General features: G+C 37.1%; 2 protein-coding genes and 1 pseudogene across 2 annotated transcripts; all 3 read right to left on the bottom strand.

Moving 5' to 3' along the window:
* Window positions 1–45095: 45095 nt before the first annotated feature.
* On the bottom strand, window positions 45096–51335 carry LOC131045300 (endoglucanase 25). Its single transcript, XM_057978865.2, has 7 exons — window positions 50638–51335; window positions 50436–50527; window positions 48741–48968; window positions 47938–48399; window positions 46311–46446; window positions 46046–46218; window positions 45096–45938 (listed from the first exon to the last, which is right to left on the bottom strand). The coding sequence occupies exons 1-7, from the start codon at window positions 50999–51001 to the stop codon at window positions 45537–45539; spliced, it is 1857 nt and encodes a 618-aa protein (XP_057834848.1). The 5' UTR covers window positions 51002–51335; the 3' UTR covers window positions 45096–45536.
* A 782-nt stretch (window positions 51336–52117) lies between these two features.
* On the bottom strand, window positions 52118–58032 carry LOC131045299 (endoglucanase 25). Its single transcript, XM_057978863.2, has 7 exons — window positions 57007–58032; window positions 56346–56443; window positions 54484–54711; window positions 53664–54125; window positions 53301–53436; window positions 53033–53205; window positions 52118–52924 (listed from the first exon to the last, which is right to left on the bottom strand). Exons 1-7 carry the CDS (start codon window positions 57368–57370, stop codon window positions 52523–52525), a joined length of 1863 nt encoding a protein of 620 aa, XP_057834846.1. The 5' UTR covers window positions 57371–58032; the 3' UTR covers window positions 52118–52522.
* A 1042-nt stretch (window positions 58033–59074) lies between these two features.
* On the bottom strand, window positions 59075–139740 carry LOC131045305 (endoglucanase 25-like; annotated as a pseudogene).
* Window positions 139741–144179: the final 4439 nt, after the last annotated feature.

Raw genomic sequence — 144179 nt, 5'->3', positions numbered from 1 at the left:
TTATTTAAATTATCCTTTTCCTAAATTAAATAAATATCTTATTTATTTAATTGATCTCACTTCTCCTATTAATTAAATAAATATTTATTTATTTAATTAATTCATTAACCTTTTCTACCCATGACACATGTCATTCATCTCTTAATTCATACACTACCTACCCCTTTCATTATTTTATTATTTCTTTTACCTACCCTCTAATCATAGCCGACCTCCTTTTACACCTCTCAATCTTATCTCTCCATTTCATATAGTGTCTTCTATATAAGGAGATGCTTCCTTCATTATCAAACCCTAATGAATGATCTTAAGGACTTGACTACACTACGATCCTACTTGCAACCACATTCTGTTCTTTGTTGAGCTCTTGTGCACATAAAATCTGAGAGCAAATATATCAAGCAAGATCAATGGAGATAGGAAGAATAGAGATCCAAACCCTATTGGACATGTGATGGTATAATCTTTGTGATTTCATTTGATTTGCATTATCTTAGGTAATCTTCATATGTTATGGTGGATCTTTGTTGTTGTTAGGCTAGGGTTTTGTGGTTGAATTCATTTAGCTTTTCAATATCGTTATTATTGTTATCCATTTTCACCATATACAATATTAACATTCTTACATCTTTAGACCCTCCTTATTCTCCTCAGACTCATCTTCAACATCAAAATATATGTAGAGAGGATGTTGTTATGCATTTTATTCATGATCTTTCCCCTCACATAGAACTAAGTAAAGATGAACCTTTAGGTGATGAAAATGTCCCTTCCCAATCTCCCAAAAAGGATAAGCATTATGAGAGAAAGGAGAATGTCCCTTCAACTGACATTCCTTCTTCATCTACAAACCCTTTTATTCCCCTTTACACATCAGATTTCAAAGAAATTCATGATCCTATTCCCCAAACTACTCATTTGCAACATTCTTATAGTCGTGGCTTTCATATAATAACAAAATAATTTTTTCAAGAACAAGGACATGGGGAATTTGAGAAAGGAATTTGTGTCCCTCCTATGCAAGCTACTACAAAAGGCCTATAAAATGAGACTCCTCTCTATGGATGAACTCCTTAAGATCCAAAACTTCAAAAACTATCTCCAAAGGCGACAAATCAAAAGAGCCCGCAAGAATGTATCTTCTTCAAAACGTCATTTTTGCTCATTTCATCAAACCCATGATCATAATGATGATGATTGCCCTTATTTTCAAAAATATATTCAAGATGGGATTGATAGTGGAAAAATTAGGATTGTGGATAATAATCCTTCTTCTAATAATAATTCTTCTCCTTCATTTCAAGACAATGAGTTAAAACGCATTTATCACCCTGATGGAATAGCTACAAGAATCTATTGGAGATTGAAATATGATAAGAACATTCCTTTCCTCCTAAAAACCAAAACAAAAATCTTCAACAAGTGACAGGAGAGGAATGTTGGATTTTTCATGATTTATATTCACATTCTCTTGGAAAATGTCATGCATTTAAGAAATTTGTTCCAAAACGATATGACCGTGCACGAATTTCTCTTACAATAGATCTAGTTGTCTTCCTTGAACTAAACATAGTGCCTTAGCACTTCTTTTTCTTTTCATGTTGCTCTTCACCTTATGACATAACTAACCAACTTAACTGGATGCTCTCTATTATTTGTGGTGGTATTGTCTCAATTTTAAATACTTTGGGGTAGCAACATGAAGTTCACTTCCCTTCTTTTTTCAACGGATCTATCTCTATCTTTATACATTATTCATTATTAGATCTCCTTTCTTGCATACAGTTATTCTCATATGAGCATATAATTATTCTTTGGTTTTTTTGTTTTTTTTTTTGAAGAGGAACATCTTTAATGAGTAATACACTTCTTCTTCTTCTCTTAATTCTATTGGAAAACTTACCTCTTCTTTGGTTTCGATTATTTACAAGTATGATATGCCCCCTAGCATGGAATGATCTCTTGTGAAGTACATGCCTCTTCCTTGAGAGGATTTGTTCCATTAAGAAGGCATATCACTTGAAAATGAGCACCATTGGAATATGTGTAATGCTCCTCCTTGTTCTTCTTACTTGAGGGGTAAGGATTTAACTCCTTTCTCTTTCTTTTTATCTCATTTATTATTATTTCCCTTTGGAGTTGTATTTTTTATATGTGATTATCATTTCTTACAATGGTATGTCCTTATGACTAATCCCTCTTGGGGAATATGTGATGTTCTTTCTCTCTTCTCTTAGAATATTACCACTTCCTGAGATGTGTATTTTACATATACTAATGTCTTTTCTTGCATGCGTTCATGTAAGTGCATTGTGCATTTTCTTATGTTTAAATCCCTCTCTAGAAGATTGTGTAAGTTCTTCTCATTTTCTTTGGAGGCAATTATTTTTCTCTCTCTTTCTCTAAGGATCCACTCTTTCCTATTTTCCAAATGGTGTGAGTTTTATTACTTGATGTCATTCCTTGTGTGAAGCTATTGTTGTTTTCCCAAGGGTTCTCTCTTGTACAAGAGGTGTAACTCCTTGACTACAACCTCTTTCACACTTGGTAATGTACATCTATAATAAATTCACCCATCCCCATTGGGAGGAAAGTGATTCATCCTTCATCAAGAATCCCTTTCACCTAGCAATAGGAGGAAGGATTGAATTCTCATTCTCTTATGTTCTTCATTCTAGAAGATGTTATATTTGACTAAGACAACTCCTCTTGGAGGTAGATGTCTTTTGAGAAAAGATCTCTTCTCCTCCAAGCCTCTCCTTTACACTTATAGAAAGATATCTCTTTTCAACTATCTTATCCTTGCTAGAAGAGTATTCCCTCTCTTGCATAGATCTATGACATTGTTGCATAATGGATATCTTCTTTGTGTTGAAGGTAGGTATCCTTGTTCTCATTTCCTTAAGATATCAACATTAAACTATGTTGACATCTTAAGGGGGAGCCACCCACACTGCTCCTTTTGTACTATATTTCTCTCACGTATTGCATCTCTTATAAAGTGGATCATTCTTGGAACCAAAGCATAGCCTCTTAGAGTGAGATATTGCCACTTTTCTTTTATACAATGGGTCATTCTTAGAACCAGAGGGAAGCCTCTTAGAGTGAGATGTTGTCCCTTTTCCTCTTTTATAGTGGGATATTCTTGGAACCAAAGGACAACCTCTTAGAGAAAGATGTCGCCACTTTTCTTTTATATAGTGGGATATTCTTGGAACCAAAGGACGACCTCTTAGAGAAAGATGATGCCACTTTTCTTTTATATAGTGGGTCATTCTCAAAACCAGAGGGCAGCCTCTTAGAGCGAGATGTTGCCACTTTCTAGACATTTGTACTATAAATCTTATACGGGTTGTAGCATACTCGAGCATAGAATCCTATGAGGTTCTTCGAACCTCACTTGCACACACGCACACGAGGTTGAGTGGAACTAACAGTGTTCTCACCCTCCTCCCTTACATGGATCACCTAGACAAAATCTAGGGGCTATTTTTCCATGTCCTTTTTATTCTCCATGGATCACCTAATTCTAGGGGCGAGATGTCCATGGTTCCCTTCGTTCGCCTTTCTTCTCATGGATCACCCAAGTGTGTATTCATGTCCTCTCTCTCCTTCCTCTCATGAGCTCATATTTTTACTATTGATGGTTCACGGATGGTGTCATCTTTTCGCTTTTATGTGATTATTGGTGTTTATGTGATGGCATTTGTCTTTGTGTTTCAGTTAGTTGTTTGATATGTTTGTATCGAGGTCTCTCCGGCTAGTTGATGTGTGGTCTTGTGTTTTGTTTTTGTCATATGTCTTTTGTGCTTTGTCTTTTTTTGTTTGTCTTGTTCTTTTTTTTTTTGTGCTCTTGCATATGTTTGAGTGAGTTAAGATCCTAAGATTGGGGGCTTTTGTTCCTCAAGATTAGTGATTTCTTATACTCCTTGTGGTAATGCGCTCTCTCTCTCTCTCTCTCTCTCTCTCTCTCTCTCTCTCTCTCTCTCTCTCTCTCTCTCTCTCTCTCTCTCTCTCTCTCTCTCTCTCTCTCTCTCTCTCTCTCTCTCTCTTCTACTTTACTAGCAGTATTGGCATAAGCCATACTCCCGCTAAAGTGGGGGCTAAATGTAGCATCATAAAATTGCGACCCTCACAATTTCAACCACATCTTAGGCCCTCACCTATGCGACTGCATCTCTCTACTCGAATGAGACCCCTCTCTACACCTTCATCCCAAGTCTTTTCCCATCTCAGTCTTGATGATACCTTAGGACCTTGTCCAAGCCCTAAGATAGGGTAGGACAAGGGCGTGGCACCCCTGTCCTCCCCCTTAGGGTGGCCCTAAGATGTGTCCATCCAACCCTTGAACGTAATTTTCTTCTCGGGGACTTAAATCCTCCGATGTCAGCCTTTAGTGAGATAAAAATAATTATCCTAGGCTAGTATAAAATAGGATCTAGTTCTCTCATTTGCATAAGCGAAAATATACAAGCATAAGGAGAATAAGCGAAATTCAAGCAAAAGGTCTTCATTATTGTCATCGAACATTCAAGTCTTCAAGTTCTCTTCTTCATGTGTCTTCTTCACTCATCCATTGGAGCAAAATTACAACATTCATTTGCAAGAATGTGTGTTTGTTAGGGTTTTGTCATGTTACATGTCATTGCATACAACATTTATGATTACATTCATGAAGCAAAGCAACAATCATCAATCAATTGCAGATCTACAAGGTATACATTTCCATTATTTACATTTAAGCATTTGTAATTACTTCCTTTCAAGGTTGATTCCTCAACTGGGGTTTGACTGAGGCAAACCCCTATCCACAACCCTTTTCCCCTTCTTTTATGTGCATAGGTTGTAGGTGTGTAGCTATAATTGCAGGTTTGGACTTCATTTGCAGAGACGGAAAAACCCTTTTTGGTGCACAGATTTTTTGAAGGACCAAGTACACTTTCAACTTGGTCCCAACAACTTTCTCCAAATTTGCAGGGTAGATCCGTATCAGTCTAAATATCTCAGATCTGAAATTACAGCGCGATCCTAAACCGGTAACTCCCTATTTCATCCATTTTTGTCTCCTTTTTCTACATAGCCAACAAGTCAACGTATCTATTTACAAAAGAGGTTAAATCACATTTCAACCCTTGCAATCCACTTGGTATTCACATCCTTATTCTCCTTGGATTTGGGTCTAGTGGATTCAACCCCTCTTTTGGATGTAAAGTATCTCCCAAGTGAAAATCATCCTAGTGGTTTCCTTTCTCTCTCCTAGGTGGGGAACCACTAGGATCCAAGTTTCCACTTTACACTAGACAATTTACTCACTTCCTGCAAAATCTAGGAAATGCACAGATTTTTTTTGGGGGCAAAGAACACATTGCAAAATCCTTTAAAAAAATTGCAAAAAAAAAAATATGGTCAAATCTTTATTTTTTATTTTTTTGTGTTATTTTTACTTTTTTTTCCTCATAAAATATGACGAATCTTGAAAAACTAAGAGCAACCTAGATAGCTTTTTGTGGCTGTGAAGAGAACCAAAAATTGTTTTTCTCCATCATGAGCCAAGTTTTCTCCTCAAAGCTAGACCTCTCAAAAATTACATAGAAACTTAGTAAATCTAGAGCTCCAATACCATGTTGGAGTTATTTATTCAACCCCACAGGCCCATGAATCACCTATCACATGTGAAGAGAATAATCCATGATTAATGACATGCAATCTTGAGAGAATCGATCTAAAGATGAATTTGATAGGTAGATTATCCTATAAATTAATTGGATAGATTCCAACAAATGAATGACTTGCTTTATAAAAAGTAAGAGAAACCTAATCTAAAACTAGGAAACTAAAATTATCTAAAAACACTAAGATTAACTCAACTAAGTGAGCTTAATCCATTATCAACCTAATCTAATAAAAGACAAAAAGCACCTAAGTTTAGCTTAAGTGAATAAAGTAATTAAAGGACCTAATTAAATAAATAATTAGATAATGTCCTAATTACTCCAACACCAAACATATAAAAGTGAATAAGATCCAACACACCATAATATTTATGAGAACTCAAGTTAAGATAAACATGATTTTGTTTCCCATAAATGCAATGCTCACAAAAATCGGAATCAAGAAACAGTCAATCACACTTTCAACAAGATTTATATTTTTCAAGGTCCTTAGACACTTTTTTTCAATGTAGCCAAATCTCTAGTGTCATAACATAGTATTCTCTATAAGTAACTTTGGTTGGGAAGAAAGAGCATCCTTGGGTACCTAAAATCCATGACCATCCCTTGAAGGTGAAACTCTCACCTCTTCCAATGAAGTGGACATAGATGTTATCTTCACAAAACTACTATTGCATTCAACAACATATGCATCTAGTTTTTAAAATGTGTTAGTTCTAACACCTCTAGAAATCACCATAGCACATCTAACCATCTAGCATCATACATCAAAAAAGACTACATACACACCCACATTTATTAGTTTTCTCACAAATAAAAAAAATTGTGCTAGTCCCAGAATAAGCAATACACCATTAATCCATTTTATTATTTCATGAAGAAATATGATTTGAACTTTACCATGACCAACAATATTCAAACAAGAATCATCACCCAAGTACACTATATTACCTCCACCAAATTCTGTATATTCAAAAAACCAATCTCTAAATTAGAGGTCATATAAAAATATGCACCTGATTCAATTAATCATGCATCATTGCTTGCACTAATAATGAAATGTGCAATAAATGCATCACCATCTTCCTATTCAGACTCAAAATCATAATCAAATCTATTCTTTTTTTCCTTCTTTGCACTCCTAGGCTTCGAGGAAACTTTAATCTGATAAACAAAATGTCTCAAATATTTGTTATGTAAGTAGTAAGAAACTAGTTGAAATTATGTTTAAGAATTGGTAGATGATTGCCAAAAAAATAATTTTATTACTGATTGTAAACAATCTAACACTAGCTCTAAAAATTTTAGAATATCACGTGGTGAATCTTTTTATGGTTACAACTAAACAAATATAATTATGAATGGGAAAGAAATAGCAAAGAAGACAAAATTTTGACAAAGAACCTTATATTTTTATTGTATGCAATGATTGCAGAATACACCCAAAATAGACTTATTGAAACATCATTCATGCAAATGTACTACTACAAACCATGTATAATGTTAATGTTGAAATCATGACTTAATTTGAGAATAATATAACAATAAAAGAAAAGACTAATAAAGATTTGAACCTTGTTGATTTGATGGAGAATTTGAAATAAACCGATAAACTACTCTATCATAGCACAGATCATTGCATAGTTAAATGGGTAAAGATTGCATGCATACCAATGATAGTGAAACTAATGAATGGAAGAGAGCACAATCACTACAGTTGGATGATGATAATTTTTTTGAAAATGATTGTCATCAAAGGACATGTGCAAGACTCTAAAAGATAGATGGGGAAGAAAGATTTTTTCCAAGATCTCTATACTCTTCATTATACTAGATGTGAAAAAGAGGCTCCAAGCTACCTCATCATTGAAAATGTTGAAGCAAGTCCATCCAAGGAAATTGGTCAAGAGCATGATTTAAACTATATTATCCCTAATAGTTAACCCAACTAGTTTTGTGAAGTGCACTAGTCATTCATTCCATCTTATTTGAATATTTATTAAGACATGTCTCTATTAAGATAAGCCCAAAGTGAAGAGATTATTCACTCTCGCTAATCCTATAAGAATCCACAATCTATGGATAAAATCTAATTCTTATAGCTTGAAAACACATGTGGCTTAGATAGTTGAGTTGAGTTCTTTTCTTAGATTTTGGAGTAGTAGTTTTCGAACTCAACACAATTGATTTTAATATTTTTAGTTTATTTTGGCCCAAACTGTTCTATAATTGATTTCTCTTAATATTGTAAGCTTGGTTCTTAATATTTTAAAGTACTTGAGAGAATTAAGATTTTGTTTGCTCGAATAAAATATTAAATTCAATAGTTAATGATTAAAATTAATTTTAGGGTTTTTGTGAAGAAAGACTTTTGGGTTTGTTAATCTTATTAAAACAATTAACTCGCAACTTATTTGTTGAAAATAATTATTAGGGTTAATATAATTTAAATCTTCAAGGTTTTAAAGGTGAAATTTGGATTTTCTCTAATTTAGTTTGAAATATTTAAACAAAAAATTATAGAACCTACAAGTATTTTGGTTAGAATATTACATCGACTCTATATTAAATGATATATATAAATTTTAAGCTGGTGCATTATGTTTTATTTCTTAGTTGTAACCTCCCAAGGTTAATTGATACACAATTATTAAATAATTATTAGGCTTTGGTCTCATGAAGCGCAATTTATGAATTATTTACAATTCGGTGGTCTCGTGAATCTTTTAGGAACAATTAATGATAAAAATCTTATTCTTCATGAAGCCAATGATTTTATGACTTGTGTAAAAAATGAAATATTGTTGCCAACATAAATATAAAAAATAAAAAATAAAAAATAAAATCCTTTATATTTTTTACCCAAAGTCAACATAATTCCTTCTAATGAAAACCTCTCGAGGAAGAATTTTTAACCCCATCATATAGACAAGTACTAGAATCTAAAAGATAAAAAATAAGACTTATCAAGGACCTCATAACTACGCAAGACGTAGCTATTCTGGATCCAAAACCATTTGTGTTATTGACACCCTCGAAAAATTGCAATCATCACTTTCGTATTCAATGATTTGTAATGCACCCGTTACTGTGTTATATGCTACTTTTTGTAGTACATTAGTGCGTTTTTGGAGCCAGAATAGCCGTCACCTAACTACTCACATGTAATAAGGACTTTTAAAATATACTTTTACTTAATTTTATTAATAAAATTAATAAAATTAAGTGAGTAACTTCGTTATGTTTATATCTTGAAAAACTAAAAAGTATTCATTTTCACAAGTTACATCTATTCAATTGATTATTTGATGACATATAAGACAATCAATAATAAATGTCTTAGTGTATATGTTTCAATCTAATATCTCCAAAATATTTTTGAACAACTCAAAGAAAATGCAATCAATAATGCAATATCATTGATGCAAAACTGTAAACAATAACTTTAAACTTTTAATTCATATATATATATATATATATATTTTAAATATAACTTACTATTTATGCTTATAGTTAATGGTATGGCTTCTAGATAGTGTTAGTGCAAGTTGTGGATCCATTATGTGCACAAGGGTCAAAAAGTACACATTTTAAAGTGTCGCTTGATGCCTTTAAAGATGCCCCAATAACCATGCACTTCAAATTGTCAATACTTATGCACAAATGCTTCAATAGTAGTAGACTATATAATGATGCACAAATGGTCCAAAAATGCTAAACAATAAACAGCTATTGATACATGTAAAATTTATTAATAATTTTTTTTATTTTTCCTGATTTTTCTTTAAAATTAAAAGATTGAATGTGCAAAGAATGGACCGTAAATGAGTGGTGTTCTTCCCCTACCCTATCAACTTCTCTAAAATAAAAAAATTACTAAATGAAAAATTAGAACTCTATTAATTTTGGCGGAGGAGTTAGGAAGCGGTAGCAATGTTTTCCCAACATACAATCATAAATCGGAAACCGCCACATGTGACCGTTTTGTCAAAGGTTAACGGTTATGTGACCACTGCCTAAACGAACACGACTGCCCGACTGTACGCGCGCACACACATATATATTTCCCTTATCACGCCAACCCAAAACCCACTTGAAATTACACTATTTTCTACCATGGATGACGATGCAAATTCCCAAAGTGACAGTCATCAAAGTCTGCAGGACGTGTTCGAGTCTCTGAAAGATTTAAACGTAGAAAGCTTTTTCCAAAATCTCTATCTCGAATATCCTCCTGAAACTGAAAATGAAGAGATTCCCACTACCTTCCTGCCCATTCAGAGTGCTGATGCCGAAGCAGGCCCATCCAAAGAAATCCGGCGGGACGTGAGAGAATTAGCTCTGGCATACGAAAATCTGCCAGCTGGCACCGACGTGGTTGCATGGGAATCAGTGCAGTCACGTTCGCGAAAACACGTGTCGTTCGTCCGCCGCCGAATTGTCAACCGCAAATTCACAAAATGGCAGATCGAGATTCGCATACCGCCGTCACTTGTGCAACTGAAAACCAAAGACAAATGGGACGTTATCCGCCAACGCCAGGGATTGCCCGCTTTCACCGATAAACAATTTGCTGAGGAATGGAAGAAGAAGAGAGACGGTAAAAAAAAAACGGAGTACGTGGAAGCACGTGGACTGTTGGAGGTGAAACGAAACTGGCAGATAGACATCGAAGCTGAGGTGGCAGGTTCTGTGCTGGCCATGATCTACGATGACTATGCGTCAGCTGACTGGGAAAAAAATAATCCGGGACAACCCCGGAAAAAGAGCTACGGTCGCCGCTTTATTCGCTTCCACGGGTGCCGGTGGCTCATCGATGAACAGATCCGACGTGGCAACCCCGTTCCCGACCTTCGAAGAGACGATAACGCCGTTCGGAATTATGTCTTCGAATGTTCTCGGATTTTTAAGGAAATTGCAGAGCAGAAGAAAAAGGACGGCGGTTATGAAGTCCCTGAGGTCCTTTTGCCACCTGTCACAGAGTACATTGAAAACGGTTGGAGATTTGACAGGGTGTACAGTGAATTCTGGCCTGATCCGAAACTTAACTACGCGCCTTCTGTTAATAAACGGAAACCCGGAAACGCAGTTGGAATTCGCAGTGACGTGGGCGGCGCGTGGATAGTTTTGGAGGTGACGTGTGAGTCGCATTCAGAGACTAGGTATATGAGGTGGACAGTGGCGCCTGACACGTGTCTCTGCAAAGGTGTGGAATTTCGGATAGAAGATTCTGTGGCAGAAGAGGATCTGGCTCTTATCCCAATTGCTGAGCAAAATTCGGGCAAACAGATCATCACATGTATCAAGTATTAATGTCTCTATGAAGATAAATTTTTAATTTATTATTTAATTGTTTTTGTTTGACATTGGATAAAATAATATATTTTTAATTAAGATTTAATATAGAAAGTTAATTTTGTCAAAGATTATCTAGAAACTTCTATAGTTAAGTTCATATAGGTGTTATTAGATGGATGATAGGCATATATAAATAGTCATGTTCGTCAAACATTGCACATTTATATTTTTTTTAATCAAAATCGTTTTGTGCAATATTTTTCTCACATTGTTATGTATCTTTTTAGTTCAAAATTTTAATTTCTTAATTTTCTATTAGAAATGTTTATTTTTAATAAAATTGATTACTTAAAAGTAATATACATTATATAAAAAGAACCATTAAATAAAGTTTTAATTTTTTAAGTTATTGAATATATAATGTTTGACCAACATTGTAAATATATGCATGCATATATATTAATCATTTAATAATACTTATAATCTCTATATTGCTAATAATGAATAAATTAAATAAAAATCATGTGTTTGAAGGTTAAATTATAAAGGTAAATGTAGAAATTGTTAATATATTATAGCCATAATTTACTTTTACCATAGTCTAATAAGATGAGACTTTAGGAGACAAGGATACCATCAAATACTCTATCATGTGTCAATACAATAAATATGTTTCATATCATGTCTATGATTATTGATTTATTGATTTATAAGATGGATTATAAAATCAATAAATTATTATTATATTAGATTTTTTTTTTAAGTGTTTCTTTTGATTTGTTTATGTTATTTTTATGTCAAGGCATTTCATATATGAAATGAACCATCTATTTTTGAAATCAATGGTTCAAAATTGAGGATAAGAATGCAACACTATAAAACTAATCTCAATGATATGTTTAAATTTATATTATTTGAAAAAAAAAATTCTCATAAAAAATTATATATGTATCTATATAATTAACTAGAAAAAGAATATTCAGTAAAGAGAAAATTTATCATTTATTATTTCTTTTGATAAGAATAAATTTTAATATTATTTCTTTTATTATCTTGTTTTTTAAGTTTCTAAGAATAAAAAAAAAGAATTACCCTCCTCCTCCTCTTATATTTTTTATTAAATTTAATATTCATTTTAAGTATTTATGTCTTCTTATGAAATAATAAATAATTATAAAAAATTATTAAAATCAATTTAATTTGTATTGTTTATCTTATTAAATTTTAATTATTGTAAAATAATTATATTTAAAATTAAGATCTCTTTTTTATTACTATTTTCTTTGATAAGAACATCTTTTAAAATTCTATCATGTTTTTTAATGTATTCAAATTCTTTTACTTCTTCTTCTTTTAAGGATTAATTCTTATTATGTTAAAATTTTATTTTTAACTAGCATACTTATATTTTAGAAAATCTAAATAAAATACACCCAAAGATATCAAGTTCCAAAATATACAATATTTATAAATTAATTTGAAGTGAACAATGTAACACTGATATATAGAATCAATAAATTAGTTGTTCTACATTTATTTTAATTTTGACATAAAAGAGTGCATTTAATTAAATTTGAATTATTGATAATAGAATGAGATAAATGCAATATCAGACTCTTTGGAACTGTGACAACAACATTTGTAAAATATTTTGCAAATTAAAAATTTAGAATCATTTATTAAATGATATTTCAAAAAGAAAAACAAAAAATGCACTTGATAAGTAGGAGAAATTTTTCACAACAAGTCAAATTATGATATTGCTATCAAGATTCAACTATGCAGTTTTTGAGTCAAACCCATTGACCCATGTTTCATGAGTAGTAGTTTACAAGAACCCATCTCTCATGAGAATGATTGGTCCACTTAGCACTCATTACATCTAGGTGATGCTCACAGAGGTGAAGGATTGCGCCTTCACGAGAGGTCACTCACTACTCCAACTCAAGCACCTTAACCATGGAGTTTCCTCCAAGGTCAAACCCACTTAGCTTGCAATCTCATTTTCAAAACCTTCATCAAGTGTTGTGCCTTATGAACCATTTATTATAGAGCCCCTTTAGGTCATCATTTGATAAGTAGGAAATATTTTCAACAACAAATCAAATTATGATATTGCTATAAGGATTCAATTGTATGATTTTTGAGTCAAACTCATTGACCCATGCTTCATGAGTAGTGGTTCACAAGAACCCATCTCTGAAGCAGTCACCAGTGAGGAGGGACCTCAAAGAGATCAATATGGACCAGTCAGCAAGAGTAAACACAACGAAAACACAGAGATATGATGGAGGCAATGTAGAACAGATAGTTTTATTGCATTAAATTTGATCACATACAACCGGTAACAACCAGGTTACAACATATCGGCTCATAGGTCTAGTAAAATATGTCACAATCGGGACCTTGAATCAAAAGATCTATCTTCTATACACAGTTTAGCTATTTGATTCTCTCCCTTGTTACATTCTAATGCCTAATTACAAATATATATATATATATATCGATTCAAAGGATCCAGTCGGCCCAAAAGGGATCAAAACCCAAAGAACAAGACCTAACATGAAAATAACAAGGTCAACCTTCGCCAAGAGATTCCTCTGGAAAATCCAAAGGATGAAAATGTAGATCACGGAAAAAGGTCGACCACACGCCAAGGAACATCGGAATCAATGCCCAAGGCTCTGGAAGCTTCAAAATGGATTGTGATAGATCACCAAAATAGGTCCAAGCAACCGATAACAAAGAACTGTCAATCTGGTAACAAGAAACTATCATGAAAACTAGTAGCGATATCTTGTCAGAAAAATGATCCAAATGTGATGCAGTCTAGACACAAGAAAGATGATCAAGTCTTCAAGTAGAATCCAACTCCACAGGATCCGGTGAGCCAAAACTGGGACACACAGAAAGAAAAATTGAAACTGCAAACAAAAAAAAAAGAAAGGGAAATGTTTTTGGTTGATGCAAGATTGCAAAGAACTGGGGATGCTCCTGCATCAAACATCCGGGGTTATTGAACCAGTGAACCTCTCACTTTGTTGGGGTCGGAGGAAAACCAAGGCGATCTGCCTCTGCCTGAGAAATCCAAGATGATTCTTCAACTGGTCTGTCCTTCCACTTCACAAGATACTCCTTATACTAACTGCTATGGTTACTATGCCCAATCCTACTATCCAAAATGTCTTCAATTTGATCTAGTTCCTTCCAGGGCAACTGTTTCTCCAAGTCTGCAACACTGTCCTCATTGAATTTTGGTTCATGATACTCACGAAGATCTGCAATGTTGAATATAGGTGAAATACTTAGACTATCTGGTAACTCCACTTCATATGCATTTCCATAATTAAACTTCTTCAAAATACTGCAAGGTCCAAACTTCTTCATCTGCAACTTGTTATAAGTTCCAACTGGAAATCTCTCTTTTCTCAAATATACCATCACTTCATCGCCAAATTCAAATTCCTTATGTCTCCTCTTCTCATCTGCCTTCTTATATTTGTTTTTCATGTCTTTTAAATATTCTTTAACATGAATATGCAATGTTGCCATGTGATCTGCAAAGTCTTCTGCTTTTGAACTCTTTCGGTCTTCACTGCTAATGTCTCTCAATTCTGATATACCTCTAGGATGCACTCCGATAACAATCTCAAAAGGTGTTTTTTTAATACTTCTATTTACTGAATTGTTGTAGGCAAACTCTGCTTGTGCAAGAATCGAATCCTAGCTTCTGGTTTTATCTCCCACTAAACATCTCAATAAGTTTCCCAAACTCCGGTTAACAAATTATGTCTATCCATCAGTCTGTGGATGAAAAGTAGAACTGAACTTCAAATTTGTCTTCATCTTCTTCCAAAGGGTTCTCCAAAAATAGCCAACAAACTTAGTATCTCTATCTGAAACTATGCTCTTAGGTAATCTATACAATCTCACCACTTCCTTGAAAAATAGGTCTACTACATGCAAGACATCTGATGTCTTCTTGCAAGGTATGAAATGAGCCATCTTCAAGAATCTATCCACTATCAAAAATATAGAATCATTTCATCTCAGTGTCTTAGGCAATCCAAGTACAAAATACATGATTATATCCTCTCAAGGTCTTACCAGTACTGTCAAAGGTTTATATAAATACAATCCCACATTCTGACTACTACCTTTTGCAACTTGACAAACTCTACAACTCTGCACATATCTCTTAACATCCTTATGTATCTGGGGCCAAAAGTACTGCTCACTCACCAATGTTGTTGTTTTGTCAATGCCAAAATGTCCAACTAGTCCTCCACTATGTTTTTCTTTCATTAGATTCTCCCTCATAGAACTCTTAGGTATGCACAACTGAACTCCTCTGAATAGCATCCCATCCTAAATGAAATAATCCAACCACTTTCTTATGTCTACCACAACCGGTTCTCTACATGCTTTCCAAGGTTCTGCAAAATTTGGGTCTTCATCATACAAGGTCTTCAAATCTTCAAATCCTAATACTATCACTCTCATCCCTATCAGCAAATTCCTTCTCCTACTCAATGCATCAGCAACTTTGTTAGATTTACCACTTCTATGCTTCAACACAAAGGCGCAACTCTGCAAGAATTCTACCCATCTCATATGTCTCTGATTCAACTTACTCTGACTATTCAAATACTGCAAATCTTGATGATATGTATGCAACACAAACTCCTTAGGCAACAAGTAATGTCTCCACTTCTTCAACGCTTTAATTATGGCATAAAGTTCCTGATCATACACTGAATATCTCCTACGAGAATCATTCAATTTCTCATTGAAATAGGCTATTGGTCTTCCTTCTTGACTCAAGACTACTCCTCTTGTTGTTCCACTTACATCACAATCTACTTGAAATACTTTATTGAAATCTGGTAAAGCTAACACAGGTTGCTCAGTCACTTTCTTCTTCAACAATTCAAAACTTTTGTTTGCTCTAGTGGTCCACTTGAATTCCTTCCGATCTCCTTGTTGGCAATTTGGCACTAAGTTGTCATTGATGTCAACCAACATGATGAATGCTCACATAAGAGTGAGTATAAAGAATGAAGGCTATCGGTAGTCTCACACCACTAGAAGTGAAGATGTGTTACCGGTATAGAGTTCTCTACCGGTTTACAGAAGAAGAAAGCTCTATCAGCAAAGAGTTGTACTAGTATGTGTTTTCCGGACCAATTGTGTGTTGGTGGGCCATGTCTTAATTGTTGTGATGCCATGCGAAGAAGAGGTGGCAAACGTGTTGTGGTTGGTAAAGCCTCATCGACAGGGTTGATGAAACAAATATTCGCCATTAATGGAGGAGCCACAAATCACGGGATTGTATCTGACTGATTGTGGCTCGAGGAAGAAGGAATGATAGAGGAAGATCAGAGAGTAGTTGGTGCCTAAATCTATGCAAGGTAAATTAAGAAAGAAAAAGACAAAATCATAAGAAGAGCCAGAAGTCTTAGAGGCTTGGTGAGTCCTTAGTTGGATTCATTCAATGTACATAAGAAGGAGTGTATGAAAATCTGATCCAGGAAGTTCTCGAAAAGAAAATTTTTGAAGCGCTTTATGTGTCGACTAATTTCGTGTCAGAAGATCTGATTCGAGATTGCCATTTCCAGAAAATGTGCATTGGATAATGGAAACCGTGTGCAGGAGCATGCTTCTAGGACAGGTAGTCAATCTGAGATAGGTAGGATCGGATCTCATGAAGATTGTGTCGAAAAGAGGAAACCCTAACCGCTCAAGTTTTTGAATTGCGTTATGGCGGGAAATCACCATATAACAAATGAGAGCTCAAAACAAAAAGACTAATGTTGCGAAAGAGGTGAAGTGTAGAGAGAGTAAGCAAAGAAAAGAATTGTGAGCCTTATAAAGAATTCTAAGAAAGTTGCAGTGTGCATGAGCAAGCATACCGGTGAGATGATTCTATCGGTAGTTCTATAGTCTTGCAGTTGAGCCTAACTGGTAAGGTGTGACAGAGCAGGCATCATCCTAGTGTGATCTACTGTGTGAGAGGGACAGAAAGATAATAGATTTTGAGAATCAAAGACAGTAATTCCACAACCAACAGTGTGAGTTTCAGTGGAGGAGAAAAGATTGTCAACCGATAGAGTGTCATTTGATCAAAGAGTTGCAGAATTCATTTGCAACAAGAAGCCTTAATTGTATTCAAATAGTATTTCAATATACATCGCCAAGTTGAAGCTTGGTGTAGGGGTTGGTGCTCCTTGGGTTGGTACCCTAAATCTTTGTAAGTCAGTGTTTTACCTATGAGGCTCGATTGGAGCAATAGACTCTCGTATCTTTTCTCACCGAGGTTTTTCTCATATTGGGTTTTCATCGTAAATCTGGAGTTGTGAATCACTTGTGTGTGAATGATCTCTTTGGTTCTCTTTCTTGTATTACCGGTATGACTACTTAAAAGTTAAGGGAGTAATTGACATTTTGAGATTAGTTTAGAAAAGTGAAAAAACCAGGAACCACTGATTAACCCCCCTCTCAGTGGTACTCCGTGTTCAGCAATTGGTATCAGAGCCAAGTTCTCGGTTATAGTTAAACCTTGGGTTGATTCTGGACTTTGAACACAATGGCAAGAAGTGAGTCTCCTTCCTCAAAAGCCCCCATGTTTGATGGATCCAACTATGCCTTTTGGAGCAGAAGAATGGAGACCTATATTTCATCTCTTGAGTTTGATGTGTGGATGTCCGTCAAGAATGGGTATGTTGTTCCTAATACTCCTCCCACTAATCTGGATGCAAAAAAGGAGTATGAGAATAATGCAAAGGCAAAACATGCTATCTTGAGTAAATTGTCCGATAATGAATTTGTCAAAGTCATGCACTGTGTTTCAACAAAGGAGACATGGGACAAATTGCAAAGGTTGTTTGAGGGAGATGCAAAAGTCAAAGAAGCCAAGTTGCAAACTCTAAGAGGCCAACTTGAAAGCATCAAAATGAAAGATGATGAAAAGATTGCAAACTATCTTCACAGATTCGATGAGACTGTGAATACCATTAGAGGACTTGGAGAAGAGATTGTAGATGAGATTCTTGTCAAGAAGATACTTAGATCTCTTACTCCCGAATATGATACTAAGGTGTCATCCATAGAAGAAGCCAAGGATCTGAAGACTTTTTCGATGGATGAGCTATTTGGCTCTCTCACATCCTATGAGATGAGAATAACTAGTGATACTTCCTCAAGGAAAGAAGAAGCATTCAACATCACCAAAAAGGGCAAAGAAGTTGTTACTCATAAAGAATCCAGTGAAGATTCTGATGCAGAAGTAGAAAACTTTGTCAGGAAGCTCAAAAGAGGATCCGACCGGTACAAAGGAAAGCTACCACTTACGTGCTTCAACTGTGGAAAGGTAGGACACTTCGTTGCAAACTGTCCTCAAAAAGAAATCGGTGGAGATGAGTCAAGAGAGTTCAGAAGATCTGCCGATAAAGATAGTGAAAAGAATGACTACCGGCAGGGAAGGAGAGGCTACCGAAACTAGAACAACTTATATACCTTTGAGGATGACACAACAGATGATGAAAATGCATCAAAAGATGATGACCATGAGTACAACAGAAAATTCAATCTATTCATGGCACTTGACAGACCAGCTGATGAAGATGAGGAAGAAGAGGATATTGAGGCTGAAGTGGATTTGGAGAGCAAACTTATCAGTTCTCTTGAAGAGTTAAGTAAAATAAGAAGAGAACTCAAAAGGGTTAACCTTGTTGTAGTAGATGAACAAGATCTTTTGAAACAATCTCTAGAAGAGTTTGGTCAAGTCATATCTGACCTAAACCTGCAATTGGAAGAAACTAAGAGGATTTGTGAAGCTACAACCTTTGATCTAACAAGGAAAGAAAAGGAGCATCAAGAGATGGAAGCAGAAATAACAAAGCTTGGAAAGGAGCTTGAAGAAATCAAGGAAGAAATAAAAATAAAGAGCAAGTATGAATGTAGCACTGAGGCCTTAGATAAGATGTTGAGCAAACAAAAGCAATCCAAAGACACCGGTGGCTTAGGATTTGAAGAAGGTCAAAGTTCAACCCACAAAGATAAATCCAGCAAAGAAATAATGCTCACCTCCTCAATCAAAGGTGAAGGAAAGAAGACATTCACTATAAGCAAGGATATCAGCAAAAAGACATATGCAGATGATGTTGGAAATCGTCACTCAAGCCGGTATGTAGAAATGAACCAGAGTCCACACTTCTTGCACCAAAATACAGACCCAAGGAGAAATACTAGAATTGACCATGAAGGATTCACCAGATTTAACAACATGAAGGGAAGACCCTATATGAGGCAGTTCCATTCAGGACCAAGACAACCTAACCGATATGTTTCAAACTTTCATGGTTATTGTTATCGGTGTAATAAATTTGGACACAGAATAGCTGACTATAGATTAAACAATAAGCCTTCTATGAATTATGAAAGTAGAAACCCATTTAATACACTCTGGGATATGAATGTTGTCTGCTATTAGTGTAATGGATATGGTCATAAGAATTTTGATTGTAGGAAGAATAAACCTGCACCCTACAATAATTTTAAGGGCGTTCCCTTTAATGAAAATGTAAAATGCTATAACTGTCAAGAATTTGGACACATAGCAAAGTTATGCAAAAACAAGAAGATCAAGCAAATGAAGGCAAATCTAGATCAAGGGCTAGTAACCAAACCTGAGCTCAATATAGCAGAAGATAAGAAGAAGGAAATCAAACCAGTTTGGGTTGAGAAAGAAAATGAATAGGCAGAATCAAGTCTCTTAGTATAGACGGCCTTGCATGCTGAAAGGAAAAATCTATGGGTGGTAGATAGTGGTTGTTCAAACCATATGAATAGTGACAAAAAGAATTCATCAAACTTGAAGACTGGAATGGTGGATCAGTAAGGTTTGGAGACAATTCCTCCATCAAAATAAAGGGAAAAGGAACTCTAAGCATTGATGAAAAACTGAAGGCACATGATGTATATTATGTGGAAGGCCTCAAGCATAATCTGCTGAGTGTGAGTCAAATGTGTGACAAAGGTTACAAATTCACCTTTGACTCAACTGGTTGCCAGATAAAGAAAGACAGTTGAGGCAGAAGGAAAGAGAACCAACGTAAATGTTTATAATCTGAAGGAATGCTATGAGTCCCAATGTATGTTAGGACAAGTAGATGAAAGTTGTTTGTGGCATAGAAGATTAGGCCACATAAATTTTGATAACTTAGTTGTAGTAAGCAAAAAGGTGTGTGTAAGGAATATTCCACCCATCATCAAACCAATAAACACATTTTGTGATGAATGTGTAAAAGGTAAGCAAACAAAAGTGAGTTTCAGGAAAAAGGAGCACAACACATCAAGACCACTTGAAATTGTGCATACATATCTGTGTGGTCCAACTTGAACAAGAGCTCTTGCCAGTGAAAGATACTTTATGCTCTTCATTGATGACTACTCAAGAATGACATGGGTCACCTTTTTGCAAGATAAATCATAAGCATTTGAAAGATTCAAGATCTTTTAGAAAATGATGGAAAAGGAAAGTGGGTACAGATTAAAATGCCTAAGATCAGATAGGGGTGGAGAGTTCACATCAAATGAATTTGAAGATTATTGTGAAAAACATGGAATTAGAAGGCAATACTCTTCTCCTAGAACACCATAGAAAAATGGTGTGGTAGAAAGGAAGAACAGGACAGTTGACGAGATGGCCAGAATCATGTTAAATGAGGCCAGTCTATCGAACACATATTGGAAAGAAGTTGTTCATACTGATGCATACACCTTGAACCAGGTTCAATTAAGAACAAATAGCAAAATGACACCTTATGAGTTATGGTATGACTGGAAGCCATCAGTCAAATACTTCAAAGTATTTGGAAGCAAGTGCTTCATCAAGAAAGATATGGATGGTTTAGGAAGTTTTGACTCTAGGAGTGATGAAGGAATCTTCCTTGGTTACTCATCTAACAACAAAGCCTACAAATGCTACAATAAAAGACTAACAAGAATTGTTGAGAGTGTGCATGTAAAAGTTGATGAAGATATGCACCAAGGATGTCAACCACAAGTTAATCGGTATGATGACTCCGATGATGAACATGATGAAGTTCAATTAGATATTGAACCAGAGATAGCATCCAATAAGGTCCCCAACTGGTATGTACAACTGAATCACGTGAAAGAGCAACTTTTGGGAAATGTGAGTGATGGTGTGTAGACTAGAAGAAGACTTGCCCGGAATGATGAACAAGTCAACGTATGCCTCATGACTGAAGTTGAACCCAAAACATTCATTGAGGCTAGTAAGAGACAAGAATGGATGGATGCTATGGAAGAAGAACTACACCAGATTGAGAAGAACAAGACTTGGGAATTAGTTCCTAGACCGGAAGACAAGAATATCATTGGCACAAAATGGGTCTACCGGAACAAGATGAATGAAGAAGGTAAGATTGTAAGGCACAAGGCTAGACTAGTATGCAAAGGTTACTCTCAAGTAGAGGGGATTGACTTTGAAGAAACATTTGCACCAGTGGCTAGATTAGAAGCAATTAAAATGTTTCTAGCTTACTCTGCCTACAAGGGCTATAAAGTATATCAAATGGATGTAAAATCTACTTTTCTAAATGAAAATTTGGAAGAAGAAGTATACATGGACCAACCGGAAGGGTTTCTGCTACATGATGATGAGACATTTGTGTGTCGGTTAAAGAAGGCTTTGTATGGTCTAAAGAAAGCTCCTAGAGCATGGTACTCAAGATTAGATCAGTATTTGAAGGAGCGGAGATTAAAAAAGGGAAGTGTTGACAACAATTTGTACATAAAGAAAGATGGGAATCACATGATTATTGTGGTTGTGTATGTAGATGACATCATCTTTGGAGGCAACAAGGATACCCTCTGCAAAGAGTTTGTTGATTAGATGCAGTCATAATTCGAGATGTCAATGCTTGGTGAATTGACTTACTTCCTTGGTTTGCAGATGTTAAAACAAGATAAAGGAATCTTTATCTCTCAAATCAAGTGTGCAAAGGAGATGTTGAAGAAATTCCAACTGGAAGATTGTAAATCGATAAGTACCCCCATGGTGACCGGCAACAAATTGAGCAAGAATGATGAATCACCGATGGTGGATCAGACTCTGTACAAATCCATGATAGGCAGTCTACTGTATCTAACCTCTTCAAGACCAGATATAGTTCAGGCAGTGTGCATGGTGGCCAAATTCCAAGCTGCCCCAAAGCAGACACACATGAATGTTGTTAGCAGAATTTTTAGGTACCTACAAGGAACACTCAGCTATGGTTTATGGTATCCTAAACAAGGAGATTTTATCTTGGAAGCATACACTGATGTTGATTGGGCAAGATGCATTGATGATAGAAAGAGCACAAGTGGTGGTGCATTCTTTCTTGGTGACCAGTTGGTCTCTTGGCATAGCAAGAAGTAGGACTCGATCTCTCTATCTACTACTGAAGTTGAGTACATTGCTACTACTACATGTTTCTCTCAAGTGTTTTGGATGAAGAAGACTCTTAAATATATACAGGTGGACATCACTGATCCTATTCTCATTCGGTGTGACAATTCGAGTGCAATCAACATAGCAAAGAATCTTGTCATGCATTCCATAACAAAGCACATTGCTATCAAATATCATTTTCTCAGAGTGAAGGTTGAAGGATAGGAGGTAAGGATGGATTATGTTCCTACTGGTGAACAAGTAGCAGACATTTTCACCAAACCATTATCGGTAAGCACTTTTGAGTACCTCTGACACAAGTTGGGAGTCATGTCATCTGCCTAAGCAAGTTTATATGGCTCAGGGGAGCTGATAGTGGTCAAAGGGGGAGTTTGGTATGAATCAAAGGGGGAGTGCACAATACCCTTTGTCATTGTGTCAAAGGGGGAGAAATATACCCATATGGAGTATCTCACAAGTTGACATCAATGCCAAAGGGGGAGATTGTTGGAAATTTTGCACTAAGTTGTCATTGATGTCAACCGACATGATGAATACTCACATAAGGGTGAGCATAAAGAATGAAGGCCTAGGTCAATAGTCTCACACCACCGGAAGTGAAGTGTTACCAGTATAGAGTTCTCTATCGGTTTATAAAAGAAGAAAGATCTATCAACAAAGAGTTGTACCGGTATGTGTTTTCTAGACCAACTGTGTGTTGGTGGGCCATGTCTTAATTGTTGTGACACCATGAGAAGTAGAGGTGGCAAACGTATTGTGGTTGGTGAAGCCTCATCGACAGGGTTGATAAAACAAATATTCACCATTAATGGGGGAGCCACAATTCATGGGATTGTATCTGACTGATTGTGGCTTGAGGAAGAAGGAATGATAGAGGAAGATTAGAGAGTAGTTGGCGCCTAAATCTATGCAAGGGAAATCCGATCCAAGAAGTTCTCGAAAAGAAAACTTCTGAAGCGCTTTATGTGTCGATTGATTTCGTGATAGAAGATCTGATTCGAGATTGCCATTTCTAGAAAATGTGCATTGGGTAATGGAAACTGTGTGCAGGTGCATCCTTCTATGATAGGTAATTGATCTGAGATAGGTAGGATTGGATCTCATGAAGATTGTGTCGAAAAGAGGAAACCCTAACTACTCATTTTTTTGAATTATGTTCTAGCAGGAAATCACAATATAAGAAATGAGAGCTCAAAACAAAAAGCCTGATGTTGCGAAAGAGGTGAAGTGTAGAGAGAGTAAGCAAAGAAAAGAATTGTGATCCTTAGAAATAATTCTAAGAAATTTGCAGTGTGCGTGAGCAAGCACACCGGTGAGAGGATTCTACTGACAGTTCTATAGTCTTGCAGTTGAGCCTAACTGATAAGGCGTGACAGAGAAGGCAACATCCTAGTGTGATCTTGTGTGTGAGAGGGAGAGAAAAGATAACAGAGGTTGAGAATCAGAGATAGTAATTCCACAACTGACAGTGCGAGTTTCAGTGGAGGAGAAAAGATTGTCAACCAGTAGAGTGTCATTTGATCAAAGAGTTGCAGAATTCATTTGCAACAAGAAGCCTTAATTGTATTCAAATAGTATTTCAATATACATCGCCATGTTGAAGCTTGGTGCAGGGGTTGGTGCTCCTTGGGTTGGTGCCCTAAATCTTTGTAAGTCAATGTTTTACTTGTGAGGATGGATTGGAGCAGTAGACTCCAACAACTTTTCTCATCGAGGTTTTTCCCATATTGGGTTTTCCTCGTAAATTTGGAGTTGTGAATCACTTGTGTGTGAATGATCTCTTTGGTTCTCTTTCTTGTATTACTGGTATGACTTCTTAAAAGTTAAGGGAGTAATTGATATTTTGAGATTAGTTTAGAAAAGTGAAAAAACCAGGAACCACTGATTCACCCCCCTCTCAGTGGTACTCAGTGTTCAACACTCCCCTCATGGTCTAATTCATAGGGTTACAAACTGAACTGAAATTTCTGATAAACTTTCGGTAAAAGCTAGCCAATCCATGAAATGATCTTACCTCTCCAATGCTTTCCGGTGTAGGCCACTCAGCAATTGCTTTCACTTTCTCAGGGTCCATCCTCAAATATCATAAATCTCAAATAGACTAACTCATCCTTCATGGTAGTACACTTCTTGATATAGATCAACAACGTTTCTTCTCTCAATCTCTGCAAAATTTGTCTTAACTGCAACAAATGCTCCTCTTTTGTCTAACTGAAAATCAAAATGTCATACAGATATACAATAACAAAATTACCTAAGAATTTCTTCAATACCTCATTCATTAGCCTCATGAAAGTACTTGGTGCATCAGTCAATCCAAAAGGCCTCACCAACCACTCATGCAGTCCTTCATTTGTCCTAAACGTTGTCTTCTATTCATCACCTTCTCTGATTTTGATATGATGATATCCATTCTTCAAATATATCTTTGCAAAGTATTTTTCTCCACTCAAATAGTTCATTATGTCATCCATCCTAGGCAAAGGAAACCGGTATTTCACTATGATCTTGTTTATTTCTCTTGAATTGGTACACATTCTTTCCTCCCCTTTCTTCTTAGGTGCTAAAACTGTTGGTACTGCACAAGGGCTTAGACTCTCCCTGATCAAACCTTTCTTCAACAACTCTTGCACTTGTCTAATCAGTTCTTCATTCTCTGTCGGTGTCAACTAGTGTGCAGCTTTGTTAGGCAAGCTAGCTCCAAGAACCAAGTCCATGCAATGACTAATACTTCTCATATGTGGCAATCCATCAGGTACATTATCTGAAATGATGTCCTCATATTATGTCAACAATTCTCTTATCTCTTCCAGGTGCTCTCCTCCTGGTTCATGTCTCTCAGTCTTCTTAGGAATTAAGGCAAAATACACATTCTCGTGTCTCACTCCATCCGTGAATTTCCTTCCATCTGCCAAACAGATTCTAGCATTCATATAGACTTCACTCTTCAAAGGCTCCTCCAAAGGCAACAAGGTTTGCTTCATCCCATTGGCCACAAGGGTGTATGTATTCTTTTTCCCATCATGCACTGCCTGTCTGTCAAACTGCCAAGGTCTACCCAACAAAAGATGACAAATATCCATAGGAATAATATCACACAAGACTTCATCATGATAATTCCCAATTTTCAATTTCACCAAACATTGTTCACTTAGTAAAAACTTATGTTCATCTTGAATCCATGCTATCTGATAAGGCTTAGGGTGTTTCAATCTCTCCAATTTCAACTTATTCACCATCTCCTCTGAAACAAGATTATTTGAACTACCATTATCAATAACAACTTTACAACACTTACCAAATACCTTACATCTGGTCTTGAATAGATTCTTCCTCTGCAAAGGCTCTTCATCTCCTTTGATATGACACAAAGCTCTCCTCATCATCAACAATTCTCCATCTTCCGGTTTATTGTCTGATCCGGTGGGGTTTTCCTCCACCATTGTTGCTCTTCTGGTATTCTCTGTCATCTTACACTCAAATGCATGATGCCCTTCTCCTCGACACTTAAAGAAAGTTCCTCTAAATGTCATCTTGTCCTGTCTTCCAAAGTTCTCATTCCGGTAACCATCTCTTTTTCTCCTCCAGTAGGGATTCCTATCATCCTTCTGGTATGAATTACCGTCTTTTCTCACTATCTTGTCCTTGTTTTGATCTGTATTGGTTCCTCTTCCTTTGGTATATCCCCTTCCTCCTATAAATATTCCTCTGGTGAACCTTCCACCTCTAACTCTTTGTCTTTGATCATGTCTTTTGTTTAACTTCTCTTCTTCCTTTAGGGCATACTAGTAAGCCTCTTCAACACTCCAATTTGATCATACTGAGTTCATCTTGTATAGACATCTACAATTCATTCAAGTATCTTACAACTTGTTTAAATTCATCATCAACATGACTAGGTATGATGTTCAACTTGTAAAATTCTTTTGTGTACTTCTTCACACTAGATTCCTTTTGTCTCAAATTCTACAATTTTTGGAACAAATCCACTTGATAATTCACGGGCACAAACTTCGATTTGAACTTAGCAATCATTCGATCTTGTGTCTTAATATTCTCTTTACCTCTTCTCTGTCTATCAACCTACAAATGCTCCCACCAAAGAGATGCATGACCTTTCAACTGAGTATAGGCATATTTCACCTTCCTCTCTTCTACAGTGTTTTCAAAATCAAAATACTTCTCCATCTCCGAGATCCAACCATCAATTCATCTGGATCCAACTTCTCATCATATTTCAGTGGGGTAAAATGAGGTTTAATGTTCACTCTACTCAAAACCCTCAAAAACCTTTCCTCATTTGAATCAACCACCGGTGGGTTTGCTTGTTCTGTTGGGGCTTCTCCTTCATCCTCACTTACATATTCAATATGTCAGCCTCTTCTCTGGGTTGTCTCAATGGCTTCTAACCAGGTTGTTATTCCTCACAACATCTCCATCACAACAGGGTCTGCATTCCCACATGCTCCACCATTCCTAGTTCCTCGTCACGCTATCTTTCACCCTAGTCCTCTACAATTGCAAGTCGGATCCGCAATCTGCCACCCTAAAACAAAGATTCTAGACATGCAACCTCTTAAACAAAGCTTTGCTCTGATACCACTTGAAGTAGTCACTAGTGAGGAGGGACCTCCAAGAGATCAATATGGACTAGTCAGCAAGAGTAAACACAACAGAAACATAGAGATATGATGGAGGCAATGCATAATAGATAGTTTTATTGCATGAAATCTGATCACATACAACTGGTAACAACATACCGACTCATAGGCCTGGTAGAATAGGTCACAACCAGAACCTTGAATCAAAAGATCTATCTTCTATGCACAGTCTAGCTATTTGATTCTCTCCCTTGTTACATTCTAATGCCTTATTACAAATATATATATCGATCCAAAGGATCCAGTTGGCCCAAAAGGGATCAAAACCCGAAGAACAAGACCTACACATGAAAATAACAAGGTCGACCTCTGCCAAGAGATTCCTCTGGAAAATACAAAGGATGAAAATTTAGATTGCGGGAAAAGGTTGGCCACATGCCAAGGAACATTGGAATCAACTTCCAAGGCTCTGTAAGCTTCGGAATGGATTTTGGTAGATCACCAAAATAGGTCCAGGCAATCGGTAATAAAGAACTGTCAATCCGGTAATAAGAAACTGTCACAGAAGCTAGTAGCGATATCTTGCTGGAAAATTATCCAAATGCGATGCAGTCTGGAAACAATAAATATGATCAAGTCTTCAAGTATAATCCAACTCCACAGGATCCGGTGAGCCAAAATCGGGACACACAGAAAGGAAAATTGAAAGTACAAACAAAAAATAAAATAGAAAGGGAAATGTTTTTGGTTGATGCAAGATTGCAAAGAACCAGGGATGCTCCTACATCAATCTCTCATGAGAATGAATGGTCCACTTGAGACTCATTGCATCTAGGTGATTCTCACAGGGGTGAAGCATTGGACCTTTATGAGAGGTCTCCCATCCCAGTACTACTTCAACTCAAGCACGCTTAACCACGAAGTTTCCTCGTAGGTTTAACTCAGTTAGCTTGCAACCCCATTTGCAAAACCTTCAACAAGTTTTGTTCCTTATGAACAATCCATTATAGAGACCCTTTAACTCATCAATTTATTAGTAGGAGATATTTTCCACAACAAGTCATACTATGATATTGCTATCAGGATTCAAATGTGTAGTTTCCAAGTTGACCCATATTTCAAGTGGTGGTTCACAAGAATCCATCTCTCATGAGGATGAATGGTCCACTTAACACTCATTGCATCTAGGTGATGCTCATAGAGGTGAAGCATTAGGCTTTCTCGAGAGGTCTCCCATCCTAGTACTACTCCAACTCAAGCATTCTTAACCACAAAGTTTCCTTCAAGGTTAAACCCACTTAGCTTACAAAACCATTTGCAAAACCTTCAACAAGTATTGTGCATTATGAACCATTCATTATAGAGCCCCTTTATCTCATCAATTGATAAGTACAATATTTTTCAACAAGTCAAATTATGATATTGCTATCAAGATTTAACAATGTAGTTTTTGAGTCAAACTCATTGACCCATTTTTCATGAGTAGTGGTTCACAAGAACCCATCTCTCATGAGAATGAATGGTCCACTTATCTCTTATTGCATCTAGGAGATTATCACGAAGGTGAAGCATTGGGCCTTCCTAGGAGGTCACCTATCCCTAACTACTCCAACTCAAGTGCACTTAACCACAAAGTTTCCTCCAAGATTAAACCCACTTAGCTTGCAACCCCATTTTCAAATCCTTCAGCAAGTATTGTGCTTTATGAACCATTCATTATAGAGCCCCTTTAGCTCATCAATTGATAAGTAGGATGTATTTTCCACAACAAGTCAAATTATGATATTGCTATCAAGATTCAACTATATAGTTTTTGAGTCAAACTCATTGACCCATGTTTCATGAGTAGTGATTCACAAGAACCCATCTCTCCCAAGAATGAATGATCCACTTAGCACTCATTGCATTTAGGCTATGCTCACATAGGCAAAGCTTTGGGCCTCCTTGAGAGGTCACCCATCCTAATACTACTCCAACTCAAGCACACTTAATCATAGTTTTCTCCAAGGTTAAACTCTCTTAGCTTACAACCCCATTTGTAAAACTTTTAGCAAGTGTTATGCCTTATGAACCATTCATTATAGAGCCCCTTTAGCTCATCAATTGATAAACTTAGGAGATATATTTCACAGCAAGTCAAATTATGATATTGCTATCATGTTTCAATTGTGTAGTTTTTGAATCAAACTCATTGACCCATGTTTCATGAGTAGTGGTTCACAAGAACCCATCTCTCATGAGAATGAATGGTCCAATTAGAACTCATTGCATCTACATGATGCTCGTAGAGGTGAAGCATCGGGCCTTCCTAGGAGGTCACTCATCTTAGTACTACTCCAACTCAAGTGTGTTGGGGTCGCTATTAGTAGCTTCCTTACAATATCATATATAAGGTCCATGTTGATAATAATAATCCTCTGGTAGAGGATGATTTTCTTTTGAGATATTCATGGATCAAACTCACAAAATTAATATTTATGCTACCAGGGATGAATTTTTTTATTTATTTTAATTTTTTCTATAAAATATACTTTAAATCTATATATAATTTATTTGAGGAATATATCATAAATTAATTTGTAGATTGAATATTTTTTTAGTTCAACAATTTACTTATTATTGTGAATGTATAAACCTAACTTCAAAGGAAAATCTCATATTGTATCATCGTTATTGGTAACATACTTGTTGTAAACTAAAAACTGTTTTTGAATTAAATGAATTTTTTTTAAATAGTTACAAGATAGTAATCTTAAATTGAAGAAAATCTCTAGAATATAATACAGAAAAATAATGTTTGAAATCCTGTAAACTTTTTTATTGCTATTTTTTTTACATATTTTTTAAACTACCAAATTTCATTCTACAAGTTTATGTACAATCCATTGTACAACCTGTTTTAAGATACAAACCAATGTACCAAGAAAAATATGACTTGCAATAAAATTCATGACATTTGTAAAACCCAAAATGAAAAAATTAAACTATAATTAAATCCAAACCAAGAGTGAAAGTTGATATTGGAAATACATTCCTAAATTTTGTACATCTAAGCTGAAAATTCTGTTAATAAGAAAACTCAAAAACTTAATATTTTTAATGGAAGTAGGTTATTCCATGTGAAATTTGAAAGCAATATCCTCCCCAAATAGTCACAAAATGAAACTAGAAAGACATGAGTATTATTATGTGTACCTGGATGACTATTGCCTTGAAAATTCAAGAGGTCAAGCACTCTTGCCAATGTTTGTTCATATGTTTTCTTTCTTTAAACTACACACCAAAATCTATGGAAGTTAGAAAATTGTATGTCACAAATTTAGATACAAATCATAGATTAAATTTTGAGAAGAACTATCTAGAAAATGCAGCAAAAGTATAGTTTTTATGTAACATTCACCCAAAATTTCAAGACACAATATACCTACACACCACAACCATGTTTAAATAGAGGATTTATATTTTGAAAAAAATTGCCTTGGATAGAACTTCGATTTTCAAAATAAAAAAACTTTACACTTAAAGCTTATAAAATTTGATAATAATAAAGAAAATGCATATTTTTTGCTTTGAAAACAAAAAACTTTGCATTTAAAAATTATATAATCTAATAATAAAATAAACACATTTTTTTTCTTATAAAAAAAAATTGCATTTAAAATTATAATTTTTTTAAAGTATATAATCTAATAATAATAAAGAAAATTCTTTGTTTTTCTTTTTCATTTAAAACTTAAAAAATCTGGTAATAATAAAGGAAATGCATTTTTTCCTTTGAAAACAAATAAACTTTATGTCTAAAAATTATAATATCTAATAATAATAAAAGAAATTTAATTCTTCATTTTTGTTAAATTGACAAATTTGTTGATGGCCAAATGCATGTCAAATTAAATGACTTGTCTTTTTATTCACAAAGGTTTTTACATCTGCCTTGAGTGTAATACGCCTCTCGCCGCAATTATTTGTCTTTTTATGGAATTAAAAATAATAATTAAAAGATATTAGAATTAATTTAATTTATATTTTTTGTCTTATTTAAATTTTATTATCATAGAATAATTATATTTGAATTTTATTTGAATTTATATAATAAAATAAATTTCAACTTAAAACCTAAATTAAACATTTAGAGTGTGAGCAAGAGAGAAAGCAACTAACTTCTGATTACTCATTTCATGCCAATAATTTAAGGATAGCATGTGTCCTTAGGGAGTTATATTGAGATGGCATGTCATTTGGTTATTATCTCCATCTCTATCTCTCCCCCCATCTATATCTCATTACTTCTCCCTATATCTCTCTCTTTTCCCCCTTTATTTTTTGCACTATATCTATCTCTCCATCTCTCCCTCTCTCTCCATCTTGCTCCCTCTTTCTATATCTCTACTTCTATATCCTCTCTCCCCCTCTCTATCTATTTATATATGGGTATGTGTAGGATCATCGTGTGCCAAAACAGGCCCTTAAGTGACAATGAAATTTTAGAAAATCAGAGTTATGCAACTTGACATGAAAATTTGAATAAGTTATGAACATTATTTTTAAAATATGTAAGAAGAGAATCTATAGAAAATTGAATGTAGTTTCTAAGCTACTAGTTGTTTTTTGAAAAAAAAATCCTATTTTATGAAAATTTCAAATTTCAATACAGTGGTACTAATATTTTAGGAAAAAGATAAGAGTAGGCGTATGTCTGACCACCCTAATCACAATCAAATAATAATTTTTTTTAATAATATTTATAGACTCATGTCTGGATGTGACACATTTTTTTATAATTTTTTATAAAGTAATTAATTATTTATGAATTTTTTACTACAACTTTTCAGAAATTCAGAAACTCCTATGTCTAACCACCTTAACTTGGTCAGAACCTTATGAAATTCAATTTTTTTTAATTTTTCCCTATAGTAGACGAAGCATAGGATGTGACACATGTTTCAGATTCAAAAAATGTTATACCATTGGAAAGTTATGAGTGTTTTTCAATCAGTCTATCAATTAGGACTTTTGTCATAATTCAATTAGAAAATAAATAATAATTATTTATTAAAGTCGAAATAAGACAAGCCTTATATTGTTGGAAAGTTGAGAACGTCCTTAAAAAACCCTTTTCGTTTTATCAATTTTGGCTATAAAAAAAGTCGTCAGCCACCAGTGTAAAGTCTAGAAAATCAAGGAATACTAAAAAACACGTTTTTTCAGTTGACTTTCTAGGCTTGTCACTTCCAAGCCAAATCCCAAAGCAAACTGGAGCCAAAATTTTAAATTTTAAATTTGTACAATAGAAATCGGATATCTGATTTTAATAAGTAAATTCAATAACTAAATTTGCACATAATTAATCTATTGTTTATTAATATATTAATTTATAAATATATTAATATATGATATTAGGGAGAGAGAGAGAGAGAGAGAGAGAGAGATTAGGGGAGAGAGAGAGAGGGAAGGGGTCATATTGTGTCCTATGACCCCTTAGGACACCATATGACCCCTTAGGAGTCAAATATTTGTAAGCAGTATTGGCATTGCTTTTTATATTGTAATAATGGTTCATCTTGCCATCTTATGACACACTATGACCCATTAGAACACCATATAGTATCGTTAGGGCTCATATGGTGTCCTAAGGGGTCATGGGATACCATATGACCCCTAAGGACAACATATGACACCTAATGACACCATATTGGGTCATTATGGGTCATATGGTGTCCTAAGGGGTCATAATGTGTCCTATGACCCCTTAAGACACCATATGACCCCTTACAACACCAAATTGTGTCGTTATGGGTCATATTATGTCCTAAGGGGTCATATTGTGTCATATGACCCCTTAAGACACCATATGACCCCTTAGGACACAATATGACCCTTTACGACACCATACAATGTCATTATGGGTCGTATTGTGTTCTACGGAGTCATATTGGGTCCTATGTCCCCTTAAGACAACATATGACCCCTTACGACACCAAATTGTGTCGTTATGGGTCATATTGTGTCCTAAGGGGTCATATTGTGTCATATGACCCCTTACGACACCATCAATATGACCCCTTACGACACCATATGACCCCTTAGTAAACAATATGACCACTTATGACACCATATTGGGTCGTTATGGGTCCTATGGGGTCATATGACCCCTCTCCCCTAATCTCTCTCTCTCTCTCTCTCTCTCTCTCTCTCTCTCTCTCTCTCTCTCTCTCTCCCTCTCTCTCTCTCTCTCTCTCTCTATAATATGAGTACTCAAATCGGATATCTGATTTCTACCACTGCCATTAATGTGGAAATAGTAAAAAAAAGGCAGCAACAGGAATTATTTTTTGGGACCCCAAATTTATACATTAAAATCGGATATCTGATTTCTGTAAATAAAAAAGTGCCTTGTGGGCCATTTTGTGGATTCCAAAGGCCCACATTCTTCACATTCTGGTTTTACAATCACGGGTTTTCAGACAAGTTGAGACAAATTTGTGCTTTTGAGAGATTCTTACAATCAAATCTTACATTGTCAATCATTTAGGAGCATCTTTGTGGAAGTAAATGAAGAGTAGTAGTCGTCAGAAGTCTAAACGCAAAAGAAAGCCTTCAAATGACCAAATTGAAGTGTATAGAGAAAGAGATAGAGAAGTTCATAGGAGGAGAAGACAAGGTACGTTAAATACTGCTAGTGTTACTTCAAGTGAAGAGAAAATTGAATTTGAAAATGAAAATGTAGATTTTGAAAGTGAAAATGTTGAAAGTTGTAATGAAAATGCTCAACATGATGTGAGAATGGAAAGTGAAAATTTGGGAGTTGACAATGAAGGTGTCCATAATTTTGGTGTAAATATGAAAAATTTTGACATTGGAGGTGAAAATGTAGAAAATTTTGACATAGAAGGTGAACATGTGGAAAATTTTGACATTGGAGGTGAAAATGTGGAAAACTTTGACATTGAAGGTGGAATTTATCAACCAAGTGAACAATATGTAACACTTAATTACTTCAGAAATGAAGACCCTCTCATGGATGAAAGACAAATTCCAAATCCAAGACCTTCAAGAACCCCAAAATGGTTACTTGAAATCGATAAGAACATTATTGTGAATCTTGAAGGCAAGAGGTCAACAAGAACCGTTCGATTGTGGGCTACACAACTTTTCGACCAAAATTTTAGCAATAAGACATTGACCGAGAAATGCCAACTTTTTGTTCAATTGCTAAAGATGATAAAGATGAGACCATTGCTAAACAAATTGAAGATTAGTATGAACAAGAAGATGGAGGGAAATTATATTATTGTCAAAAATCTATTTAATGCTCTCAATTCTATTGGAAAGAATACCAAGGAAAGAGATAAGAGAGTTGCTCAAAGAGTGATTACAACCTCCTTAGTAAGCCATAAATTGAAGAAGGCTCGTCAAATGAGACAAACTTGTGTTGATTTGAACATAAACCGTAAAAATTTGGATAGAGCCCTTGCACAAAGACAAAGACTTGATGATCCACTTCAACATGATACATGGGATTTTGGTGGGAGGCTTCCACGTGTTGATAGAAAGTTGGCTGACAATGTGAAGAAGGAAATTCAACAATTTTGGCACTCTAATTCTAGAGTATCACCCAATGTAAAGTATATTTTGAAATTAAGAATCGACAACCGAGACTGCACACCACATCCCAAACATTTCTTGGAATCAAGCCAAATAATGTTGTACAAATTTTTTTGTGAAGTACATCCAACTTTGCAAATATGACAAAGGGCCTTTGAATCTTTGAAGCCATTTTATTGTGTACCTCTTAAGATTCGTAATAATTGTTGTTGCAAGTACCATGTGGGATTTTCAATGTACCATGAACTTTTATGCCATATTCGTTCTACGATGCATACTAATGAGATGTTGCAGGAGTGTGGTGCAATGCCATTTCCAAGATCATCAAGAGACTTTCAAGATCTATTTTTATGCCCTTCCATAGAAATGATTGTTTGAATGAGAAGTGCTCACAATGTGATGGGTTGTCAAAGTTTGTTTCATGTTTTCATGAGGGCAGCGAACACGAGTTTGGAAAGAATTATGTTGAGAAAAAAAGATATGAGATAGTGAAATATACTTTGAAGAGTGGAGGTGAAGGTTCTAGATGTGAATTAGTCTCAAGAGAAGTGAGTGTTGTTGATTTTATTTTGGATTTTAAGGAAAATCATTTCTACAAATATGCAAGGCACACCCATAGGTCTCAGTGGTTGGATCAACAATTCAGGATATGTAAGACCTCTTTCCAAATTGGCACTATTGTATTAGTGGTTGATTTTGCAAAGAACTATACATTGCAACCACAAAATGAGGTACAGTCTCAGTACTACAATTCAATCCAGATTGCTATTTTTGTTCACATTACATATAGACATGCTCCTGATAGTACAAAAGAGGAGAGGAAGATATTCAAGGAGTATCATTTTTATACGAGTGATGATAGATCACACTCCTCCGAGTATGTGCAACAATCTTTCAATAATTTTTTTGAGTTCTTGCATGAGAAAGATATTACAATTGATCAACATCTCATATGGTCAGATAACTGTACGGGTCAATTCAAGAATGCTCGTATGTTTTATTGGTTGAGTAGAATGCATGTAGAGATGCATATACCTCATATTTGGTGTTTTTTTGAGGTAGGGCATGGGAAGGGGGAGCATGATGGAGCATGTGCATGTTTGAAGAAAGCTCTAGTTAAGGAGAAAATGAGGATTTCAGGTGCAAATTTCTTTGATGCACGTTCTATTGTTGATTGGTGTAGTTCAACATTGTCACATGGAGGTACTCTTGATTCAGTAGTGACCATATTCTTTTCGTTGGTTGAGGAGGGCACAGTGGGAGACAGATTGGATTGTCAAACAATTAAAGATTCTTCAAAGATGCATTCATTTCTCAACTCAAATGCAAGTACATGGACCATTTGGACACAAGCATTGGCTTGTTTTTGTCAAAGATGTGTTTGGTGTGATTGGGATCAGTGCGAGTCAAGTGAGTGGGTTGATACGTGGGTTCCACAATATCTAACTCCTTTATCTCAAACAATATCCTTGTCAAACGATGACATGGAAAGTTTACTTGAGTATGACCATCTATCAGATCTTGTACAACTAGGACATGTTTTTGCAGTTGTTGCACCGCAAGAGAATGAAGAGAGATCAGAATATTGGCTGGCAGGATGTGTACAAGGAAAATAGAAGCTAGCACAACTAGTGATAGATGATGATGGGTTCACATATCCTACAGGTTCAGTTGTTGTTGTGGGAACTTGGTTGCTAACATACATGATTAGAAAGAATGGCATACCTGCATTTGAAAACTATAAGAGACACAAAAACATTCTCATGTATTCACACCTTATTATAGCTACAAATGTCAAGTTGTTGAAGCATCAAGCAAAACCAAAGACCAAAGAGCTATGGACAGTGACTACTATTGATCATGAAGCAATACCGGATACTCTTAAGTAAAGCAATGATCCTTCAGGCACACTTGAGTAGTAGGTCTTTAATGGTGTCTTATTTTTTTTATCATGCATTTCAATTCAAACAATGATCATAAAAACTTAATGTTCAAGTTTGTTACATGTATATTAAGGATGTGTTCAAAATGCAGGTCTATTGATGAACGTTTCTTTTTGCAACATGGTTTTTGCATGCACATAGCGGGTACACTCGATATAATTCGAAGGGACATATTTTGCAACATGGCTTATTATCATGCATTTGATGAGAATTACAATTTTTGATAATAGACAACACCCTTTGACAACTTTTGATGATATAATTATCGCAAAACCTTTATGCTCATGCAAGTCTTTTTGATGATATACAACACTATCACATTATGATTTTTGCGTCAACATAGTGGGTTCACTCAATATAATTCGAAGGGACGTATTTTTACGACCTATATAATCCCATCTTTTCATTTATTATCATGCATTTCAGTTGAAGTGATTATCATAAAACCTTTATGTTCATGCATGCATTTTATGTGTAGACTAACAATTCTTAAAAATATAGGTTCATGCTAGATCATTCGTCGTTGACAAGTTTACTCTTGTTGATGGTACATATTCCTTGGGGTTATCAATATTTAGCTACTTTTTAATTTTTCTTTTCAAGAACTGCAAATATTTACAGCGAAACACAACATCATATGCTCTATGTGCATTAATGAGATTAAATTTTGTGTATAAACACTAAGTCCCTCACTTTGTCAATGTGATTAAATTTTGTATTGTCAAGTGAATGTATTGCCATTCAGAAATGACAATATCTACCATAGTCTTCAACCATGCAGAGAATGCAGTAAGAAGGGCTTTAATCAACATGCATCTTTCTTCAAAGTTATGCTTGTAGACTTTGCAGAGAAACTGGTAATTTTCATAATTATACAATCGTGTACATCTTAAAAATGTTTCAAATGATCTATTTATAATTTGACAAAATAATTTGTATTAAGTGTTATAATTTTTTTCTTGTAGCACATTCATTCCGCATAAAAACGTTGCTTGTTTTGGTCTTCATTCATATGCAGGCATTGCTCTACGTAAGCTTTTCTCTTAGGGCATGAGGATGTCTGAAGCAAATAAAGTGGGATGTTGTATTTGTATATGGATGTGAATTGATGTAACTCTGTTATAATGATATACGATGTCCATGAGCAAACTAGTTTAGTTATATTGATGATATACAATGTATCTGTACATGAGTACATTGGTGTAGTTGTATTGATAATGATGAAAAATCATGTTTGCATATTCGTTCATGGATGTCACATGCAAGTGTAATGGTAATTATGTGTATACAATACATGGAAATATTGATGATCATTATGTGTCTACAATGTAATGCTTGTTTATCTATATTTTTTCATTGAATGAGTCTCACGATTTGTTCATCTACTAAAAAATTCTACCCTAATAAAACTGTAGGGAATCTTGAAAAACTGAGATAGGCTTTTATAGGGGCCCCTCTCGTGGTCTCGTAGGTTCAAACAGATTGTTCGCAGGTGCCATAGATTTTGAGTTAGGGCCCATGAAATTGAAAATTTTAGCACTTAGGGTGCTCAAGGGATGACGTCGGTAGGGCATGACCCTGAGCGTTCGACCAAGTGGGGGGGAAATAAGAGCATGCATAGGGTAAGAATGCCTAACTGGACATGTTGAAACTGATGGTTTGTGATCGTGATGAGAAAAATGAGAAATTGGCCACGCGACAACATTTGATTGAATGAGACCGATGATTTTTTCACCAACTGAAAAAATGTTGCCCTAATAAAACTGTAGGGAATCTTGAAAAACCGAGATAGGATTTTGTAGTGACACCTCTCGTGGCCCTGTAGATTCAAATAGATTGTTTGCAGGTGCCACATATTCTGAGTTAGGGCTCATCAAAGTTTGACAATTTTTAGTACTTAGGGCGCTCAAGGGACGACGTCGGTAGGGTATGACCCCGAGCGCTCAACCGAGTGGGGGGGGGCAAAATGGGAGCATGTATAGGGTAAGAATGCATAACTGGACATGTCAGAACCAATGGTTTGTGATCACGATGAGCAAAATGAGAAATTGGCCACACGACAACATTTGATTGAGTGAGACTGACGATTTTTTCACCAACTGAAAAATGTTGCCCTAATAAAACCGCAGGGAATCTTGAAAAACCGAAATAGGATTTTGTAGGGACCCCACTCATGGCCCCGTAGGTTCAAACAGATCATTTGCAGGTGCCACAAATTTTGAGTTAGGGCCCATCAAAGTTTGACAATTTTTAGCACTTAGGGAGCTCAAGGGACGACGATGATAGGGTATGACCCTGAGCATTCGAACGAGTGGGGGGAGGGGGGAAATAGGAGCATGCATAGGGTAAGAATGCCTAAATGGACATGTAGGAACCGACATGTGATGAAGGTGCCTCCTTGCCTCTAGCATGAGAGGACTCTCTAGGGTATCATCCAGTCCTTGTCATAACATCCGGTGCATTGTGCATCTCATGCACCTCATAATTTGCAGTGTGTGCAGGAGGATCGACAAGCTGTCCAACTGGACCCAAGCACAGGTGCCCACACATGACACAACTATGGGGCACACAAATGTGTGGAGTCGAGGAGGACGTGTCAGCGCCATCAGATGCACCTCTACCATCAAAAGAAGGCTGAGCTACTGCCCCAGTCTGAGAAACCAAAAGGCTACTCAAAGAGTGAATAGTCGATATGGTCTGTGACGTTGCCTCACAGATGATATCTGGAATGATATCTGGATGTTGCACTAGAGGTGGGGGATCAATAGGAGGAGAGGGGACATATGGGCCCTGGACTACTCTAACTGCCCCAGGTCTATCTTGGGGCATACCTAAACCCACACCTTCGAAAGGTTGGATGTCAAAGTAGTTCACATTTTTTCCTAAAACAAACTCAACATACAATTTTTTGATTAAGTCTAGGGGACATCAAGATTGTTGTTGGGTGGTTTTTCAAAAACCATCCACCAACAATCCCAAAAAATTTTCACAATATCATCATTTGTGCACCATTTAATAGAAAGTTTTATTTTTGGGGGGTCTACAGGTTGACCAGTACGGGGATTCATAAACAATGTGGCAATATCGGCTTTGGATATCTCGAGATGCTTGATCTCCTTATAGGACAAGCTATGCACATATTTTTCCCTCATAGAATCTTGCCACAAAAGAGTGGCATTGTGTTCCTCAGTGACGGTTTTTATACTCTTTATGATGGACGTGAGGGGATCAAACATTGGGTTTAGGCGAGGGATCTTATGATAGACATCTGCAATCTCCCTCAATTGGTTCAAATTTTGTGCAATTAAATCCTGAATTGAGGGGGGGTTTGGCAAATGAGGGTTTTGTGCAGGAGGGTTTGGTTGTTGCGGTTGTGGTCGATCAATGTTTTCACTATTATCCCCGATTTTTAACCTAATTGAATGTAATGAATTTTGTTAACAAATTTGAACAATTTTGTATTTGATTTTAAAAAACCTAGTTTTCATGAAAAAAACATATTTTGAATGAAAAAACAAATAAACATAAAAAAAAAATGCAAAAATTTGAATGAAAATGATGAAAAACAATAAAAATTCTACCTTTTATTGGATTTTTTTTGGTAAATTTGGGTCACAAAATCGGATATCGGATTTGCTTGAATTCGTGCAACCCGTGGGTAAAAAATAGCCCATGGGCTATCATAGTCCTCTTTTATTATCTCAGAGAAATTGGATATCCGATTTTTATAGTTAAATTATTTTAAAATAACAATATATTATATAATATTATATTATATTATATTATATATTATGTATTATATAATATTTATTATATTATTATATATTATATAATATTTATTATTATATAATATTTATTATAATATAATAATATATTATATAATACGTATTATATATTATATAATATTATATTATATTATATATTATATAATATATAATTTATATTTTTTTTTTAATTTAAAATTACCTATAAAAATCGGATATCCGATAATATTGGATATCTGATTTGCCTAGGTGTTTACCATGCCAAGGTGTACATACACCAAGGCTAAGCAAAACGTCAACATGGATTTTCGCATTTTTAGGCGAGTGGAAAAGGCTATTTTTTCACATCACCACTTTTTGGCCCCCCATGATTCTGCACTAACCCATATTTGTGTTCCTCTTTATATCTATCTCCATATATCTTTCACTCACACACACACACATTCCCTATTTCTCCCTCCTTATCTAGATATCTCTATATCCCCCTCACTCAATCAAACACACACTTCCTATTTCTATCTCTATCTCTAGATCTTATACACTAATCTGTCTTCATCTCTCCTACTCTCTCTAAATCCCTCTCCACCTCTCCATATATCACTTCCCATATCTTTATCTTTCTATCTCTCTATATCCCCCGCTCTCATTGTCACCCTCTTTCTATCTATATTTCTTCCTCTCCCCCTTTCTCTATCCTTCCATCTCTCCCTCTCTCTCACCCCATTTATATTTTATAGTTTATATATAGTCCCTCTCTTTTATATCCCTATCTCTATCTCTTTCTATCCCTATATATCCCTCTCTCTCTCTCTCCCTCTCTTTCTCCCCTATCTCTATCAGCTCTATCTCTCTATCTTTCCTCCTCTCTCTAAATTCTAAACCTTTTCTCTATTACTTGTCTTTGCAACCTTCTCTCTCTCTCTCTCTCTCTCTCTCTCTCTCTCTCTATATATATATATATATATATATATACTCTTCCAATACATGTGTATCTCTCCATATTTCTCTCACCATCTCTCCATCTCTATTTGGCTATCTATAGTTCTCTCTATTTTTCCATCTCTTTATCTCTCTCCCTCTTCCCCTCTCTCTATATCTCCTTATATCTCTATCTCTCTATCTCACCCAATTCTTTTCTATATCTCTAAATCTCCCCCTTTCTTTCTATCTGTATCTCTATCTATTTTTTTCCATCTTCCTCTGTTTATCTATCTTCGTCTCTACCTATATCTTCCTACCTCCCCCTATATCTTCAAGCATACCTCCCTCTATCCATCCATCTCTACCTTCCCCTCTCTCTTTCTCCCTCTTTATAGACCTCTATATCTATATCTCTCTCCCTATCACTTCTTTCATCTATCCCTTTATCTCTATCTAGTTATATCTATCTCTCTCTACCACTATATCTCTCCCCACCTCTATATATCACTTCCTATCTCTACTTTTATCTTTCTATCTCTCCCCTCCTCTCTCTCTCTCCCTCTATTTATTTTTCTCTCCCATCTCTATCTATTCCTCTCCCCTCTCTCTTTATCTCTCTCTTTCTCTCCATCTTCATCTCTTTATTCTTCATCTCCATCTCTATCTTTTTACCTCCCCCGCCCTCCCCTCCTCTCTCTTTCTCAAACATAATATGAGCCTATTGGTAATGAAACTTTATTATATTCTCAATTTAGATGTTTTGTTTTGGTTATGATTGGATCCTTGTAAGTGGATGCATAGTTAATTTGAAGCTATCACTTCTCTATTGACAACTTTGTTGCACAAACAACGTCATGGCCTACCAATTGACCTCATGTAATACTCAAATTTATGCAAAAAATAGACCAATTTTTTTCCTAATCAACCTTCCACACCTCTTCGACATAGCCTTTGCACACCAAGATGCAATTGCTAGTTAGGTATTTTAATTTTATGCAAATATTAATGTTCTTGTATTATTTTAATAGCCACCTTGCTATCCTCAAAACATGAAACTTTTATTATCTCCCAAACTCATATGACCATACCTCAAGCATGTATACCCTAATTTTCGAACTTTCAACAACCATGTTTTTGTATATCTTAGTTACATAGAATATTGAAAAATAATAAATTATATAGATATATGATGTTGCACTATTGTTTTTCAAAAATGATGACATAAATTTAAACCAAAAAGCATTGAAACGCAAGAAAAAATGTAAAATATACAATCACATACATTCTAATTATTTTATGAGTACTTTAAATTTTTGAAAATTAAATTCTTTTCAATCTTTTGCCAATGCTATAAAATCTGCAAAGATTAAACTAAAAGCTTCTTTTCATCTAACACATTTTGCTTTTGATATTTCCTTAACCATTTCTTCTGCTATGCATATTTGTGTTGCTTTTAATACACAACCTCAGAGCAGGCCAAATAAAAGAAATAGTAATCAGGAATCATTACTAGGGGAAAGGACCTAGTAGTTGAGCATGTACCAATTGTTGTGAGGGTTGTTGATACCTTTTGTTCCAAAAATTGAACAAATAAAACCTATTGTTTGAAACAAAAAATATCAATTTTTGTTAGGAAATGTACCAATAGTTGTTAGGAAATGTACCAATAGTTGTTAAGAAATGTACTAATATTGTAAAAAGTAACCAATCAGGTGATGCCATGTCAGCTGCACAACTATTGGGGTCTCTTTTGCACGCCTATTGGTCTCACTTTTTTGGGGGGCTGTTTTGGACACCTTGGCAAAAAACATGTTGATGTGGCATCATATTTGATGATGTGGCCCTGAAACCTTAGTTATAAGCAGGGGACTTGCCAAGTAAGCTGCTGTAAAAAATCGGAATGATTTGAAATTTCCAAGTAAGATTTTGAGAAGTGCGAAGTTAGAGTGCACAACTACTGGGTACTTTCCCCTAGCAAATAATCTAAAAAGCTAGAAATATATCCTCTTTTCAACCCTTTGCATAATATTATGCTAAGGTGAATAGCCAGCAATCAAAGGAGGAATCACCCCCTCCCCTCAAAAAAATGAACTCCCCCTCTTTGCCAATCCAGTTTCACACAAACTTCTTGAGCCGATATGGTTGCTTACATGAAAGGGCTTTGTGGGTAGTGTTGAGTTTACTTTAGTGCCTTGATACCTGTTGTAGATTTCCAATTGTTTGAGACATGGATCCCTCCTCAAAAGGAGATAGGGAGCAGGGTCTTTGTGGGTAGTGTTGAGTTTTACTTTTCTGCCCAGATGGTCCTGGAAAAAATGGCATTTGAAGGGTCTGTCGTGCCAAGTGTTAATCCCCTACTATTCTCAAAGTTTGAGGGTAGAATGATTTGCAGCGTCCAATGTTGCTGCATATTCCCCTTACTGGCTGGCCTTTGCCTTCCTCCAATAACTAGAAGCAACTAAAATATCCAAAGTAATATGTCTTCCAATATCGCTGACAACAAGCATGTCTCCTGTGGAAGTCGGGCGCATTTTTTAAAACCTTTGCTCATGCCCAATACTTCATAAGTTCACATTGAAAAAACCCTTGAGAATCGTTCAGAACTCAGGAATTTAACCAAATTTTTTTTGCTTTTTAAAATTTTGCTGGGTCTAAAAATTTCTCTGCCTTTTCAAATTCAATTTCATGCTGAATGTAATTCTATCTTATAATGTAATGTTATTATCTGATCAGGAGCAAAAGATCAAAAGCTCATCTGGGTCAACATTTCAAAACTAGTACTAATGAATTCAATATCTAGAGGTTTTTATAATTTGTTTAGTCGCAGATCATAACATAGCTGAAACCCTCTTGAGAAAATCAGAGACGAGATGTCTCAAGACAGGTTAAATCTAAGGTTTGCATTTGTTATGCAAGAAATGTCTAGGTACAATTGACAAGCAACCGGAAAGCAACTCACATGTCAGCAAGTGTTGTGGAGATTAGTGGTTTTCATCGCACTTAAGATATCTAATTTTTAGGAGTCAAAACAGTCTGCACCTGGAAAAGATCAACATAATATCATCACACCTGCCTTACCAGTTACACCGACGCTACCAGTGATTACACATCTTTAGACATTACAATTTCTGAATCCCAGGATACTATCATAGACACACTTTGTTCCTTGCCTTCATGTTGATAACATTCTTAGATTTCTTCCAGGGATATTCTTCAAATCGGTAGTTTAACTGATGCTTTGATCAACCATATCTTATACTTTTTTAGCTAGCTATTTTAGCATATTACCCAATGATGTGGGAGTTTCCTACTTTTCTTTTATAGTTCATTCCATTAGAAAAAAAATTGATAAAACATTTAATGTTCCTCCTGTGTATTCTAGGTTGGCTTTACTCTTTACACTCCCATTAACATGTTAAGGCCATTTATCAATATATTGATAGCAGGAATTAATTGACTGAGTTCCCATCCATGAACTGCAGCAACTGCTCTAGCATATGCAAGCAAATCCGGCCATTGCTCATAAGGTAATTGGTTGGCTCATAGTCCTCTCCAGTATTGATATACTCTCTCTAATATACATTCAAAGGAAAAAGAAAAAAAGAAAGGATGTAAGCAGGGAGCTGTAACACGAGAAATACGTTTTATAGAAACAGATCTCAAACAAGACTTTTTACTCGCCACTCAAAACGATGATAGATTCTAATAATGCTCATAAGCATCTAAAAAATATGGTATTTTTTCCTGTTTTCTGTTCTTGAGAAAAAGCTTGAAGTTTCTTGTCAAAAGTAAAACCTTAGACAGGTCTCTGAAGCTCAATAGGACTATCATCTTATTCCAACAATGGCACGCTTATTGCAAGGCTTAACAAGCCATTACTATAGTATTTAATTAGAAACAATTGTACAGTGCAATTTACGTTCAAACTTCACACGTGTGCCATTAATCTCTAGCCACCTTAAAAAGAATGACAGAATAGAATAGTTACTAGAATATTAGCTATTTTTAGTGTGTACGGATAAACATCTGTGATCCCTTTCCTATCAAGCATAATTCTGGACTTAGGCATGGAAAATGAGGTACATGAAAAATATGTGGTCCCTTTCTCATCAAGCATAATTCTGGACTTAGCAGTGCACACGCTTGCAAATAACTAATCCATCTCCGATAAAATTTACAGAAAGGAACGTGCTGATTCCCCCAATCAGCTAGGATTTTTCATATTTGTTGAAGCAAGAAGAAGAGGAAACTTAAGGTTTCCATGGTGAAGGGGGTGGGGGAGATAAAGGAAACATGGGTGGAACTGCAGAAAAGAGGGTGTTCTTATCAACTCTGATGTCATCACCTCCTGATAAAGCAACCAAGGCTGCAACCAAGCCAGCATTGCCCGCAATTGTGGGTTCAGTCTGGTTGTAGTTACGACGGATGTCATGGAAACGATCATGTTTATCAGGCCCTCCAACCATAGCTCCTGTGATCACATGTGGATTGGGCTTTGAGCTGTCTCGCCATTTGTACCCTCCTGTGCAGGAATACTTCACATTATTTGTAGGAATAGATGCTGCACGGTGATGCACATGCTTTGGGTAATGGTTCCCATATCCCACAACATAACTCATTTTCTGAGGATTTTTGCCTAAAATGTAGTCCATCTGGAAAACAAAATTGCAATTTTTAGTTAAAACCCCCCACTCACTGGTGAAGGAAATTAAACATAACTAGTATTGCCTAATATTATAAAAACATGTCAATACTATACCTGATATCTTGCAAAATTACGTAGTATTTCCCTAGAAAAGTAGTTTGGACCACAATAAAAGCCAGGGATATCCGCAGTATTAAGATAATCACTGTATACAGATGCTAGAAAAGCAGCATTCACAACATACTGAAGGGGCTGAGGATTTCCATGGTTTAATTGAATCAAACCACCTGCATACAAGAAAATAAGGTTTCAGGTTAGTAGATATAATTATCACAAGCCTTGGGGTTAAAAATTAAAAAGATGAGTAATAGGCGCTCACCTTTTGTTCTGTTGAACACATTGAACAGGGGCAAGTAAGAGCACATTACAATGTTGGTCTGGTTGTGATAGCTTGCCAACAAGTCCTCAAACGGGTAGCCTGGACTTAGGAAAATCCTCAACCTCGTCAGCAAAACCTATCACAAGCATAATCCAGTCGTGTAAAGAGAAATTAGAGTAGACTTGCACAATTGAAAATTATAATTCAAAATGGTGCCCTAAGAAACAGAACCTTAGGAATACCTTTGTAAATGACAGAATATAATTTAACATCTCAAACTAAGTTCACAGACCCTCTAGCAGAAAATATTGATATTATGTGTGAATGCTATGTATAGGATGAGAAGCCAAGGACGAAACATGATATGATTTACTGTATTTGTGTCTCTGGCCTAGGGAAGAATCCAACATGTTTAAGGTACAAGAAATCATAAAAGGGCATTATAGGTTCACTGAGAAGGATACTTTTGCAGCTAAATGTTTATGAAGGACAGATGAGAATCTAAACTTGAGAGAAGAAAAGAGGATAGACTCCCTAAAAGTTAAGGAAGAAAAGAGGATAGACAAGTCGTGAAGAAAGAAAAGAAGAAAATAATGACCTGGTCCTACCATCTACCATTATGTCTAGTCCCACATGATGGTTGATACAATTACTATTTGTAATGATTAGAAGCATTTGCTTGTTTATATAACAGACAACAAACCACAACCTGTGGAAAATTGCATATAGAACTCAGAAGAAATCTTCTAATGAACAATACACAGAGTTCATTGTACAAAACCTAGGCAATGGCTCAGATCGTGAGCCTAGAACATGTAAATAGGTCTGAATTCTCATAGTTTGCAATTTACCATCTGTTAAATAAACAGGTAGAAGTCTTTTTCACTATATACTGTGCTTGTCTGGGCAATCATGTGGATGTAATGTGGTCTAGAACTCTATTGCCTTCTTTTCTTCCTTTATACAGTTTCACATTAAGATTATCAATTTTCCTCCAAAAGGCAATTGTTTTTGGTTAGCAAACATATCGTGGCCTTTATGCCCTGTTTTTATCTAAAACAGGATAACCGCTAGCCTGTATGCCGTGCTACCTGCACTAGTAGGGCATTACCAGTTTTCATCCTAACTTTTCAATCTGTAAATAGAATGCACGGATTTAATTAATTTGTTTTCACTGGTTGAAAGGAATATGAGATTGGTAATCATTCTTTGGTCATATTGGGATGCTGCATTACTCAGATGGATGGCTCTGTCCAAGACTAGGGATGTCAAACTCTTATTTTGGTACGCACCCATTGAACTCCAAGGCCAATAAGATTTGAACTTGGGTCGTTTGCATGGAATAGATGGTCTCAATTATTGTAATGAATGGTCAACAAGTCTCTCGGGTCTGAAGTACAGTGGTAAGAGGGTTGTCCACTAAGGCAATGGCTCAGGTACAATCCAAAATTAGGGAATACGATTTCAGATAGCTTTAAGGTTGAAAGCAATTGATCTACATACATTAAGGCGAGTAACAGATTTAATTATTTTGTGTCTCCCTAGATTGTACAAAACCTTCCATTTTCATTATTTTTCATCGATAAAAATGATGTAAATAAATGAAAAATTTAGATCCAATATGTACCTGGGCACCTGGTAGCTTGTTATCCCAACTGAACACGCCATAATATGGCCCACCTGAAAATGCTCCAGCATGTTTGGCGATTTCCTTATTAGTAGCCAGACGAAGGTAAGAGGAATTCCCTGTGGCAAAATACATCCATGCAGCACCCCAGATAAACTCATCCCAGTACCCAGATGAATTGTAAAATTGTGCAATTTCAAGGTTTCCAGAGCTGTATCTGCTCCTCTGGCCAGCATCCCTCGCGAATTTATAGAGAAGCTCTGCACCTCTCACCAGCTTCTTTGAGTAGGCCCTATCATCATTGAATACAATAGATGCTGCAGCCAGTGCAGCAGCCATCTCAGCTGCCAAGTCGTTGCCTTTGGTGGTTTGAATTACAGGGCGTGGGTAGTCCATGTCTTCAGGCCTCATCCAACAATAATGATCATCTGGAGTTTTTGATCCATTGACTGCATGCCCCACCTATACATAAATAAATCACCACTACCATGTTCAGTTCTAGGGCTGCAGGCAATGAGAATTGATTTTAATTATGTCCATCAGGTAAAAAAAGAATCTGCAATCACATGGTTGCAAAGCCCTACTTTCAAGAAAGGTGTTATTACAAATGTCTATAGAAACAGAAGCAAACAAAAGTGGGGCGTTCTTACACATTTGGGGAAAAAACAAAGTGAAGAAAAATAGAAACACACTTGAACTCCCTGACGCCACTTTTTTCAAGGTTGGTTCTTCCCATTTCAGTTGTGACCCAAAAAGCAATAGGCAATGCAATGAGGTCTTGTGTATGCGATAGAGTTATTGACCTGTGAATAAATGAAATCTATTTTTTCGGCAGCAGAGGCATTGAAGGTCTTAAACATGTAGTCTGTTCCCCATTTGATTAATTCTCTGATGTGGCGGAGCTCTCCAATATCGTCGTACTTCTGTCGGTACTCAATCACACTCCAGCTCAGCATGGTTATGGTAAATGCTCCAGGGAAACCAAACTTGATTTGGTCTCCTGCATCATAGTACCCGCCCACCAGATCCTTCTGAAAGATGAAGATGCCATCAATTAGAAAAACAGAAGAGAATAAAAGTCTCGAGAGAAAGAATTCTTGTCAAAAAAAATAGAGCTGCTTGAGGTTCAGGTTGATATAATAGAAGGCTAAATCACAGTCTTGCTGTTTCTAAGGGATAACTTTTTTAAGTATTTCAATCTGATATTTAGTTTTATAAAAAAGCTTTATTTTATCTTCTAAAAAATTATAAAAAAATTGTTCTGATCCTACAAGATCTATGGGAATATAAATTTATGCTTATTCAGAGTTATATCCAAAATCATATTCCGCCTAAACTCAGAATTGGACCTTTTACAGACCGGAGAGTTTCGTTTACCATTAAACTTCACCGATGACAATCAATCCAAATTGTGTGCTATTCTTAATACAGACTTGTGAGCCTAGAACATGTAAATAGGTCTGAATTCTCCTAGTTTGCAATTTACCATCTGTTAAATAAACAGGTAGAAGTCCTTTCACTATATACTGTGCTTGTCTGGTCAATTGTGTGGGTGTGAGGTGGGCTAGATCTCTATTGCCTTCTTTTCTTCCTTTATACAGTTTCACATTAAGATTACCAATTTTCCTCCAAGAGACATTTGTTTTTGGTTAGCGAACATGTCGTGGCCTTTATGCCCTGTTTTTATTTGAAACAGGGTAACCGCTAGCCTCTCCGCCACACACCCTGTGCCGGTAAAGCTTACCAGTTTTCATCCTAACTTTTCATTCTGTATATAGGGTGCAAGAATTTAATTAAATTGTTTTCACTAAGGGAAAGGAATATGAGATTGAATTATTCTTTGGTCATATTGGGATGGTTCTGTCCAAGACTAGGGAGGTCAAACTCTTGTTTTGGTACACACCCATTGAACTCAAAAGTCCAATAAAATTTGAACTTGGGTCGTTTGCATGGAATGGGCAGTCTCAATTACGCGATTGCGGCCAGCATACTCTTCTCTTTGAACATGAAAGACTGTGCTCCTGCTCTCCTGTTCTGTGAAGTTGTGAACACGCTCAAATGATTTCTTACAACATTAGTGTGCTCTATGAATTTGTCGATCAGGAATCGGTGCCTATTTAAGTATACTTCATTAAGAAAATTAATTTCAAACCAAATTTACATTCATTTGAAAACAATTCGAGGCCGATTCCCGTACATTCAGTTACAGAATTATTTTGGAATTGATTATCTTTGCCAGGTGTTTTCTATTCGTGAACAGAGATGCGATGACTGAGCTGAAACATAAAAAAAGATGAAGATTTGCAACTTGCGTGTTGAGTACGAGTTACAAAAGCAGTTTCTCCTAATTTCAGAATACAATTCAAAAGGATAATTAATATTTGAAATGAGGCGACGGCTCAATTTCTGAAATTATGGAACTAATCACTATGAGTGGCAACAACTTTCAAGTCTGTAATATAAACCATTTTATCAAAAGAGAGAGACGAAAGGCACACCAGGTCCAAGCGGACATTTGGATCCGAAGTCCCGTCTTGTAGGCCAGAGTTTCTTCTCCATGACACACCATTTTTCTTGGGCAAAATTCCTGCTGCAACCAACAAAAATCCCCAAAACATAAGATTTATCAGCCCATTTATCAACTGATAATTAAAAAAACAGAAAGAAAGAAACGATTCAGTGTTAAGGTTTGATGCATACATTTTTGGGCGTTGAAGAATTGAAGTGCTTTGTGAAGAGCGATCGTGTAATTGTCAGGAGGAGGTTCCGCTTGGTGGTGTTTGGGCAGCGTCTTGGCGATGGTGACAGCAAGAGCAGAAACAATGGCGGCCGTGGCAAAGATCCAGAGGAACCATTTCACGATCTTGTAGCTCACCACCACACACCCAAGATCCACATATTTCTTCTTCTTCTGCTCGCCCGGCCCCAAAAGCCAGCTCTGCTGCGTCTCATCCAGTTGCCTCGACAACGCCCCGCTGTCCACTTCTGTTCTGCTCCGATTGTCTTCTGTTGCAGACTCCGCATTGATCTCGAACGCCCCTCCCCATTGATCTCTCCCGTACATTTTCGATCCTCACAACAATTTTCCTCTCACCACCACTTTTCAATTTCCTTCACTGACAGCGTTATAATGTGGCTTCTTTAACATCAACACAAATAGAAAAGTTGTAGACTTGCAGGCCACAGCTCAGCAGAAGGAAACAAAATGTGATGCAGCTTCCTCCTCCTATTTTCATACATTAAGTTGACCCGGCAAATTCATAGACTGATCTCACAGCTGTCTACCGAGATCTTCTCGCGTACATTTCATACTTAGAATATTCAAATATCAGCAGATGTTGCACTGCCTATGCATAGAAAAAGTGTGTAACCGTTGTACTGCCATGCAATTCGCTACATGCTCAGTCAACCATTGCACCACGTAGGGTGATAAAACAACAATGCTTCCTGGCCCACAACAAAACGAGACTCCTCCCTCCTCTCAATTTCTTGTTTTAAATCGCTAACTGGCACAAAACACGAGTTAAATCCATTTGGTTTTTACTTACTAGTGGCGTTGATGTTTTGAATTGCTAACTGGCCCAAAGAGCGAGTTATACTTATTTGGTTTTTACTTACGTCTGGCGTTGATGAAATTGATTTTGAACAATTGTCGGCGAAGGTGACGCCGTGTTTTACTGCACTGATTCAGGGCATGCCGCGTAATTTATCTCTAATTATGATTCAAATCAAATTTCCAAGCTGACATAATTTTAAGTAAAGAAGTTCATAGGGCAATGGCACACCGACCCTGATTTAAAACTACAATGTAAAGAGCAGAGCAATTGGTTTGACCAATGCCAGCTTACAAAACAATCTCTTTCACGTTTCCTATGCTACAACTGTAACCTACTAAAAAAAGGTCTAACTGAACAAATGTATGTTCAGATCATGAATCATTTTTGGTATGAATTTTGTGCTCTATACACATCTGGCATCGACTTCAAGTGTGCTTTTTTGGAAAACCCTGCAGTGATGTAGCCTTATTTGTTTGACTCTTGGAATGATAATATTATTATTAACTTAAAACAAAATAGTCAACACGCGTAAACTAATTTGAAATAATTTAATACATCATAAAGGTCGGATCTGTCCTGTACTTGAAATATTTTATTGTGTGATCTGTATATTCTTTTGCCCTCTTGTCTATTTTGTTTTGCTTTTTCCTCTTGAGGTAATTATACCTAAATATTTCGATAGGACTGTTAAGGATATGTTCTGAAGAATGTGTATAAATGATGGAAAATGATACATCCAATCTTTATTTATCAATACTTAATAATACATCATAATACTGAACCATTGATACATTACACGGCCACTTCTAAAAGAATGATAGAAAGGAGTAGTTACCGGAATATTAGTCATTTTTAATGTGTACAGAGGATCATCTGTGATCCCTTGCCTATCAAGCAAAATTCTAGGTTTAGACATGGAATATCAATTTCATGAACCATCATCCTTATCCGTGGCACACACTTTCAAATAACTAATCCATCTCGAAAAAAATTTAACACCAAGGAAGCAGACAATTCCCCCAGTTTATCTAAGGCCTCCATGGTGGAGGCGGCGGCGGAGCCGAAGGAAACAAGGGTGGGACTGCAGAATAGATTGTATTTTTATCAATTTTGGAGTTGTCACCTCCTGATAAAGCAACAAGGGCTGCAACCAAGCCAGCATTGCCTGCAATTGTGGGTTCAGTCTGGTTGTAGTTAACACGAACGTCACGGAAGCCATCATTCTTATCAGGCCCTCCAACCATAGCTCCTGTGATCACATGTGGATTAGGGTTTGAGTTGTCTCGCCATTGGTATCCTCCTGTGCAGGAGTACTTCACTTTATTTGAAGGAATAGATGCTGCACGGTGATGGACATGCCTTGGGTAATGGTTCCCATACCCCACAACATAACTCATTTTTTGAGGATTTTTACCTAGAATGTAGTCCATCTGGAAAACAAAATTGCAATTGTTAGTTAAAACCCTTCATACACTAGATAATTAGAAATTAATCAAGACTAGTGTTGTCTGGTATTAGAATGCATATCAGTCCCATACCTGAAATCTTGCAAAGTCGCGGAGGACTTTCCTTGAAAAATAGTTTGGACCACAATAAAACCCAGGGATATCTGCAGTATTAAGATAATCACTGTATACGGATGCTAGAAAAGCAGCATTCACAACATACTGAAGGGGTTGGGGGTCTCCATGGTTTAATTGAATCAAACCACCTGCGTGAAAGAGAATAAGGTTTCAGAATAGTAGATTTAATCATCTCGAGCCTCGGGGTGAAAAATTAGAAAGAAAGAAGGTAATAGAATCTCACCATTTGTTCTATTGAACGATTTGAACACGGGCAAGTAAGAGCACATTACAATGTTTGTCTGGTTTTGAAAGGTTGCCAACATGTCCTCGTATGGGTAGCCGGGATTTAGGAAAACCCTCAACCTCGTCAGCAAAACCTACCACAATTCATAAGCATAATCCAGTCATGTTAGGAAAAATTATAACACAGAACTTACACAGTTGGAAGTTAGTAAAATTCAATTCTATGCGTGAAAAAACAGAACCTCGGAAACTTTAAGGGAATGGTAGGTTCACCAAGAAAGAGACTTTTGCAACTAATTTTCAATTCTGTTTGAATGATAAAAATGAATAAATAAACAAAAGTCTTCGATCCAATCTGTACCTGGGCACCTGGTAGCTTGTTATCCCAACTGAACACGCCATAAGATGGTCCACCTCTAAATGCACCTGCATTTGTGGCCATTGCCGGAAGAGTAGCCAAGCTAAGGTAAGAGGAATTCCCTGAGGCAAAATACATCCATGCAGCACCCCAGATATACTCATCATAGTACCCAGATGAATTGTAAAATTGTGCAATTTCAGGGTTCCCAGAGCTATATCTGCTCCTCTTGCCACCATCCCTCGCGAAATTGTACAGAAGCTCTGCACCTCTCACCAGCTTCTTTGAGTAGGCCCTATCATCATTGAATACAATAGATGCTGCAGCCAGTGCAGCAGCCATCTCAGCAGCCAAGTCGGGGCCAGCGTTGGTTCGAATCACAGGACGAGAGTAGTCCATATCTTCAGGCCTCATCCAACAATAATGATCATCTGGAGTTTTTGATCCATTGACTGCATGCCCCACCTGTACATAATAACATCATCACCATCTTCAGTTCTCGGGCTTCATTCAATGAAATGATTTGATTTTAATTATGTATATATGAGAGAAAAAGTAGTCTATGTGATTAGATGGTTATTTAGGGACAAAGCAATGAAGTAAATTGATCTTGATCATCTCCCTGAGAGAAAAGCTATACTACGTGATAACTGATCAAATGGATACAAAGCCACACTTTACAGAAGAGTGTTTAAAAGAACAAAAAGTGGAGAAAACAGAGAGAAACTTTAAGACCCCTGTGACTCTTATTGAAGGGTGGTTACTCCCATATCAGTTGTGACCCAAAATACAATTGGTAATGCATATGATAAGAGTTATTGACCTGTGAATAAATGACATCTATATTTTTGGCAGCAGAAGCATTGAAAGTCTTGAGCATGTAGTCTGATCCCCACTTGATCAATTCTCTGATGTGGTGGAGCTCTCCAATATCTTCATATTTCTGTCGGTACTCAATCACACTCCAGCTCAGCATGGTAATGGTAAATGCTCCAGGGAAACCAAACTTGATATTGTCGCCTGCATCATAGTACCCGCCCACCAGATCCTTCTGAAATATAAAGATGCCATCAATTAGAAAAACAAAAGAGAATCAAAATCTTGCGAGAGCGAATTCTTCTTACAAGAATAAGAACACAAATGCTGTTGTCATCTTGGCAGAAATGTATGCAAGCGTTAGAAGGAAAAGCATTTTGTTTATTTGTGACATACTTAATCAGAATAATCTGTCTAAACACTAGGAGACTACCATATTAAATACTATCTGCAACTTAACAGAACTGATTGCACTTAGAGCATGAAATGGACTTTAAAATTTGGAATTGAAAAGGTAGATTTTCTTTCAACAACATACAAAAGAAAGTGGTAGAGAAGCACTAAGTAGTAATGGTGGTATTAGAGAAGGTGTAGAGGAATAACTACCAAATTGGAAATTGAAGATGAGAGGCATACAATGGTACAAAATTAAATCTACATTTTATCACAATTTCTGCCAGGAGTCTGAGCTGATTCCAATTCTCATTCCAAAGTTAATTTAAGGATATTAAACTTTTTCCATCACATGGATAAGGATATCCTAGAACAAAATAAAATCAGCATCAAGCTAAAACAAACAAAGCTGCTTGAAGGTCAGGAATCAGGATGATATGAGAGAAGGCCGAAGCACACTCATGCTATTCCTATGGGATAGATTGAGCTTGATATATTGTTGAACTAATTGACCTTGAACTTTCCTATATCAATCAGATGTTTCCAAAATATTCTTTGATTATTTCTTTTAAAAAGTTGTCAATTAGTTCAACAACACTTTAGATGCAGAAGAGGTACTTGCTAAATTTCTTTCAAAGTCTTTCCTCTGGATTTCATAAAGAGTTGACCATGTTTGATGTTGGATCTTTAGACAAACATAGTTTTTAAGTTTGCAGTGGCTACAGAAAAAAACTAGACCATAAAAAGAGGATTCGATACGGTATTTCTCAGCTCTCCTTAACCCTAGAGGCTAGTGATTTTTTAAAATCAGTCCCTTTACCTTGCTAATAGTAGGCACTGAAATAATTTCGCAACTATCAACAGCACTGAGGGCGTTCGAATGAGAAGTGTAGGGTATTCCAAAGTAAGAAAGAAGGGAAAAATCTCCTTATTAGACAAGCAAGAGAACTTGTAGAAGAGGTGGAAGATCCATTTGCACTATAAATTGACAATCCAACAGAGTTTAAACCTACCTTACATTGAATTGCTAACTCAAGAATAAAATGGCTCTCTTGACATTAAACGGAAGGAAAAAAAATGGTCAGTCCGTCGAACTAAATCCAGTTTTATTTGCACGTTATCCAAAACTGATTCCGATACATTAAGTTCCAGAAATAATTGGAATTGATTAAACATTTCAAGAGATTTTCTATTTGTGAAATGAGAAGCGATGACTGAGCTGGAAGGGAAACGAAAGCAGTTTATAAGAGATGAAGATTTGCAAATTGCAGGCTGTGTAAAAGTTACAAAAGCAGTTTCTCCCAATTTCATTTTACAATTCAAAATGATAATTAATAATTGAAATGAGTTGCCAGTTCCAACTTTCTCTTTTTACCTCTCAACTCTTGAAAACATGGTAAAAAGGGTATTATGAGTTGCAGAAACAATTCTCTAATTTAAACGATGTTATAATAGAAAGGGGAAAGAAAGCCCCACCTGAGGCAGGCTCGCACTGACGGAAGGATCCGAAATCCCGTCTTGAAGGCCGGAATTTCCTCTCCACGAAACATTATTGGTCTTGGGCAAAACTCCCGCTGCAGCCAGCAAAAATCCCAAAAACATAGATTTATCAGCCCAAGAAGGTTTCAATTTACATTCATGTGGTGTTCTTGTTATATAGTACATGGGACTCTGTAATTTAAGTCAAATTAGTAATGGATGAGTAATGTCCCATTCTTATGAAAATTATTTATATGTAATGAATGCTAAATGGTCAATTCATCTGTACGAAAGGATGGGTTCTTCAGACTCAAAAATCACATAATTTGTGGTTTGATTTAGAGAAAACTTTTAGGTTGTATTTAAATTTCAATAATTCAAGATGGATGACTTTTTTGGAGATTCTAATACGCTAGTCTTATGAACATCATCTGCATACCATAACTGTCATTCATATTCATAAAAGATGAAAATGATACTCATAAAATATAGATCTATAACAATTGACTCAAAAATTACTAAAACACGACAGTTAAATCATAATAGAATCTAATACACCATTAATTGAAATGGAATAAAAATCATATAAGTTGATTTACCAAAAAAACACCGCCTAATAAACACCAACAAACAAGAGGACTCTGGAAATGATGCATACATTTTTGTGCGTTGAAGAATAGAAGTGCTTTGTGAAGAGCAACCGTGTAATTGTCAGGAGGTGGCTGGGCGTGGTGGTGCTTGGGCAGCGTCTTGGCGATGATGACACCGAGTGCAGTAACTATGGCGGCGAAGGCAAAGATGGAGAGGATCCATTTCAAGGCCTGGTGGCTCACCACCACACACCCAAAATCCACATATTTCTTCTTCTTCTGCTCTCCCGGACCCAACAACCAGCTCTGCTGGGTCTCATCCAGCTGTCTCGATAGAGCCCCACTGTCCACTTCTGTTCTGCTCCGATTATCATCTGTACCAGCGTCCCCATGGATCTCAAAAGCCCCTCCCCACTGATCTCTCCCATACATTTTCAATCCACAACAATTCTCACATCAATTTTCAATTTCCTTGCAGATGGTGTTGCTATGAAGCTTTTAGCTTAACAGAAATGGCTGCAGAGCTGCAGTCCACAGATAAGCAGAACCAAACAAATGTTAACTTACTTATGCAGCAGCCTCCTCCTCCTCTTCCTACTCCTCCTATTTCACACCTTACGTTGACCAGGCAAATTCATTGAGTACCGATCTCACAGCCGGCTGCCAAATTCTTCTCGCATACATTACATGCACATAATATAAAAATACCAGCAGGTATTTTAATACTTGCTATCCATAGAAAAATATGCAACCGTTGTATTCACTGTGCATTTTGCTACATGCTCAGTCAAAGACGACACCAGGTTGGGTGATTTAAATGTTTCCTGCCCCACAACAAAAGGAGAGTCATACGCTCAATTTCTTGTTTTTAAAGAGTGAGTGACCAAAAATATGAGCTATATTCATATGCTTCTATGCTTCTTCGTCACTGACATTGATGGGGTGGATATTTTAAACTCTGTGGAAGGTGGCATTGCATTTTTACAGCAATGATTCAGCGCATGCTGCGTCATCTATCTCCAGATTTATGATAAAGAACATTTTAAATCAATTTCTAAAGGTCAAATAATATTAAGTAACGAACTTGCTAGAGCAATGACATATGGGCCTGGATTTAAATCTAGGCAGAATGTGAAAAGCATTTTCTGGTTTGACGAAGGCCAAGTTGGTTGTTGTAATTACAAAGCAATCTCTTTCAGGGTTTCAGATGCCCCACCTATGAAAGATTAAAAAAATATCTTCACAAGTCTTCTTTCCTGGAAAGTTTATACAAATCAGAAATCACAGTTGTATGAATTTTGGGGTATATGCACGTTGGTATTAACTCCAAGCGTGCTTATTTGAAACAGGCTGCAATGGCGTCACCTTATTTGTTTGACTCTTCGGAACGATGTTACTGTTTTTTATTTATATGTGCACGGTAGTCAACACAGCCAAACTAAGGAGGACAAATTTAAACTAGTTTTATATGTAAGATAGTGTTAAACACCATTTGAGGTTTATTGAGGTCTATCTAGATTAATGAGCTACAGACTGACTCGTGATAGCAATCGTCACCCTTGTGTGTAGAAATTAACTAATTTATTTATGTTTAAATGAGTTGTACAAATTCCTTGATGATAGCATCTTCTTAAGTCAATACTCCTTTATGATTTAATTAGTAATCTGTAAATAAATTATTAATATTATCATGAAGTTTTATAATAGTTGTGAACAGCTTGTTGTATATGATATGATTGTCATTTCTTTAAGATATTTTGTATATTTTATGATAGTTGTGAAAAGTTTGTTTAGGGTAAGATCTCATGAAGAAGACTTCTTAAAATATTTCAGTACCTACTACCAAAAAATGTATAATACACCTAATCTTTTATTTATTAATATTTAATACGTCATAATATTGAACCATTGATACATTACATGACCATTTCTAAAAGAATGATAGGAAAGAATAGTTACCGAAATGTTGGTCATTTTTTATGTGTACAAAGGATTACCTATCAAGCATAATTGTCAGCTTAGACATGGAATATGAAGTTCATGAGCCATCATCCTTATCAATGGTACACACTTTCAAACAACGAATCCATCTCAAAAAAAAAAATTAACATCAAGGAAGGAGACAATTCCCCAAGTTTATCTAAGGCCTCCATGGTGGAGGCGGTGGCGGAGCCGAAGGAAACAAGGGTGGGACTGCAGAAAAGATGGTATTCTTATCAACTTTGGTGTTGTCACCTCCTGATAAAGCAACCAAGGCTGCAACCAAGCCAGCATTGCCTGCAATTGTGGGTTCAGTCAGGTTGTAGTTACTACGAATGTCATGGAAAATATCATTCTTATCAGGCCCTCAAACCATGGCGCCTGTGATCACATGTGGATTAGGGTTTGAGTTGTCTCGCCATTTGAACCCTCCTGTGCAGGAATACTTCTCTTTACTTGAAGGAATAGATGCTGCACGGTGATGCACATGCTTTGGGTAATGGTTCCCATGTCCCACAACATAACTCATTTTTTGGGGATTTCTACCTAGAATATAGTCCATCTGGAAAACAAAATTGCAATTTTTAATGATATCAAGTTTCTAGTTAGAACCCTCTCTTCATAAACTAGTTAATGAAATTAAACTAGATTAGTGTTGTCTAGTATTAGAAAGCATGAGTACAATACCTGATATCTTGCAAAGTCGCGAAGAACTTTCCTTGAAAAATAGTTTGGACCACAATAAAAACCAGGGATATCTGCAGTATAAAGGTAGTCACTGTATACGGATGCTAGAAATACAGCATTCACAACATACTGAAGGGGTCGAGGATTTCCATGGTTTAATTGAATCAAACCACCTGCGTGCAAGAGAATAAGGTTTCAGAATAGCTGATATAGTCATCACAAACCTTGGGATGTTAAAAAGAGAGAAGGTGATAGAATCCCGCCTTTTGTTCTATTGAACGATTTGAACATGGGCAAGTAAGAGCACATTACAATGTTGGTCTGGTTTTGAAAGGTTGCCAACATTTCCTCGTATGGGTAACCGGGATTTAGGAAAACCCTCAACCTCGTCAGCAAAACCTATCATAATTCATAAGCATAATCAGGCCATGTAAAGAAAAATTAGAATATAGTCACACAGTTGGAAGTTAGTAGAATTCAATTCTATGCTTTAAAAAACAGAACCTTGGAAAACTTCAAGGGAATGGTAGGTTCACCAAGAAAGATACTTTTGCAGCTAATTTTCATTCTATTTGAATGATAAAAATGAATAAATAAATGGAAATCTTCGATCCAATCTGTACCTGGGCACCTGGTAGCTTGTTATCCCAACTGAACACACCATAAGATGGTCCACCTCTAAATGCACCTGCATTTTTGGCCATTGCCGGAAGAGTAGCCAAGCTAAGGTAAGAGGAGTCCCCTGAGGCAAAATACATCCATGTGGCACCCCAGATATACTCATCATAGTAGCCAGATGAATTGTAAAATTGTGCAATTTCAGGGTTTCCAGAGCTATATCTGCTCCTCTTGCTACCATCCCTCGCGAATTTGTACAGAAGCTCTGCACCTCTCACCAGCTTCTTTGAGTGGGTCCTATCATCATTGAATACAATAGATGTTGCAGCCAGTGCAGCAGCCATCTCAGCAGCCAAGTCAGGGCCAGCGTTGGTTCGAATCACAGGGCGTGAGTAGTCCATATCTTCAGGCCTCATCCAACAATAATGATCATCTGGAGTTTTTGATCCATTGACTGCATGCCCCACCTGTACATAATAACATCATCACCATCTTCAGTTCTCGGGCTTCATTCAATGAAATGATTTGATTGTAATTATGTATATATGAGAGAAAAAGTAGTCTATGTGATTGGAAGGTAAGCAATGAAATGAATTGATCTTGATATCTCCATGAGAGAAAAGATATTCTACGTGATCACTCATCACATGGTTACAAAGCCACACTTTACAGAATGTTGAAAAGAACAAAAAGTGGAGAAAATAGAAAGAAACATTAAGCCCTTGTGACTCTTTTCGAAGGGCGATTCTTCCCATATCAGTTGTGACCCAAAATGCAGATGGCAATGCAACGAGGTCCTATGCATATGGTAAGAGTTATTGACCTGTGAATAAATGACATCTATATTTTTGGTAGCAGAAGAATTGAAGGTCTTGAGCATGTAATCTGATCCCCATTTGATTAATTCTCTGATGTTGTGGAGCTCTCCAATATCTTCATACTTCTGTCGATACTCGATCTCACTCCAGCTCAGCATGGTGATGGTAAATGCTCCTGGAAAACCAAACTTGATATTGTCACCTCCATCGTAGTACCCGCCCACCAGATCCTTCTGAAATATAAAGATGCCATTAATTAGAAAAACAAAAGAGAACCAAGGTTTCACAAGAAAGAATTCTTGTTAAAAGAATAAGAACACACATGCTATTATCATCTTGGCAGAAATGCATTTAAGTGTTATAAGGAAAAGCATTTTGTTTATTTGTGACATACTCAGAATAAGTTGTCGACATACTAGGATACTACCATATTCAGTACTATCTACAACGTAACAAAACTACTTACACTCAACAAATGAAATGGATTTCAAAATTTGGGAATCGGAAAGTCATATTTTCTTTCAACAACATACAAAAGAAAGTGGTAGAGAAGAACTAAGTTATAAAAATAAAAGAAGGTAATAGAGAAGTTGTAGAGGAATAGCTACGAAATTGGGAACTGAAAGCCTCTCATACAAAGTTAAATGTATATTTTATCACAATAGTTTGTTAGGAGTTAGAGCTGATTTGAATTCTCATTTCAAAGTTAAAATTCAAGCGATCTAATGTTGTTGTAAACTCCAATTTGACTGCCAATTCATATCTACACTAGAAATGAAGACTTTCAGTTCCTTAATTTAAACATGTAGTTTAGATTTTGTTTGACTTAATTTGTTGTTAGTTTTTAGACTACAATAAGCATTTAAATAAAGCATGTCCTTTTGTTACATGTGTATTTCTTTGGTTATTTTATTTTTAACTTGCAAGGTGTAGTTTGTGTTTTTGAAACATTTAGTTTTTTCCTGCATTAATGCATGTTGTACATGCTCTACTTTGAGTAGTGAATACTCTATTTTTAGATCTTTCAAAACAAAAAAAAAATTAGAGGTTTTGAAATTATATATTTGATAGTTATGTATTCTTTTTATTAATGTGAAATAAAAGAAACTATTGTAATAGTGTTACAATTATGAAACAAAACATAATAAGGTACTTCATTTTTTGATACAATGTATGATGTCTCTTATTTCCATTAAATGCAATTTAATGTTTATTTCTATTTAATAAGAGTTGAAGATGATTAAATGTCCTTGTTATCATATATTCTTTATGTTGTGATTATTTGAATCTCAATCAACTAGTTAAGGGTAAGGATTGCCTATCAAGAAACTACAATTGGTATCAAAGAAGGTAATTTTGTTTTGGGTTAAAGTTTTTCATTGTTGGAATTTTGCCAAAGTTTATCATGTCGAATTCTAACAGCATGCTTGTTCTAGAATTTGATGGAAATATTGATTATAAGCGAATAAATATGATGACTTTTTTTATAAGAAGATATGTGGGAGATTGTTGAATCAGGTTAACAGGTAAAACTGATTGGAATGCCCTCATAGCCAATGATAGAACAACCAAGGAAGTGGCCAAGAAGAAAAATGCTCAAGCATTGTTTAATACTCAAATAGCTCTTGCTATGAGCTTATTTCCAAGAATTTCAGCTGTAATGATAGCTAAAGATACCTGGAAGACTCTACAAGAAGATTACCAAGATAATGCTCAAGTCAAGTTTGTCAAGCTATAGGCATTAAAGTGAGAATTTGAGAATTTGAGGATGCAAGAGGCTGAAAGTATAAGTGACTATTGTCTATGTCAAAGATGTAGTCAATAAAATGGCTACACTTGAGAAAACTATGAGTAATGAAGTTTAGATAAAAAAGGTGTTGAGAAATTTGACACCAAGATGGAATGATGTTGCCATAATCATAGAAGAAAACAAGGATTTGACAACCCTCTAGTTTGATCAACTAGTTGGATTTTTTATGTCTCACGAATAAAGTTTGAGAGATTCTTTTGGGAAAAGTGTTGAGAAAGTTTTTTCCTCCAAATTACAAATTACAAAGAATGAAGATGTCAGTAGTAGCAGCAAAAGTAATCAAGACCAAGGTAAAGGTCAAAATTAGAATAATACAAGAGGAAATAGAGGCAGAGGTGGCTAAAGAGGAAGAGATGAATCTAGAGGAAGAGGTAGAGGCAAATTTGATAAGAGAAATGTTCAATGTTAGCTTTATAATAGGTATGGGCACTTTGAAAGATATTTCAAATTAAAAGAAGGTAAAAGTGTTAACTATGCTCAAGAAGGTGATGAGAATCCTCTAAATTATTATTTTTATCTTATAGCAAAAGTGAAAACAATCGTAAAGATGTTTGGTATTTATATTTTGGATGCTCTAACCATATGACAAGAAATGAGAAGTTGGTTTCAAGAAAGGATGAAAGTTTCAAATCCAAGATCCAGCTTGGTGAAAACAAATCGTTGAAGGTTTTTGCAAAAGGAGCTATGGAGGTCCACACAAAAGAACGTATGAAAAGTATTCAAGACATTTATTACACTTCATAGGTGAAGCATAATTTTATAGGTCTTGGGCAATTATGTGAGAAGAACTATAAATTTGTCTTTGAAAATAAGAAATGTACAACCTATGATAAGAATCATGGCAATAGGGTGGTCACAATTGTGTCTATGACAAAGAATGGGATGTTCCCTTTGAAGTTTGGTGAAAATAACAACAACCTTGCCAATATGACATATGAGAATACACTTGTTGGTTATGGCATCTTAGGCATGGGCATTTAAATTTTCATAGTTTAAAGCTTCTAACATCACAAACATTAGCTTTTGGTTTACTTTTGGTTTGAAGAGCATAAAAATATTTGTGAAGGATGTGCTAAAGGAAAGAATGCAAGGGAAAAGTTTTCAAAGGGAAATGCATGGAGGGCACATCATCCACTTCAGCTTGTTCATTCAAATTTTTGTGGTCATATGAAAACAAAGAGTTTGGGTAAGTCATCATATTTTATCACTTTTATTGAAGTTTACTCATGAACATATTTCGTGTATTTTTTGAAGGCTAAGGATGAAGCCCTTGATATATTCAAGAGGTTTAAAGAACTTGTGGAAAATGAGAAAGGGTGCAAAATCAAATGTTTGAGGACTGTTCATGGAGGAGAATTTTGTTTGAAAGATTTCTAGAGTTATTGTGATATGTATGGTATCCAGAGACAACTCACCACTGTATACACACCTCAACAAAATGGGGTAGCTAAAAAGAAAAATCGTACAGTGGTTGAAATGGAACTCAGAGCATGTTACAAACCAAGGGATTGAGCAATTATTATTAGGGAGATCTAGTTGCTACAATAGTGTACATGCTCAATCGAATTCCCACTAGTGCACTTGAGAACATGACTCCTTATAAATATCGATATGAGAAAAAACCTAATGTTAATCATTTCAAAGTTTTTTCTTGTTTGGCCTATGTTCATTTACCTAATAATAATAGTCAAAAGTTATTTGCAAAACTTGTGAATCGTGCATTTTTATTGAATATAGTGAGGAAATCAAGGCTTATAGGTTGTATAATCATCTCACTAATAAGCTTATTGTGTCAAGAGATGTATTTTTTTATGAAGGGGGAGTTTATGGTCATCAAAAAAGCCATATTGAAAAGCCAAAATATATTTTGAATGATATTATTATTGATTATTTTGACCATGAGTAGCCCACTAATGTTTCTCTTTCAAGTGTTTCAAATCTACTAGACAACCCCTCATCTAGTTCTTTAATTCGAAGTGCAATTCTAGCTTCAACTCCAAGTTCTACGAGGAAGGTAAGAATATTGAGTGTGATGCTCTGCAAAAAGGGTTAGAAAATCTGTTCGATGACAACACACACACAAGAGCAAAACGTTAGTGTGAGCAACAAAAGATTATTCTAAACAGGCATATCAAAAGAGATACTAAAAGCATGAGAGAATATTTAACTAGGAAAGTAAATATGATGAGGCATCTCCAAATACCTCCTAACATGCTCTTAGCTCCTCCTTTGTTCCTCTCCTCTCCAAGTTCCAAACTAGTGTAGCTCTCAACAACTTTTTGCACTATGGATACTTAGGGAGGTTTGAGATTGAAGTATTTACTCTAAATGTGAATAAAAAGCTAATACTAGATGCTATGATGCTAAAATGATTTATTTTAAACCAAGATGACAAGATATTAGTGATTTATGCTAAATTCTCTCTAAAATTCTCTATAACTTAGATGCATACAAGTTTTCAGGAATTGGATTATGAAGAAATGGGTTCTATTTATAGGAAAAATGGAGCAATGGATGGTTGAGATTGAGTAATCTCAACAAGGGTCAGAATTGAATGATATTCAATCCATGTGATGGCTTTTAACCCAATCCCAGGATGACAAGTGTCAATGCGAGATAGGTTGAGAGGAGGGGGAATAAGCATTAAATGCTTGACATGACCTGAGAGTTAACTTGGGAGTTAAGGTCAAGGTTGGGTTGAGTGAATAAATTCTTTATTCAAAGAATAAAGCTTTTATCCAATGGTCAAGGTTGGGTTGAGTGAATAAATTCTTTATTCAAAGAATAAAGCTTTTATCTAATGGATAAACTCTTGTGCAAAGGCAAAAGGGATAACCATGGTCAAAGCAATAAATGCTTGAGGAGACACATGAGCGCAAGTTGAAATAACCATAAATGGTTATGTAAGAGCCATAAATGGTCATGTAAGAGCCATTAGTGGTTTTGGAAGACTTTGAAGGTTAAATTGTTGAACACACAAAGCATTTAATGCTTTTCAAAGACTTTGAAGTCTTTGAGAAGCGACTTCAAATTGCTTAGGATTGTGACAATAATTAGGGGATGGATTAGGCTAATTAGGAAGGGGTTAGAAGAATCTAGAAGGGGGATTAGGAATGCAAGTGGGGGGGGGATTATGATTTAAATAAATGTTTTATTTAATTTATTTAAAAGAGGAAAAGGGGATTAAATGAAAATAAATATGATTTATTCATTTAATTGATTTTGTGAATTTGGTATAATGAATGAATTAAAATAAATTGAATAATTTATTTAATTAATAGGAGAATGTTTGAAGATGAATTAATTAAATATTAATTTAATTAACTATTGGCTAGTGGGTTTTTAATCAAATAAATAGCAAATATTCATTTAATTAAACTGGATAGATTTATGTGACTACATTTGTCCCTCTTTGAGACGGTGTGATTTATCGCGTCATTTCAAAGAAAGAAAAATAGGTGTAAAGAAATGCCCCATAAAATATTAATTTAATAGGTGGTATGCCCCCTTGAGAGATGGGCCGATAAATTTCAAAAAATCAAGCGATCTCTCGAAAAAGAATGAAAATTGGCAGGGTGATAGAAGAGAAGAAGTTAGCAATATTGGTGAAAAATAGAAGAAATCAGGGATAAAATGGAGAAATGGGAGGCTCGGGAAGTTCACGAGAACCACGACAATGAGCGGGGGAAAGTTAGGGGTACGACGAAGGGTTTATATGGGGAGAAAGGGGGGAAAACAGGCTCATTTGTTACCGCGACCATAGTGAATTTAGAGCTTTGATAGTGACATTTTGGAGGAGCAAGCAGCAGTCAGGATGCTGGTACCAATAGCAGAGCACCGATTTGAGCGAGTCCAACGGTTCCAGTGGCCAGATGACTACGGACCAATGGTATGCAAATTTGAAAATTTGAATTTTATGCATTTTTTATGTGTTTTTTGCTGAGTCCAAGTTGAGTCGAGACAATAGCGCTAAAACTGTATTTTGGCGCTTTTATCCAATAAATTAGTGCTATTGTGCTGCAATGGCGCTATTGTGTAGTCTTGTGAGCGCTTTTGAATAGTTGTTTTAGCGCGTTCGCTTGTTGAACGCTTTTGTATGATTGATTGAGCGCTTTTAATATGGAGTAGCACGTTTGCATAGTCAGTATAGCGCTATTGTTGTTTGAGCGCTATTGCCTAGTTGGTTGAGTGCTTTTGATGCAAAGCAGCGCTATTGCCTAGATGTTGTAGCGTTGTTGTAGTTTAAGCGTTGTGGGATAGATGATTGAGCGTTTTTGTTAGGAGATTAGCGCTTTTGGAGGGAATGAGCACTTTTGTGTGCGAAATAGCGTGGTTGTGTAGAAAAATAGATGCCCCAGTGTTTTGATCAGATAATCTTCAGATGCCAATGATGAATGGATGGAGATGTGGAATGAGAGTTGTTTTGAACCATAGTAGCCCTGATGAGACTTAGGTCATTAGGATAAATGTCTGTTGAAGTCTAGGTGTGCCATGATTGCTTACCTATTGAGACCTGAAGATACTTGATCAAAGTATCTGTTGATAGTCTAGGTTTAAACTTAAGAAAGTTTGAAACAAAACAACTGATGATAATGGTTGATGTACTTGTGTAGGAGAATCTATTCGTCTTACAGTTACGTGAGAGGCATCCTGCCACACAGGGGCTCCGTGATCGGCTGATAAAGGCCAAGATTGATTGCATTGTAGCGACTAGGATGTACGACATTATGCATATGCTCGTGATTCGAATGAATCACGGTTTGATGACAGCCTTGGCAGAGCACTGGCACAGTGAGACCTGCATGTTTTACTTGGCGTAGGGGGAGATGACGGTGACACTAGAGGATGTATGGCGCATCCTACATATTCCGATTCGAGGGGAGCTGGTCACCTATGACAGAGTGTGGGGTACCTTAGTGGTACAGAGATTTTTCATTGAGGATGTTTAGATTGATGATGCTCCATAGCTTGGGAGGATATCACTACTTTGTACGAGCCATTACCAGCAGTGTTGTCAGGGATTGTTGGGGGGCTACTGTGTCCTGATAGACAATCACGTGGTCTGGTCGTTGGTTGGGGATAGGTTATTGAGCAGATGATGACAAAGGGGACCCGATTTGCGTGGGGACTGTGCGTGTTAGCGCACCTGTATCAGGAGCTACATGAGGTAGTGTACCGCGAGAGGGGCTCCTTGGCAATGGGAGTGACGTTGCTGCATATATGGGCATGGGAGCACTTACCAGTGACTCGACCAGTGAGTCTTAGATTCCGGGCAGTTGACCAGCCATATATGTTCATGTATAGCGATATGATGAGTCAGCCCCACCTGGGGAAGTTAGAGTGGTGGCGGCGAGCGTTGGATGACATGGATGTAGTTATTTGGAGACCATATATAGAGTATGAGCCCTGGGAGGATGATGCGGAGGCATTGCCATATGTATTTATGACCCAATTCCTCATTAGGAAGACATGCTACCATGTAGAGAGACAGGTGTCGGGCAGAGTGATGAGACAGTTTGGACGTCAGCAGGGATTGCCTAGGGGATCAAGGGAGTATGCTAGGGTGGTATGAGAGAGATATGCATGGGGGCCAGTACTACCCTATGATCAGGCATTGGCGGAGTTCTGGATGTTACAGGCAAGGCCATGGGATATACAGTCGAGGGTGGTAGATGCAGGGGTATTGGAGGAGTATACGCAGTATATGGTGGCTCATCCGATTTCGCGGATATCAAATCCAACAGAGTCGATTCCTGATTTTGAGGAGGAGAGGAACGAAGACAGAGGACGAGAGGAGGTTGAGGACCAATGGTAGATGGAGGAGGTAGAGGGGATGGTGGAGGTGGAGGGGATGGTGGAGGTGGTAGAGGAGGTGGCTTAGGTGGTCAAGTCCAACGGAGAGGGAGAGGCGGTTTGCCACTGCAGATATCACAGGGACCGTTGATGTCGGGAGGAGTCAGATTAGGTGGTCGAGGTATGGAGAGGGAGATACCAGTGGATAGAGGGGAGGGAGCCACTGGAGAGGGAGCTACAGGTGAGGCACCTATGGATACAGGGGAGGGAGCGACAAGGGGTGGTGATCTTCGGGGTCATATGCTAGCATATTTGCAGACTCGACTGACAGTAGTCGAGACATAGGTGGAGGATCTAGAGGTGAAGGCTGTAGCTAGAGATGTGCAGCTATTTGCATGAGAGTCGGAGTTGACTATAGTGCTGTGGGAGAGGGATAGTGCGGTGGAGAGATTAGCGGAGCTGCAGGAGAGAGTTCGGGTTGGAGTAGGAGCACAGGGTCCTACTAGGGAAGTGATGAGGGAGATCAGATGAGCACAGGCTGAGATAGAGTATTGGTGGGGATTATATGAGCAGGTGGTGCCAGCTAGTCAGCGAGCACTGAGCTATTCACAGATGCGGTAGGCTAGATCAGAGCGGTCTTAGAGGGTGCAGAGCAGTGGGGGTGTGATGGGTCCTCTACAGAGAGATAGGTCAGGGGGTGTAGGAGCTAGTGGGGGTTTGATGGGTCCTCCACGGAGAGATAGATTTAATGGTGCAGGGACTAGTGGGGGAGCAAGTGGTGATGGTGGTGCAACATCTGGTCAGAGTGGCATCTGAGAGAGCATTTTGTATATTTTGATATTGACATTTTGGACTATGTCTTGGATGGCTCTTGGTAGCCGATTTTGTAGTCTTCATTGTACTCTGATACATGAGATGATATATATGAGGAGATCCCATTATTTTGTGATGATATGTATTTTGATGACATGTTATGGATGTTTATGCTTGATGGTGATTTCATGATTTATGTTTAGATGGATATTTGTTTTATGTTATATATATGTGTTTATGAGATGATTTCTATATGCATGTTTTTATGATGATTTATCATTACATGATGTCTATATGTATGATGTTGGATGCTAACATGTGGATGCAGGTTAATATATGTGTACTTTTGATGGTTTTTGGGATAGAATGCCTGATGTATGCAATGTCATGATGCTTATGTATGCATAACAAAATGATGATTTATGATGGTATAGATAGTAGTTTGTACTTTATTTTAGCACAATGATGGGATAATGATATGAAATGATGTTAATGTAATGCTTTCGAATGAATGATTTATTTATGTATATGCATCCAGATGATTAAAAATAGATGTAACATGGATAAACAAATGTAAAGTACAAATGTTTAAAGGATTATTTCTAAATGAATGCATATGCTATAATGTATAAACCAATGTGTAAGACAAATGATATTATGATTCTAAACGCCTAAATATGATGAAGTAAAATGATAATGTGATGATAATGCAACTCATGATTAATAAAATAACTGCACCTTAATGCAATTAAGAGTGATAATGAATGCAATCTAATGAATCCTAAGTGAGATAAAATGGATGAATGAATGCACTTTAACTATTGAATAGATAAATGAATGTATGCAATTTATGGAAATCTAAACAAAAGTATGATACATAAGTGTGGAAATGATGATAAATGATGATAACTAACGGATGTTTAAATGAATGTATAGTAAGGAGTAATCATGGTAGGAAATGTAAAATAAGTATAATTATTTGTGCAAGTGAATCTAAATGTCATAAGTGTAATAATGAAATGATATAATGATACTAATGCAAGCAAATGAGAATGAACTATATGTGGTAAGTGCAACTAAATGATAATAAATGCATGCTAATGAATGGCTAAAGAATAATGCCAATGCGAGTAAAATGTAATGATGATGGGATGATGATAGATGAATGCAAGGTTTTTTGAGACTTTGCATGATGCACGTGATGATGTATCAAAGTACTCTGTCGCGATTGTATCCAAAAACCAACTCAATTTGCACAGAACTGCTCATTTTTAACTTTGTTCACACTTTGCATGCAAAAATTATGTAAATAAATGAGTAAATGGATGGACGGTATGCAACGGAATGCAATATAAACAAATGAGATGAAATGACGGTCCATAGTGCTTTATTTTTCATCATCGAGCTAAAAAAATGTTGTAAGAAAATACAAGCAACTTGACATAATGATTCAAGATGACCTGAGTCTTCCTTACATGGATTTTGATATAGCAAGTTAATACAAACAACTTGATATAATGGGTCAAGTTGACCTGAGTATGGCTTGCAGAACAGACAAGGATCATCTCCTTTCATGCATGACTTGGATCGTCCTCCTTGATCTTGGGCTGATCATATCCTGAGACAAATTCATACCGTAATAAGAGACAAAAACCTTTATCCAATTTGGATGAGGTAAGAGGAACCAAAGAAAGAGCATTTGTTCTTGTAAGTAGACAGCATACATAAAGAATAAAGAATATGGATCCTTGGTAATGATTCATGCTCATATGGTCGAGGTATACGTTGTAGTTAGCAAGCCGTAGTGATCTATGACTGCATTTTGCATAAGATCACATAGCTTAGTGAACTTCCCACATAGACACCATTAGTACATGCCTCAGTACTTCATCGGAAGAATTCACAGAAGATACACAAACAATGCTGTAGGAACTTGATATATATAAATGAATGAATAACCCACAAATCAACCAAGTATTTAATAGCTTAAACAGAATTTTCTTGTCAAAGAAAATGTCATCTTGTCTTTGTTTTGGTAAGGAAGGATGCATCCTTGTTGAAGACAGTTTGAGTGTTGATGTTGAGTGTTTGGTCAATTTTGAGAAGTGATCATCGTGCGAGTATTTTTCAATGCTTGTTTGGTATCTGCTCGGATGAGTATGTACAATGTGGAGCCATGTTTTTGTGTGATTTTTGATGTTTTCTGATGTTTTTGGAGTTTGTGAGACATTTTTAAATGTTCTTGGTATTTTGTGAGATAGTTTTGAAATGAAGAACTTAGTGAATCACAAAACAATGTAGAATCCACTTCCATCAATAAGTTAAGGGCATTACCCCCAGTTTAGACTTGACTATGAAAAAGCGGGATGTCAGACGCATGAAGTACTTTCTTGATTTGCAAATCAATAACAAGCCATGGTTTGAGCGGATGGATGAGTGGATGCAATGAATGTGATCGCAACACGTCTGAAAGATAATGGAGCCATAGCCATTACGAGTGGCACCTGTTTGCCAGGTTTTCACCATCGCACTTATCCAAGGTACCACCGAAGTGGTTGTTCACCGTTTGGATGCATGATTGTGCTTTACTTATTTTGATGTTTTTGTATTTTCTTCAAGACATTTTTCTGAATGTTTTTGGTATTTTTTCCGGTATGTATGGGAGCTTGATGCTCTATGCAGCTTATGTATAAAACCATTTGAGGTGCATACTGTTGATAGGATCTGCTAGCGGTTCTCCTTCTAATGTAGCCAGCTGATATGCCCCAAACCCAAAGATAGTAGTGATAACATATGGACCCAACCAGTTTGATTCAAAATTTTCCTGATGTTCTTTGTTTGGTTGGTTACGAGGATTCTCTCAAAGAACAAGATCACCTACCTCAAATGTACGAGGTCTAACTCGATGATTATAGCTTATGTTCATGCGTTGCTGATAGGCTTTGAGGTGATTGTATGCAACTTGTCATTTCTCATCAAGTAGCTCTAAGTCTTGGAGACGTGATACCCTATAGGCCTCATCATCTATTAGATTACACAAGGAAACTCATAGTGATGGTATCTCGACCTCAATAGGTAAGATGGCTTCTGCACCATAGACTAGTGAGTAGGGAGTTGTACCTGTAGGGGTTCGAATGCTAGTTCGATACGCCCATAGTGCTGGATTCAATTGAATGTGCCAATCATGACAGGCATCATTGACTGTCTTCTTAAGGATTCTTAATATGTTCTTGTTTGATGCTTCAGCCTGACCATTGCCTTGTGGGTAATAGGGAGTGGAAAAGTGGTGTTGGATGTGAAATTTCACATAGAGTTCACGTACATCCTAATTTTTGAAAGGAAGACCATTATCTATGATGATGGGCATGGGTACACCATACGAGCAGATGATGTAATTGAGGATGAATGAGGCGATCTGCTTGCTGGTGACTTGGGTAAGTAGAACAACTTCGATCCAATTGGTGAAGTACTTGGTGGCGGTAATAATGAATTTGTGGTCGTTAGATGAAGATGGATGATTTTTACCCACAAGGTCAAGGCCCCATTGACAAAAAGGCCACGGTGTTGTGATTGGTTGCAATTCCTGAGCTAGTGCATGTATTAGGTCTCCATGAACTTGGCATTTCTTGCACTTTGTAACAAAATAGTAGGAGTCTTTTTCCATAGATGGCCAGTAGTATCCAGTGCACAGGAGTTTCTTAGCAAGTGACAAATTGCTTGCATGAGTTCAACAAATTCCTTCATGTACCTCTTCCAAGGCCTTTGTTATCTCATCCTGTCCTAGACATCGAAGGAGAGTACCATCAAGACTGCATCGGTATAGGGTTTTAGCAATAATGGTATATCGAGCGGTTTGGCAAATGAAGGTTTTACGTTGGTTATTCGATTGGTTAGGAGGAAGGGTCTGATCGTGGAGGTAGGTGTATAATTCACCGTACCATGGGGATTCGGAACTGATAAGGCGACATATCATCTCGGATTCAGGGATATCATAAGTGGGGATCCAAAGTTGTTCTACCAAGAACTCGTAGCATGTTGAATTATGTGGAAGATCTAGGAGAGATACAATGGTAGCCATAGCGTCAGCAGCTCGATTCTAATATCTTGGTATCTGCCCAAAGGTGATAGTAGTGAATGATGCCTTTAATTTGTCCACCATTTGTTTGTACGGCATGAGTTTGTCATCTTTAGTCTGATACTCATCAATTGCATGTTGAATGGCTAGTTGGGAGTCTCTATATACTTGCAGTTCTTGTAATTTCCATTGTATGGCTAGCCTGAGTCCTGTGATCAAGGCCTCATACTCTGCTATGTTGTTTGTGCATGGAAAGGTGATCCTGTAAGACTTTGAGATGTTGTCACCTTGAGGTGTGATAAACAGGATGCCTACCCCTGAGCCATGTCTAGTGTATGAACCATCAAAGTATAGTTTCCATGGTTGTGTTGTTGTGATCATGAATATCTCCTCATCTGGAAAACTGGAAATGAGAGGATGATCGCCTATGAGTGGTGCATCAGCCAACTGATCTGCAATGACTTGACCCTTAATAGCTTTACGGTCCACATACTCAATGTCAAATTCACTGAGAATCATCACCCATTTGGCCAAACGACCTGTCAATGCTGCTTTGCTGAGTAAATACTTGAGTGGATCAATCTTCGCAATGAGCTGTACTTTGTGTGTCAACAGATAGTGCCTCAGTTTAGTGGTTGCCAACATTATTGCTAGGCAAGCTCGCTCAATAGGTGTGTAATTGATTTCATAGCCAACTAGTGTGCGAGAAATGTAGTAAACAATGCCTTCTTTTCCTTCTGCATTGTGTTGTGCCAATAGTACACCCAATGTTGTATTTGTTGCGGATATATAGAGTAGTAAAGGTCTACTCAGATTTGGTGGAATCAACAATGGTGTATTCATGAGATAGTCTTTAAGCATCTGGAATGCTTGCTGGCATCTGGTATCCCATTGAAAGCGGATGTTTTTGTGTAACAGTTGTGTAAAGGGGTGACACTTATCTGCCAGTTGTGCAATGAATCTTCGGATTGATTGAAGTCGGCCTTGTAATGTCCTTAGCTGACTGATGTTCTTTGGAGATGGCATGTCCATGATTGCTTTGACCTTTGCTGGATCAACCTCAATGCCTTTACTTGAGACGATGTATCCTAGAAGCTTCCCTGAGGTTACTCCAAAGACACACTTCTTTGGGTTGAGCCGAACATGGTATTGTTCCATTCTGTCAAAGATCTTTGTCAATATGTGTAGATGACCTACTCTTGTGAGTGATTTTGCTAATAAGTCATCAACATAATCTTCCATTATGGTATGCATCATGTCATGGAAGATGGTGGTCATTGCTCGTTGATAGGTCGCTCCTGCATTCTTGAGACCAAAAGGCATTACATTCCAGTAGTATGTTCCCCATGGACATGTGAAGGCTATCTTATGTTGATCCTCTGGTGCGATCTTTATTTGATTGTATCCTAAAAAGCCGTCCATGAGAGAAAGCATGGCATGTCTTGCTATTAGGTCCACTATTATGTCGATGTTTAGTAGGGGGAAGTCATCTTTAGGACATGCCTTATTTAGATCTCTGAAGTCAGTACAGATACAGATGCCCCCATTTGGTTTTCCGACAGGCACAATATTGGATATCCAATCTGCATAATCAATTGGTCTAATAAAACCAACATCTAGGAGTTTCTTGAATTCTGCTTTGACTAGTACTGCAATCTGAGGATGCATCTTGCTTAGATTTTGCTTGACAGGTTTGGCTCCTTCTGCTACGGTGAGGTGATGCATGACTAAATCCGGATCAAGACCAGGCATGTCTGCATATGACCATGCAAAGTTGATATGACGCTTCTGGAAGAACTCTACAAACTTAGGTTGTTCCTCTGGAGTTAGAAGAGATGCCAGATGTATGTGGTGAGGAGTTTTAGGAGTCCCCACGTTGTATTCTTTTGTTTCCTCGATGAGAATTGTTGAGTGTTCCTGTTGTGTACTAGCAGGGAGAATGTCAAACCTTTCATCCTCTGGCGCCTCAGAGAGGTTTTCACCATTGGATATGCTCTTTCTTTTTACTTTTATTGGATCAAACAGTGCCAGGGTGTGGTTTTCACTGGAAGATCCATGTTTTATTGTTATATTTTTGCAGCTGAAAGGTTTGTCATCCGCCCCAAAGTATGTTGCGCTATTAAGTTCTATGGCGAATCTAGCTTTGTGATCCCCACTTGGTATGTTATCTCGTAGTTCCAAAAAGTCAATGATTGCCTCATTGTTTTGGAAATGGTCAAGGCATGAGGGATTAGGTTGGTTCCATTCGATGAGTTCAGGATGGATAATGGGCATTACTTCATCGATTAGGTTAAGTTTGATATATGTATCAATGAGGGTTAAGACGTTGTGGTGAAGGTCGTTGATGGTACTCTCCCTATCAAAATTAGGCTTAGGATGTGACGTAGGGTTTGTGGAAGATGTTTCCAGCTTAGGAACCCAAGAGGTCTTTACCTGTGCTTCTCTGTAAACAGGGATGTCTTTGCAGGGTGGAGGTAGTGATGTGTCTTCCTCATCTGAAGTATTAAGTTGGATGGAATCAAACTCCCATTCATGTGAGTTGGTCTCTGAGTCACTTTCTAGTATCTGATTACTATACCATACTGGGATGTCCTTTGAGTTAAACAATGCAGGTGTGATCGATTGATGTACCTGTGTAGATGAAATAAGCGGCGTTGCGGGAAGGATGATGGGGATCAACGAATTTGATACGGGGAGTATCGGTAGTGTTGACTCTGTTGCTTCTGTTGGAACTGCTGATGTTGTAGATACTGTTGTGGGTTCTGATACGGTTGTTGTTGCCAATGGTGCTATTGATGTTATGGCTGCTGCTGGTGGGATTGTTGGTTTGTTTGGTGGGATGATTAGCATTGTAGATGGTTGTGTTGGGAATTTTAGCCTCAGTGCCGCAGTTGCGATGGTGTTTGATGCTGCTTTTATAATAAAGGTGTCCTCTTTGTAATAGGCTGATATAGTGATTTTTTGAGTTTTCCTTTGAATCTGAGCTTAGGAAGGATCTCCTTTTGAAAGCCTAGTCCTATATTTTCCTTGGGTTTTAATTCCGACTGCAGTAGTGCATGTTGTCCTTGCTTGCAAGGTCCCAAAGCACTCTGACCATCATAACCCATTCTTTGCATAATGAGGAGGCCTTTGCCATACTGATTTGTGGGAAGCTTAGCTTGCGGAATATCAGTGGTGATGGGATCTTTATAGATCCATTCTGCTAAGTCCTCATCTCTGGTTTCTTCTTCTTGACTCTTTCCCAGGATGAAAGGCATCAAAGTGCATACTGGCTTGATCAATGGTTGTTGAAGTAACCACTGAGGTTTACCATGTGCTCTAGGAGAAGTGGGCATTTGTCCTACACAAAAGAGTTGACTCAAATTATATTCCCCAGGACCTTCCTCTGCTATTTTCATCTTGATCTTTTCTTGCTTGGGTATAGTGGTGTTTGAACTAGCAAGAGAGGCTGGATTTATGTATGAGGTGGAGGAGATGGCTTCTCTATTATTGGGAACGGTAATCTCTGGTTGATGACTGATATTATGACAATATGCAAAGGGGTTTGCATTGCCCAGGATTGTGATCTCTACACCATTATGTGGGAACTTGATACACTGATGGTAGGTGGATGGAACAACTTGCATGGCATGTATCCAAGGTCTTCCTAACAATAGATTGTATGACAGAGGAAGGTCCGGGATTTGATAGATAATGTGTTTCACTACAAGGCCCACTCAGATTGGTAGCACCACAGCTCCTTTGGATGAACGCTCTGCATCATCATAGGCTTTGATTGTTATATTCTTGCGGGGATCCACTGATTCTATTGCATATCACAAGGCTGTGACTAATTGTAGAGTACAGATATTCAAGCTTGCTCCATTGTCGATCAAGACTCGCTTGATCCTATGTTGGTTGATAAACCCTTCAATATGGAGTGAGGCGTTATGAGGTTGCTGGAAGGATGTGTTGTCACTTTTAGAGAAAGTGGGACAAGGGGATGACCTTAGATTTCCGACCATGGCTTGGAACTGATCTGTATTTAGGTTTGCAGGGACTGATGCCTCTTGGAGAGCTTGATCCAAGATTGTTTTATGGGATGGAGATAGGCGCAATAGCTCTAAGATAGATATCAGTGCGGGTGTTTTGTTTAACTGTTCCACAAGGTTATACTATTTTGGGATAGATGGGGTGCTTTGTGGAGCTGCTTTTATAGTAATCTTGTTGCAACGTGTAACAACATTGCAAGTGGAGGTGGGATTTTTTATGGTTATAGTTGCAATTTGTTCACTAGCATCATATAGGTGATTCACAGTATAATTATACGCAGCTTTCATATAATTGGTGGTATCTGTGTTTCTCCCTAAAGTGGAAGGACCCCTTTGATCTTGTGATGGAAGTGGATTTTTAAACATAAGATGATCATTGTTTGTTGTCTTTGGGTCATGTCCTTCGATTTCGATTTCACCTTGGTCAATAAGATCCTGAATAAGATCTTTCAATCTGTGACAATTACTTGTCTTATGCCCTTGCCCTTGATTGAAATCACAATGTTCAGTGTCCCTCCACCATGAAGGTTTGACTTGAGGTTCATAATTTGATGTTTTGGGTAGGGTTACCAGATTCTGAGAAACCAGTTGTCGTAATACTATTTCAATGGGTTCTCCTAAGGGAATGTATGTTCGCTTTGGTTTTTGTTGACGTGGTCTGGGTTCATCTTGAGATGTGATGCGGCCTTGATTTGGAGGAGCAACTGTGTTAGTCTGAGGTGGGGGATTCTATCCTGCAAATTGAACTACATGTTGTGCACTTTTGATAGTTCTGGCATCCATAACCCCGTCGTTGACGATATTTTTGTTTTTGTTCTAGAAGCTTGGTTTGTCATTATTGAAGCATGGGCGAGGGCCATCTTTTGGCTCATTATAGATTTTGATAAGTCCTTTCTTGATGAGAGCCCGCTCACATTTTAAGCCTTTGGTAATCATGTCATTAAAAGAGTCTGTGTCTTTGACATCCAGGTGAAACTCCATTTCTTTGTTTAAGTTGGAAATAAATATTTCTACTAGTTCTCATTCAGGTAACTGAAGAGAACGTCTGCTAGACATTTGACGCCATCGTTGCAGAAAGACTACGAATAGTTCACCTAGTTTTTGTTTAGTGTTACATAGATCAGCCATGGTGATATCACGTTCAATGTTATGAGAGTAATGTGCCAAGAATTTCTGGACTAACTCTTCAAATGTCCTAATGCCACCTAGTAGTCGGGAAAACCATGATGTGGTTGTTCCTCCCAAGCTTTGGGGAAAAAGTCGCATTAGGTATGTGTCCTCATATGCCACTTCGAGGCAAGCTGAATGGAATTCTCTAACATGATCACGAGGATCTCCTTTTCCTCTATACTTTTCAAACTCGGGCATTTCAAACCCTTGCGGAAAAGGTGGCATATGAAGATTCCTATTAAAGGGATAGGGACAAATGTCATTGAGTGAAAATTGATCCGTTTTCACACCACTATGAAGTTGTTGGGCGAGATTTTTGACTTGTTTCCGCAACATGTCTATTTCATTTGGAGGAGGAGGAGGTGGTGGATTACCTTTATGAAGGTTGTATCTGATGTGATCTCGACCTCTTTCATCCTCATTATGACTTTGACGTTCTGATGCTTGTCTTAGTTGTGCAACATCAAAGTCAGAGGGTAGTTTGGCTCCTTCTTGAGCAAGTTTTAAAAAGTGAGCATCAGCATTACTCTTGAGTATCTCATCAAAAATCCTATTGAAGAGAGGGTTGTGTTCTGCCCTTTCTATTGCTGCAGGAGTAGGAGTGCCTGGATTGTCATCATTTACATTTCCTCCAAGGGCTTCTTGGAACTCATTGATATTTTCCTCCTCTTCCTCTTCAATTTCTTGTTGTCTAGATCAAGACCTGGTATGAGCCATTTTGTTTATAAGTTTTTGTTGAAGTTGGGTGAAAATGATGATGAGTTGTTGATGAAATGAAAGATTTATGGTTGGTGTGGTGTGTTGCATATGAATCTCTAGCACTAAAGGTAGATGGGACCAAATTTTTCTTCTTGAATTGCTTGTTGTTTCTGATAAGGTTTGATGTGATAAGGTTTAGAGAAATCTAAGATGTGTTACAAACTTAACTACCCTGTAATAAGAGGATTCACTCATAAACTAGTTTTAACCTGCGTAGAAATATCTCTTAGGATGAGTGTATCCTAGATGTAGAGATATTCTAAAAAGTGATGTGTTTTGTTTTTGATTCAAGCAATTTGGAAAATAGAACTTAGGACAAAAACCTCTTGATGCTTTTGAGAGTTGAAATGGATTTGATGATATGGGAATGTGATAATGGATGCAATGTTTTAACTTCAATAAAAGCTTTGTGTCACATATGGGACAAATTCTTCCTCTTCTCTTTCGGGAGTTGGTGGTTCTTCTTGAGCTATGTTATATGTGATGCAAATGTCTGGAAAGAAGTCAGGGTTGATCTTGCCTCCTTTGTTTTTGTGATAGCTCAAAGCTCTATATTGCATAAAAGCTCGGTGGTTTAATGACTCTTGATCAAATTTGTTTGATTTTCCTTGAAGATAAAGACGCATGTGATGTAAGAAGGCTCTATGAGAGACAAATATTTGTCTATTAAGATAAAAGAATTTCCTCCTTTTGATAAGAGCCTTTGAGCTCAATGGTCTTTTCTTCAAGTTGATGTGTTGATGAAGATTCTTCTTTCTCAAGATGTGAAGAATGGTCATATAGTTTGATACTCTTGCTCTTTGCTCTTTGTTTTTTATCTTTTGTTGGTATTTGGAAATGTTTATGTTGGATGAATACTTGTTTTGAATTTTGGATTTTAGGATGTTTCTTTGACAAGAAAACAAAGTAAGCACACAAACACAAGAATGTTGCCTCAAAAGGCACAAATGGGTATGGGTCTAGATCAACCCAATCCTTGGACTTTTTATGACCCTTTCCTTTAAATGTGTTTTAGGTGTTTTTCCAAAGCCTGAAGTCGGCTCAATTTGTACTTGGTCTTGACTAAAATGAAAACATTTCAAACACTTTTTATCCCTAAGGTCAAATGGCCAGTTGCGATAAATTCAGCCCACATCTTGATATTTCTTCAACTTTGGTACTACATACCTTATGAATCCCGTCGTGGTAGGTAAGGATGTGATATACTAAGTCTTGCACGAGCATAACAAATAGATAATCCCTATGATGGGGGAGTCACCACTTTCATCAAGCCATGAGTAACTTTTCAAAAAGCTATGTTTCTACTCAAGGAAATATGTATGGTGAGTATCTTGGGAGCAAAACCATCTATGCTCTTGCAATGAATTATATCACAAATATCCTCAATCAATAGAACAGGTGGGATACTACTTAAAGGTGTTTAGTAATTTTTGATGTCTTTGGACATAAGTTCATTCTGCAATGACTCACTTAAGAGCCTTGTAACTTGTGGTGGGGCCCATTTGTCCTTTCGGCAAGTTACACTATAGGAACAGCTATACCCAAGGCTACAGCTTTCGCTCTCACTTGATTTCTATAGCGGCTCGAAAGATTTACCACGTGAGGTCGTTCCCAAGAGTGATGTGTCTCTTGGCAGGCCTCTCTTAAAAAGATAAAAATTTGAGTGTTACTAACACTTTTCTCTTGCACCTAGGACCACGAAAGCCAAGAGAGAGGATAGTGTGTGTTAGAAGTAGGACCACTCGACAAACTTTGCACAAGCATGCCAAACACAAAATTCACTTGTTCTTTTTAACTTGTCATTGCAATGATTTTCTATCTATTTGGAGATGTTGCTCCAACAACCATGATGTTATTTTTAACTTCAAAGGCAATATGTTTGAGTAAACTAGAATTTGAAATCCTGGTCAACTTAATGAAAAACACGTTTGCGTGAAGTAAAATCATTTTTCAAGGTAAGACAAATTGATTGTGAATTTTTATTTGCACCAAAATGGAAGTGTTGATTGTGAATTTTTAGTTTGATGCAAGAAATAATTTTGCCTTGTTGATTTTAAGCTCCAAAAGAAAATTAAGCCTAACTTGCAAGAAACAGAGTTTGTTTTTGTGAATTTTTTAAAGCACCAAAAGGAAGTGATCCTAACTTGCAAGGAAATGACAGTTTGTTTTTGTTCAATTTTATAGCACCAAATGTAAAATTTTCATTTTTAAACAAGTAAATGAAGTTAGGTTAGACCTGCACAAGGAACAAGTGGTTAGTAAAATCCAAAATAGGGAGGGCTTCCACAAGCCTAAGAAAAATTTATTTTCGGTTACATGGTCTTTTTTTACAACGTTCTGTTACAATGGCGCCATTCTGTGTGCAAACAGAATCACTATTTTAACACAAATGCGCTAATACAAAGACAAAAGCAATAAAAGTAAAACTTTAACAGCAAATGCAAAAGCGCCAAAACAAGCACAAAAGCGCTAAATAAAGGTGAATAGTGCCAAACTTGAGACAAAAGCGCTATTGTAAAAACAATAGTGCTAGAATGTCAAGTTGAAATAGTGCTACAACGTGATCAAAAGCGCTAAAGTGTGATTTGTGTGTCAAGCTCAACATTCAAACATGTTAGTTGTGTTAAAAAAATGTTTTTAGGTGTTTGGATTCGCATCAGGTTCACCAAATGATGCTCTGCAAAAAGGGTTAGAAAATTTGTTCGATGACAACACACACACAAGAGAAAAACGTTAGTGTTAGCAACAAAAGATTATTCTAAACATGCATATCAAAAGAGATACTAAAAGCTTGAGAGAATATTTAACTAGGAAAGTAAATATGATGAGGCATCTCCAAATACCTCCTAACATGCTCTTAGCTCCTTCTCCTTTGTTCCTCTCCTCTCCAAGTTCCAAACTAGTGTAGCTCTCAACAACTTTTTGCACTATGGATGCTTATGGAGGTTTGAGATTGATGTATTTACTCTAAATGTGAATAAAAAGATAATACTAAATGCTATGATGCTAAGATGATTTATTTTAAACCAAGATGACAAGATATTAGTGATTTATGCTAAATGCTCTCTAAAATTCTCTATAACTTAGACGCATACAAGTTTTCAGGATCTGGATTATGAAGAAATGGGCTCTATTTATAGGAAAAATGGAGCAATGGATGGTTGAGATTGGGTAATCTCAACAAGGGTCGGGATTGAATGAATGATATTCAATCCATGTGATGGCTTTTAACCCAATCCCAGGATGACAAGTGTCAATGTGAGATAGGTTGAGAGGAGAGGGAATAACCATTAAATGCTTGGCATGACCTGAGAGTTAACTTGGGAGTTAAGGTCAAGGTTGGGTTGAGTGAATAAATTCTTTATTCAAAGAATAAAGCTTTTATCCAATGGATAAACTCTTGTGCAAAGGCAAAAGGGATAACCATGGTCAAAGCAATAAATGCTTGAGGAGACACATGAGTGCAAGTTGAAATAACCATAAATGGTTATGTAAGAGCTATAAATGGTCATGTAAGAGCCATTAGTGGTTTTGGAAGACTTTGGAGGTTAAATTATTGAACACACAAAGCATTTAATGCTTTTCAAAGACTTTGAAGTCTTTGAGAAGCAACTTCAAGTTGCTTAGGATTGTGACAATAATTAGGGGATGGATTAGGCTAATTAGGAAGGGGTTAGAAGAATCTAGAAGGGGGTTTAGGAATGCAAGTGGATTTGGTGGGTGAGGGAAAATAGGATTTTTATTTAAAATAAATTTATTTATTTCAATAAATGTGTGCAAGTTGCATTTGTAGGAAAATGCAAGTGGGGGGGGGATTTATGATTTAAATAAATGTTTTATTTAATTTATTGAAAAGAGGAAAAGGGGATTAAATGAAAATAAATATGATTTATTCATTTAATTGATTTTGTGAATTTGGTATAATGAATTAATTAAAATAAATTGAATAATTTATTTAATTAATAGGAGAATGTTTGAAGATGAATTAATTAGATATTAATTTAATTAACTGTTGGCTAGTGGGTTTTTAATCAAATAAATAGCAAATATTGATTTAATTAAATTGGACAGATTTATGTGACTACAGAGTGATATTTATTAAAGGAGTGCAAATCAAGCACACGAATAAAATGCAATTGGTGAGACAGTTTATTTTACTTTATTTATCAAAGTTGATTTTGAACCACTATGTTTTGAAGATGCATGTACTAATCAGATTTGGATGCAAGCAATGCAAGAAGAGATGGATTTCATTCATGAGAATGACACTTGGGAGCTTATAGAGCTTCCACATGAAAATAAGAAGATGAGCACCAAATGGGTCTAGAAGACTAAGTATAACAGTGATGGGAGTGTTGAAAGGCATAAGGCAAGACTAGTTACTAAAGGCTTTACACATAAGTATGGTATTGATTATGAAGAGACATTTGCAAGACAAGACAAGAGACTATCAAAATGTTTATTTTATTAGAAGCTTAGAAGAATTAGAGCATACATCATATGGACGTGAAAAGTGTCTTCTTGAATGGGTACTTAGAAGAGGAAGTATATGTGGAACAACTACAAATTTTTGAATTGGAAGGAAAAGAACATCATGTCCACAGGTTGAAGAAGGCTTTGTATGGCCTCAAGAAAGCACTAAGTGCATGGTATGCTAGCATTGATAGATACTTATAGGATAATGACTTCCAAAGAAGTAAGAGTGAACCTACCCTTTAAACTACAAACAAGAAGGTAATGATATTCTTATTATAAGTTTGTATGTTGATGATTTATTGTATATGTTTAGTAGGTTTAGAATGAAAGATGAGTTCAAAATTGCTATGATGAATGAATTTGAAATGGAAGATCTAGGTATAATGAAATATTTTCTTGGAATGAAGGTTTATCAAAGTAAGAAAAAAATTTTAATTTATCAAACAAAGTATACTAAGGATATGATGAAGAAATTTGATATGAGTGATTGTAACCCATCCTCCACTCCAAGTGCTCATGGAGTTGTTTTGTGTAGATATGATGGTTTTGAATTAGTTGATGAGACAACTTATAGAAGTATTCTTGGGTGTTTGATATTTCTAACCCACACAAGGCCTGATATAGCATATTCAGTTTCAATTGTTTCAAGGTACATGAAAAATCCATTAGAAATACACATGAAGGAAGCCAATATAATTTTGAGATATGTGAAAGGCACTCAAAATTTTGGTATTCATTACTACTCTTCTGAAAGGTTTGATCTTGTTGGCTTTAGCGATTCAAATTGGGGAGGTAGTATGGATGACCGTAAGTCTACATCTGGAAATTATTTCCCTTTTGGTTATGATTTAATTACTTGGATCTCAAAAAAGCAAAGCATTATTGCCCTCTCATCCACAAAAGCGTAGTATGTTGTAGTTACTGAACTTAGTAAGTACACAAGCTCTCTGACTTAGAAAAATTTTAGAAGAAATTGGAGAGAAGCAAATTTAGCCTACAATGATTTACTATGACAATATGAGTGCCTTGACAAGTTAGCAAAGAATCTGGTCCATCATAGTAAGATAAAGCATTTTAATCTAAAATATAGAAGAAGGGAGTAGAATTGAAGCACATAAACACTCAAGACCAGCTAGCAGACATCTTCACCAAGGCAGTTGCAAAAGTTTCATTTTTGACACTTTGAGATAAGATTGTATCCCTCTCAACATCAAGGGGGGGTATGAAACTTGAACTGATGTTGTTGTTCAAACATGCAACTTCAGTTTGACTACCAATCTTACAATTCATAGTTATTCTTAGAAATAAAGACATCCAGTTCCTTTATTTAGACACGTAGTTTAGTTTTATTTTGAGTTAATTTGTTGTTAGTTTTAAAACTATAGTAAGCATTCAAATAATGCATGTCTTTTTGTTACATGTGTAGTTATTTGGTTAGTTTATTATTAGCTTGCAAAGTGTAATTTGTGTTTTTGAAACATTTAGTTAGTTTTTTCCAACAATAATGCATGTTGTGCTCTACTTTAAGCAATGAATACTTTGTTTTAAGGTCTTTCAAATTCTTTTTTAGAGTTGCTAAAACTATATATTTGATAGCTATATATTGGGTTAGTGCAGGATCAAGGGGGGCCAAAAAGTGGCAATGTGAAAAAAATAGCCTTCCTCACTTGCCTAAAAACGCGAAAATTTGTGTTGACTTTTTGCTTGGCCTGGGTGTCAGTACACCTTGGCCTGGTAATTACCTATGCAAATTGGATATCCGATTTTTATTTGTAATTTTAATTTAAAAAATATATTATATGTTACATATTATATAATATATAATATATTATTATATTATATAATATTATAATGTAATAATATATTATATAATATATATTATATAATATATTATTACATTATATATATTATATAATATATTATTACATTATATATATTATATAATATATTATTATATTATATTATATTATATTATATTATAATATAATAATATATTATATAATACAATATTATATTATATATTATATATGTTATTTAAAAATAATTTAAGTATAAAAACCGGATATCTGATAATCGGATATCCAATTTTTTGAGACTTTTATATTTCGACAGTGACAGCCCATGAGTCATTTTTAACTCACGGGCCGCATGATTTCATCGAAATCTGATATCTGGTGCACCCGATATTCGGTGTTTTGGCAAAAAAATGCTAAAAACTAGATTGAGAGGTAAGAATTTTATCGTTTTCAATCATTTTCATTCATTTTTTATATTTTTTGTTAATGTTTATTTGATTTTTCATTGAAAATATGTTTTTTCATGAAAACTAGGTTTTTTTAAATCAAATACCTAATTGTTTAAATTTGTTAACTAAATTTAATTGTTTACATTCAATTAGGTTAAAAATGGGGGATAACAATGAAAACCCTGACCAACCACAACTGCAACAACCAAAACCTCATTTGCCAAACCCCCCCTCAATTCAGGATTTGATTGCACAAAATTTGAATGAATTGAGGGGGATTGCAGAAGTATATCGTAGGATCCCTCGTCTAAACCCAATGTTTGATCCTCTCATGTCGATCATAAAAAGTATGGAAACCATGACTGAGGAGCACAATGCCGCCCTTTTGTGGCGAGATTCTATGAGGGAAAAATATGCAGATGGCTTGTCGTATAAGGATATCAAGGATCTCAAGATATCCAAAGCTGAAATCGCCTCATTGTTTGTTAATCCCCATACTGGTCAGCCTGTAGATCCCAAAAAAACAAAACTTTCTATTAAATGGTGCACAAATGATGGGATTGTGAAAAACTTTTGGCATCATTGGTGGATGGTTTTCGACAAACCACCCAACAACAATCTTGATATCCCCTTCTATTTCATAAAAAAATTGTATGTTGAGTTTGTTTTAAACAAACATGTGAACTACTTTGACATCCAACCTTTCCAAGGTGTAGGTTTAGGTATGCCCCAAAATAGACCTGGGGCAGTCAGAGTAGTCCAGGGCCCATATGTCCCCCCTCCTCCTATTGATCCCCCACCTGCAGTGCAGCATCCTGATATCATTTGTGAGGTGGCTTCATGGACCATATCGGCTATTCACTCTTTGAGTCACCTTTTGGTTTCTCAAGCTGCATCAGTAGCTCAGCCTACTCTTGATGGTAGTGGCACATCTAGCGCCATTGACACGTCATCCTCGGCTCCACACATATGTGTGCCCCATAGTTGTGTCATGTGTGGGCACGTATGCTTGGGTCTAATTGGACAACTCGTTGATCCTTCTGTGGATAGTGCAAATTATGAGGTGCATGAGATGCATGATGCACCAGATGTTATTACATAGACTAGAGGATACCTTGGGGAGTCCTCACATGCTAGAGGCAAGGAGGCACCGTCATCATACATTGATGATGTAGTGGCAAGATTTGTATTTTCACAATTCATGTTATATTTTAATTAAATATTTATAAATTAGATAATATTAAGTACTAATTTTTATTTACATGGTCTATTTAACAGTTGATGACCGAGGATGAGTTGAGACAGATTCAGGAGGGCACCTTGTCGGCCATTTCATTTGGCCTTGATAGCTTGACGGTCGTTTGTATTTTATTGTACATACATGCTCATCATTTGTATTGGTATTAATTAGATTATGTAGTAACTTTCATGTATATCTTATTTTACTCTTGTAGGGCACAAGCAGCACGAGTGCGGGGTAGTGTGATTTAGGATCTGGTAGTGCAACTGGAGACAAGGGAAAGGTAATTGAATGCAAATATGATTGAATGGATAGTTTAAATAACTTATAGTGATTATACATGTCTAGATATAGATTGATAGTTTCATATACTTGTTGTGTATATATATAGATAATTCTTGGCTTCACATCCTTGATGACTACACCCAGTATACCTAAAGAAGAAGAAGAGATGCCTCGAGTAGATGTGTGTTTATTTTATTTTTTGATTAGTAGATAAAATTTATTATTATTAGTGACAATTATATGCTAACTTGTATCAATGTCATGTTTCTGAACATATGTAGGTTGTGTATGAAAATATTCAAAACATACCTCCTCTACTGAAGATATACATCAAGAGTCCTGCAAAGCTGAAGAGAAAATGTGGAGATGAGGTAAACATGAATAGTTCAAATATAGTTCATTTTTATGTTAACTTTTCAAATGTGAATTATATAATATAACTAATATTAATCGTGGTTTGTTTTTCTTGTGCAGGATCCTTCAGAGCCGAGCAGTGCGGCGAAGAGGATCGATTTTGATGATCCATTAGTAGCTTAGGATGTTATAGATAATTTTGGGATGCTTACATGTCTAGTTGGCATGTATATTTTGTATATGGACATACATTCACGTATTTAGACATACATTTTGTTTCAGTTGGCGTTTATGTCATATTTGTGTATGGACATACATTTCTAATCATTTGACATTTTTATATATACAGAAGTTGATATTTGATCATATAAATTGTTTCTCATCTGTGCGTGGTGTTATCATGGAAATCTTTAATATTCATTCCAATAATTAACAATGGTTAATAATGGCTATTTAATGAACAATACAATTCATTTCATTTCATCGTAAGTGTTTTTTTTATAATGAACAATACAATACAATTCATTTAATGAACAATACAATTTATGAACAATACAATTCATTTAATCAACAATACAATACAATTCATTTAATGAACAATACTTGATATAATTCATTATTACCCTATACATGGTCCTATTTTTCCCCCCACCTCGGTCGAACGCTCGGGGTTTTATTAGGGCAACAATTTTTCGGTTGGCGAAAAAATCGTCAGTCTCACTCAATCGAATGTTGTCGCGTGGTCGATTTCTCGTTCTGCTCATCGCGATGATGAATCGTCGGCTCCGACATGTCCTGTTAGGCATTATTACCCTATGCATGCTCCTATTTTTCCCCCCCACTCGATCCAACGCTCGGGGTCATACCCTACCGGCATCATCCCTTGAGTGCCCTAAGTGCTCAAAATTGTCAAACGTTGATGAGCCCTAACTCGGAATCTGTGGCACCTGCAAATGATCTGTTTGAAAATATGGGGCCACGAGAGGGTTCCCTACAAAATCCTATCTTGATTTTTCAAGTTGTCCTAGGGTTTTATTAGGGCAGAAATTTTTCGGTTGGCAAAAAAATCGTCAGTCTCACTCAATCGAATGTTGTCACGTGGCCAATTTCTTGTTTTGCTGGACACGATGACGAACCGTCGGCTCTGACATGTCCAGTTAGGCATTATTACCCTATGCATGCTCCTATTCCCCCCCCCCCCCCCCCCCACTCGATCCAACGCTCAGGGTCATACCCTACCGGCGTCGTCCCTTGAACACCCTAAGTGCTCAAAATAGTCAAACTTTGACGGGCCCTAACTCAGAATCTGTGGCACCTGCAAATGATCTGTTTGAACCTACGGGGCCATGAGAGGGGTCCCTACAAAATCCTATCTCGGTTTTTCAAGTTTCCCTACAGTTTTATTAGGGCGGCAATTTTTCGATTGGCAAAAAAATCGTCAGTCTCACTCAATGGAATGTTGTTGCGTGGCCGATTTCTCGTTCTGCTCATCGCAATGAAAAACCGTCAACTCTGACATGTCCAGTTAGGCATTATTACCCTACGCATGCTCCTATTTTCCCCCCCCACTCGATCCAACGCTCAGGGTCATACCCTACCAGTGTCGTCCCTTGAGCGCCCTAAGTGCTCAAAATTGTCAAACTTTGAGGGGCCCTAACTCAGAATCCATGGCACCTACAAATGATCCATTTGAACCTATAGGGCCACAAGAGGGGTCCCTACAAAATCCTATCTCGATTTTTCAATTTGCCCTACGTTTTATTAGGGCAGCAATTTTTCGGTTGGCGAAATATCGTCAGTCTCACTCAATCGAATGTTGTCGCGTGGCCGATTTCTTGTTCTTCTCGTCGCGATGACGAATCGTCAGCTCTGACATGTCCAGTTAGGCATTATTACCCTATGCATGCTTCTATTTCCCCCCCCCCACTCGATCCAACGCTCGGGGTCATACCCTACCGGCGTCATCCCTTGAGCGCCCTAAGTGCTCAAAATTGTCAAACTTTGATGGGTCCTAACTCAGAATCCATGGCACCTACAAATGATCCGTTTGAACCTACGGGGCCACGAGAGGGGTCCCTACAAAAGCCTATCTCGGTTTTTCAAGTTTCCTTACAATTTTATTAGGGCAGCAATTTTTCGGTTGGCGAAAAAATCGTCAATCTCACTCAATGGAATGTTGTCACGTGGTCGATTTCTCGTTCTTCTCATCGCGATGATGAACCATCAGCTCTGACATGTCCAGTTAGGCATTATTACCCTATGCATGCTCCTATTTTACCCCCCCCACTTGATCCAATGTTCGGGGTCATACCCTACCGGCGTCGTCCCTTGAGCGCCCTAAGTGCTCAAAATTGTCAAACTTTGATGGACCCTAACTCAGAATCCGTGGCACCTGCAAATGATCTATTTGAACCTATGGGGCGATGAGAGGGGTCCCTACAAAAGCCTATCTCAGTTTTTCAAGTTGCCTTATGGTTTTATTAGGGCAACAATTTTTTGGTTGGCAAAAAAATCGTCAGTCTCACTCAATGGAATGTTGTTGCGTGGCCAATTTCTCATTCTTCTCATTGCGATGACGAACTTTTTTCTTCGATATGTCTAGTTAAGCATTATTACCCTACGCATGCTCCTATTTTTCCCCCCTACTCGATCCAACGCTCGAGGTCATACCCTACCGGCGTCGTCCCTTGAGCACTAAAATTATATATAAACAAGCATTACACTATAGACACATAATGATCATGAATATTTCCATGTATTGTATACACATATTTACCATTACACTTGCATGTTGATAGGGAGATAGTTCAAGTGAGTTGTCCAATAGGCTTGTATGGTTACTAAGTGATAGGTTCTTGTTGTTTCATGGTGTAGACACCAAAATCAAAGTGCAACAAGCTAGTAGGAAACCTAGCAACTCTCCTTGTTCCACCTCCCTAAGTCAAACACTTCCTGGTTGCTCAAGGGCTTCAACTCCATTGTTTTAGTATTCCTTCACAAATGCTACAAAACCGACTTATGGAGTCAAACTCACCAAATGTGTTGGATTCATGCAAGGTTCACTTATTTCAACTTGATTTGTTGGTTTTTTTGCTTTACAACCTTCTTTGTCATACCCGATTTGACAAAATCCAAGTTTTAGGCCTACAACGCGCTACTAGGAAATAGCCCTCCTTTTGGGGTTTTGTGCTCACCCTGCTCTAGCGATGGACTTCTAGACAAAAAGAAGTTGATATTTGGACACCCTTTTGGGAGTTCTTGAAGATTTTTTGAGTTTTAGGGTCCCTTAAGCCTTCTCCATGACTGTCCCAAAAATGAGTGCAAAAAGGAGGGTTTGGAAGGGTTTTGGTGGCAAATATGGACTAACAAGTTTAAGACCTTCAAAATGAACCATGCAAACTTGGTTCTACCCTGTTACATGTTAGTTAAGCCACAAAAAGATAACTGTGTACCTTTCCAAGGTTAGAGAACAAGATTTCCAAAAATTGCTCATGAGAGGTATGCAACAATGACAACTTTCCCTTTCTTGTTGTCTACAAACACATCTTAGGTATGAAAACCAATTAAATTTCAAAACAAGAGAACATGTCTATCATTAAAGACACACAAATATCACATTATCCCTACACAAAATCCATTAGGCAATTACAAACAAAGATTTGTTCACTATCAAGACATTTATGACTGCACTTTTCTCCTTTCACTGTTTTTCCACTTTGACCTGCACTTTACCACTGTCAAAACACCTTTGCAAAGGTCTGATTGGTGCCTTTCTATTACTGCTCTATCCTTGGTTGTTTGTATTCCTTCATACCTTCTATTTGGAAGAGGAAGAATGCAATAACAACTTCATTTAAAATGCTAAAATCAGTCATAAATGACTATGACAGCCTGTTGGGCGTTTCAACTCTGCCTAAAGAGATCATTGCTTGATATTGGCAAACACAAAACCCATGGGTAGGATCTAAAACCACTCATAGTCCTTGTTTACAAACAAATTGAGAAGAAACCAGGCCTTACACACACCAATATATGGTGGAGAGAAAGAATTGAGTGGATACAAACTCCAAAACAGTGACTCACTGTTTTTGTTACAATTTACACAAACTGAAAATACAACCTTCCTTCTCTTGGCTTAGAAAGTCTCTTAGCTTTCATCTACAATCTTGGACAACAAGATAAGTCTATCCATCTGATGAATGCATTTGCTATAGAAGAGCAAAGCATCAAACTTCTTCAAGGACCCTAGCCAAATGGCACACTTGCCTAGGGCTCCATGGCCACAAAACTTCCTACACCTGCAATTTTGAAATCAAAGCAAGTATGTACATATCTTACAAGTTGACCAACTGGTTCTTGGGAAGCCATGAGCATTTAGGGCCTCAAGAAGCCAAGTTCGTCAAGCATCCTTGCTAATTTCCTAGACAAGGCAGTGAAACTGTCAAAACCAAATATTTTTGCACAAAATTCAAAACTTGATGAAATTAAATGCCACCAAAGGGAAAAGCTTCAGGAAACATGAAAGAACATGAAAATTCCAAAATAGTACGGACAAGTACAATAGGCGTACGGACTGCTGCTCACTTGGAGTCAAAACATAGTGAAAAACAAGGAACTTTTAGTGCAAATTCTCAAAATGCCTAATAATTTTGAATGAACAACCCTTACAATAGTTCAAACAGGAGATTAAATACCTCTCCCAGTTGGTTAGCCTCCTATACAGACTGGTACATGTCCAAGAGCACTTAAATTTAACATTTGATGCCTAAATGACAACTTTTGGTGCCTAGAAAATGCAAGGTTGATCTCAAAGACCTACAATCAACTAAGAGAACTACTCACACCTAAAAACCAAGCATAAGACATGTCTAAGAACTTTCAAAACAAAAACCACATTAAAAACTCACTTTTCCATCATTTTGCCAGGCAACTCCAAACTGGCAACTTTGAGGAAAAAGATGAAAACAAGAAACCAAAACCACACAATGAGTTCAAAACTCATCCAAACAACCTAGAACAACTTCAAAAACATCTTAGACAACTTTCCAACTTAAAACTAATAAAAACCAAAATTGCTATCAAACCTGAGATGAAAATGAGACCTAGGTGCTCCTGCACCACATGTGACATCCATGAAGGGATATGCAAACATGATTTTTTTTTTCATTATCAATACAACTACACCAATGTACTCATGTACAAATACATGGACATTATCATCAATATAACTAAACCAATGTACTCATGTACAGATACATGGACATTATCATCAATATAACTAAACCAATAACAATGTTACATCAATTCACATCCATATACAAATACAACATCCCACTTCATCTACATCAGACATCCTCATGTCCTAAGAGAAAATCTTACGTACAACAATGCCTGCATTTAATGAAGACCAAAATAAGTAACCTTTTTATGCTGAATGAATGTGCTACAAGAAACAAATTATAGCACTTAATACAAATTAGTTTGGCAAATTATAAATAGATCATTTCAAACATTTTTAAGACACACAAGATTGTATAATTATGAGACTTACCAGTTTCTCTGCAAAGTATACAAGCATAACTTTGAAGAAAGACGCATGTTGATTAAAGCCCTTCTCACTGCATTTCTCTGCATGGTTGAAGACGATGGTAGATATGGTCATTTCTAAATAGCAATACATTCACTTGACTTAATTTTTATGCACAAAATTTTATCTCAATAATGCACAAAAGAATATGTACCATCACCAAGAGAGGGTCTTGTCAACGGCGAATGATCTAGCATGAACCTGTATATCATCAAAAATCATAATGTGATGTACTATTATATATCATTAATAAAGACCTGCATGAGCATAAAGGTTTTGCGATAATTATATCATCAAAAATTGTAAATCTCATCAAATGCATGATAATAAGTCGTGTTGCAAAAAAACGTCCCTTCTGATTATATCGTGTACCCGCTATGTGCATGCCAAAACCGTGTTGCCAAAAAAAAACATTCATCAATAGACCTGCATTTTCAAGACATCCTTAATATACACGTAACAAACTTGATCATTAAGGTTTAATGATCATTGTTCAAAATGAAATGCATGATAAAAAAAAATAAGGTACCATTAAAGACCTACTACTCAAGTGTGCCTGAAGGGTCATCTCTTTGTTTAAGAGTATCCAATATTGCTTCATGATCAATAGTAGTCACTGTCCATAGCTCTTTGATCTTCGGTTTTGCTTGATGCTTCAACAACTTGACATTTGTAGCTATAATAGGGTGTGAATACATTATAATGGTTTTGTATCTCTCATAGTCTTCAAATGTAGGTATGCCATTCTTTCTAATCATGTATGTTTGCAACCAAATTCCCACAACAACAACTAAACTTGTAGGATATGTGAACCCATCATCATCTGTCACTGGTTGTGTTAGCTTTTGTTTTCCATGTACACATCGTGCCAACCAATATTATGATCTCTCTTCATTCCCTTACGGTGCAAAAACTGCAAAAACATGTCCTGGTTGTACAAGATCTGATAGACGATCATACTCAAGTGAACTTTCCATGTCATCGTTTGACAAGGATATTGTTTGAGATAAAGGAGTTAGATAGTGGGGAACCCATGTATCAACCCACTCACTTGACTCGCACTGATCCCAATCACACTGAACACAACTTTGACAAAAACAAGCCAACACTCGTGTCCAAATGGTCCATGTACTTGCATCTGAGCTGAGAAATGAATGCATCTTTGAAGAATCTTTAATTGTTTGACAATCCAATCTACCTCCCACTGTTCCCTCCTCAACCAACCAAAAGAATCTACTCACTGTTGAATCAAGAGTACCTTCATGTGACAATGCTGAACTACACCAATCAACAATAGAACGTGCATCAGAGAAATTTGCACCTGAAATCCTCAATTGCTCCTTAACTAGAGCTCTCTTCAAACATGCACCTGCTCCATCATGCTCTTCCTTCCCATGCCCTGCCTCAAAAAAACACCAAATATGAGGTATACGCCTCTCCACATGCATTCTACTCAACCAATAAAACATATGGGCATTCTTGAATTGACTCGTACAGTTATTTGACCATATTATATGTCGGTCAATTGCAATATCTTTCTCATGCAAGAACTCAAAAAAATTCTCGAAAGAACGTTGCACATACTCGGAGGAGTGTGATCTATCATCACTCATATAAAAATGATACTCCTTGATTATCTTCATGTCCTCTTCTATACTATCAGGAGCATTTCTATATGTAATGTGAACAAAAATAGCAATCTGGACTGAATTGTAGTATTGAGACAGTACCTCATTCTGTGGTTGCAATGTATAGTTATCTGCAATATCAACCACTAATACAATAGTGCCAATCGGAAAAGAGTTCTTACACATCCTGAATTGTTGATCCAACAACTGAGACCTATGGATGTGCCTTGCATACTTGTAGAAAAGATTTTCCTTAAAATCCAAAATAAAATCAGCAATACTCACTTCTCTTGAGACTAATTCGCATCTAGAACCTTCACCTCCACTCTTCAAAGTATATTTCACTGTCTCGTATCTTTTTTTCTCAACATAATTATTTCCAAACTTGTGTTCTCTACCCTCATGAAAATATGAAACAAACTTTGACAACCCACCTTATTCTGAGCACTTCTCATTCAAACAATCATTTCTATAGAAATAACAATCATCATCTCTAGGGCATAAAAATAGATCTTGCAAGTCTCTTGATGATCTCAGAAATAGCATTGCACCACACTCCTGCAACATCTCATTAGTATGCATCATGGAACGAATATGACATAAAAGTTCATGGTACATTGAAAACTCCACATGGTACTTGCAACACAGGTATTGTGAATCTTAAGAGGAACACAATAAAATGGTTTCAAAGATTCAAAGGCCCTTTGTGATATTTGCAAAGTTCGATGTAATTCACAAAAAAAATTGTACAACATTGTTTGGCTTGATTCCAAGAAATGTTTGGGATGCGGTGTGCGGTCTCGGTTGCCTATTCTTAATTTCAAAATGTCATTTACATTGGGCCACACTCTAGAATTAGAGTGCCTAAATTGTTGAATCTCTTCCTTCATATTGTCAGTCAACTTTCTATCAACACGTGGAAGCCTCCCACCAAATTCCCATGTATCTTGTTGAAGTGGATCGTCAAGTCTTTGTCTTCGTGCAAGTGCTCTATCCAAAGTTTTACGGTTTATGTTAAAATCAACACAAGTTTGTCTCATTTGATGAGCCTTCCTCAATTGATGGCTTACTAAGGAGGTTGTAATCACTCTTCGAGCGGCTCTCTTATCTCTTTCTTTGGTATTCTTTCCAATAGAATTGAGAGCGTCAAATAGATTTTTTGCAATAATAGAATTTCTCTCCATCTTCTTGTTCATACGAATCTTCAATTTGTTTAGCAATGGTCTCATATTTATCATCTTTAGCAATTGAACAAAGAGTTGGCATTGCTTGGTCAATGTCTTATTGCTAAAATTTTGGTTGAAAAGTTGTGTAGCCCACAACCGAACGGTTCTTGTTGACCTCTTGCCTTCAAGATTTGCAATAATGTTCTCATCGATTTCAAATAGCCATTTTGGGGTTCTTGAAGGTCTTGGATTTGGAATTTGTCTTTCATCCATGAGAGGATCTTCATTTCTAAAGTAATTAGGTGTTACATATGGTTCACTTGGTTGAGCAATTCCACCTTCAATGTTAAAGTTTTCCACATTTTCACCTCCTATGTCAAAAGTTTCCACATGTTGAGCATTTTCATTATTACTTTCAACATTTTCAAAATTTTCAATATTTTCACTTTCAAAATCTACATTTTCATTTTCAATAACTTGTGGTACATTTTCAAATTCAATTTCCTCTTAAGTTGAAGTAACATTAGCAATATTTAACATACCTTGTCTTCTCCTCCTATGACATTCTCTATCTCTTTATCTATACACTTCAATTTGGTCATTTGAAAGTTTTCTTTTGCGTTTAGACTTCCGACGACTACTACTCCCCATTTCCCTCCACACATATGCTCCTTCATGATAAAAAAAAATATGTGTCACATCCGGACATGAGTCTGATACTTATATTATAAATATTATAAAAAAATATTATGATTTGATTGTGATTAGGGTGGTCAGACATATGTCTACTTCTTTTTTTTTTCCTGAAATTATAGTACCACTGCATTGAAATTTGAAATTTTCATCAAATAGGATTTTTTTTTTCCAAAAAACAACTAGTAGCTTAGAAACTGCATTCAATTTCTATATATTCTCTACTTACATATTTTAAAAATAATTTTCACAACTTATTCAAATTTTTATGTCAAGTTGCATAACTCTTATTTTCTAAAATTTCATTGCCACTTAAGGGCCTATTTTGGCACACCATGATCCTGCACATACCCTATTTTTTTATTAAGATACAATTAAAGAATACTATGATAGTGTTACAATTTTGAAACATAACATAACAAGGTACTTCAAGTTTTTTATTCAATTTACGATATCTCTTATTTACATTGAATGCAGATTAATTTCTATTTCTATTTGATAAGAGTTGGAGATGATTATAAGTCCTTGCTATCATATATTTTTTCTATTGTGATTATTTGAATCTTAATCAATTGGCCCTATCAAGAAACTACAAAAATAAGTCCATATCAAATTTTCCCATCACATAGATAAGGATATTCTAGAACAAAATAAAATTTGCATTGCTAAAACAAAGAAAATTGTTTGAAGGTCAGAATGATATAAGAGAAAGCCGAATCAAACTCTTGTTATTCCTCTAGGATCATAGATTGAGCTTGATATATTATTGAACTAATTAACCTTGGGCTTTCCTATAACAATCAAATATTTTTTTAAAAATCATTAATATTTGTCAGTTAGTTCAACAATATATTGATACCTTTATCAAGCTCTAATTCAAACTCAATATTTTAGATTTAGAAAAGGCACTTCCTAAATTTCTTTTAGGTCTTTCCTTTGTCCTTCATAAAGAGTTGACCATTTATTTATTTTTTGAATCTTTAGATATAGCTTTTAAGCTTGCAATTGCTACAAAAAAAACTAGAACATAAAAAGAGGATTCAATAGGGCATTTCTCGACCCCCCTCCTCAATCTTAAGGCTAGTGATTTTTCAAATTAGTCCATTTCGCTTGCTATTGGTAGTCATTGAAGTAATTTTGCAACTACAACAAGCACTAAGAGAATTCAAATGAGAAGTGTAGGGTATTCCAAAGTAAGAAAGAAGGGAAAAATCTTCTTATAAGACCAATAAGAGAAAATAGAAGAGGTGAGAGATCTAGTTACAGTATAAATTGACAATTCTATAGAGTTCAAACCTACCTTACATGTCAAATTATTAACTCAAGAATATATTGGCTCTCTTCAACTCCCCACACAATCATAACATTTCAAAATATATTCTATTTGTGAAATCAAATACTATGACTGAGCTGAAAGGGAAACATTATCACCAAAAATATAAATAAAAGTATAAAAGATGAAGATTTGCAAATTGCAGACTTTACAAAAGTATTTTCTCCCAATTCTATTATACAATTCAAAATGATAATTAATAATTGAAATGAGTTGTGGGTTCAACTTTCTCTTTAGCATACACCCTTTCCTCTCAACTCTTGAAATCATGATAAAAATATTATGGGTTGTAGAAACAATTCTCTAATTTAAACGATGTTATAGTAGAAAGAAGAAAAGAATGTCCCACCTTGGGCAGAATCGCACTGACGGAAGGGTCTGAAATCCCGTCTTGAAGGCCTGAATTTCCTCTCCACGAAACATTATTTGCCTTGGGCAAAACTCCCGCTATAGCCAACAAAAATCCCAAAAACATAAGATTAATCAACCAATGAAGGATTCAATTTACATTCATGTGGTGTACTTGTTATATATTAAATGGGGCGGTGTAATTTAAGTAAAATCAGTAATGGATGAGCAATGTTCATTCTTATGAATTATATTTATATACTTTAAGAAAGATGGGATTTTTTTTTGAATCATTGTTCATGAAATATGGATTGATAAAGATGGATTCGAAAATTACATAGTTTTAGGTTTGATTTATAAAAAAATAAATTGCATTAATGCATTTAAATTACAATAGTTTGAGATGGATGACCTCTTATAAGATCTTAATGTATAACTCTTATGAACATCATCTACATACAATAAGTGTCATTCATATTCATGACAGATGGAGATGAACTACTACTCATGAAATAGGGGTCGATAACAGTTGATTCAAAAATTACAAAAACACTATGCAATTAAATCATAATAGAACATTATACAATCTTATACACTACAAAAACAAAGCTAGCCTTAAACCACACACTAGAGAATGTTAGTCAGTCCAGAACATTTAACACTTTTAAGCTTATAAATGTATTTTTAGTGTGACAACACACCTTAAACAACATATTAAGCCTAGAAAATGTCAATCAACTCTGAATGTTCAACACTTTTAAGTCTAGAAACGTAAGCCTAATGTATATGATTTAAACCGTTCCCAAAAACACCACCTGAATAACCACCACGAACAAACAAGAAAACCCCAGAAATGAAGGTTCATAAAGTGTAAAGAGATGTGATGGATACATTTTTGCGCGTTGAAGAATTGAAGTGCTTTGTGAAGAGCAAGCGTGTAATTGTCAGGAGGCGGCTGAGCGTGGTGGTGCTTGGGCAGCGTCTTGGCGATGATGAGAGCGAGAGCAGTAACAATGGCGGCCAAGGCAAAGCTGTACAGTATCCATTTCAAGGCCTGTTGGCTCACCACCACGCACCCTAAATCCACATATTTCTTCTTCTTCTTCTTCTTCTCATCCTGCCCCAACAGCCAGCTCTGCTGGGTTTCGTCCAGCTGCCTCGACAGAGTCCCACCGTCCAATTCTGTTCTGCTTCGATTGTCATTTGTACCAGCGTCCCCATGGATCTCAAAAGCCCCTCCCCACTCATCTCTCCCATACTTTTTCGATCCACACACATCAACTTTCAATTTCTTAACAGATGGTGTTGCTGCTATGAAGCTTTTACCTTAACAGAAATGGCTGCAGGGTTGCAATCCACAACTTAGCAGAAGATAACAAATGTTAACTTACTTATGCAGCAGCCTCCTCCTCCTCTTCCTACTCCTCTTATATTAATATAATATAAAAATACAAATACCAGCAGGTATTTTAATGCGTGCTATCCATAGAAAATATGAAACCGTTGTATTCCGTGTGCATTTTGCTACATTCTCGCTCAATGAAGACATCAGGTACGGTAGTTTAAATTTCACGCGTAATTAAGTGCACTGTACTAGAGCAAATTTAAGTAAGTATGAACAACGTTTTGATAAGTTTATTTTTTTTAATCTTATGTGCATAACAGAACCCACGCCCAATAGCTATAACTAGACAGAACCCACGCCCAATAGCTATAACTAGTTAAATCGTATGTAGAAACAATCAAAAAAAAATTCTCAAAATTTAATGTATCAATATGTAAATACACAAAATTAGTTATAACGACTAATATTACACTTCCGCTATATTCAAATGCTTCTTCATCAATGGATTTTTTTTTAAAACTCTGTCGAAGGTGACATTGCATTTTTACAGGACTGATTCAGCGCATGCTGCGTCATCTATTTGTAGTTGTATGACCAAAAACGTTTTTCGAAAGTCAAATAAAATTAAATAACTAACTTGGTAGAGCAAATGACATATGGGCCTGGATTTTTTAAACTGTAGAATGTGAATTGCATTTTCTGGTTTGACGAATGCCAAGTTAGTAGCTGCACTTACAAAGCAATCTCTTTCAGCGTTTCAGATGCCCCACCTATGAAAAGCTTAACAAGTGTTCTTCCCATGAAAGCATATACAAATAAAAAATCACAGTTGTATGAATTTGGTGGTACTAACTCCAAGCGTGCTTTTTTGGAACAGGCTGCAATGGCGTCACCTTATTTGGGCACGTTGCAGAGTAGTCAACAGAGCCAAACTAACGAGGACAAATTTAAAATAGTTTTGTACGTAAGAAAGAGTCGAGGTTTATTGAGGTCTATTATATTGATGATGTACAATCGTCATCCATCTTCGTCATCTTTGTGTGTACAAAGCAACTAATTTATTTATGTTTAAATGAGTTGTACATATTCCTTGGTGAGAGAATCTAATAAGTCAACACTGTTTTATGATTTAATTAGTAAATAGTAACTAAATTATTAGTTTGTTAATACTGAATGTTATTGTATTTATTTAATTTAATATACAAAATTAAAGATTTAAACAATAATTTTATAATTAAATTATTTATTTAATTTCCCCCTCTTTTTATTGGTTCATTCTTGAAACATAGTGTAAAAATCAAAAAAAAATTATTGAAAGTTGGTTGTGGATCCTGCAATTGGGCACTCGCTACAGAGCCAGAAGAATGCCCCTACCAAACAACCCCTATAGGCATCCCTATCAGCTCACATCTCTGGCAACTTACACATTTGTGTGCCTCACACCTCGGGAAACAAAACCAACCCTGTCGTGTTTTCTGTGCTATTTGCGCCTGTTGTCGTTGCCATGAAAAAAAGGAAAGTGGGCAGTGGGCCCCCACAACCTCACATGCCTGAGGGCACTCCTCCCCAAATTCCATGTGAGGGTGTGGAAAATTCGGGGAGGGAGGCCCTCAACCACGAGGCTGCAAGGGCTTACCCCCCTTTCTTTTTTTAAATTTAAAATAAAAATATATATAATAATAAAATATAAATTAATAAAATTAAAATCAATAATAATATAAAATAAAATATTCACAAAATTAATATAATATTAATAAATTATAATGATTAAATTTAAAGTAAATTTTTAAAAATAAGTAAAATTAAAATAATATAATATTATAATTAATGAAAATGATTAATATAATTATTTATTTTTAAAAATTTATAATATTTATAAAATATGAATAAAATTAATAATAATAATGAATAATAAAATTAATTTTAATAAATTGTAATTATTAAATGAAAAGATATGTTAGTGTCTAATTATGATTAGGATTTAATTATGATTAGGGTTAGTCTTCATTAGGCTATGATTAGAATTAGAGTTTAACCCTAATTAAATTATAGCCCTAACACTAACCCTAATTATATTGATAACCCTAATTTTAGTTATAACCCTAATTATTTACCTTAACTCAAACCTAACCCTAACTCAAAATTATGCCCTAATTGAGCCCTAATCTAACATTAACTCTAACCATAATCTTAACCCTAATCTAATACTAACCCTAACATAATCATGACTAAAAATTTATACTAACATTAATTGTAGCTCTAACCCTATCAATAATAAGGATTGAGCATTAATCCTAAATTTAAATGAACCCTAACTTTAACACTTACTAAACCATGAATCAAATTGAATGTTAATCTTAACCATATCCCTAGCCCTTATTGAAAGCTAACCCTAATTTAATTGTATTTACCTAATTTTTAACCTTATCCCTTAACCTAACTCAAATGTTTTCTTATAACCCCAATTTTACCTTAACTCCAATTGAATCCTAGTCATAATCTCAATCTTGATTCTAATGGAACCCTAATTCTAACTAGAACACTAATTAAACTCTAACCATAAGCCTTACTCAACCCCAACCCTAATTCAAATGTTTCCCTTATTTAAAACATAATCTAACATTGACCCTAACCCTAATGCTATCTAAACTCTCATCATGATTTAACACTAACCCACATCCTAACTCAAATATCTCATATAATCCTAATTGAACCCTAACACTAACCCTAACTGAACCCGAACCCTAGCATAACCTTAAAACTAGTTATAACCTTGATCCCAATCTTTATTCTATAACTTTAACCCTAACCTTATCTCTAACTAATTTCTAATTAAACCTTAACACTAATCTAAGAATGTAAGGCATTACTTAAATTTTATGGGTAATAATATATTAACAAATGTAACACTAACCATATATTCCTAATGAACCCTAACCCTAAATGAACCCTCACACTAACCTCAACCTAGCCTTGACCTTGACCCAAGCTTTATCATAGAACTCAAATCATAACCCTAACCATAATTAAGTAGTAATCCTAACCCCAACCCTAACCTTTTCTTGACCTCAAGATTTATCCTATAATGCTAATTCTAATTCAACCCTAAGGGTAAGTGCACAAAGATGGTGGTCCGAAAAGTGGACACACCAAAAAAAAAATGAAAAACACCAAAACGCGAACGGGGTATTTCAAATTTAAAGAACCCCATATGCGTTTAGGCTCATTTTGCTGAGCCTAGCCAAAGCTAAACCACGTGCGCGGTTTAAAACATACTAACCACGTACGCAGTTTAAAGAATACTAATCACATACATGGTTTAAAAACTAAAACTGCATACGCGGTTGTGTCTGTCAATAAAATGCAATTCACTTAGCATTCCATTAGGTTTTTTAGTAGGATATATACATAAAATATAACATTTAAGTTATATTTTATGTATATATTGTCAGGATGTTTGAGAGTGGTTCCAGATCTCTAAGAGTTATAATGCAGATTCTAGTTTTCTGAGTATTCTTATAAATTTCAAACTTAGTCAAATTTCAGTAATCAGCATGCTCATATCAGCAATATGTCTCTCATCTCTTCCTTACATTCCCCCTCTCTCTTCCTTAACCCCTACCTTTTTATCTCTTGGGCATCTCCCTCTCTCGGGTATCTCTCCGCCTCTTTCTCATCTCCCTCACCCTCTTTCTCTCTTTCATATATCCCTCTCTTTCTCTCCCTCTCTCAAATATCTCTATCTCTCAGTCTCTCCCCCTCTCTTAAGTGTCTCTCTCTCTCTCTCATTCTCTCCCTCTCCCTCCCCCTCCCTTTCTCTTCCTTTTTCAAGTATTTCTTTCCCTCTAACTCTCTTTCTCTCTCCCCCTCTCGCTCCATTTCTCTTTCTCTCAAGTCTCTCTCCTTCTCTCTATCACATCTCTAGCTATCAACCTTTATCTATTTCTCTCTCTCCTTCTCTCTATCATGTCTTTGGCTATCAACCTCTCTCTCTCTCTCTCTCTCTCTCTCTCTCTCTCTCTCTCTCTCTCTCTCTCTCTCTCTCTCTCTCTCTCTCTCTCTCTCTCTCACATTTATCTCTTGTCTCTCCCTCTCAGTCTCTATCTCACTCTCCTCCTCTCTTAGGTGTATCTCTCTCCCATTGCCTCCCTCTCCTCCCCCTCTCTCCCTCTCTAGGGTCAAAAGGTATTCTCAGGGGTCATATGGTATCCTAGGGATCCATGCATGTGTCCTAAGGGGTCATAGGACACCATACAACTCCTTAGGACACCATATGACCCATAACGACACATAAGAAGTCATATGGAGTCCTAAGGGGTCATAAGACATCATATGACCCCTTAGCACACCATACGACCCATAATGACACCAAATGGTATCCTAAGGGGTCATAAAACACTATATGATCTCTTAGGACACCATACGATTGATAATGACACCATATGGAGTCCTAAGGGGTCAAATAGTGTCCTAAGGTGTTGTAGGAGACCATATGACCCCTTAGGACACCATATGACCACTAATGACACCATATGGTGTCCTAAGTGGTCATAAGGTGTCCTAAGTGGTCATAAGGTGTCCTAGGGGTCATACAACACCATAAGACACATAACGATACCAAAAACAATATAACAATATGACCTCTAATGACACCTAAGGGATCATATGGTGTCCTAGGAGGTCATAGAATGCCATATGACCCTTTAGGACACCATACGACCCATAATGACACCATGTGGAGTCCTAAGGGATCATATGGTGTCCTAAGGGATCATAGAACACAATATGACCCATAACGACATGTAAGAGGTCATATGGAGTCCTAAGGGGTTATAAGACACCATATGACCCCTTAGCACACCATACAACCCATAATGACACCAAATGGTGTCCCAAGGGGTCATAAAACACTATATGACCTCTTAGGACACCATAAAACCCATAATGACACCATATGGAGTCCTAAGGGATCAAATAGTGTCCTAAGGGGTCGTAGGAGACCATATGACCCCTTAGGACACCATATGGTGTCCTAAGTGGTCATAAGGTGTCCTAGGGGTCATACGACAACATAAGACACATAACGATACCATATGGTGTCCTAATGGCTCATAGGACACCATATGACCCTTAGAACACAATACGACCCCTAACAACATCTAAGGGATCATATGACACTATATGATCCATTAGAACACCATATGACCCTTTAGGGCACCATATGGTGTTGTTATGGGTCATATGGTATCTTGAGAGGTCATATGGCATCCTATGACCCCTAAGGACACCATATGATGTCGTTATGGGTCTTATGGTGTCTTAAGGGGTCGTATGGTGTCCTAAGGGGTCATAGGACACCATATGATCTCTTAGGAAACAATATGACCTCTAATGACACCTAAGGGATCATTTGGTGTCCTAAGAGGTCATAGAATACCATATGACCCTTTAGGACACCATACAACACCATATGGAGTCCTAAGGGATCATATGGTGTCCTAAGGGATCATAGAACACCATATGACCCATAACGACATGTAAGAGGTCATATGAAGTCCTAAGAGGTTATAAGACACCATATGACCCCTTAGCACACCATACAACCCATAATGACACCAAATGGTGTCCTAAGGGGTCATAAAACACTATATGACCTCTTAGGACACCATACGACCCATAATGACACCATATGGAGTCCTATGGGGTCAAATAGTGTCCTAAGGGGTCGTAGGAGACCATATGAACCCTTGGGACACCATATAACCCCTAATGACACCATATGGTGTCCTAAGTGGTCATAAGGTGTCCTAGGGGTCATACGACAACATAAGACACGTAATGATACCATTTGGTGTCCTAATGGGTCATAGGACACCATATGACCCTTAGAACACAATATGACCCCTAACAACATCTAAGGGGTCATATGGTATCCTAAGGGGTCATAGGACACTATATGATCCCTTAGCACACCATAGGACCTATAATGATGCCAAATAGTGTCCTAAGGGGTCATAAAACACCAAATGACCCTTTAGGACACCATATGGTGTTGTTATGGGTTGTATGGTGTCCTGAGGGATCATATGGCATCCTATGACCCCTTAGGACACCATATGGTGTCGTTATGGGTCGTATGGTGTGTTAAGGGGTCATACTGTGTCCTAAGGGGTCATAGGACACCATATGACCTCTTAGGAAATAATATGACCTCTAATGACATGTAAGGGATCATATGGTATCCTAAGGGGTCATAGAATACCATATGACCCATAACGACACCATATGGAGTCCTAAGGGGTCATATAGTGTCCTAAGGGATCATAGAACACCATATGACCCATAATGACACCTAAGGGGTCATAATACACCATATGACCCCTTAGTACACCATACGACCCATAAATATTATCCAACCAATACATCCACACGATCCAAAGAAACCAATACGTTCATTTTCTTCAAATGTTCTACTTTATATCCTATCGTCTTTATATAAAAAAAAAAAACCGACCACCTTGTCAATCTTCTTATCACCTTATATATATGCAAACAAAAAGAAGATATATTGGAGAGAGAGGAAGAGAGAGAGAGAGAGAGGCACCTTGTACACACTTGAGAGGGGGAGAGAGGGAGACAATACACATACATACACACATATGTGTGTATATATATTATAATTATTATATATATATATATATTATATATAAATTATATATTGTGTGTATATATACAATAGCATATTATACATACTCCCAAAATTTAAACAAACTTAGCTCGTACGTGCTATTTATAGTAAAAATAGTGCGTACATGCTTTTTATAGTACAAATAGCGCGTACACACTTTTTATAGTACAAATAGCACGTACACACTTTTTATAGTAAAAATAGTGCGTACGCGCTTTTTATAGTTAAGATAGAACATACGTGCTTCTTACACCATAAGTACCTCGTACGCGCTTTTTATACCATAGGTACCCCATACGCGTTTTTGTCTGTTTAGGCTTGGAAATAGGCCTGGATGACAAAGCTACGGTTTGGAAGTTTGATTTCCCTCCATTTCCCTCCTTTTTGGCATGTTTTATTTTATCAACTTGGTTTCTCGACTTTGTCATCATCAGGTTTACACATCATCAAGTGGGTATTTCTTAAATTTCCACCATATTTTCACCCATCTTCTGAGCTTTCTAACCATAATTTTTTTTAAATTTGAACAACAATAACATATTATTATTGAATTTCTTTTACCAATGTCTCCATAGATCTTAGAGACATACGTGCACCATTTTTTTAATAACTTTTGATATAATTATCCAAATTTAAAAACAATTATATATTATTGTAGTGAACTTGATTCTTTACAATTTAAAAAAATATTTGCATTTTCGATTTTTTTATTGCAACTTATGCTTTGCGCACGAACAGGTACCTAATTTTCAGGATGTGCTCGATCAGAAAAATCATTAAAAAAAAAATACTCAATAAAAAATTACAAAAAAATACACATCTTCTAGTGTTCACTCTTAACTATCTTTCTGCCAAAGGATTTGTCAAAATACTAAATCTAAATATGACTTTTTTGATGCGCACGTCAGACACTACGTTATGTTTTTTTGAAAAAATCTGGGTTTTTTTTTTCGTGCGCGAAGAATTTGACCATCCTATTTTGAAAAAGTTTAGTAGTTTGGAAACTAGATTCAGAGTACTACAATATTTGTTCTTTTATTATCTTCATATCTTGAGTGGATGACTTTCAAATTTTGCCTCCAAGTTTAGGTTCACTTGATTTCAGAAAGAAAAAAAAAAAGTGTCCACTTATACCCTCCTTTTTTACCACCATCTTTGTGCACTTACCCCTAACCCTAACCTTAATTGAGTTATACCCTATCTCTAACCTTAACCCTAACTCTAGTTTAACACAAACTCTAATCCTAACCCAGCACATGCACAGAATTATATTAATGAGGGTTGGGGATAACATTATGATTAGGGCTAGGAATAACACTATGATAAGGGCCATAACCCTTAGAATTGTAATCCTAACCTTGTCACTTAGCCTAATTCTAATTTTAACTCTAAATGTATACTAATTTTAACCTTAAATATGATCCTAATATTAATAACCTTAATACTAACCTTGATCTTAATTAAAATCTAACCTTGATCTTAACACATTAACCCTAATTAAACTCTAATTCTAATCATAACCTAATGAATGCTACCCTAATCATAATTAAATCCTAATCCATGAGGGCTTCACTTAGTGAGCCTAGATTATAGCACATGCATTCATGGCATCCTAAAGAATCCCCCTATTTTCAAAAAATATTGCCCTAAACCTCTTCTTTGTCCATCCTAGAACTAGTCTGTAAAATATGTTGAACAACCAAGGCAAGCTACCAGTTCACATCAGTCATTGTCCTCTCAATCAATATATTGACAATAACTTGTGAATCTGATTCGTAGATAACCTTATGTCACCCCAAAGCATAGGCCCATTCAAGGGTGTAAAGAATATAAAGCCCCTCCATAAAATTGTTAACCTGTTGCCCTTTATGAATAGAAAAGAAGAAAACAACCTTACCTAACCAATCTCTGCCCACCCCACCAATTCCAGCTAGTCCAAGATTACTACGCAAGGAACCATCAATACTGATCTTCAATAAATACACAGGAGGGGGAAACCATCTACCCTCCGTATGAACCTTCTTCCTCGCATGTCTACCTCTCCTAACACAAGCAGAAACTAGGGACAATCCTTGAATACCCAATCTACCCACAATATCAACATCCCCTCTATCCAGAGGAAACATCACCTCACACTTCGCTTCCACTATCTCTTGGATCATTCCCACAACTTTGTGCCAAACTTGTGGGACCAATATATTTTCTCCTTGAAAGATCCTATGATTCCTCTCCAACCAAATATGCCATAATATGAAAGTAGGCCCAATACTCCACACAATCTGGAGAAAAGGAGTCAAGGTAGGAGGCTTACCCAAACTTTACCAGAATTCCACGAGGGAAGAAGAGTGGACACAAGGGCATTTCCAAACACCCCACCAAGAGTGTTAGAGCTTAAGGGGAAAAGGGCACCTAAAAAATAAGTGTGAAGAATCCTCTTCATCAGTGTCACACAAAACACACATAGGTCCTTGAAAGCCGTACTTTCGAATATTATCCCAAGTTAAACATTTGTTCAAAGCCAAAGTCCAAACAAAGCAATTTCACTTTGGCCAAGAAAATTTGTTACAAATGAATTTCTGCCACTAAACCTCCACCCCATTTAGTTATTGAGACAACAATTTCTGATATCCACTAGCAATAGTAAAAGCGCCCTTAGGATTTGGGAGTCAAGCTAGTCTATCCTTCTCCTTGAGGGAGCTACAATACCTATGAGACAATATGTCATACAGCTCTCCACGTTCTTCCTCCATACCAACTGTAGGCCATTCACCAGGGACCTTCCATCTTGCCACCTCCATTTGCCCATTGTGCGAAAAGGATTTGAAGTCGCTCACTCTTGACCAGCCAACCTCTAGAAACTGCTGGCATAAATTTAACAATTTAGGATATTGGGCTATAATAGGGGGAAAGCCATCCCAAGAGTCAAACCAAAAGAGAGCCTCCTCTCCCCTCTTGAAAATCCAAAATAGACCTTCCTTAATCAAATTTTCTCCCTTCTTAAGCATGCTCCAAATCACAATACCCTTCCCAACAAGAGGGTACCTTGGGATATCTTCCTTCAGTACTCCTGAAAGATACTTGTGAGCCAAAATCTTGGCCCAAACTTGATTCTTTTCCACATGCCACCTCCAATACTACTTTGCTGCAAACGCCAACCCAGTAAGAGTAGACTGCCTTAGTCCTAACACCCCAAACTGATTCGGACTACAAATTGTCTCCCACTTAACAAGGCTCCACTTCGAAGAAGACAAGTTAATTTCCCAAAGGAACTGCCTTGCCAAGGCATCCATCTCCTTAACAAATCCCATAGGGGCCACCTCGACCAAGCATCTGTAAATAGGAAAAGCCTACACCACTGATTTGAGTAACTGAATCTACCCAGCAAAAGATAACCACTTTTGAGTCCAATGATTCATCTTCAAGCAGAACTTCTCGATGATGTATTGTCAAGATTCCCTAGGAAGATTACCTAAAGAGATAGGGATTCCCAGGTACTTCAAGGGAAGAGAGCCAATCTGAAACCTCAAAATATGAAAAATCATCAATTGAATAGGCCCTAGCATATTGAAGATGATGGAATATTTATCTTCATTAATCAACTGACCAGAAGCTACTATATAGACATCCAAAACCTTGTACAAATTTGTGGCCTCTCTTATCTTAGCTAGTCCCATTAAAGTCGTAACATCAACAAACTAAAGGTGAGACTGTGGGGGCATGTCATCTCCCCATCTCCACTCATGGATAAGACCCCTCTCCATACTATTCTTCATAAGTCTCCCCAGCCCTTCTGCAAGTAAAATAAACAGATAAGGGGAAAGAGGGTCCCCCTGTCGCGAACCCCTAGAACCGTCAAAAAGTTCAGTGGGCTCACCATTGACCAAGACTGAAAAATTCATAGAAGTGACACAACTCATAACCCATTGGATCCAATCCTCTGCAAACCCAAAGGCACCAAGAACTTTTCAAAGAAAGGACCACCGAACTCTATCTGGTGCAGGAGCACCTAGCTTCATTCTCAGCTTCATTTTCATCTCAGGTTTGATTTTTGTTGTTTTAAGTTGGAAAGTTGTTTAGGATGTTTTTGAAGTTTTTCTAGGTTGTTTTGATGAGTTTTGAACTCATTATGGGGTTTTGGTTTCTTGTTTTCATCTTTTTGCTCAAAGTTGCCAGTTTGGTGTTGCCTAGCAAAATGATGGAAAAATGAGTTTTTTTTGTGGTTTTTGTTTTGAAAAGGTTTTAGACATGTTTCTTGTTTTGGTTTTAGGTTTGAGAAGTATTTTTAGGTGATGGTGAGTTTTGGAGGTCAATCTTGCATTTTCTAGGCACCAAAAGTTGTCATTTAGGCACCAAAAGTTGTCATTTAGGCATCAAAATGTCAAAATTAAGTGCCCTTGGACATGTACCTATCCATACAGGAGGTTAACCAACTTGGAGAGGTATTTAATCTCCTATTTTAACTTTTGTAAGGGTTGATCATTCGAAGTGAAGAAGCAATTTGCAAATTTACACTAGTTTTTTTTTGTTTTCTCTAGTTTTTGGCTCCATGTGAACAACAGTCCGTACACCAGCTGTACTTGTCCATATTGTTCTTGCATTTTCTGATTCTAATATTTTTCCTTAAACTTTTCCCTTTGGTGGCATTTTATTTTATCAAGTTTTGAGTTTGTGGCAAAATTAGTTTGATTTGACAGTTTCACTGCCTTGTCTAGGAATTGGCAAGGATGCTTGACCAAATTGGCTTCTTGGAGTCCTAAAATGCTCATGGCTTCCCAAGAACCAGTTGGTCAACTTTTAGACTATGTAAATAAATGTTTTGTTTTCAAGAATGCAGGTGTAAGGAGTTTTGGTGGCCATTAAGCCCTAGGCAAGTGTGTCATTTGGCTAGGGTCTTGAAGAAATTTAATGCTTTTCTCTTCTATAGCAAGTGCATTTAAAATTTGTACAGACTTGCCTTGATGTTGAAGTTTGTATGCCAAGGTAAAGAGGCTTTCTAAGCCATGAGGAGAATTTTTTCATGTTTAGTTTTGGAAAATATTGTAAAAAATAGTGAGTCACTGTTTTAGAGGCAATTTCCTTTCATTAGCCTACTCTCCATCATGCATTGGAGCTTGTAAGGTTGTTGTACCTCCTTCTAATGGCTTGCAAACAAGAACAAGGAATGTTCTTTATGTCATCTATGAGTTTGAAGTTGCCAAGATCAATCAATGATCTTTGAGGCAAGATTTTGGAATGCCCATTTGCTGTCCCAGTCAACTAGGACTGAGTTTTACATTTTCTTGAAGTTATATTTGTAATCTCCTTCTTCTAAATGACATATATGAAGGACAAAGAGCCATTGAATACTGAGCCTTATTAAGGAACACAAAAACAGACTTTTTGTGAAGATTTCTAACAGTGAAAGTGCAGGTCACAGCGAACTACACAAAAAAAACAGTGAAAGACAAAGGGGTAGCAACAGTCAGCTTGATAGTGAAATAAACCATTTTTTGTAATTTCCTAATGCTTGTATGTAGGGCTAACAAGATTCCATTTGTTTCTAAATTATAGGCATGCTTACATGTTGAATGTAATTGGTTTTGTTTTCAAATGAAGTGTTTGAAAGAGGCAAAATTGGAAAAGTTGTAAAATGTTGCATTTTCCTCATAAGCAACTTTTTGAAAAAAACTTGTTCTTCAAACTTTGAAGTGTAAATCTTCTTATTTGTGGCTTAAATAGTCATTACTATGATGGCACTAAGGTCTCTTGTCCATATTGGAGGTTTATAGGTTGAATCTTGGTTTTTCACCATCAAAACCCTTCAAAGCCCTCCTTTTCCACCCATTTTTGGGACAGTCATGGAGAAGCCCTGAGAGACCCTAAAACTTTATGAATCTTCAATTATTCCCAAAAGGGTATCCAAAAATGTAAAGCTTTTGTTCTATAAGTCCATCGGTTGAACAGGGTGAGCACAAAACCCCTAATGGAGGGCTAATTGCCTAGTAGGCCATTTTAGGCCTAAAACCAAGTTTTTGTCAAATCGGGTAAGCAAGTGAAGGTTATAAAGCATGAAATCCAACAAAACAAGTTGAAACAGGTCAATCTAACATGAATTAAACCTATTTGGTGAGTTTGGCTTCATAAGATGGTTTTGGAGCCCTTGGAAGGATGTCATCAAACTAGGGAGTTGGAGCTTTTGAGTAGCCAAGAAGAGTTTGACATAGGGAGGTGGAGCAAGGTGAGTTGTTAGTCTGCCTTTGATCTATTTGCACTCTGAACTTGGTGTTTAAACCTTGAAAACATTAAGGAACTTTTTCCAAGCAAACATACTAGTCGATTAACAACCACCCAGCACTGTCCTCCCTATCATAGTGGTATCAAAGCACAGCTACACTTGGGAAGAAATAGCAATTTGGCAACCATGGTGACAAATGCAGAACTAGCAAAGAAAGTGGAAGACCAAGAAGAAGAAAATAGGTTACTCAGAGTGAAGCTAGACCTCTTAGAACAGAAGTTGGGTGAAGTAGAAGTGAAGGCAGATGAAGCCAGCAATAAGATAGAGGGAACAGAAGGTAAGAGTAAGCTATTAGCTATAGAGGATGAGACCCCTATACCAGACCCTATGATAGAGAATGAACCCTTTTTGAAAGCCTTGAAGGCTATGAGTGGGAGAACACTAGAAGGAGTCCCACTATTCAGTGGTAAAATGGACCCAGAAGTGGTCATGGAGTGGATTGAGGGGCTTGAGAACCATTTTGAGTGTGATGGTGTGACAGAGGCCCAGAAAGTAAAGGTGGCTAAGTCCAAGTTGAGAGGAGCTGCCTTAACATGGTGGAAGTTCATTCAGGATGAATGTGAGAAAGAGGGCAAAAGGCCTATAGCAACTTGGAAGGGAATGTTGTCCAAGATCAGAGAGGCTTACATTCTAGAGGACTATGAAATACAGCTCTATAGGAGAAGACAAAACCTTAGGCAAAAAGAATTAGATGTCAGCACCTACACTGAGGAGTTTCAGAAGCTATGCCTTAGGTCGAAGATCCAAGAGGATGAGAATGTCAAGGTTGCTAGGTATCTCAATGGTTTGAGATAGAACATATAGGAAGAGTTAAGTTTGTTGTGCCCTACAATAGTCCAGAAGTGCTATCACTTGCACTCAAGGTAGAGGAAAGGAGTAGGAAGAAGCAAGAGCAGCATAACAGAGGAAGAGGAAGAGGCAGAGATGGTCGAGGCCATCGAGGTAGTTTTGGGGGAAGATACATAGACCAAAGGTCCCAAGGGGAATCTAAGCTTATAGAGCAAAGTGGGGATTCTCAGAGCAAACCTAATTATAGGGGAAGGGGATCAAGCAACCCAGGAAGGGGTAGGTCTAGTGGCCCAGGTAGAGGGTCTTATTTCTCCACAATGAAGTGCTACAACTATCGAAAATTGGGTCATCTTGCTTATAGGTGTCCTGAAAAGCCTAGTTCTTCCCATGGAGGTGAAAAAAAAGTGAACTATGTTCAGGATGAAGGGGGTAGTACAAGAACTCCAGCAATGCACCTAGCACCCAAAGATGGTGAAAGTCTAATGATGAGGAGAGTATTGATGCAAGAACCTCATAAGTGTGAAGTGTCTCAGAGAAGAGCATTGTTCAGGATCAAGTGCAAAATCTTGGGCAAGGTATGTAAGATGGTTATTGATTCAGGCTCCACAAATAATATTATCTCAGAGGAGGCAGTTAGCAAATTGAACCTACCTAGAATGAAGCACAGTGAACCCTACAAGGTAACCTGGTTAAACAAGGGGCAACATGTCCTAGTGAATGAACAAGCATGGGTACACTTCAATATAGGTGAATACAAGGATAGGATACTATGTGACATCCTTCCCATGGATGCTTGCCATCTACTATTGGGTAGACCTTGGCAATTTGACAAAAGGGCACACCATGATGGTGAAAAAAACACATATTCCTTTCAAAAGAATGGCATTGTCTACAAAATTTAGTCCCTTAGTGAAGAGACAGAGAACAGAAAACCACAGACACCTAAAGTGCTACTAGTCAATGAAAAAGAGTTCGTCCAAACCATGAAAGAGGGAGATGGGATTGGTTATGCACTTGTAGTGAAACCTAAGGAGGATAAGAAAGAAAAACAAGTTGAGATCCCACAAGAAGTGCAGCAACTTCTTGATAACTTTAAGGGCATCAGCAGTGATGGACAACCAGCAACATTACCTCCTCCTAGAGCCATTAGTCATCAAATTGACTTTATACCAGGAGCGTCTTTGCCAAACAAAGCAGCATACAAGATGACTCCTGAGCAGAACAAAGAGGTAGCTAGACAGATTCAAGAGTTATTGGATCAAGGATTAATAAGAAAGAGTATAAGTCCTTGTGCAGTACCCACTGTGTTAGCACCTAAGAAAGGGGGCACATGGAGACTATGCACAGACTCCAGAGCTATCAACAAGATCACAATAAGATACAGATTCCCTATTCCTAGGATAGAAGATTTAATGGATTGTTTAGGGGGTGCGAGGTATTTCTCCAAAATAGACTTAAAAAGTGGTTACCATCAGATAAGAATAAAAGAGGGTGGTGAGTGGAAAACTACTTTCAAAACAAATGAGGGTCTTTATGAATGGTTGGTTATGCCTTTTGGACTCTCTAATGCTCCCAGTACCTTTATGAGGTTAATGAATGAAGTATTGCAGGATTTTCTCAGTAAGTTTGTGGTAGTCTACTTAGATGATATTCTCATTTTTAGTAAGACTAAAGAGGAGCATTTGAAACACTTAGCTATTGTTTTGCAAAGATTATCTGATGAGCAGTTAACCATAAATCTTGAAAAATGTGATTTTATGCAGCAAGAGCTAGTCTATCTTGGTTTTGTTTTGTTATGTCCAGTGGAGATCTTAAGATGGATCAATCTAAAGTTTGAACCATAACAAGTTGTCCAACCCCACAATTAGCCAGTGAAGTTAGGAGTTTTCATGGTCTAGCCCAGTTTTACAGGAAGTTTATCAGAGGTTTGAGTGAGATTTGTGCACCCATGTTGGATACAATAAAAGGTGGTCATAAAGTCAAGTTTCAATGGACCGAAGCAGCCAATAAGGGGGTTTGAGTTACTCAAAACTAGAGTTGCTACACAGCCAGTGCTAATCCTTCCTAGTTTTGATAAACTCTTTACCATAGAATGTGATGCCAGTCATCTTGCAGTAGGTACAGTCTTGAGTTAAGATAATAGACTAGTTGCTTTCTTTAGTGAAAAACTGAATGATGCAAAGAAAAAGTATTCATCTTATGATTTAGAGTTATATGCATTGGTGCAGGCACTCGGGAAGTGGAGGCATTATTTGCTTCCTAAGGAATTTGTTGTGTATACAGACAACCAAGCAGTCAGTTTCTTGAATTCTTAGGATAAACTCAACCATAGACATGTGAAATGGGTAGAGTACCTACAAGCATATACATTTACTCTTAAGCACAAGAAAGGCCAATGCAACAAAGTAGTTGATGCTTTGAGTAGGAGATTGTTGACTATTCAGGAGATCCAAGTAAAGAGTATTCGGATTGATTGCTTTCAAGATTTATATCCTAATGATGATGATTTTGCTGCTGCTTATAAAGTTTGTCTTTCTTTTGAGAATCATTTTCATAGTGAGTATGTTGACTATACATTGCAGAATGGTTTGTTATTCAGGGGAGGACAGCTATGTGTTCCTAAAGGTTCAATGAGAGAAAATCTCGTTCAAGAGAAACACAATGGGTGTTTAAGTGGCCATTTTGGTCTCAATAAGACCTTAGAGTTGGTTCAACGCTTTTATTACTGGCCTAAGATGCAGAGAGATGTCCGGAGGTATGTTGAACAGTGCATGGTATGTTAGAAGGCAAAAGGTCATAGCACTAATGCTGGTTTATATCAGCCACTTCCCATTCCTTCTAGGCCATGGGAGTGCATCAGTATGGATTTTGTTGTAGGTTTACCAAGGACAAAAACAGGGCATGACAGTATCTTTGTGGTTGTGGATAGATTTAGTAAAATGGCTCACTTTATACCTTGCAAAACTACTAATGATGCTAGTCATGTTGCTTTTCTTTTCTTTAAAGAAGTTGTTAGAATACATGGTTTGCCATCTAGCCTTGTATCAGATAGAGATGTTAAGTTTTTGGGTCATTTTTGGAAGACTTTGTGGAAGAAATTGGGTACTAACTTATCTTTTGGCTCAGCTTACCATCCACAGACAGATGGCCAAACAGAGGTGGTGAATAGAACATTGGGTAATCTACTCAGATGTCTCACCAAGGAGTATGGACAAAGCTGGGATCAGCTCATCCCACAGGTAGAGTTTGCCTACAATGACAGTGTAAACAGATCCACTGGTAAGAGTCCATTTCAGGTTGTTTATGGTATGCATCCAAGAGGTGTTTTTGAGTTACAGGATGTGACTAACTTGCAACATGTTAGTGGGACAGCAGAAGACATGGCACAATCTCTCAAAGAGATACATGAACAGGTTAAGCAATCTTTGCAGAACACTACAGCAAGAGTCAAGGCAAGGGTGGATGCTTCAAAGAGGGATGTCCAATTCATAGTTGGAGATTTTGTGATGGTACATCTCAACAAGTCTAGATTGCAAAAGGGAGTTCCTACCAAGTTACAAATGAGAAGAATTGGACCTTGCGGGATTTTGGCTAAGTATGGTCCAAATGCTTATAAAATTGATTTACCTACTGATGTTTCTTTGTCTCCTATCTTTAATGTTGCAGATTTGGTACCTTTCAAGGGGCTGCCTCCAGAAGAGACTCAGAGAACTTCAAACATTTCAACTTCCCTTTCTGATCTATCTATCCCCTCTTCTTCTTATCCCATTCCTGAACAGGTACTTGATTCCAAGATCATCAAAAAGACTAGAAGACATGACTACCTTGAGCATTTGATCAAGTGGAAAGATCAACCAGCTTCTAAAGCCACTTGGATACCTGAAAGTGACTTCACCAAGGCTGGTATTCCTCTCTCTATTCTGCCCAAAGGAGTCACATGACTTCTTTGTCACCGGGGGAGTATGGTGCAGGAGCACCTAGATTCATTCTCAGCTTCATTTTCATCTCAGGTTTGTTTTTTGTTGTTTTAAGTTGGAAAGTTGTTTAGGATGTTTTTGAAGTTGTTCTAGGTTGTTTTGATGAGTTTTGAACTCATTATGGGGTTTTGGTTTCTTGTTTTCATCTTTTTGCTCAAAGTTGCCAATTTGGTGTTGCCTGGCAAAATGATGGAAAAATGAGTTTTTTTTGTAGTTGTTGTTTTGAAAAGGTTTTAGACATGTTTCTTGTTTGGGTTTTAGGTTTGATAAGTATTTGTAGGTGATGGTGAGTTTTGGAAGCCAATCTTGCATTTTCTAGGTGTTTATGGTGAAAATGGATAACAATAATAACAAAATTGAAAGGCTAAATGAATTCAACCACTAAACCCTAGCCTAACAATGAACAAAGATCCACCATAACATATGAAGATAACCTAAGACAATGCAAATAACTCAAAATCACAAAGATTATACCATCACATGTCCAATAGGGTTTTGATCTCCATTCTTCCTATCTCCATTGATCTTGCTTGATATACTTGCTCTCAGATTTTTATATGCACAAGAGCTCAACAAAGAACGGAATGTGGTTGCAAGTGGAATTGTAGTGTAGCCAAGTACTCCAAAATCAGTCATTAGGATTAGTCATTAGGGTTTGACAATGAAGAAAGCATCTCCTTAAATAGAAGACACAATAAGAAATGGAGGGTTAAGATTGAGAGGTGTAAAAAGAGAGGTTGGCTAGGATTAGAGGGTAGGTAGAGGAAATAATAAAATAATGAAAGAGGTAGGTAGTGTAGGAATTAAGAGATGAATGACATGTGTCATGTGTAGAAAAGGATAATGAATTAATTAAATAAATAAAGATTTATTTAATTAATAGAAGAAGTAGGACAATTAAATAAATAAAATATTTATTTAATTTAAGAAAGGGATAATTTAAATAAATAAATGTATTTATTTAAATGAGAAATAAGGCTAGAAGAGGATAAATGAATTAATTAAATAAATAAGGATTTATTTAATTAATAGAAGAATTAGGCTTAGATAATTAAATAAATAAAATATTTATTTAATTAGACATGACAATTTTGGGTGTCTACATTTTGCCCCTCTTTGAGACAATGCGGCTTGTCGCGTTGTTTCAAAGAAGATAAGATGAACTGATACAGAGTTGCCCTAAGATGGGAATTATATGCCCCCTCAAGAGATTGGATGAAAATGTCTGAAAAGATTGCAGACAATCTCTCGATAAGAAAGAGAGGCTAGAATGGACTGACCGGATAAAGTGACAAAGTCACGGGATAAAGAAGACTGACTCGGGAAACGAAGGCTAGGGGTAGTCTATAAGATAGACCACGGGGGAAAAAGACATCCTCATTGTCATCTACACCTTCACGAGAGCACATTGCAGAGCGAAAATAAAGCAGCAACAGTCAGCAGCGATGGCTTTTGTTCATAGTTTCGACCGTGTTCGCCGATTCTAGAGGCCAACGGAGGCAGGAGAGCCAGTGAGTACCACAAAACCTCCTCGTACTTTGATGCATTTATTGTTGTCATTAATGCATACTAGGTAATGTAATAAATGCGCATTTATGTCAAGAAAATGTGTTTGTGTCCAAAAATGTGAATAAATCGGCAGTTCTGTGATGAACATATGCTGTCGATTGGATAAGCTGCTGAGAGGATACACTCAAGAAGGTCCTCTAGGGAAGACTAAGATAGATCAAGGCACTTTGTGATGAACAGTGAGTACCAAGATAGGCAGCACTTTGTGATGAACAGGGAGTGCAAATGTGAGTAACACTTTGTGATGAACAGTGAGTGTCACACACATAGTACTTTGTGATGAACAGGGAGTACTACTAGGATAGATAGCAACACTTTGTGATGAACAGTGAGTGTCACTAGGATAAATAGCTATGTGCATTTAGATAGCGAGTAGCATTTTATGATAAATAGTGAATGCCACGATAACTGACATGATTGAGTTGCTTGACTGCAGGAGTACTTGCCGATGTTGGAGTCACGGGAGAGATTCTCATTGACTCAGAGGTTGCGACCTGAGTTGACAGTCGAGGACTGAGCTGCGATTGAGGTTATGGGATTGAGATACATTCTGTATGTGCCTGAGTTTCGGGTGAACATGGGATTGTTGACTGCACTGGCTGAGAGATGGCACTCAGAGACTTGTAGTTTGCATTTGCCGATGGGTGAGATGACAGTCACCTTGGAGGATGTATATAGGATTCTACAGATATCGATCGATGGGGAGTTAGTACCCTATGATCAAGACGGAGATAGGGATGCACTGAGATGAGTGTTCTAGGATCCAGGACTAGGGATGAGGGTGGGACATGTGGCATGGGATACCATGACATGGACAGGATTAGCACTACCAATAGTGTTGGCAAGAGTTATCAGTGGGTTCCTCTGTCTGGATAGGACGACACGAGGGGTGGCTGCAGGGGACACAGGGGCCAGGAGAGTTGATCTTGGGGTGGGTCCTTCTAGGGCTCAAACTCCGTCGAGGCCAGGCGGCTCCGAGGAAGGGAATTCATCATAGCCTTAGAGGGCTCCCTATGTATCAGTATTGTACCAGTTTTGTATTGTAGACACCTGTGGGTGATTTTGTAGCCATATGATTCTTTTAACATCATTGTATCATGACACTTTTGATTATATATGAGAGATGATCCATTTTTGCGGCAGCTATATGCATGTGTACCTTATGTGATGAAATGTTCTTATGTGATACATGTTTTATGATATGGATGCTTATATGATGCAATGCAATATATTTTTGTTCTTTTATGTTGTATATGTGATGCATGATGCAAATCTGAATGTATGTAATGCAAATGAATATGATAATGCAAATGATTATTTACATAATGAAAATGTGAGATGTGCTAACATGTGTTGTATGCAGGATGTGATGCAATTGTGATATCTATATGTATGTATGAAATGCTTATATGTGGTGATGTAGGTGTAACTATATGAAATGCAAATGTTTTTGGTGTGTCATTATACTCAGTCATGTGATAGCGGGCTACGTGGACTCGAGAAGGACAATGGAAGTCAATCAAGAAAGGGGGATGGAAGACAGAAGATATGAACGTGAAAGAGCTTCTTGTGTGTTATCATCATTGAGCTTTATTATGGCAAAATAGGTTATGACAATCGAGCCATTTGTCCGGCCCAGAAAGTCATTGTACCTGTTTGCATGGAGATAAGACAGTCACAAACAAGGAATGCCCCAGTTCATACTAGACTCACAGTGTCCTCATATCCCTGGACAAGTCAGAGCATTACTAAGAGACAATCCACAGACAGCAAAAGAAAATAGGTGACGATACCCCATCCTCGCCTTTCTAGTCAAAGACATCCTAGAGATAGAATCTCTAGTCAAAGACATCCCGGAAAAGCTAAAAGACATGTCACCAAAAAAAAAGATGAAATCAAAAGAAAACCAAGACTCGACACCAACATCCACTGTAGTCCTCAAGTTTAGTGTCTCTTGTCACTTGTTTAAGTCTTATTCGATTGTGGTCACAATGTTCACTTTCACAAAAAGGATAGATAGCACTGAACCATATGTTGTCTGAGTCTGTTGAAAGATTTGATTTTGTTGAAGCTCATTGTTGCTGCTGTGTCTCATCTGAAACTGATTGAATCCATGAAACTGATACTTTATTGTGGACTGGCGATGCAGATGTTGCTTTATTGCGGATTGTGTGCGAATAGACTGAAGGAAGCTGGAAGAAACTGTACTCTTCGAAACATGTGATGTTCTCAGTTCCACACCCATTACTAGACGTAGGATTTTGCCGTAGTCACAGATAGGATCTGATTTATTATGGATGGAAAGGGAGTGAAAAGGGAGGGTTATGGATGGCTAACCAATCTTAGGCAGATCAATAACAAGCCATGATGGAAATGGGTAAGTTTATTGTGAACGAATAGGTTGTGAGTGTGTGCAAAGTGAAAGGATGAAAGAGAATCCTGAAAGAGGGAGGAGCAAAGTCTCTACGCATGGCGCTGGTGACCCAGTTTTCACCATGGTACTTGCCCAGGGCGCCACCGAAGTGGTTTTCACCGTTGGACGAAATTATTTTTCTTTACTTTTCTCGATTTTTTCAATTTTTTTTGTTGTCACAAGGCGCCTGTTTGCCAGGTTTTCACCAAGTAACGATTTTTTTTGTTTTATAATTTTTTTTTTTGTATTTTTGAAAAATTTTGATTTTTTTGTATTTTTGAATTAGGATATTCTGAAAATTATGTGTAGAACCTGCGAAGGTGCATGCTGTTGATAGGATCTTCTAAGGGTTCACCTTCTGTAGTTGAGAGCTGATATGCCCCAGATCCATATACCGCTGTGATGATGTAAGGACCAAGCCAGTTTGGTTCGAACTTGCCCTTCTTATCTTTGTCTTGCTGATTCTTGGGGTTCTCTCTGAGTACTAAGTCACCTACCTCAAATGCGCAAGGCTTGACTTTGTGATTGTAGCTGCATTGTTCCTTGACTGAATGATGTGTAGCTTGAGTGACTGTCTTCCTTGATAAAGGAACTGAGATAGAATTACTAGTGTGTGGACTACACAGGCCCATATGCGTGTCACCTAAAGAAGTTTGGGCATCACTGATAGCAAAGTCCTTTGAGGAAGCTCCATTAAAGGTCCATGATGTATCACCAGAAGGAAAAGGATGTGTGGAACAAGTGGATGAGTTATGAAGGCTTATGATTGTGAAAAGAAGTGAAAGTAGGATAGCATGATGGAGACTTAGGATCAACAAGTATGCTTTTTGACTTAAAATTGTAGAACTTTTGCCCCCAGTTATTTTGGTATTAGGGGAGATCAACTCTTTCTCTTTTTGCTTCATAGGATTTTTATCCTTGACTTTGATTTTTGCTGAGTCCAGTAGCTTTTGATTTTGATTTGGACTAAAGCTCTTTTCTTTATTTTTGACTTTTAAAATTTTCTTTTCAAGGCTTGATTTTTGATCCCCAATGAGTAAGGGCTTTTGTAATTCTTGTTGATCCAAGTCTGGGAGTGGAGTGGAAATGGAATGAGTGGATGAAATAGTAAGGCTATGTGAGCTCTCAAGAGGGTCGGCGATACGCTCAATAGATTCTTTGTTGGAACCACTCTTAGGACTATTGATATCAAGAGTTGCTTGCACCACTAAAGGATATTTGCATTCAGACTTAGTAGCCACAACACTAGGTGGTTCACACCCAATTCCTTGTAAATTGTTTGTAGATTGTTCTTGTTGACTGAATACCTTAGCAGATAGTGGGAGTTGATCAACATGAAAGATATACTCACCACATCCCATGTCTTTAAACTTGAATTTTTCCTTGATCTCTGCTTGTTTGGTTGTAGAAGCTTTCAAGGATTCAGGATCCACATATGTTGAAGATGGAATAGCTTCTCGATTAGCTGGAATTGTTATTTCTGATCGAGGTTGTAGATTGTTGCAATATATGAATGGATTTGGATCCGCTTTGACGGTCACTTCAACTCCATTGTGTGGAAACTTGATACATCGATGATATGTAGATGGTATTGCTCTCATCTCATGAATCCATGGACGTCCTAGCAATATGTTATACGTGAGATCTAGATCCAGGACTTGACAAACCACATCCTTTGTGACTGGCCCTATTCTTAGTGGTAAGGTGACTGTGCCCTTGGACGAGCGCTCTTCATCATCATAAGCCTTAATAGTGATTTGGTTTGTAGAATTCACAGCTTTGTCAGAATATCCCAATTGTCTGATGGTGCTCAATGTACAAATATTAAGACCTGCTCCTCCATCTATCAGGACTCTCTTTATTTGGTGTTTATGTATGAAGGCTTCAACATGTAGGGGTGCATTATGAGGCTGACTTATGGAGGCATCATCGGCTTCTGTGAATGTGAGGGAATGTGGAACGGATAGGTATCCCACCATGGCTTGAAACTGGTCCACGTTCAGATCAGTAGGGACAGCAGTGTCTCTCAAGATTTTGTCGAGGATGGCTTTATGTGCAGGAGATATACGTAAGAGCTCAAGAATGGAGATGAGCGCGGGTGTCTTCCCTAGTTGTTCTACAAGATCGTACTCAGGCTTGGTAGATAAAGGATTGGTATTCTTAGTGGAGGCACCTGACAATGTAATCTTACCTCGACGGGTTGTAACATGACATTCGGAGGTAGCTTCGGATGAAGATCCCACACCTTTTAGGACAATCCTAGGTCGCTGAGGAGGATTCCCAGGATTTTTGTTTTTGATAGTAATGGTAGAGATATGATTGTCCATTGAGATGTGATTGATGGTAGAATCATAATTGTAAGGTGCTCTGGTGTAATTGGCTTGATCATCTGTGACTTTGCCTTTTCCTTTGTCATGTTTTGGGAATGGTTCCTTAAACACCTCATGCTCTTGGTTAGATGAATGTCCCTCAATCTCTATATCTCCTCTATCAATGAGATCTTGCACAATGTTTTTCAATCGATGGCAATTACCTGTCTTGTGACCCTTGCTCTTATGAAACTCACAATATTCATCATCATTCCACCAATTCGGTTTGACCTTTGGTTCATATGGAGGAAAATCTGGGACCGTGATCACTTTTTTTGCTACAAGCTTTTTGAATACTGATTCAAGTGGTTCTCCCAATGGAGTGTACTTCCTTCGTGGTTTAGAAGTTGTTTGATTGTTCACTTGATTGTTGGTAGAACTTGATCCAGAAAAGACGACCTTGGGTCTCACTGTGTTGGCATCAACAACACCATCATTAACTGTGTTCTTGTTCTTGTTCCAAAATTTTGGTTTGTCCTTTCCTTTGAAGTCCTCTTTGTTTTCTTTGAATAGTTTGATAACTCCTTGTTCAATTAAGACTCTTTCTGTTGCTAGGCCCTTTTCAATGACATCCTTGAATGTAGACAAACAAGCTTTTCTGAGATCATAGCCAATAGCCTTGTTAACATTTTGTGTGAACATCTCCACCATTTGTTTTTGCAGAATTTCGCAAGAGCATCTGCTAGCTAGGTTTCTCCATCTCTGTAAGAATGTTGCGAAAGATTCTCCTTCCTTTTGTTTCGTATTGCACAAGGTAGTAACTGAGACATCTGTTTCAATGTTGTAAGAAAAATGTTGAATGAATGCTTCTGCCAAGTCACCCCATGACTTAATACCGGGAGGTAATTGAGAAAACCATTCCATAGCTTGATCTCCTAAGCTCTGTGGGAATAACCTCATTAAGTATGTTTCTTCTGCCGCTACCTCAATGCAAGCTGTGAAGAATTGTCTTATGTGTGCCTTGGGGTCTCCTCTCCCTCTATATTTGTCGAATTTTGGTGTCACAAAATGTGGAGGAAATGGAGGCATTGGAATGCTCTTATCGAAGGGATGAGGGCATATATCTCTCATAGTGTATGTAGGTTTTGATGTACTCATGTCCTCCACTTTCTTTTGTAGATCTCTAATTTGTTGTTCCAAATTATTCTTGGGAGGAGACTGATTTCTTGTAGCATACCCCATGTTTGAAACACCCATTTGAGGAGGAGCTTGTTGCATGTATGGATGATACTGATCGTAAACATGTCCATATGGAGGTCTATATTGTTGCGACATATATGGAGCACTTGGCATAACTTCTTGTTGAGGGACTCCATATCTGTTTTGTGTGTATAAACCATATTCAACAGGTCTTTCATTTTCCATTGTGTTGCCCCCAATTTTGACATGAGGTCTCCTTGTGTCAAAATTTTGAGGATGTCCTTGAGTATCCACTTGTCTTGATTGATCCATACCTTGAGCATGTGTTTGAGCATAAGGCCTCCATGATGGTCTTTGAATGTAAGTATCATATGTTTGAGCTTGTGTATGTGGGATTGTTGGTTTTTGAAGCAAAACTGATGGTGACTCAGGCATCATATTCGGTCCTTTATTTCCTCCACTATTTGGTCTCCTTTGATCCATGTTGGGTTGAATTTGTTGTGAGGGTCGACTTTCCATAAGTTGAGATAAGTCAAAATCATGTGGTATTTTAGCTCCACTTTGTGCCATCATGTTTAAAAAGTATTGATGATCTCTCCTCATTATCTCTTCAACCAATCTATTGAATTGAGGATCCATTATAGATTCTTGTATGTCTGCTGATAGTATTGAAGAATTGTCAACATTGTCATTGTGTGTAGTATTGTTGTTTATAGCATTTGCGCTTTCCACATTTGGATTGTTTCTATAAACATTCATGTCTGGTAATGTAGTGTGCTCAAGATTGTAGAATAGATCATTGTCATACTCATAAGAACTCATGTTTGCGGATTCTTGAGCTTCTTTAGCTATTTTCCTAGATTTTTGAAGGCGGGTTTCAACCATGAACTAGGTGTTAGACCAAGATGTGAGAGACTAGATGAAAAATGAAAAGAGTATGGAAGACCAAGAGTTGTATGGAGTGTAAATGAATCTTGAGGTGTACTTGCAATGTCCAAAGTGTAAGACCAAGTATGTAAGTAGTAGAGTAGGTGTGACTTCCAAAGAGAGGATAGTTTCTCTTGATGAGGTAAGCTGACCTTGACTCTAAGTAAGACCAAATGAGACCCAAAGGTAAGAAACCTTGATGAGGGACCACTTAGCAAAGTGTAGTTGTATGTAGTGTGTTGACAAAGTATGATGAGGACAAGCAAGTGACTTTTTGACTCAAGTTTAGACAAGTATGAATGTAAAATGAGATGTGAAGCAATGATGGACTATGTGAGACCTTAGAACAGGCTGAATGCTAGATGAAATCTGAAGAGACAACCTAGGAAGCTCAAGTATGCCGAAACTGATTTCTTTTGTTTGTTGGACTGTGAAATTTTTCCAATTTGTGAAGTTTTTGGTTGTGACCAAATCTGAATGTTTGACTATTTTTCGTGACAAGAGGACACAATGTTGATGAGGACTCAATGTTTGCAAGTGTTTAGACTGACAATGACTCCAAGAAAAGTGTGTTGTTTGATGTAAAATTGTTTTGCATACACTTGAAGACACAAAAGACACAATGTTTTGCTGTTTGGTCTTGATTGTTTGAATGTTTAACATAAGTCAAGCACAATTCTTATGGCTGGCCAAGACAATAGTTGTTGATCCCACATGGGGTTTTACCCTCGAGGCTACGCTATTCAGAGCGGATACTTAGATGCTTGACCTCACTGGCTCCACCCTCGGCACTCACTTCTCAGGTCAGCCAAGCATCAGTCCCCATGAAAACTCCCCATGGCGAACTTTGTATCTCTACTAAGAACCGTATGTGTGTGGGCCGCTACCAGAGGTCCGACCTCCTGCCTCAACAACTAGAAGGATTTGGGCTTCTAAAACAAAAAGGTGCTAGTAAGGGCATCCGCTCGTGTGGCCATACATGCGGCACTTTCAGCTCTGTAAATACAGAAGGCTCCCAGCCGGTAGGGGTTACGCCCTACAAATGATCAAATAAATTTGATCAAACGGGTTTATGGGGAGACATAGTGTCGGTATGAACTAATCAGCACACGTTATTCATAGTTTTCACCATGAATACATTTGATTATAGTGGTTTGGATGAGGTGGGTTTTCCTCGCTACCACTTGGGTCGTTCTCTTCTCACTAGTAGTCCTAATGACCACACGGGAAGACAGGCCCTCTAAAGATTAAACAAAAAGAGCCTATTGCTCAAGACACAAAAGACAATGATTCAATTTTAGTGCACCAATTGAAGTGTTTGCTAGTCTATGAAAACAAGGCACACAATAAAAATCCCAAAAACCTTTCCAAGGACCTGCAACAAAGATTTATTAGTAGTTTGGATTGTTTCAAATGATCACCCCTTCCTGCAAGCACACAAGTTAGGTAAATTTTAGATCCAAAAGACTTTGTGAAATAGGGGCCTTCAACAATGCATTTTGTTGACCAATTCAAAGATTTGATTCATCATAAAAAAAAGACCACCTGTAAAATTTCAAGGTATTTCCAAAAATGTAAGAAAATCCAAAAAATTTGTTAATTTGCTCCAAAAATTAATTTTTTATGAAAAATCATAAAAAATTCATATAAAATGCAAAATCGATCAAAAAAATCTGAAATTTTTACTGGAGATTTTTTATGGTCTTCCAAACCTGCACAAAAAATTTCCTGCAACAAATCCAAGCAGTTTGTGAGATATGAGTAAAATAATGTAAAACCCTAATTTTCAAAGATCTGATTTTTGAAGAATGATTTTTCATCAAATTTAAAATCACAAACAACAGATCCTATGTATAATTTTGAGATATTTCCAAAAATGTAAGAAAATACAAAAAATTCGCTAATTTTCTCTCAAAATTAATTTTTTCTGAAAAATCATAAAAAATTCATATAAAATGCAAAATTGATCCAAAAAATCTGAAATTTTTACTGAATCTTTTTGATACTGTTCTTGACCTGCACAAAAACTTTTATGGAACAATTCAAAGCCGTTTGTGAGATCTGATCAAAATAAATAAAAATCCTAATTTTTAAAGATCTGATTTTTAGGGAAATATTTTGCATCAAAATTAAATTCACAAAGAACATATCCTGTGTATAATTATGAGAGATTTCCAAAAATGTAAGAAAATCCGAAAAATTCTCTCATTTGCTTTCAAAATAAATTTTTTATGAAAAATCATAAAAAATTCCTAAAAATTGAAAATTTGCTCCAAAAATTCTAAATTTTGGATTGAGAGCTCCTGATACTTTCTTCAACCTACAAAAAAAAATTTGGTGCAAAATTTCCAAGCCGTTTATGAGATATGATCGAATCTCTCCAAGATCTTGATTTTGTGTCCAAAACCCTAGCTGCACAAGGTTATTCTCCAAATTGTTTTACAAAATAGCAATATAGGGTTAGAAAAATCTGCAAAAAAACATAGATCTAAGAAAAATCCATGTCCCACCGGGCATGCCAAAATGTTTATGGTGAAAATGGATAACAATAATAACAAAATTGAAAGGCTAAATGAATTCAACCACTAAGCCCTAGCCTAACAATGAACAAAGATCCACCATAACATATGAAGATAACCTAAGACAATGCAAATAACTCAAAATCACAAAGATTATACCATCACATGTCCAATAGGGTTTTGATCTCCATTCTTCCTATCTCCATTGATCTTGCTTGATATACTTGCTCTCAGATTTTTATATGCACAAGAGCTCAACAAAGAACGGAATGTGGTTGCAAGTGGAATTGTAGTGTAGCCAAGTACTCCAAAATCAGTCATTAGGATTAGTCATTAGGGTTTGACAATGAAGAAAGCATCTCCTTAAATAGAAGACACAATAAGAAATGGAGGGTTAAGATTGAGAGGTGTAAAAAGAGAGGTTGGCTAGGATTAGAGGGTAGGTAGAGGAAATAATAAAATAATGAAAGAGGTAGGTAGTGTAGGAATTAAGAGATGAATGACATGTGTCATGTGTAGAAAAGGATAATGAATTAATTAAATAAATAAAGATTTATTTAATTAATAGAAGAAGTAGGACAATTAAATAAATAAAATATTTATTTAATTTAAGAAAGGGATAATTTAAATAAATAAATGTATTTATTTAAATGAGAAATAAGGCTAGAAGAGGATAAATGAATTAATTAAATAAATAAGGATTTATTTAATTAATAGAAGAATTAGGCTTAGATAATTAAATAAATAAAATATTTATTTAATTAGACATGACAATTTTGGGTGTCTACACTAGGCACCAAAAGTTGTCATTTAGGCACCAAAAGTTGTCATTTAGGCATCAAAATGTCAAAATTAAGTGCCCTTGGACATGTACCTGTCCATACAGGAGGTTAACCAACTTGGAGAGGTATTTAATCTCCTATTTTAACTTTTGTAAGGGTTGATCATTCGAAGTGAAGAAGCAATTTGCAAATTTACACTAGTTTTTTTTGGTTTTCTCTAGTTTTTGTCTCCATGTGAACAGCAGTCCGTACACCAGCTATACTTGGCCATACTATTCTTGCATTTTCTGATTCTAATATGTTTCCTTAAACTTTTCCCTTTGGTGGCATTTGATTTTATCAAGTTTTGAGTTTGTGGCAAAATTAGTTTCATTTGACAGTTTCACTGCCTTGTCTAGGAATTGGCAAGGATGCTTGACCAACATGGCTTCTTGGAGTCCTAAAATGCTCATGGCTTCCCAAGAACCAGTTGGTCAACTTGTAGACTATTTAAATACATGTCTTTTTTTCAAGAATGCAGGTGTAAGGAGTTTTGGTGGCCATTAAGCCCTACGCAAGTGTGCCATTTGGCTAGGGTCTTGAAGAAATTTAATGCTTTGCTCTTCTATAGCAAGTGCATTTAAAATTTTTATAGACTTGCCTTGATGTTGAAGTTTGTATGCCAAGGCAAAGAGGCTTTCTAAGCCATGAGGAAAATTTTTTCATGTTTAGTTTTGGAAAATATTGTAAAAAACAGTGAGTCATTGTTTTAGAGGCAATTTCCTTTCATTAGCCTACTCTCCATCATGCATTGGAGCTTGTAAGGTTGTTGTACCTCCTTCTAATGGCTTGTAAACAAGAGCAAGGAGTGTTCTTTATGTCATCTATGAGTTTGAAGTTGCCAAGATCAATCAATGATCTTTGAGGTAAGATTTTGGAATGCCCATTTGCTATCCCAGTCAACTAGGACTGAGTTTTACATTTTCTTGAAGTTATATTTGTAATCTCCTTCTTCTAAATGACAGGTATGAAGGACAAAGATCCATTGAAGACTGAGCCTTATTAAGGAACACAAAAGAAAACTTTTTGTGAAGATTTCTAACAGTGAAAGTGCAGGTCACAGTGAACTACACAAAAAAAATAGTGAAAGACAAAGGGGCAGCAACAGTCAACTTGACAGTGAAATAAACCATTTTTTGTAATTTCCTAATGCTTGTATGTAGGGATAACAAGATTCCATTTGTTTCTAAATGATATGCATGCTTACATGTTGAATTTAATTGGTTTTGTTTTCAAATGAAGTGTTTGAAAGAGGCAAAATTGGAAAAGTTGTAAATTGTTGCATTTTCCTCATAAGCAACTTTTTGAAAAAAACTTGTTCTTCAAACTTTGAAGTGTAAATCTTCTTATTTGTGTCTTAAATAGTCAGTACTATGATGGCACTAAGGTCTCTTGTCCATATTGGAGGTTTATAGGTTGAATCTTGGTTTTTCACCATCAAAACCCTTCAAAGCCCTCCTTTTTCACCCATTTTTGGGACAGACATGGAGAAGCCTTGAGAGACCCTGAAACTTTATGAATCTTCAATTATTCTCAAAAGGGTATCTAAAAATGTAAAGCTTTTGTTCTGGAATTCCATCGGTTGAACAGGGTGAGCACAAAACCCCTAATGGAGGGCTAATTGCCTAGTAGGCCATTTTAGGCCTAAAACCAAGTTTTTGTCAAATCGGGTAAGCAAGTGAAGGTTACAAAGCATGAAATCCAACAAAACAAGTTGAAATAGGTCAATCTAACATGAATTAAACCTATTTGGTGAGTTTGGCTTCATAAGATGGTTTTGGAGCCCTTGGAAGGATGTCATCAAACTAGGGAGTTGGAGCTTTTGAGTAGCCAAGAAGAGTTTGACATAGGGAGTTGGAGCAAGGTGAGTTGTTAGTCTTCCTTTGATCTATTTGCACTCTGACCTTGGTGTTTAAACCTTGAAAACATTAAGGAACTTTTGCCAAGCAAACATACTAGCCTCTTAACAACCACCCAACACTATCCTCCCTATCACTATCATAGGCCTTCGCCATATCTAGTTTGATGAACATAGCCTTGTCCTTGGAAGCAGCCATAGAATGGATAGTTTCTGTAGAAATGACCACCCCATCCAAAATTTGTCGGTCTTCCACAAAACCACTTTGCTCCTCCAAAATTAGGTACTTAAGCCATTTTGTCAATCTATCAGCTAGCAGTTTGGAGATTACTTTATAGATAACATTTCAAAGAGATATAGGATGATACTGACATAACCGATCAGCACCTTTGCACTTGGGGATAAGTGCAAGGAAAGTAGAGTTCAAGGAATGGAGCATCTACTTGTTTCTTTGGGACTCCTGAACCACCTCAAGTAAGTCCATCTTAATAATATCCCAAAATTCTTGAAATAATTCGATGGGGAAACCATTCAGGATAGGAGCTTTCCCTTTCTTTATTTGGAAAATAATCCTTTCCAGCTCATCGAGTGTGATATCACCCATAAAATTCTCATTCATCTCCTTAGTGACCAAAGCAGGGATGCAAGAGAGGACCCAAACTTCCTCCTATGAGGCCCCTTGAACCTCCTCCCTAAAAATAGAAGAAAAGTAATGAACAACCTCTCTAAAGATATCATGGAAAGAAGCCAACTGTTCACCCCTATCATTGATAATAATAGGGATTGAATTGCCATGTCTCCTAGCTTTCACATAATGAAAGAAGAAAGAAGCGGTTTTATCTCCTGCTTGCAGCCACTAAATCCTTGCCCTTTGTTTCTAGTAAATTTCCTTCTGAAGCTCACATTCTTCCAAATTTTTTACCGCTTTAGCTTCCTTTTTTCTTAGAACCTCAAGCAAACCAAACTCTCTTATCTCCCTAGTAATGCCATCCAACTTTGATTGGGCAATATCCTTGGCATGAAATATATTTCTAAAACACAGGCAGTTCCAACATTTAAGTTGATACTTAACATATTGCAGTAGTTTCGCAAAGGTATGCATAGCAGTGCCAAAGGTAGGTCTACCATGTTGGGAAAAATGGTGTCTCAACCTTGCATTTATATGAGGTTACTATTTATAGTAAGTTTTCATTTGAGCACGAAATAGTGCGAAACTCTCCCTAAAGGTTCTGGTTGGCTAGATAAGCATTCCGGTAAAGTTTCGTCGCAAGGTCACAGCTAGTTTTGAAGATATTAAAGTTTTCATCTTGGAGGGGTGCAATAAAATATTTAAACTTAATTTTGGGGACTTTAGAGGCTCCGAAACGCCCTGAAAAGTGGCCGTAACCGGCGAAGCGGGTTACGAGGTGATAGAGCACTTCGCGAGCTTTCCGGCGCTTCAAACGGTTCGTCAATCGGACACCCGGTTCTCAAGTTATGGCCTCCGGAAGTTTGTACTCCTGAAATAGGAAAAATAATTTGTATCGAATACATAAATGAGCTGTAAAAGGGAGCGACACGTGTTGATGTGTTCTTTAACATGTCATAGAAGGGAGATAAGGTCGGCTACACCTTATTGGGTGGTTTTAGCCCATGGTTTTGTAATACCGTTTGACGGTTTCTTGTATTGTATCTCCTATTTATGATGTGTGTGAGATAGAGGTTGTGTGTAAGAGTCTCATGGCTATTGAGTTGCCTCTGAATCTCTGATTAGTGCTACTCCTGCGAAGAGCTTGCTCTGCAAGTATTTTGTAATCTGTTTTTGATTGCTGAATAAAATATTGAGCTGCTTTTGGAGGGTGGGGTTTTTCTCCCGAAAGGGTTTTCCCCACGTAAATCATTGTGTTGTGGTATGATTGCTATTATATCTATTTCTATTTTCTGTAACTGTTGTAATGATCTGAAAAAGTTTTGCATTACCCTCCTCTCAAGGTTAGTGTAGGAAGTTGTTTCCGCTACTTAACTTCCTTACAAGTGGTATCAGAGCCTGATCACCTTTGGTTTCAATTGTGGGCAGTTGGGTTTTTTGAACTAATCCAGATTTGAGTGGGAGCTTGTGCAGAAGACACTTTTTGATCTTGTTGTAGGAATATTCAGATGGCGAGTTCGTCAGGGAGAATAGAGGTGGAGAAATTTAATGGAAGTAATTTTGAGATGTGGAAGCTGAAGATGGAAGATCTGCTAATAGATCGAGATCTTTGGGATGCTGTTGATGCGAATGTCCAAAGGCCCTCAGATCCTACTGTGGCAGCTCAGTATGATGTTATGGACTGAAAAGCCAAGGGTCTAATCAGACTGTGCCTGGCAGACTCTGTTCTAATCAATGTCCATGAAGAGAACTCTGCAAAGAAGCTATGGACTAAGCTTGGTGAGATGTATCAAGTGAAATCTTTATTAAATCAAATTTTCTTAAGAAAGAAATTGTATTCCTTGAAGATGGAAGAGGGTGGACGAATTGCAGACCACCTAGAAGCATTCAATATGATTGTGGCTCAATTAGTATCCGTCGGTGTTAAGATGGATGAGGAGGAGAAATGTCAGATCTTGCTTTGTTCTTTGCCTGATTCGTGGGATTCTCTTGTTATGGCTATTGGTAGTACTTCTGTTGTTTTGAAATCTGAAGACGTGGTGGGTGCCCTACTCGGTGAAGAGATGCGAAGGAAGGTATCCATCAGTTCAAAGGAAGCCCTAACCGTTCGTGGAAGACCTAAGGAGAAAGGCAAGAAGAATGAGAAGCACGGCAAGTCCAAATCCAAAGGGAGATCGAAATCTCCTGGAAAGTCCAAAGTCATTTGCTGGAATTGCGGTAAACCGGGTCACATCCGTAAGGACTGCAAAGAAGAAAAGAAGAAGAAAAAGAAAAAGTTCGATTCTGATTCTGAGTCCGACAAGGAAGATGGCGATGCATTTATTGCGGCTTTGGCGACTCATGCAGGTAATGATGCCTGGCTAATTGACTCAGGTGCATCTTTTCATATGACTTCCAATAGAGATTGGTTTTCTGAATATGAAGGATTTAATGGAGGTAAGGTGTACTTGGGTGATGATTCACCTCTAGACATTGTTGGTCGAGGTAAGGTTAGAATCAGGTTTTCTGATGGTAGAATAAAAAGGATTAATGGTGTGCTGCATATCCCTGGATTAAAACGAAACCTGTTATCTGTGAGCAAACTGATAGATGCAGGTGTGCAGGTAGTCTTTTCTGAAGCAGGATGTAAGATGATTAAGGGTGCTATGGTAGTTGCTAGAGGTGTCAGGTTTGGCACTTTGTATAAGCTTGAAGCATACACTGTTGAGTGTAATAGCACTTCTGTAAAGAGTAAATCTGCGGATACTTCACTGGAAGATTTGAAGGTTTCACCTTCAGCAGATGGAAATGGTTTTTGGGTACCTAAGGGTGCTCTTTCGTCTGAAGCAAAGTTACCTGCAGAAAAGACTATGTTATGGCACCAGAGACTTGGCCACATTGGAGAAAAGGGTCTAAGGACCTTGAAAAATAAAAACCTTGTTGAAGGTTTGAATGACTGTAACCTTGACTTTGATTTCTGTGAGCATTGCATTTATGGAAAACAAAACCACGTTCAGTTTTACTCGAGTTCTCATAAAACTTGTGGTGTTTTGGATCTTATCCATTCTGATGTGTTTGGTCCAGTAGATGTCTCTTCGATTGGAAAATCCACATATTATGTTTCATTTATTGATGATTTTAGTAGAAGGACATGGGTTTATTTTCTAAAGAGTAAATCTGAAGTTTTTAGTCGTTTTAAAGAATTTAAAGCAATGGTTGAGTTGCAGACTGAAAAGAAAATAAAATGTTTGAGAACTGATAATGGCGGTGAGTTTTGCTCTAATGATTTTGATAGATTCTGTAAAGACTGTGGAATTAACAGGCAGAAGACAACTCCATATTCTCCACAGCAGAATGGAGTTGCAGAAAGAATGAACAGGACACTGATGGAAAAGGCTAGGAGTATGTTGAGTGGTGCTGGTCTTGAACAAAAGTTTTGGGCTGAAGCTGTTGCCACTGCTTGCTACCTGATTAACAGGTCTCCTTCATCAGCTCTTGTTGATAAAACGCCTATGGAAGCATGGTCAGGTCACAAGCCTTCATTGAGACATCTTAGAGTTTTTGGTTGCGAGGCATATGCACATGTGCCAAAGGAGAAGCGAACAAAGTTGGAGAACAAGGCTGTGAAATGTATCTTCATCGGGTATAGTTATGGTGTGAAAGGATACAAGCTTTCGGACCCTGTTGCACAAAAGGTAATTCACAGTAGAAGTGTTATTTTTAGAGAAATTAAGTCTCCTTCTGTTACATTGCAGCCAGAACAGACTAAAAAAGAAGATGTGATTCAACTTCCTTCTACACCTGAAAGAGTTGAATCAAGACCCCTAGAAAGGCAAGAATTTGAGGAGAGCTCATCTAGCTCTGAATCTTCAGAAGAGGAGGAAGAACCTCCAACTCAGCTTGTTCGAAGGTCTACAAGACATAGACAACCACCTGAAAGGTATTCACCTGATGATTGGAGATGTATTTTTGCTCTGAATACTAGTGTGGATGAACCGAAATCTGTAGAAGAGGCATTAGGTATGAATGATGCAGAATCCTGGAAGATTGCTATGGAGGAAGAAATGGCAGCTTTGAAAAAGAATGATACATGGGATCTTGTACCATTGCCTAAAGGACGAAAACCTGTTGGTTGTAAATGGGTGTTCAAGAAAAAGATTGGTTCAGATGGAAGCATTGAGAAGTATAAAGCAAGGTTGGTTGCAAAAGGCTACTCTCAGGTTGAGGGTGTTGATTACGGTGAGATATTTTCTCCTGTTGCAAAAATGACATCCATTAGATTTTTGCTTTCTATTGCTACTGCTTATGATTTAGAGGTTGAGCAAATGGATGTGAAAACTGCTTTCCTTCATGGTGATTTGGAGGAAGATATTTATATGACACAGCCGAAGCACTATGTGGTGAAAGGCAAAAGTAATTTGGTCTGTAAATTGAAGAAATCTTTGTATGGCCTCAAACAAAGTCCTAGGATGTGGTACCAGAAATTTGATACATATGTGTTGAGTTTGGGATTTGAACGTTCTAAATCAGATCACTGTGTTTATTATAAATCTTATGGTGATCATTTCTTATTCATTGCATTGTATGTTGATGATATGTTATTCATTGGTAAAGGGAAAGGTATGATTTCAGAACTGAAGTCTCAGCTCGCTGCTAAATTTGAAATGAAAGATCTTGGTGCAGCAAAGCACATTCTTGGGATGGAAATTAGAAGAGATAGGGTGAACAGAAAGCTATGGCTAGGCCAAAGTAAGTATGTGAATTCAGTGTTACAGAGGTTCAACATGCAGAATTGTAGACCACTGAGTGTTCCTTTTACAGTTGGAACGAAACTATCTGTTTCAGATTGTCCTACATCCCCATTGGAGATGGAAGACATGAGCAAAGTGCCTTACCAGAGTGCAGTTGGAAGCTTGATGTATGCTATGGTCTGTACTAGACCAGACATTGCCCAAGCAGTGGGAGTACTTTCTAGATATATGTCTAATCCTGGTAGAGTTCATTGGGATGCAGTCAAAAGAGTCTTTAGATATTTGAAGGGTACTTCAGAGTATTCTTTGTGTTATCATGGTAATTCAGTTGGATACATGACTTCCCTTGATATCCATGGTTATGTAGATTCAGATTGGGCAGGTGATATTGATAGCAGAAGATCCACCAGTGCTTATGTGTTTACTTTGTTTGGTGGTGCAATTAGTTGGATGAGTAAGCGACAGGCTGTGGTTGCTTTATCCACTACTGAAGCAGAGTATATGGCAGCTACTCATGCTTGTAAAGAGGCCATTTGGCTTAAGAGACTGTGTTCGGATATTGGAATAAAACAAGGTACAGTGACAGTTTACTGTGACAGTCAGAGTGCAATTAGCCTAGCTAAGAACCCGACATTTCATGCCCGGACCAAACATATTGATGTTCAGTATCATTTTGTTAGAGATATGGTCGAAGATGGTAGGGTGAAGCTGGTTAAGGTGGACACTTTGATGAATGTTGCAGATGCTTTAACTAAGGCTGTGAGCACAGAGAAGTTCAGATGGTGTTCAGAGTCTATGGGCCTTATGGCCCCTAGCAATTGATTCATTGTGTTGACATTCCCTTTCGCTCATGCAAGGTGTTCGACAAGTGGGAGATTTGTTGGGAAAAATGGTGTCTCAACCTTGCATTTATATGAGGTTACTATTTATAGTAAGTTTTCATTTGAGCACGAAATAGTGCGAAACTCTCCCTAAAGGTTCTGGTTGGCTAGATAAGCATTCCGGTAAAGTTTCGTCGCAAGGTCACAGCTAGTTTTGAAGATATTAAAGTTTTCATCTTGGAGGGGTGCAATAAAATATTTAAACTTAATTTTGGGGACTTTAGAGGCTCCGAAACGCCCTGAAAAGTGGCCGTAACCGGCGAAGCGGGTTACGAGGTGATAGAGCACTTCGCGAGCTTTCCGGCGCTTCAAACGGTTCGTCAATCGGACACCCGGTTCTCAAGTTATGGCCTCCGAAAGTTTGTACTCCTGAAATAGGAAAAATAATTTGTATCGAATACATAAATGAGCTGTAAAAGGGAGCGACACGTGTTGATGTGTGCTTTAACATGTCATAGAAGGGAGATAAGGTCGGCTACACCTTATTGGGTGGTTTTAGCCCATGGTTTTGTAATACCGTTTGACGGTTTCTTGTATTGTATCTCCTATTTATGATGTGTGTGAGATAGAGGTTGTGTGTAAGAGTCTCATGGCTATTGAGTTGCCTCTGAATCTCTGATTAGTGCTACTCCTGCGAAGAGCTTGCTCTGCAAGTATTTTGTAATCTGTTTTTGATTGCTGAATAAAATATTGAGCTGCTTTTGGAGGGTGGGGTTTTTCTCCCGAAAGGGTTTTCCCCACGTAAATCATTGTGTTGTGGTATGATTGCTATTATATCTATTTCTATTTTCTGTAACTGTTGTAATGATCTGAAAAAGTTTTGCATTACCCTCCTCTCAAGGTTAGTGTAGGAAGTTGTTTCCGCTACTTAACTTCCTTACATACCATTCCTCCAGCACTCTGCCACACAATCATGCAAAGAGGGTTCCTAAAGCCACATATACTAAAATTTGAGGAAGGAGGATGAGAGATCCGAGCAGAGGAGGCAAAGAGCTTAATCAGCTAGTGATCTGACCCTCGACAATCCAAGATCTCAAAACTAGTAGACCAACCACCACAAACCCAAAAACAAGAAACCAGAAAGCGATCAAGCCTCTCTGCAATACAATTCTCCCCAATCCTTCGATTGTTTCATGTGAACTGACCATTACTGAGTTTGATGGCTACAATGTTTAAGGACAAAATTTTATCATGCATAATCAAAGTGGAAGGCTCCAACCGCATACTACCCCCTTTCTTCTCTGCCAACTATAATAATGCATTAAAATCCTTAGTCATAATCCACAGATAGAAGGGCACTATGCTATGGATAAAAGTGATGTGAAACCACAAGATCTTCTTACCCTGTAGATAAGTAGGCGCATAAATATTGAAAAAAAGAATAGATTCCCCTATCTCAAGACTGGTTGCAATCATTGATAGGGACAATTTAGAAGACATCCACCAAAGAGGACAAACCTTACAAGGGTCCCATAGACAGGCCACCCCCCCTGAAGACTTGTTATCCCCAACACACTATCAATCTCCTCTCCCTGACAGCTTCAATAGTAACCTGATCATACTTTCCACTGACAATTTGGTCTCTTGTAGAAAAAGAAAATCAGGAGAATGATTTCTCACCAAGTCACGAATAGCTTTTTGTCTAGGGCCATTGTTCAAGCCCCTTACATTCCAAGAGAGAACTATCATTTCAGGGGATTTGAGAAGTGAGAATTCACAATCTTCACTAACCTTGACTCAACCAAGTTCTCCCCCATCAACTTAATGTTTTCCAAATCCCTCTTTCTACCAGTCTTAGATGTCTTCTCTGCTATGAAGAAGGCCTAGCTGGAGAGAAGCCTTATTACCTTTTACGACTTCTGGACCCGTTTTTAGTACCTGAAGGGGATTTATCGCATAATCCATCTTTACCTCAACAGTAGAAATCGGTTTCTCCTGAGCCTCTTGATGGGTATCCTTGGCCATTTGCAACCCACTAGTCTCATGTGGGTCCTGAATAGCATCTAAAATAGTCCCCTCCTATCCTGAAACTAGAGCATTATATTCCAGGCTCAACAAGCCCAGGTTGACTTCCTGCTATCTGAGATCATCTAAAGCTTCAAATTTGTAGAAAGTATCATCTTCTTGTCACTCCTTCAAGGTTCTCTTTTGACCCCAGTTCTTATTACGAGCCTTGACAGGGACAAAGCCATATGCCCCAACTGCATCACCAGAAATGGGAGCCTTGCCTTTATCCAGTTCCAGAGAATTGCAGGGCTGCTGAGGGGGTTGAGAATCAACAGGTTTAGATCTTGGACATCTCCACTATAAATGCCCATATTCATGGTATAAATGACATCTAAAGGGTAGGGTTTCATAATCAAGTTGTTGCACCCAAGAATTTAGGCCCCACACAAATATCCATAGAATTTGGAAATGGCTTACTTAAATCAATTTAAACACAAATATGGGAAATGTCATTACCTTCTTGATCTGAGTTTGTTGAGAAGACCCTACCAATTTCCCTAGCAAAGAAGCCACCATAACCAAGATATCATCCCTCCAGCATTCGACTAGAAATCTAGGAAGTTGAACCCACACCGGAACCCTATTTGGAAGCTCCTTCGACGAGCTAAAACCCGCATGCCATGGTTTCATGAATAAGCCAATCTGGTTATGAAAATAGGGACCACCTTCAAACACATTATTACGATCCACCATACAATAGAAGGGAACCATGAAGTAATTATTGGCCAACAACATAATATCCATTTCCCCCTCTAGCGCCCATGTCCATTGAGCCCATGTTTCTAGAAATTGCAACGAATCCCTCATTCCCAAAAAAAGCACAATAAAGAATGTTGCAAATAATAAGCAATGTCTTCAGTGATTCATTCTAGCTAAATGACTAGCTTCGTCCTCTCCTTAGATCTTTCTAAACACCCAAGCCGGTCCAAGATAGCCATGCAAAACTAACCCCAAACCGAAACAAAAATACACCAAATGGATGCAAAGAAGCACTTCACTCCACACCAAGGCAGCCCCAAGCACCGATCATCCACAAATCTCAACATGCAAGGAGAACCACCCACATGCAACACGACCCAATCAAAAAACCACATTGAAATCTGCAAGCACGTGTGACAAAAATCGACCTAGCAAAAAGAACCCCCCCACCAAACTCACGCATCCAAAAAGTAAGAGAAAAAGAATGGAGGTAGGGCACATGTTCCCTAGCTCGAACCAAGCACACGCCCTCTTCGTTCACCTTCATACGCCATCGACCCTCTCCTATGTAAATTATTTTATTTTCATATAAATAATTTATTAAAAATATATAGTTAAGTTATATTTATTATTATACATTATATGTAATAGCCTTATATGTCTGATTACTTTGTCATTACACTTGCCCTTGGAAAGAAAATGAGTTTCATTTATTATTACAAATGATTAATCTAATACCTACTTGACAAGGCGATTATTTAAACCTCATCGTACTAAACAAAGAAATTTATTTGCAAATAACAACCAACAATTAATAATTATCATGTGATAATTTTTCACAAAGTACAAGTGGTCTACTATATTTAGTGAGAGGATAGTAACTGTAACAAAAAATTACTATTGAATCTTCTCCCTTTATCTTCCCGTATATCTCTCGCCCCCTCTCTCTCTCTATTTCCCCCTATTTTTTTCCCCCTCTCTCTATTTCTCCCTCTCTCCATGTTTATTTGTATATCTCTACTCCTACTCTATCTCACCATCTATATATCTTTATATCTCTTCCTCTCCCTCTTTGTCTATATCTCTATATCCATTCCTCTCTTTTTACCTATCTCCCTCTATATTCCTCTCTCCCCTCATCTCTAGACGTGTCTCCCCTCTCTATCTCTCCCACTCTCCCTTCTAGACCTCTATATCTATATATCTTTGTCTCTCTATCTCTATCTCTATCCCTCCATGTTTCTTCTTCTTTTCTATTTTCTACTCTTAATTAACCACACTATTTGCAGGAACTTGATGCATTGTGTCCCTTGTTAATACTATGATGAATTTTTATAATAGTTGTCAACAGTTTGTTTTTTATTAAAAAAGTAGCAAAACAAGGGTGCTGGCCCTTTGTACAAACAGTTTGTAGGCGAAAAAAAAGAAAGACAATAAAACAAGGGTGTAGACCCTAAACAAACTAAAGTCAGAGAGGCCTCTAACAACAAAATTGAACCAATGTTAGAGGCATGCCAAACAAGTTATAGTCCAAAAGGAATCAACTCAAGACTGAGGAGGAACACCCAAAACTCGAATCAGAGGATTTTTGGGGATGGGGGAAGACTCTCCTTTCCACATGCAAAAAAAAAAACAGTCCAAGTAGTACTATTATTGGGAACATCAAAAGAAGGATCAAGTTGGGAGATCCCCGCAATGTTTCTATCTTCAATAGGGCTAGACTGTTGCCATGGAACAGCATCAGGAGTAGACTCTCAAAGAGCAGACCATTGTTGCAGAACATGAATAGCAGGATAAGAATCCTTGAGGTCAGAATAGGTCACACCCAAAGCAACCAAGGGGCCAATAGAGGCCACATTGGCAATCAGAGGCATAACCTCTTCCCAGGAGGGGTCCTCATTGGCATATGAGGAGACATCATCATCATAATCAAAATCCATGATAGTCAAATGATCAATAGTAGCATCTTTCCACCAAGTAGCAGCACTTTTATGGAGAGAGAGAACAATTTCAAGCTAAATGAACCATTAAGAAGCATCTTCGACAATGAAAAGGGAGGCCCTCATAATCCAACAACTAAGTCCATGGCCTATCCCCAACCATGAGAACCACATCTCCAAGGAGAGGCATGGAGATATCAATATCAATCAAAATGCGAGCAAAGGTAGAATGACCCATGAAGCACATGGAATCATCAACTTTCAAGAAATAGCCAATAGTGTTACCAATGGCCTCATAACAAGAATGCTCCCAAAAATGAAGGGGAAGGTTGGGAAGACGCACCCAAACTAGATGCGCATTGAGTGGTTCAATAAGAGGGTTGAATGAAGGTGTCCAGGGCTTGACCAAGAGAGATTTAAGTCCCCAAGCCCACAACTTACCCAACACCAAGTCATGGTCATCAGGAGAAGAAAAGGAAGCAATGAAAAAACCCTTTGCATAAGGGTAAAGCTCAATAATCCTAGCAACCAAAGGCTTCCAAGAATCACTCACCCAATGATGGAGGCTAGGGAGAGAAGGCCATAACCCAACAAAGCTAGACACCAACCCATAGCATTGGTGGAAGCCAACATTTTATACCACATCTTGGCCAAAAACTACCACAAGGGAATTCTTGGCACAACAAAGGGGACGAGGTTTCCCTTTAGGAGGATGAGCAGTAGTAGATCTAACCACATGAGAAAATATTTGCCTGCCAGTAGTAGAAAAAGGTCCAAGAGGGGGGACCACATCATCAGAGGAAGCCCTACCACTAACCACAACAACATCCAACCCACCCATAGCTAGAGAAACTGATGAGCATAGGCCCAAAATCTCTGAAGCCCCAAGAAAACTAGGGCCAAGGGAAATGAAGGCAACTTCCACAGACACAACGAGAGGCAAAAACCCATCAGAGACATGTAAGAGACAGCCACTGAGCAAGCAACATCACACACCGGAAAGGAAAAAATGACACCATGCAAACTAAGAGCAAGGAAGGAGGCTCCATTTGAACGTAGAGTCGGTGAGACATTAGGCTCCATTGAAACTATTTTTTTAAGACTTAATGTTCCTTTAGGATATTTGTTGTACATATTGTGGTTGTCATTTTTAAAGATAATTTGTATCTTTTAGGATTGTTCCAAAATTCTAGTGGCCACTCATGTCTATTACTCCTCATGTTGGGCTATTTAAGGCCCCCTATTTGAAGGTGAAAAATTCCTCGAAGATTTTAGTTGATCTTCTACTGAAGTCTATCATGGTTTTCATATGTGCTATGGGAGTTTTATTTCTTACCATGTGACTTTGGCAATTTTCGCCAACATGGTATGTCTTTATGTACTAAGTTCATAATTAGGTCTCTTGTTAGAAATTAAGGGTAGAAAATCCTAGTTCACCATTGCATTTTTTTTTCTCTTCCCTCATGGACATTGAGATCGAAGAAGCCTTGAAATTTGCACTTTGCTCACCATGAAAGAACTTGTCCAGATATAAGGTACTTTTGTTATCAAAATAATTTGAAAATTCTAGGAGACTCTCAAGAATTATCTTTGGGATGGAGATGATTTTTATAGTAGGTTTTCCATTAATCTATACTCCATTTGGTGGTCCTAGTTATTTAGCACTTAATCATGACATGTGGCTCTCTCACCTTAGACCAAGGCCCTGCATTTTTTTTAAATGTTATATACATCCTACCACCAATAATTTACTATCTT

This window comes from Cryptomeria japonica, chromosome 3 (assembly GCF_030272615.1).
Source record: "Cryptomeria japonica chromosome 3, Sugi_1.0, whole genome shotgun sequence".
Classification (NCBI taxonomy): Eukaryota; Viridiplantae; Streptophyta; class Pinopsida; order Cupressales; family Cupressaceae; genus Cryptomeria; species Cryptomeria japonica.
Note: the sequence above shows the minus strand (reverse complement) of the source record. Positions and strands in the feature narration are given on the sequence as shown.

Excerpts from the sequence above, each read along its gene's own strand:
- LOC131045300 (XM_057978865.2), bottom strand. The coding sequence starts at position 51,001 with ATGTACGGGAGAGATCAATGGGGAGGGGCGTTCGAGATCAATGCGGAG. Across the intron at positions 48,969-50,435 it reads CAAATGTCCGCTTGGACCTG|AAGGATCTGGTGGGCGGGTA; the intron begins GTGTGCCTTTCG and ends TTCATCTTTCAG. Across the intron at positions 48,400-48,740 it reads TAGATTTCATTTATTCACAG|GTGGGGCATGCAGTCAATGG; the intron begins GTCAATAACTCT and ends ATTTATGTATAG.
- LOC131045299 (XM_057978863.2), bottom strand. The coding sequence starts at position 57,370 with ATGTATGGGAGAGATCAGTGGGGAGGGGCTTTTGAGATCCATGGGGAC. Across the intron at positions 56,444-57,006 it reads ATTCTTCAACGCACAAAAAT|CGGGAGTTTTGCCCAAGACC; the intron begins GTATGCATCATT and ends TGCTGGCTGCAG. Across the intron at positions 54,126-54,483 it reads TAGATGTCATTTATTCACAG|GTGGGGCATGCAGTCAATGG; the intron begins GTCAATAACTCT and ends TATTATGTACAG.